This window comes from Micrasema longulum, unplaced genomic scaffold (genome assembly GCF_059751315.1).
Source record: "Micrasema longulum isolate JH-2025_06_02 unplaced genomic scaffold, ASM5975131v1 h1tg001581l, whole genome shotgun sequence".
Classification (NCBI taxonomy): Eukaryota; Metazoa; Arthropoda; class Insecta; order Trichoptera; family Brachycentridae; genus Micrasema; species Micrasema longulum.
Genome location: NW_028278764.1, coordinates 28,338 through 172,516, shown reverse-complemented (window position 1 = coordinate 172,516; position 144,179 = coordinate 28,338). Strand labels below are relative to the sequence as shown.

General features: G+C 33.0%; 3 protein-coding genes across 3 annotated transcripts in view; 1 reads left to right on the top strand and 2 right to left on the bottom strand.

Moving 5' to 3' along the window:
* The window catches only part of Mccc1 (Methylcrotonoyl-CoA carboxylase 1), a 22,318-nt gene extending 8,093 nt beyond the window's left edge, over positions 1–14,225 (bottom strand). The window contains exons 1-9 of the mRNA XM_088236598.1: positions 14,080–14,225; positions 13,771–13,830; positions 10,028–10,253; positions 9,211–9,428; positions 7,327–7,474; positions 5,390–5,527; positions 3,398–3,493; positions 2,671–2,854; positions 828–1,045 (exon numbers count right to left, since the gene is read on the bottom strand). Of these exons, the coding sequence (XP_088092724.1) occupies positions 828–1,045; positions 2,671–2,854; positions 3,398–3,493; positions 5,390–5,527; positions 7,327–7,474; positions 9,211–9,428; positions 10,028–10,253; positions 13,771–13,808 (1,266 nt within the window). The 5' untranslated portion in view covers positions 13,809–13,830; positions 14,080–14,225. The remainder of the gene's footprint in view (positions 1–827; positions 1,046–2,670; positions 2,855–3,397; positions 3,494–5,389; positions 5,528–7,326; positions 7,475–9,210; positions 9,429–10,027; positions 10,254–13,770; positions 13,831–14,079) is intronic.
* A 13,887-nt stretch (positions 14,226–28,112) lies between these two features.
* Positions 28,113–117,662, bottom strand: RasGAP1 (Ras GTPase activating protein 1). Its single transcript, XM_088236600.1, has 15 exons — positions 117,577–117,662; positions 92,831–92,951; positions 48,926–49,919; positions 47,689–47,840; positions 46,647–46,839; positions 42,855–43,003; positions 41,405–41,615; positions 40,540–40,743; positions 38,986–39,117; positions 37,894–37,988; positions 35,831–36,036; positions 33,846–33,993; positions 31,652–31,821; positions 31,082–31,232; positions 28,113–29,527 (listed from the first exon to the last, which is right to left on the bottom strand). The coding sequence occupies exons 1-15, from the start codon at positions 117,659–117,661 to the stop codon at positions 28,243–28,245; spliced, it is 4,296 nt and encodes a 1,431-aa protein (XP_088092726.1). The 5' UTR covers position 117,662; the 3' UTR covers positions 28,113–28,242.
* Positions 117,663–142,001: 24,339 nt separating this feature from the next.
* LOC148274790 (O-glucosyltransferase rumi homolog) overlaps positions 142,002–144,179 on the top strand; it is an 8,759-nt gene continuing 6,581 nt past the window's right edge. Inside the window, exon 1 of the mRNA XM_088236599.1 lies at positions 142,002–142,333. Within this exon, the coding sequence (XP_088092725.1) occupies positions 142,198–142,333 (136 nt within the window). The 5' untranslated portion in view covers positions 142,002–142,197. The remainder of the gene's footprint in view (positions 142,334–144,179) is intronic.

The window sequence follows — 144,179 nt, the reverse complement described above, 5'->3', positions numbered from 1 at the left end:
AAAATAATTATGATTATTTTTTGTGTAAAAACTACAGGCACTCGGGGATTTCTAAGGGTTGTGGTAGGAAGTAAAAAAAAATTTGTTTTTTTCTTTATTTTTTTCTCGAGTAGTCATGAGCATGTCCGCTCGCTAGTGCCCGCTTATCGTTGAATTTTGAGACATGTTGAATATAGTATATATATGTGTAAAAGGGTATGTTTGTGTGTATTTGTACGTGAGTAAATATATGGGTGTATGTTTATGAGGGTGCACACTTGTGTGTGTATGTATATGGAGATATATAAATAAACAAATATGTTATTCTGCCTTAGCACGGGTCTTCTCCTACTAGGCATTACTTTTTAATAAAATTTAAAAAAATAATAAATACATAGAAAAGTCTATTTTCGTGAGAAAAATCAAATTTATTTTTGTGTTCTCACCAGTAATCGAACCCGAAACCTTCCGTGCGTAAGTGAAGCATCTAAACCACTACACCACGGAGACCGTCACGCTTTTTTTACGCTTTTCTGATATATTTTAATAACAAGTTAGGAGTTAATCCAAATTTTCTAAGCCAATTGTTTTCGATGGTAAACTATTCCATTTTTTTAATAACTAAAAAATATTTATTTACTATTATGTTATCTGTTATGAACTTTTAAATTATTTTGAAGTGTTTTTCGGTTATTTTTGTTAAAATAAATGTATACACCATTATCTCCTGACTTCATTTACTTTAAAAAACCTCCATCCTCTCTGCCTACCCCTGCGGAAAATGGTTTCGAAATTGAAATATTGTATTGCCATTGATTGCCCTAAAAAAACAAACCAATAAAAAATACCTCGTCTCCCATTCTCGTGCCGGCCTCGACCCGCACGCCGTCCCCGGCGGGCGCGCTCAGGTGCTCCACCCGCCCGGCCCCGGGCAGGAAGCCCCCGCGGGGGTCCTCCGCGTAAATGCGAGACTCGAAGGCGTGCCCCGACATGGAGATGGCCGCTTGCTGCAGCGGCAGCGGGTGCCCAGCGGCGACCTTCAGCTGCCACTCCACCAGGTCGGTGCCTAAACGGGAGGAGAAGGATTGTCAAGGTCGTGGCGAAATAAACAAAGGAAGGATCATTGTGAATTATGAAATGCAAGGATTGTTGTGAATTTAAAAGTGGGAGAGTTGTTATAGATTTAAGAGTTATGGTAAATTGTGCAGTAGATATAAAATCATATGGACTAAACAGTGTAAGAACATGGAGGAATTATGTAGTGTGAAAATTGTATGTTTTCAAAATCATCGTCAATATTAAAAAGAATTGTGTGGACACGGTGTAAGAATTGTCGTATATTATACAATTAAAGAAAGTGTATATTCTACAGAGTAAAAAATTTGGTAGAATACAGTTAAAAAATTGTTATTGTTGGATGCTTGATACCTTCGACCTCGGGACTGTAAACAAGGCCTGCCCTCTCGCGATACGCGTGTTCGAAGAAAACAGGGAACGTTTGATTTTAGGTAAACTAATTGACGTTATGGTTTTCAGTGTCAATCCTGGAATTGATGAAAGGAGTAAGGACTTACGGTTTCCTCCCTTTGGCACTGGTCCAGAAAGACACCGTTATCGTTTGCACTGGTCACTTTGCACGTTTTCTTATATGTTGGTGATTCGAAATCACTGTCACGCTCGCGGTACGGTTTTCGTTGTTGTTCGCGGTACGGTTTTTCGTTGTGTTGTCACGCGTTGCTTTTTTGACTCGCCGTCAGGGAGAAGTAGGTATATTGGGATTCAAAACAAGGACCACCGGAATCAAAGGAAGGAATGGCTTGACACTTGAATAAAAGAAAATGAATCCGAAACAGTTATGGTTTGAGATTTATTGTGCAGAGTAAAAATTTTTATGAATTTTACAGTCAGGGAATTACTGTGTACCATAAAAAAAGTTCTCGCTTTATTCTTCTTACATACTATGGACACTGGCAACACCAAGTGCCAGGCTCTCCAACACAAATAACACGTCATCAACCGCTACGAAATGGAAATCGAAATCAAGCCTTCTCCGATCAGTGCTGGTACTAGACGTGTAACGAAACGAAATTATCGGCACTCACAAAACGTAAATTCAAATATATTTTTTTATGACTAAATTTAATCAGTATTGTCTACATTTCTCATTATTTCATTCGAACATCTGTATTAGCTAATTAAGTTATAAAACATTAAACACGCAACCTGTACAATAAAACTCCCGATAAGTCCAATTTTAATAATAATAATAATAAATAATTTTAAAATGTAATAAACCTTTACACGAAAACAGTCCACTACAATACGATCACTATCAGCCAAACCACATATGTGGGAATTAAATGCAAAACCGCCATTGTGCATTATTTATGAGAAGATCAACAAAACCAGTAGCCAAATGACTATTCGTTTTATGTTCAATGTGCACATTCAACTTAAAATAAATAGTTTTTTCGCTACCTGTTATACCACGCACAAATTGCGCATTGAAATTAAAATAAATAGTATTTTTGCTGCGGGATTAATTGGTCTTTCCAAAAACAATGATTATGGACACTGGCAGTTTTACATTAAAAGTCTTCTGTGTTACCTCTTACCAAAGGTTTGTACAACATTGCAGCGTCTCACCTGACTAGACGCGACATATTAAAGTCGATATCTCTAGGGCGTTACCTGTGATCATCTCCGTAATGGGGTGCTCCACCTGCAGACGCGTGTTCATCTCCATGAAGTGAAAGGCGTGCGTGTGCCGGTCCAGGATGAACTCCACGGTGCCCGCACCTACGTAGCCCACGGCCAGTGCGGCCCGCACTGCGGCCTGACCCAACGCCTGGCGGGTCTCGCCAGAGAGACCAGGCTGGAGGGAAGAATGGAAGATTAAATGAGTTACACCAGGGCTGATCAAAAATTAGGGTGAATGATTTTTTATAGCAGCAACTGATGACGCTACATCCATTTGAAGTAATAAGCCCGATAGCCCAACTCGTTGAGTTAGCCAGTGTCAAGTTTGAACAGGTTGTGACTTGTCAGTTGGCAACAAAGAATACTTTTTTTTTCAGCCTACGTAAAATAAATATTGCGATGTGATTTCGACATTGGAGGATACTTCTAGAATGCTCGGCTTGCCCAGCAACTGGTAAGTCTTGCAAGAGGAACCCAGCTAGAGAAAAGAATGGAAGATTAGATGTACAATGTTATTCCGACATTGGAGCAAATTCCCAGAACATTTGAGTTTCCCAGTAGCTGGTAGATCTCGCTGAAGAGTCCAGACTTGAAGAAGGAATAAGGAGTAAGCTGTCTGTATTTGTTGTAGAATAATATATTATTTTAAGTACCTTCAAGTCTTCTTTTCGGCAATCTGAAATCTGAATGTTTTCAACAACATTTTTTTTTTACTTACTGCGGGAGCTTCCTCGATGATTTTCTGATGCCGCCTCTGAACAGAACAATCTCTCTCAAACAAGTGGACAGCATTACCGTGCATATCAGCAAACACCTACACGAAAATAATACTTAGTAAAAAGTACAAACATGGCTATAACAAAAGCCCATCAGAACACCCACAGAAGAAGTTTTCGCAGGGAGCAGTTACCAATACGAAACGTATTTAAAATACCAAAAGAAAATACCTATCGTGCTTTGTCCATTTTACATGCAAGTAATTTTTTTGATAATTTTAAAGATTTATTTGATTTTGTGTATTAACGAGCCGAGGACACGTAACCATATATAATTTTTTATAAATTTATTTTTGTATGGGTGATTAATTTGAAGAATTAGATTAGTTTGGCCTAACCTACATAATAAATGTTTTGGGTAATGCGCAATAATGTTCTAAATGAAATTCATCATGTTTGATTTCACGTGTTCATATTTTTTTACGTTTACTAATCAGTGTGCCCATATTTGAAGAAAAATTAGTCGCATTGAAAAAATAAATATCCCTAAATTACTCACTCTCTAGGAAGATTCGTAATTGCACCCCCGGGGTGCTATTCTGAACCGCTCTCGCGACACGAGAAAACAGATTTTTTCGTGTATTTTGTATGTAAATACACGAGATAATACGGCAGCGAGAGCATTTGGAATACCACCCCTGGGCCCCAATTTTAATGGAAAATTAATAGAGTTATCTTCAATTATCTATAAAGTAAATCAGATTTTTTTAACGACGATGTGTATTTATGTAAAAAACGGATGTATCTTTATTGAATATGTTTTAAATAAAAAAACATTATAATGTTCACATTTTCGTAAAGTAAATTCCATTTTACTTTTTAGACAATTGAATATAATTCTGTTAACTTCCCACTGTAATTGGGGCCCAGGTTCTAAGTTGATCATAATTTTATAATATGCCATAAATGTATTAAATAGTCATTATTCATCTTTGTAAAAAAAAATACCACATATTTTGAAAGCTTTCTGCAAAGAATGGAAAAAGTATTTTATAGAAAAAAACGGTAAAAAATTGGAAGTGGCATTTATTTATTTAAAACACGCAATACATAACTTTATTATAGCACAATAGGGAAATATCACATACTACGAATACCGATAAATATATTTGACATGGATTTATAACAATTAATTGTATTCTCAAAATCAAAATGGATATTGTCGAGAAATGTTTTCATACATAACTTTAAAAAATAAATTATTTTAAAAAATATCACTTAAAAAACGCTATAGGTTTATTGGCATCAAGATTCGTGACAATTTTCTATAAAAATTTGAAAGGTTAGGAACAAAGTTCAAAATTAACAAAATTAGGGACGTGACCAACGTAACGGTAGTTTTTGCGTTATTTCATTTATTTTATTAGGTAATTCAACAAACATACATACTAGAAAACATACCATTTGAAAGCATTCGTCGATACAATTTTACATATATATATTAAGATGTAATACATATTTTTTTAATACGGGATACAATGCAATAAAAAAAAGTTGTACGTGTGTACTTATTAAATAAGATTTATTCCGTGGAGATTATTCGCAAAAGCTAAGAAAGTATCATGAAAATGACAATTTTTTGTTTCGGCAGTATATATTATATTCCCGACACGTGCGGGCCATAGGTGTGTGATATGTAGCATTCTTTTAAAACAAAGGCAGTTCAAATATTTCTCGATGTCTGAGTTTTCTCAATTCCGCATTTATTTGTATTTTATTTATGAGGTTTGTGTTTACTTTATAGATTAATATTTTATAGAAATATTGTATATATAAAACAACGCGGGGTTTTATCAGAGAATTAAAATGAAAAAGAGTTAGAAGTTGTTCGTTATTTCAATTTGAACGTGGGTTAGAAATTTGGAACTTATACAAAAGGTACTTTAAGAACTTTTTTGAACAGATTCTAAAATACCCTTAGAGAATCAGCTTACCTGCACTTCCACATGACGTGGATCGATGACGTATTGCTCCAGTAGAACATTGTCGTCCCCAAAGGACTTCATTGACTCCAGTTTAGCAGACTCCAAAGCCGAAAGGAAGTCCGCTTCGGTATCGGCTATCCTCATCCCCTGAGAACCAAATTATTCCAAAATTTAATCAAAAGCTATTATTCAACTCTAATACATTTGCATAGTGACAGGTGACAGCCTGTCTATATTGCATTGCATTGTCTGGAAAATATAATAATAAACCAAACATACTAACTGCCATGCAGAAAAGTATTTATTTTATTTTATTACTATTATTCGATTTTAACATTGACATATCAAAACACAGACGCGACCTTTAGATTAAAATATTTTTAAAAGAGTATCCACAGTAACTAAGTATGTTTATTTATACCAGGGCACTGCATTCAACGATTATGCATATGCTACAAAAATTGAAGGCTTCACATTTGAACGTATATATGCAGGAAAGATCCAACTGTCAAATTACAGTTTTGAGATATTTGAGGAAATATAAGGATCACCCCAATATAAAATTACAGATAACTACTTGGTTTAAAAACTTATTGCTAATGATGGCAATAGTATTTTTCTTGCCAACGGTGTTTCATTTGTTCAAAATTAACATTTCATTTATGAGTTATATGCCTATTTATGGAGCTGGATCATTTTTACTTAAACAGAGTTTCATTGTATCAATTCCCGGCTAGCTAGGAAATTCCTGTGTTTAGGAAGGACCCACTGTTTTACATGTGTTTACATTTAATTTCATTCAATCGTGCTTAATAACTTCAAAGAATAATAATAACGTTTTTGAAAAATCAATATAAATATAAATTAGCTAAATTAGAAAATATACCATTAATATTTAAGAAATGAGACATAATTATTATAAATTAGAAAACATACCAATAATAATAAAAATTAAAGCATAAATACAAATGATAAAATATAGCATTAGTAATGAGGAAGTTCAGTGGTTTTTTTATTTTTATTTGTTAATAGACTATTAAACTAAGTCAACAATATTTTTTTTTAGTTTTTATCTATCGTATTATCAGCGCTACGATTTTTTCAAGTTTTGTATTTCTGAAATAACTCCGCGTGTAACGTCAGAGGTTCATTTCCGCGTATTCTCATTCAGTTCTTCCCATTGGTCCAGAAGCGACAAGCAGACCGGAAATCTTCCATAGCTCTCAGATCATAGGTTGATTCACATGAACCAGTGACGTCATGCAAAGTAGTGCGTTTTTATCTAAATATTTTTTATTATTTTTTTCGTACATTTTCAAGAAACTTTGCAGTACAATTTAATGCTCTAATTTTTACCCCGCAAAAAAAAACTTTTTTTGTATTCAATTTTCCGTATGGCTGAAGTTCCTCATTAAGAAATTAAACATAAATATAAATTGGAAAACATACCGATAATAATAAAAGTGAAGCATAAATATAAATTTGAAAATATACCGATAATAATTGAAAATTGAAAAACAAATATAAATTAGAGAATAAACCTACGTGTAAATACTAGTAATAAAAAGAAAAATAAAACAAATGTTAATGAATAAACATAAAAAGTAAAAATAAAATGTAAATAAAAACAATAAGGAGATATTTGGCCAATTAAAAGCAACACAATTTTTAGTCATTAAAATAATTTACAAGATGTAAAAAGGTCTACCCCTTATCCACTTGTTCACCTTCTTCTTATAAACATTGTAACTGACAGACGCCTTTGTGTCAGGGTCCAACATGTTAAAACCCCTGGGGCCTATTATATGGTTTGCTTCCACATTTTATTATTTCATGTAGGTATTCCAACTCAACACAGGGCTTTTAGTCGCATGGAGTTAAGGATACGCTAGTAAATTGTGTCATACATGTTCTGTTTTAATAAATAAATGTATTTTTTAAATAACCTTTCCACCGCCTCCCCTGACCGCCTTGATCATGAGCGGGTACCCGATTCTGGCCGCCTCCTGTTGTAGCCGCTCCGGGGACTGTTCCTCGCCGTGGTAGCCTTGTATGACGGGCACCCCAGCGGCCGCCATGATGGTCTTAGATGTGCTAGAAAAAAACGTTTGTTGAAAAAACACTTTGCATTCGTGTGAAAAACACCGGGAATCGAACCTGGAACCCGAATCCATTTTCAGATCCAGATAATGCCAAGATTTCCAATTTTAATTTTCAACTCCGGATAAAAAAAACTTTCAATGTTTTTTTATAATAATAATAATAATGGTTTATTAACAAAAATTACAATTTATTTATCTACTACATACATACTTCGGTAATAGATTTCTCTGGATTGTGTCTAGTCTGCCTAACTAGGTACAACCTGTTTTAAGGCTGACATATTTATTTATTTATTTTGTTCATTAACGCCCAAAAGGCATTTACAAAAAATAAAAATGAAATATATGCTAACATACTAAATAATAAACACAGAATATACAGAAAAAAAAAGTGAAATTAGTTAAAAAGGATATGATTAAAAGTTTTACAAAGTAAAAAAAAAACAATAATAACAAAGGTATGAAAGAAAAAACAGTAAGCATATAAACAAAAAATGCAAAGATAAAAGCTTATGAAATAAATTCTGTAAAGCAAACAATGAATAAAGTGTTACGGTAAGCAAGAAAGACATTTTTAAGTTAAATTAATAAACAAGCAAACATATATTATCACGAAAAAATAAGAAATAAAAATATGTATCTATGAAATGCGTATTTGCCAATACTACAATGCAATTTGAAATAATAGTAAAAAATAAAAAACAAGTATAAGGTAATAAAAATAAACAAGTAAGTATTTTTTTTTAATTTGTGGAATTGAATTGTCAATAATAGTTTGACGAGCAGCTACAAATAAACTTGATATTATTATTTATGCAAAAATAAACAATAACATGACAACCTACTAGTTAATTTATTGTAAAGTTAAACAATATATCTACCATTTATTATTTTAGAATGTTTTTTAGTAAGTTTTCCGATATTTCTCTGTCTAAATCCAGTAACCATTTTATTACAAATTTATTTCATTGAATTCGGGTAGTGGTTTTGTAATGTTCGGGTAACATATTGAATATTTTGGGGCCTAGAAACCAGAAATTTCTTTGCCCGAATTCAGAGTTTGTGGTAGACCCCATGACCCATCCTCTAGTTTGACTTCTGGTAGTGTGGGAGTGTTCCTTTTGGGATTTTGTAGAATAATTTGCTTTCACAAACATTATTATTCTAGATATACATAATTGCCTTATATCTAATATATCGAATTCCTCGAACAACTTGACGCTGGGGTGTTTATGTTCAAGTTTTGATTTTTAATTATGTGCAAGGAAAGCTTCTATTTTATGAAATATTTATTTAAATGGGTGTTTTCACACTAGGATATTTTATAGTACCTGGACGGGTGCCTGAAACGTAAGACTGACGAAAAGGCTCGGGAAGCAACATTAAAAAAAACAATTCCTTATTTTGCTGACTTCCCAATAAGTTTTGCTAAGAGAAAAATAAGAAGCAGAACTTTACAGCTCTGGAATGATCGCTATTTAGCAGAACTCACAGGAAAGGTAACAAAAATGTTTTTTCCATCTATTTACCATGCTTTTGAATTCAGCCGAAACATCTTACTGATCCTTACATAAAATAACGAAATAAAGTTTTTCATTAAAGTAAATATTTTTAAGTAAACAAATTAATAACTATCGCTTTGAAGTATATATTAACCTTGTGCATTACAAGCAAGGTATTGAATAATGCAACTACATATAAAAAATATTAAAAAAAGGAAAGCTTCACCTTTTGATTCCCATGTCTCTAATGGCGGAAGAAGGTGGTCCGATAAAGATGATTCCTTTCTGCTTACAGGCTTCAGCAAACTCAAGGTTCTCGGAAAGGAATCCGTACCCTGGATGGACTGCCTGACCGCCAGATCGTCGGCACACTTCCAGAATCTCGTCTCCCCGGAGGTAACTCTGCTGAGACGGTGCTGGCCCGATGCGGTAGGCTTCATCAGCCTAAAAACAAATCATTATTACTAAGACATTTTAATTGTTTTTAAAATCAAATAAGTAAAATCAGTAAGCGGTGGTCGGCACTCAAAAAATGCTAAAAATACTATTTACTAACGGAAAAGATAATAATTCTTTAGCTATATGGACGCGTAATAAAAAAATGAACATATTGGCATTCATAACTCAATTTTCTAAAAATGATCTATTGAACATACAAGAACTAGGGCGGCAATGTTATTTTTATATTTTTAAATAAATGAATTGAATTGAATTGAAATCGATTAACGCGAGCCGAAGTAGTTGTCGATAGTGCTCACTTTTGTCAACTTTATATTCCATTTTGAAGGCTTGTAATCAAATAATATAATAAATGTAACATTTAAAAAAATACATTATCTCGTAGAGCACAAAATTTTCCTTCGAATGACGAATCACCTTTGCCATTTTGTTTTATTTTTGGTGCTTATTTTGAAAAATCAGCGATTACGAGTTATGAAAATTTATTATGTTAACCCAATATATTTTCTTTACTACTAATTGTTTTTTAATGTAGGGGAATACATTATAAAGTCAGTATTTATTTAAGAATGCGGTGTACATACCATTTCAACGTGGATTGCATTCTTATCGACGTCGGAATACACCGCCACAGTCTGTATGCCCATTTTCCTTGCAGTCCGTATAACTCTGCACGCTATCTCTCCCCTATTGGCTATTACAACCTTTTCAATCGGCCTAATGACGACGTCATTTTTAAACTGCCGCGCTTCTGCCGTTTGACACTTGCACCGGACGCCATTGTACAAGCTCTGGCGGATCGGGAGCGAACTAAAAAAGGAGGGAAATTAAAAAACATGTCGCACAACATAAAAAACAGGCACATTTTTTTTATCTGCGTATCTTCTTAATATATATAATTCTTCTGTACGTGTGATGTCACTGGACTCCTCCTAAACGGCTTAACCGATTTACGTACGGTTTTCAGAGAAATTTGAGTCTTTACGCTGTTCGTAGATATTAAAATCTTCAATTTAATATGTAAAAAAAGTTAGGAACATAAATACAAAAAATGGAAGTGAGTTGTTTTTTGTTTATAAAAAAACAAGTTTATTTTTTAATGTTTACAAACAGCAATCAGATTCTTTCTTTCCATTCCTTATGATTTCTACCCATTTATTTCTTTTTACTGGATGTTAGTAATACTAAAATAATATTAATTGACATTCAAAACATTATTTAAACTTGTATTCCTTCATAAGTGCACCCCTGTTGGTGAGAAGAGCGGAGTTCGACATTTGCAAAAAGAATTACATATTTGAAAAATATTTATTTTATGTTTTAGAATTTAACCATAAACAAGTACCTAGGGTACCCACTTAAATTTAATATTTGAATATTAACCATTCATTGCACGTACAGAATTATGTATACGGCTGGTGATACTGCACTTTTTTTTTTGCTTTGGGCAACAGCAAATCACCCAATGACGAAACGAAAAGATTGAAATGTCGAACTCAATGTTAAATATATATATATATATATATATATATATATATAATATATATATATATATATAGATAATTCGAATATCAAAAATATGTTTGGTAAACCAGCAGGCAAGCCGACAACTTCTGTCAGGTCCGCTAGTACAGAATAAATTATTTAAAAGTTAATACATGCAAAAAAATGACGTTATTCTAAACATACATGACACATCAGCTTTGATTTAAAATGTGAAACATAAAACAAATTAACTCTAAGAAAAATACATGGATTTAATCAGATGTGCGATGTACTTAGTTATCTGGCGGCCTCCGTGGTGTAGTGGTCAGGACGCTTGACTCACGCACGGAAGGTTCCGGGTTCGATTCCCGGTGAGAACACAAAAATTAAAAATATGATTTTTCTCAAGCCTGGGTGCTCTGTGATGTAATTCACCACTGTAATTAGGCCTCCTAGCCTGTTGTGGTGCAAAAAAAAAATATTATCCGTAGTTATTTTTACATTCATTTTAATCAAATGAATATTTTACTAACTCAAAAGCCTGGGCCCCTACTACGTTAACAGATTTATAAGTAAATTCGAATTTGCTGTATGAAAGTGTATACTTGTATATTTTTTTTATTTGAATTATGATTGTCCGAAACATCTCAAAAAATAATATATTTTTCATAGAGAAAGTCAATGAGTTTAAAGACATTGAGGAACTTCAGCCCTACGGGAAATCAAAGTAAAAATTAGAGCATTAAATTATATAACAAAGTTTCTTGAAAATGTACCAAAATAATATTTTAATAAAAACGTCAACCAATCGGCAGAACTGACCGAGAAGAAGCGGGAAAGAACTTGAGACGTGACACGCGGAGTAATTTCATCATAATTTCCTTTCCGCACCTTATGGTGCATAGGGCACTGCATTGGTAAACCAATCGCAGCGTATCTTGATATTTTTTGTTACGTGAAGGTAAGATGATCAGTCTTGCGCTTCAGGTGTCAGTCCAGAGACTATGAAATATTCTAGTGTAAACAGAGACTATGAAATATTCTAGTGTAAAAACGTCTTTTTAAATAAATATTTCATGTCAACTATGTCGGGAATCGAACCAGAGACCTCTTGCATGGTAGGCAAATGCGCTGACCACTACACCACGAAGCCGGCAAACGCGGAGTAATTTCAGAAATACAAAAGTTTAAAAATTCAGAGCGCTGATAATACAATATTGCTTTTTCAAATCTTAAAGATTACTTGCTATACCTGTTATTCTTTTTTTTTCTCTGCTGCATTGACATGTTTTTATACTTTTAAACTACTTTTAATTACTTATATTGTATATGTATATAAAATCTATATATGTATATTTCTGCTCTTACTTTAATTTTGAAGATGTTTTTTAAATTGATTTAAATTTATTGCCTTATATTTCATTCAAAGATTCTTCTCAACGTTTTTTTTAATCCCATAAAATATGTATGTGTTTATTTATGTTTTTCCTTTTCGAAAATGTTCCTTTTTGAAAATGTTTTTTTTTTACATCTGAGTATGTTTTTCATTCTTTATTTTAATTCTTACCTTTGAATTACTTGTATAAATTTTTTTCTTCATTTTTAATATTATTTCCATTTGTAAATACTAACTAAAAACTTTTAAATAACTTTTTTTACTTTAATTTTAATTTTTAAACAACTTCCAGTTATGTTTTATTTCCTTCTCTTTTTTGTACTTCATTGATGACCTTACATATAATTATTATATAATATAGAAACTTCACTGGTCGATTATAGTTAAGTCTGACTGTGTAAAATATAAAACTATGTAACCGTACTGTATGTTTCCTGAATAAAAGAAAATAAAAAATAAAATAATATGATACAAAAAAAAATTTTTTTTTGGTTTGTTTTATAATCTATTAACAGATTAAAAAAATTAAAAATAAAAACACTGACTGAACTTTTTCATTGATGATTACTCTTTTGAATTCACATTGTAATACGGGCACTGGTAGATAAATTGAAACTTATTTGTGTTCATAATTTTTCAATTGATTTAATGTAAGATATTAATGGAAACCTAATTAAAAAAATGCACTACAAATGAGTCTCCTTATCAATCTCTACCATAATATATTTCCAATTGGTTCGTTTTTTATGACTATTAAAAAAATACACAAGTTTGAAATAGCCATTGGCCAGTTTCATCACTTACGCGACATCTTTATGACTGATTGTTAAACTTGTGGAAAAATTTAAATACCACTTGTATTTTAATCCATAGTAAATTACAGCGAACTTCGACCAACAATTTTCTCTAACGAACTATTTTTTTTAAATTGACAAATGACCTTAAATCTAAATATTTGAGTGAATGATATGAACCCAATTATTTTTGTAAAAAAAAATATTATTTGTTTAAATGTATTTTTGTGATGTTGAATCTAAAGAAAAAATGAAATAATTGTGAACATCGACAGATATGAAGAACGAAATATATATTTTTATTATTTTCATAATTAATATTGACGCCTTTTGAAAATTGAATTAATTGACTTACTAATTTCAGTTTTAAAAGTACCGAGGTTCTTTGTTTCCGGTCCCGACTAGCTAGGAAATTCCTGTGTTTAGGAAGGACCTTCTTTTTACATGTATTTTTTTCATTTCATTAAATGATGCTTAAAAAAAAATAAATAATAATAATAATCTCAAAAAATTCAAAACAGACATAAATTAGAAAACTTACAGGTAATAATAAAACATGAATCATAAGTATAAATTAGAAACTGTACCATTATTAATAGGGAAATTAAACATTAATGCAAATTAGAAAACTCCTTAAAAAATAATAGCTTACCCCTTTCTAAGCCTGTTTAAGATCCACACATATGTCATTTCGAACTGTTTTTATTGAAATCTGAAAACGAATTATTTTTATTATTATTAGTTGAAAATATACAGATGATGTGTTTTTTTGGTGTATCACGATATTGATAAAAAAATATTAGGAAGATACGCACGAGATAAAAGTATAAAATTAACTAATGTCTATTTGTGCGAGTTGACTTGTTATTTTTTTAACTTTTAGATTGGTTTTTCGGAATTTAACAACTGAACAAGCATTGCACTGTATTTTCGTGATATTTTTGGAGTAAATTAGTCTTACTTGTATGGTTTTTAGTTGAGAATGAACTTTTAACTAAGCACACATGATTTTGGTGAAATTTGCGATTAGTTTGACTAAAATTAAGTAAGTACTGCCGCGATATGTTTGCCGCATGCGACTTATCATCAGTTGATAAGGAACAAACTAGTGCGTTATCGTGACATACCTACCTACATGGAAACGTCACAACATAAACAGGGCCGTATTATTGACACATTTCTATCTGCCCGTTCATTTAAAAATACTGTGCTCAAGCAACACCATTTATGTACCGCGATACTAGCGAATCTAGGAAAGGAAACTAAAAGACCAGCCCGTAGAATAAGGAAATACCACGTTTTTTTATTTATGAAATATTGTCCAGTAAAAAATATTTTTTTGTTACTTGTTAGTAGCATAAAAAATATTTTCAAATTTTTAATTTAGAATTCCCGCAAAAACGGCCATTCCATTGGCCACGCCCCTAACCCGCGGCCTCCGTGGTGTAGTGGTCAAGACGCTTGACTCACGCACGGAAGGTTCCGGGTTCGATTCCCGGTGAGAACACTAAAATTAAAAATGTGATTTTTCTCAAGCCTGGATGCTCTGTGATGTAATTCACCACTGTAATTAGGCCCCCTGGCCTGTTGTGGTGCAAAAAAAAAATGTAAAAAAAAAATACGTCACGATTCACGTTTATTTGTTCCCGACCATTCAAATTTGTTTAGAACATTGTCACGAATCTTGACGTCACAACTACGAAGGCCAAACATGTTTAGCTAGTGATTATTTTTAAAAATAATTATTTCTTAAATTTATGTGTGAAAACATTTCTCCACAATATCCATATTGATTTCTAAAATACCATTAATTATTTTAAATCCATTTCATATATTTTTTATCGGATCTTGACGATGCGCTTCCCTCGACTGCTCTGTCAAGAGCAAGCAACTAAGAAGAAGGTGCATGCAAACAAAATAGCTTTGAAAACATGTACACATGTTGAGGCTTTGTCAGCCTCGTGGTGTAATGGTCAGCGCATTTGCCTACCGTGCAAGAGGTCTCGGTTTCGTTTCCCGGCATGGTTGATATGAAATATTTATTTAAATGGGTGTTTTCACACTAGGATATTTTATAGTACCTGGACGGGTGCCTGAAACGCAAGACTGACGAAAAGACTCGGGAAGCAACATTAAAAAAAACAATTCCTGATTTTGCTGACTTCCCAATAAGTTTTGCTAAGAGAAAAATAAGAAGCAGAACTTTACAGCTCTGGAATGATCGCTATTTAGCAGATCCCACAGGAAAGGTAACAAAAATGTTTTTTCCATCTATTTACTATGCTTTTGAATTCAGGAAACTGCAGCGTGCAGGATACGAACTCACACAAATCCTGACAGGACATGGCGGATTTATGAGTTATTTACACAGATTCAAAATATTTGAGATCAACACTTGCCCATGCGATGATGTTACTCTCCAAGATATCTCCCACCTATTGATGCATTGCCCCTTTTTTAGTCTGCAGAGAATGCAACTGGAGGCGCGATGCAGAAATCTAAATGAGGATTCACACAATGTGCATGTAGTGATTAGTCATAGGGACTTGTCAAGAGAGGTATCATTATACATGACAGATATAGTGAAGGCAATAAAAGGTATCAATGATAGCAGGACACCAAATGCCGAACACTGTTCGGGTGGATCGGAAGATCTGTTGACGAATAACAACGGTCCGCCTTCTTCTGACGAGTTTTCTGTGCTTTCCTCTTGAAACAGGTCACAGCCGAAACATCTTACCGATCCTTACAATATCCTTACAAGATCCTTAAAATAACGAAATAAAGTTTTTCATTAAAGTAAATATTTTTAAGTAAACAAATAAATAACTATCGCTTTGAAGTATATATTAACCTTGTACATTACAAGCAAGGTAAAAGAATAATGCAACTACATATAAAATTAAATAAAAAAAACGTAAGACTGATCACCTTACCTTCGTGTAACAAAAATGATCAAGATACGCTGCGGTTGGTGTACCAATGTAGTGCCCTATGCACCGTCAGGTGCGGAAAGGGAATGATGATGATGATATTAAAGCTTTTTGTAATAAAAATATGACTTAATTTTTTAAATAATAAGTCCCTGAGTACTCACCTGTTAAAATTAAAATATAACTTGAACCAAAGGGTCAAAACTTAAATTGTATTTTTTTAAATATTTCAATTATTCGCTTTATATTTATAAATTAATGTTTTTCTGTATTCTAGTCAATATGACAATTTACCCGTAGTGGTTAGCGCTTTGAGCTACAATGCACCAGGTCCGAGGTTCGTCTCCCTACACAATCCATAAAATACTTGAATAAAGAATGCAATTTCTCTGGAATTATGGGCTGGTTAAATTGTATTAAAACTGTATCAGCAGTATTTTGAGTATGTCCAAATCCTTGTCGACGAGGCTGGGTTCCTCTCCCTGGGGAATTAAGATTAAAATGTATCGCAACAAAGAGGGAAACAATTTTCGAGAAGCAGATATGTAAGCCTAGGTAATTTACAGGGCTTAAAGCCTGTCATTGGCCGGTGTAAGTGGTCATTTTGTTTGAACATATTGATATTATGATTAACAAGTCACTAAAACTCTTAGGTTTTGTTAGCGGGACATCTAGTGACTTTACTAATATGTTCACAGTTAAAACACTATATTGCTCACTTGTTCGTCCTCTTTTAGAATATGCATCCGTGATTTGGTCTCCCTTCTAAGTAGGCCGGATAAATCATATTGAATCGGTGCAACATCGTTTGCTAAGAAAAGTAGCATGGATGATTGGCCTCGAGAGGGGAGACTACGCTTGCAGAGAAATGGAGTCAATGTTAAAAATCACAAGTCTACAAAAACGTTGAAATAACATTGACTCCATATTTATGTTTGATTTACTGAATGGCTTAATTGATGTGATGACCTGTTCAAAATCCATATCCGGGACTCTGCCATTTGCGAATGTCAGCTAGATGAGGAAGATTTAAACCATATTTTTCTTGGATGCCCCATAAATGATTGTTATCCTGATTTCCTATCCGACCTCTCTGATATTAATATCCCATTCCCTATTCATATTCTAACTCTCCTGTCCCCACCCAATAAACGTGTATATAAAATCTTATGTAAATATCTAGTTGTAAATGGTGTAAAGTTGTAAATATGTTTTATTATTATATGTATATATTATATTAAATACTAACATACTAACTTGTACATATTATATTACTAAAACATGTGTATATATGTAAAAAACAAAAATACTCGACACTGGCCAGAACACCCGAATTGAGAAGTGAAAAGGCCAGGAAAAAAACGAAGAAGAAGAAGATGTGATGATGAACAAGTGGCATTCAATGTTCCGATCCGCCGGTTGCGAAATAATAATGTGCCGTTCCTCGATCAGCGCAGCACAAACTATGGCGTGCATGCACCAATGTCCCGATTGTGTCTCATTGTAAACTCGAGACAAGATCTGCACTTTTTTGGTGCAAGTCTTCATGAATTTAAAAAATCACCAAGATAAACCGGATCTTGTCTTGAGGTAGTAATTTTTATTATTTTTGTCCTAGCTTTAATTTTATTTAGTTGTATTTTATTTGATTAGTACCTGTATCTATTATAAGAAATTGTATTTACCATTGTTAGAATGGACTGCATAAATCCGTCAATAAATAAATAATGCAAAAAACATCAATAGACCCAGATACGTTATTTTAATATTTACTTTTATTATATAAAAAAAAAACATTATTTTACATTGAAAGTTCTTTATTGATTGAAATTATCTCATTTGGTTAAAAAATTATGATGTTTTGGAAATCACACAATCACAAAATCTTGTTTCCTGAATATTTCGTTCGATGTGACTCCCGTGGCTTATCCTTTAAGGTACAGATATTTATACCTTATGGGTGTAAAAAATAATTTTAAAAAATATATAAAAAACAAAAACGAAAATCCAGAATGTGGGTCATGTTGACCTCATGTTTGTATGCCCACTCCTGATTTAGACCATAGAGTTTACCAATGTAGGGTTTGGGTTTTAAGGAGAACAATAAAAGTCTTGCGTAATTTTTAAATCAGATATTAATAATTTAAATGGCGTAAAAAAAGAATACGAATAAATAAAAACTTAACTTATTTTTAACAATAGAATTGACATAAAATTAAAATTATGCGCTATCATCATAGATTCTACAACAAATCTGTGACCGTAGAAAATAAAGTTAAACAATGAAATACATACATGTATGTTTAAATAGTGAACCACAGATTAACAACAATACAATTATTCATTCTTATATTAGTATTGTAACGTTAACTAAGGGTCATATTAGTAAATGAGGCAATATTATGTCAAAAGTATTAAATATTTCAAGTAAACATAATATATTTATAAACTGAGTTACATGCACAAATATATTATTTAAAATCTAAAATGCAAAGTACATATTTATGCTTAATGTTAATCTCTTTCGGAATAAACCGTGATTCTCTTAGCGATATTAATCCTTTATGGGGCATAATAAGGGTTGAAAATAAAATTTGACTGTCGAAATTGTGTCTCTTATTTAGGAAATGATAGTCCAAACGACATTTGTAGTAAAAAGATGGCTATAGCTTGTGTGAAATTGAAGTAATTATATGGTAGGAGATATTGAGTCCCTATAAAAAGCAGTGTCCCAGCATGTTAGTCCAACAAGATTTACTTCAAGCCATTAACTATGGTTCGATCGGAAGTGAGATATTAACTCTTGTGTGGCTGTGATGTCTCAGTAGTCGACATAGGAGACAAAGCTTGATATATTGCTCTTATTTTTTTAAATGATGAACTCATATTTTTTGTAATCTTCAAATGGACATTTTCACAGCCGATTTGGAAAGTAAAATTTTGTAAACTATGCCGGATGTTAATACAAAAAATATTTATCCTTGCTACGCGAATAATGAATGTCCGCTAATTTGGCAACACATCTGTATAAGAGAGAGCACGAAGATTGAACTCATAACAAGATAGACAGAGACGCTGTTCTGTGACGGATGTTATGTAAAACAGATTCAATCTCCAGTCGGTTGATGACAGTGATGGGGGACGCACTTGCCGGCAATCGATAAAATATGGGCAAAATGCTACAGGCTTATTTTTTTATTGTCATCAAAAATATGGTTTGGATAAATTTTTATATCAAATGTAATGTTATTAAAAGTTTTTGTCAGTTCTTAGGATGCTTATTTATTTATTTTTTTGTACATAATGTTAATTGTACATTGGCGGGCTTATTGCCAAATGGCAATTTCTTCCAACCAGCCAATTGTTATGATCCGACTTATGATAGGGCTACACTATTCTATTTTGGCACTATCTGACACATATCCCTTCTATATATTTTAGGTGGACAGATTATATTGCTCCATCGTCCTGATCCGACGATTCAAATATATGCCGGAGTGATGGAGGGAGGTTATGGCATATTACAACACGCCACAAGAATATGTTTTTAGAAAAGTAACGCAGTGAATCACTGTTCACAGCTACGCAAGCCTATCTTTTGAGCGATCACAATGAGTTTTTCATGGCAGACAAACGGATTGAATATGAGAAATCTCATACGAATGATGCATTTTTTTCAAAGGCCATTTTCAATAATGACTTCTTAAAACTGAATTTTACTAATTCCAAAATAAATGCCTACGAAATATTTCATTATCAGCATCAACTCCTTGACAAGATGGTAAAATACACCAGTCTTTTGTTTTGTTCATAGGGTGTATCTAAAATCGCATCTTACTCATCCGTCGTCTAATAACGTCGATAAGTAAGATCTTCAAATTTACTATCTGAATCACAAAGTCACTTTGGGCCGATCGACAACAGCGAAGTCGACTTAAGAGAATGATCAGTGAAAACGACAAAAGAGCTCTCAATACACGATAATAATGTAATCCGGCCTCTAATAAAGCATACATGTGTAATAAATTGTCAATTTTAAATAAAGCACCCTTGAGATGATTTATTATAAGGTGCTATGCCATCATTATTATTATTAGTAATCAAAGATAAGAGAATCACTAGAATATTCCGAGAGCTTCCGAATTACAAAAATAAGACAAAGAAATTGTGATTTTCAATATTTAAAAAATTGTTTAAGACAATGCGATGTTTCAAATTAGTTGACATTAAAAAGCTCGCTTAAAATTAACCTTTTTTGTAAATTATACAAAATTAAATAGTATTTACAATAATCAATTCACACAATTCAATTATAATTTAGATGTATCACAATCTATTACCTGATAAATCTGAATGTTTTATTTCACATTAATAAAACGCTAACAAATTTTTACACATAAGTAGTATTTACGTATTTGTTTAAATTTTAACAAAAAATATTTCAGTGGGTTACCGGAGAAATTATGTAATAATTTAAAAGTAATTTTTTTAACTATTTATATATTAATTTTACAGTACGTGTTCAAGTATTAAAAGTAATCGATCTTTTTGAGACAGCGTTTGTTCAGATTATTTGATAATTAAAAAAAAAAAACTCTTAAAAGAATGTGCTGAAAAATCCCTCTGCAAACGGTGTTGTAATGTTGGGACATAATGGACAAACCGTAATTTAATGTTTCCTATTGTATTTTGTAAATAGTGTTTTTTTCCATTTTATATATATTTAAAACACAGTGCAGTGTATGTGTCAGGTGTTGACGTAAGTTGTGTCAGTTTTTTTCCAAATTCAAAAACGAACATTAAAAGTAAAACAAAATGTTGACGGTGCGTCATTCGAAAGAAAATTTTGTGCCCTTCGAGATATCGTGTTTGCTTTTATTTTATTTGATTGCAAGCCTGCAAAATTGAACGACAAGTATAATCGAGGGAATAAAGCCATAGCTGCTCGCGATATTTGCGGAGTGTACGGTGAAGATGCTACGAATTACAGACTAATTTGTTGTAATTTTTTTTCGTGTCGTTTTGTTTGCTTTGTTCGGAAAAAATGGAAACAACTTATGTTCACACAATTACAATAATAATATTGAACATTTAATTTGGAAGTTAATTAATTTGATCATTTTCTAAAAATATGAATCGATTACTTTCAATACATAAGAAACTAAATTTGTCACATGTTAAAAATTTGTTCAGATTATGGGTGGTAGAATTCTATATTAATGTTTTTAAATGTTAGTCATAAGTTAAACTTCGATGCTGACCTGGCAATATGTACTGCATATTTTAAAAGTTGATATTTTTAAGTAAAGTCAAACTCATATTTTGCTTAAATTTAACCATTACAGTTTAAATTATTACTTTATGGTAATGCTGGAATGATATATTTTATAGTGAAAATGTTTTGTACATTGGGGCAGCATATATTAAAACTTATCTATGTTAGGACATATTCACAGATCACCAACGATACGTAACGTAGTCTTACAGCAAAATGTCTTATGTTGGAAATGAAGACTTTTAAAAATATTTCCACAGCTTATACAATCACTTTTTAAATTACGATGTGTAGGTAGATAAAAAAATATACGGGCAGATACGAAATCTAATGTTTCTATGACAGGTAATGCAATGCCTAGATCTATATTCCCTTTTTAAAATCGTTCCTCATCTCCGTTGCAATATTTTAATGACGATTATATCCAGAATATGGTATTTTCACATTCCCATTTTTTTTTAATAAGTCAAAAATTAGGGTAATAAAGTTTTTTTTTTCCGTGATATGTCAGATATTTTTTTCAACAAATATGCGTATTTTGAATGATCTGAAAATTAGTCATTTTGCATCCAATGGTAAAAACAACACATTTAATATTATCCGCATCATACTACGCTCGAGTTGTACGCGAGGTTTGTTAGAAGCGCACTGGGAGAGGACGATGGATGGTGACAAAGCGATGAGCTGTTTTAAATGTGCTTGTTTTTAAAACTGAAAATTATTCATCAAAACTCGTTTTCTGTACATTGAGAATTGAGTCATATCATTAAAACCGTAAAAATCCCCTTTAAATATGAAACATATTTTTAACATTATTTCGGATTTGTAAAAATACTATTTTTTAAAAAGATTTAGACATAAGTGGTAAAAATATTGTTAACAATATCTCCATTTGACAACATAGAACACATTTTCAGAATCAACAATAATTAGTATACATAAAAATAACTGCAAATATAATAATTTAAATAATCTATAAAAAAAAAAAAAACATTGAAATAATAAAAAAAAATGGCTTACAATGTTTACATTATAATTTGTTTTTTTGATATTTACAAATAATATTTTTACTTAATTTAAATTTATACATTACTTATGGGGGAAATTGAGATTACACAATACGCCAGTTTTAAATTGAAGACATGCAATAAAAAATACTTTTTTGTAAAGAAATATTAACGTTTGTGTGATTTACTTAAATACAGCAATCATTTTTAACTAGTCGTAAATAGTCTTAGAAAAAAGATAATTAAGTTGTGGGAGAGAATGAACCTTAGTTCCGCAGTCCACAACACTACCACCGGACATATTTATTGTTTTCAATATATGTATGTACAGTGGAACCTTTATATTCAACATTTATTCGTTCCTGTAAGTCAATCACAGGCATTTATCGACGTCGATTAAAAGTCCTCGAGCGACTTTAGCGATCACAGTGGAAGTGGATGGCTACAATAAATGTTTATTGTGTCAATTATTTCCAACGGTAGTGCCTAATGCGATTGAGCTACTGGGGGGTCTTACAAATATAGAATATGATAAATATAGAAACAATTCTCCCATAAGAAATAACTTTAAACCTGTTTCGAATTCATAAAAATAATACAATGTTAATAAATATAAAACGACTTTGATTTTAACCACTTATTTTTTCAAAGGCCGGTTTCAAAGCTACACCAGCTTCTTTATCAATAATTAAAAGGTAACAAAGTATAAGGATGTTGAAAGGGGAGAGAATGCGGGCAACGAAATGAACGATGCACTAAGCACGGTAATCCCTAATAAAAATATGTCAATCGAAGCTAAACTGGCAGTGCATAACGGAGTTTTGGTCCCGACACTTATGTATGGAAGTGAAACATGGAACTGGCAGGGGAAGGATGAAAGCCGATTTTACGTGATTTATTTATAACTGTAACGAAACATCGGTAAAGAGTATGAACCACACACGGCATAATAACCTAGAAAAACTTATTGTGCTTCTGAATAGCCGTGAAAATCTGAGAAGTTTAAAAAGGACTGTAATTTCATTTGTATCTAAAAATACATAGCACATTTTCTCATGTTGAAAATTCAAAATGAATTTATTAAGGATACTTTACTTTTTCCGTATAGTATCCTTATTAAGTAAATTACTTAACTGTTTTTTTTATTTTTATTATGAATTATTTTGTGTCACGCACTGTCTTCAATTTAAAATTAATGGGGGTAACTTAAAACTAAAATAAAGTAATAAAAATTGCAATCTAAGATGGCAACGTTCATTTATGTTTGTTAGAAATTATTTCTAGTTTATAAATTATATAAATGTACGGCAAAAGTAATTTTAAAAATGCTCTTCTGTCAAATGGCACGGAAAATTTGTGAAATACACATTTGGGGGGGTACGCTCGTAAGGGAACATTCAAGTGATAATAATGAAGTATACAATTATTATTTTTTTAATATTCCAGCAGTTTTAATTAATTATAATCTTTATTTCATTGAACAAATTTCGGAAACATTTCAAGAGAAGAATTCTTACAGACCTGTTATTTATTTATTTATAAAGTAATCTAGACTTTTATTGGCTGTCCAGATTTACTAGAGTAGGTGTGTGTTGTGTGCAGGCTATGAAGAATACATTTCTGTGTGCGAGTAGAACCAGATCCTTAGACGAGTGTTTAAAACTCGATGGCTGCTCTCGGGTAAAAAACCTGAATAAGGAAATCGAGTGGAGATGTGTCTGTCTCGTTGCAGAAGTGATTGGCGCATTCGCCTACCATTCTTGAGGTTCTGGGTTCAGACGTGAAATATTAATTTTTAAGGTGGTTCTAAATTGAAATATTTCAATGTTTCCAAACTGGCATCAGAAGCGTAACACTGATCACCTGACCTTCCATGTTGAAAATGATCTAGATGCGCTGCGATTGGAGTGTTAATGCAGTGCCCTAGGCACCACTCGGTGCATAAAGGGAAATTATGATGATGAAGATAAAGGTTACTAGTGTCTGAACCCTAATTTAAAGAATTATATCAGCATGTCGACAGACGCAACTGAACATAATCTGATTTATAAAAAATAGCATTGTTCGTACAAAATTTTTCGTTCAAAAGAGCCGGAACTATTATAGGTTCAGTTGGCACAAAGAACCAGACACTTGCTTACAAGGGAGGGGAGAATAATATACCTGTATTAATTTACAAACGTATATATTCCTGTCCCTTTTCAGTGAGTGACGGGGTGCTGGATACCGTTAGACGTGTGGGACTGAATATGCATTAATGGATAGGTAGGTGCTGCCAAATTTTTAATGTTCCCTTTTGAGACCCCCCCCTTTCTGTAAACAAACATAAACAATAAACAAAATCAAATGCTCTGTTTCGTAAGTAATTATAAAATATAATTTGTGTATTTTTGTGGTGGCAAAAAACACCTCTTTCCCTTAAGTTTATGTACTAAAATAATTTTTAAAGCTTCTGAATTTGTACAAATCATATTTAAGAAAGAAAACAAACTACACAACTAAAACTGTATTTTTAGCCATAAATATACAAAATATTTTCTGTCTCTTTCCTATGATGTTTAAATCTAACACGGTGCCTATGTTTATCAAATGGCAACGTTAAAAAAACAGATTTCATGAACTCCGTTTGAAAAACCATCCAAACTTGTCAAAGCGTATTCTACAAAAGTGAAATTATCAATTTATAATTTACTGTTATTTCAATATAAGATATGTATAAAATTAAATATTTGTTAAATACGCACCCTCGAGGTGATAACGGCACAATTTTAATTATCTGGCTATTAAATATTACATTATATGGCTCACAGATTTAAAAATGGGGACAGTTGTACTTCATTATTAAAATTATGTGAATGTGAAGAATTTACATGAAAAATTTACGAGGTCGATAATTTAAAATTTACGCTAACAAGGTGTGAGTGGATCAGAACATATGATAACTAGTTTTATTATTTGAATTAATAATATATTTCATTTCTACCATTTCAAGAGATGTTAAAATTTAGAGATTGTATAAAAACAAACTTTCAACACTAACGAAAATTAACAATGTAATATTCAAAACTTGTAATTTTAACAAAAAAAAATAAAATTTAGTACATCAATAATGCTATCGATTTTTTTAAAAAAACACCGTTATTTTCTACAAAAACAACTTTGTTTTTTTAAATCAACATTTTTTTTATAAATTAAAAAAAAAAAAAAACAATGCCTCCATTTGAATTAATTACATAACATACATATTTTATTATGTACTGAAGAATGTAATCCAAAGGAAAAAAAATATATATCAATAATATAATCCTGAGTTTCATATTACAAAATTTTTATTAAAAAGAAAAATATGAAAATGGCTAAATTTTACGTCAACTTAATTTGAAATTGAACAAAAGTAAATTTGTCTGTATTCAAATTGAAATGCATCATTTCGGTGGTCTGAATAAGTTTAAAATATTCTGCTAATATTGTTCATAATCATATTTCATATTAGAATTTTATATTACAGGCAGTTTTGTCACACTACGTTTAACTTTGAGAAGAATACAGAATAAGGTAACAGACGCAACAACCTCTGGCCACAACTGCCATTAAGTGGTGGCACTTTGGTTGGCTGTGCCACATACTGCGGATGCCTCCGGAAAGCCTGAACTGTCATCTAAGGTACCAGGTATTGAGTTATCTAGTCCTAAGCGTCCGTGAGCTGATGAGGGATGGTGACAGAAAAGCCAGCAGTTTATGGAAGCGATATGCTCTACATTAGCGGATATGGGTAGAAAAATTCCACTCAATTCGAGTAGAATAAGCGAATACAATACAAATAATATTTGAAATATCTCGAATTTCCGAGATAAATAATTTAACTAAACATTTATTTTGTAAAAAACAATAACTAAACTAAATTTAATATGCTGATCGGTTTCAGAACACGACTGTTTCTTTGCAAAAGTATAAAATTAAATAATAACAGGTGTTGCCGAGCACTTGGTTAGACGGCCAACTGTGAAACTGGCATCGTGGGTTAAATTCTCGCCAATTGCAAGAAAACAAATCCAGAAAAGACTTTTTGAATGTCTTTTCTTTGAGCATGCAGCAAAAAGATGTTAATTGCTCTTAAGAAAAACTAAGACCATTATTTTAAAAACTTTCCTCAGACTGGTCACTGCATACGGTGGCGAATGTTGGGTTATGACCAAAAGAGAAGAAAGTATAATAAAAGTATTTGCAAGAAGATATTTGGTGCTTTAAACCGAAATGGAGTGTGAAGTAGACAGTTAAATCAAGAATTAGAGGCATTTTATGGCAAACCCAACATTGCACGATTCATAAAAATTATGGGGAAATTGATACAAAAAATGTTTTCTTGCGCGCGGTAAAAATTAGAGCATTGAATTGTTCGGGAAAATTTCTTGAAAATGTACGAATAAAATCGTAAAAAATATTTTAACAAAAACAAACTACTTTGAACGACGTCACTAGTTCATATGAGCCAACCGATGATAAGAGGGTTGTGAAAGATTTCCGGTTTACGGTAATCCAACGGAGCAATCGGCAGAAATGACCGAGAAGAAGCGGAAGAGAACTCGGGGTGTCACACGAACTTCCTCATTGGTGTTCTTTCGGAACTTCCTTCCATACCCACTTTTTTTCACCAGTTGGCGAGCCTCTAAAGTAAGGCTTAGCGGATTATTTCTTAACAAAAATGTATTTTTAAGCCTGGTCAGCATATTAAATTTATATTTGTGATTTTACACAAAATAATTACATAGTTTAATTATTTGGATTGCTGTATACTTAACAATATTCAAATAGTATTTAAAGTACGGCTAGACAAGTGTACCTGTTGGCATGCAGTAGACATTTTAATTATTAGAAATTTTGTTGCCAATGTTCCCAGTTCAGATTCGACACAAACCATATATTTCGTGTATAATATACGCTAGTCTAAAATATGATTTTAAAATGTGATAAATCGTATTTGAAATAATTCATGCGTTTTGCCATTTGTAAACATATTATTAGGAATTATTTTCCTAGTGGAAAGAACACATAACACATAACACAATCTGTCTTAAGATATAGTAAATGAAGGTTATGTGATGTGAATTATTAGGATTGAACAGATCGCACCCTGTATTCTATTAGTGTGAAAAAATAATTTGAGTATTTTTATACAAATAAGATAAAAATGGAAATAATACAAGATGGCTGTTACTATAGATGATTGTCGATTATAATCAGATAATATGTAATATAATATTCTATATTAATTATTACTAAGTCAGTTGGGTAAAACTATAACTATTACACTGGGATAAAATCGTCTCGATTAAACTAGTTGAAAAGACAAACAAATATTAATTTATAGTGAGTAAGATTGTTTTTCAAATCTTCAGAGTTGATCTCGGCTTCGATAATGGAAATTCATTCAATGAGATCAGTAATGTTTTAAAATAATTTTTCAAATTCCAGAATCGCACGTAGAAAAATAAAATTTATTGTTTGATCTTAATTTGGTATTTGATCCGGGAAAAAAGATAATTCAATCGACAAATATGAAACATTTAGGAAAATTAATTAACATTAAGATTTAATAAAAATGAGAATCAAAGTTCCTTAATTATTATATTACATAACTATCAGAGTTAGATAATTTCTAGTTTGTTTTTGCATAACCGAAAGCCACCAACGACGCCTCGCATCACAGTTATTAGCACCTTTATATATTTGTTCAGAACTCTTTCCTTCTGCCAGCGTTCTCGTTACGCGTAATATACAATATACAATATACAATACACAATACACATGTATACAGATTCTCAATGTACATAATTACACTTATCCTGAAGATTCTACTTTCCCGACACGAACGGAGGGGCAGTGCACTAACTACGCGGCCGGGTGTCCCCTCAACAGATGGGGGGTATTCTCACCGTGTCCGTGTTAACTTTCGATTTCTTCTTGAAGAACGACAGCGCCGACTGAGATTTAGGAACCGATTCCGAAGAAGGTTCCGGCGGTCCTAGAACCCCGTCAACGCTGTTGGTCTTTTTGGCGGTGGAAGGTTTCGATTTGGTAGGGATGGATTTTCTCTGGCTGCTCTTTCTGGAGAAGAATCCGGAGTCTTCTTTCGCCTTTCCCCTTTTCTTCAAGGAGCCGCTGTCTTCCTCCGCGTCCCTGCAACCGGTGCCGGGGGTGTTCGCATCGCCATCGTTCCGCGTTTTGGATTCACTTTCTTCTGCGTCGCATTCGCACTCATCAGTGTTTGATTTCCTTAAATAACTTTCGATATCACTACTTTCACTCGCGATTAAATCACCATTGTTTCGAGATCTAAGCTCCTGAGACGCTGCGACATCACCCGAACTACCGAACCTGTCCAGGGTGTTGATTCCTAAGCGTTCTTCGATCACGTCGCCGTCTTCAATTATCCGGAGGGGAGAATTACAAGGGGTCAAGTCTTCACTGCCTGCGGGGCTCTTGGACTGATACTGTTCCATGCACTTGTGTTCCCTGGCTAATTCGTCCACGCCCCTTTCTAATTTGGCTTTGTCTTGGAATTTTTGTTTGAAGGGTTCCTTGGGAGGGTAATCCGGTCTCGCGGGTGAGGAGTAGTGAGCCCTCATGGGAACGGGCGGCGGGGTGTCTTCGGTGGGCAGTTCGGCCTTCCGTTTGGCTGCGCTCGTGAAATTGGACATCAGCTCGTATTCCCGGCAATAGTATTGAGATTTTTCCGTGATTTCTTCCGGGGTCAACTCCTTGTGGCGCGAGGAGCCAGGTTTGTGGGTCGGGGATAAGGGTAAGCACGGTTTGGATTTGCCTTCCTTGTCGGGTACTTTCGGTCGGACTTCTACATACTCGCAGATCGGTTTCTGGGCGACGGGAGGGGGGGATATCCTTTCTACAGGGGTTTTTGTTTCCTCTGAGTTGGAGGGTTCCTGTACGACGCAGCTCATTTTCAAGTAGCCGCTGTTGGCATTGGGTTGGCGGGGGGCAGGCTTGTCGGGCAGCAGCAGAAGGGGCTTGGCGTGCGGGAGCTTGGGGGAGGAGGGGAGGTTGCAGTAGCGCGGGGAGGGGTGGAGGGTGGGGGTGGTGGCGCTGTGGAACATGCGGTAGGGGGATACGGCCCCCCCGAACATGGCGTTGGAGCGCTCCCGGAGGTTGAGGTAATTGTCGTCTCCTATTGGAGCTTGCCTGAAACGAAACGAGACAATATTTAGCACACGAGTAATAATAGTTGAAATACGCCGCATCTACACATCTTGAGGGTCAGATATTAGAACCTCACTTTGCATCATTCCTACAGAAGCAATATTACTGATGATTGAACTATTGATTCTATACGGATAGTTAGTTCAATTTCAAAGACAATATTTTTAAATCCCTTGAGCAATAAATGCAAGAACTTAATAAAACACGCAAAAATGCCTTTTCTGTCATGCTCTGTGCGCCTGTTTCAGACATTTTATTAAAAAAATATATTATAATCTGAGGTAAAATCACTTCAAAAAATACAGTACATGCATTAAAATCTTTTCAAAAAATACTCTACATGCATTAAAATCACTTCAAAAAATACTCTACATGCATTAAAATCACTTCAAAAAATACTCTACATGCATTAAAATCACTTCAAAGTACAGTAAAAGTCCGTTAATTAGAACAACGATAATTTTTAATTTGTGTTTATGCAATTCTCTTAAATGAATTTTTATAGTTAATTCTACTGTCAATTTGTAAAAACATGTTTTTCGTAAAGTTTTTAGAAGAAAAGTTTTAACGAAATCTAATGATTAGAAATTTTATTTCAACTAAAAAATGCAGTGCGCGACATGTGCGGACATGTCCGAACATGAAAAATGATATTATTTGAAACCTGTGAGTAATATTTTATTTCCATATACAGTAAAACCTCGTTTTTACGTGCCTCGATTTTACGTTTTCCTGCTTTTTCACCGAAATATTTTGGTTCCATTTTTTCCCATACATTCTCATTAAATTTTCCCCCCAATTAACGTTTTTTACGTTTTTCATAACCCCCGTTTTACGTCGAATTTTTTTTTTTTAACTCATTCGATCTGTCAAAAGACGAGCCGCGCGCCGCCGCGTAAATGGAGAATAAAATCGAGGTAAATAAAAAAATGTGTAAATTATTGTCTCAAACTAAATTCAAAGTAGGTGCAGTGTAATAGATCATTTTGTTTAGGTGTCTAATTTCGTCATTTTACTAAATAGGGACATGCAGTTGATGTGTGTTTGGGAAGAATAAAGTCTTTACATCGATAAATTACCGTGCAAAAAGTTTAAGAAATTGGCAATACAAATATTATTTGACGTTATACACACATAATATGAAAAGGAGATAGTTTAAACAGTTATCATAAAAGTGTGAAACAGTCCGCGATGTAAATGACAGTTGAAATTTTGTGGTGACATATAAATAAAATTTCCCTATATTTAGGGAAAAAATCGTTGTATGCATTTTATGCAAATTCAAATTTTTATTCTCGTGTTTTTAAGGTGGTCAATATGAATAATCACCAATCATGACAGTTCTTACAATTTTTCTGCGGTATATTTAGTATAGTCTTGTACAATAATTATATTTTAATGAAATTTAATTTTTTCCATACATTTTTCATTTGCTCACTTTAAAGTTTTCCTCGCTTTTACACTTTTTTTTATTGCTCCCTTGAAAAATGCAAAACAGAGGTTTTACCGAAGTATTAGAAATATTAATGTCCTTACTTGCTGCCGAGCTTAGTCTCCCGGTCCTCATTGCGCTGAGAGGCTCGGTGTTCCCCTTCCAGGGAGTACGTCACCTCCTTTATCTCCATCAGGGTCTTCAAGTACAGGGGCAGGTCGTCAGGCGCTACACCGGAGATCAGCGGATTTTCTCCTGACAAATGCAACATTTATTATAAATAAATTATCGGAGCTAGCCAGAGAGTATCTTCGTAATATTTTAAATGAAGTTAAAACCATGTTGTGGTACCTTTCTTAAATTATATTTTATTTGTTTGTTTAAAGCAATTATTGAAATAAATACAGTCTTTATATGAGTACTAATGTACCTAAGTTTAATCTAAATTTCAAGAAGCGTAATCTGCCGGTCAAAAGGTAATTATGTTTTAGTTACATAAAACTACATTTTTTATCAAAAATAACATAGAAAATTATTGTTTTTACATAATGTTCATTCACTTAATTTGTTAGACAGTGTGATTTTAAAAAAACGGCGTTATAAAATGATTTTCTTACTTTTTATCAGACTACGGCTGAATACTTTCAATTCCCACTTTTGGGAGGAATTGTTACCTGTTCGTGGTTTGATCAGCATTTTCTCAATGTCTCCAATCAAAGAAAGGAAGAGGCAGTGGATCCTCTGCAGATCTCTGGACGGGTGGTCCAACCGGAGTCGGAACTCTGGGGGTGGGGATCTAGCGGCCACTGTGCACCCTACCGCCTCGGATTTGCTTCCGGAACAGCTGGAATAAAATCAAAACATTTGATTAAAATTCTCATAAATAAAGGAGAAAATAATATTGCAGTTACCTGCTGATATTTCTTGGTGGGATTGCATTATAATGATGAATGTGTTTGGTTTTGATCACATTATATTTACACTTTTAGAAAGGTAAGTATTTTATTTATTAAACAAAATATATATTTACCAATTTTCTAAAAGCCCTAAATAATTTGGGCTACATCCACTTTATTATATTTTCTTCATTTAGTATTTAAAATAGAATAGTAAACGTACTGTAAAACGGAACCTCTTTTTACATGGGTTTGAACACAGAACAAAGATGAATAAGTTGAGATGATAAGTTGAACAGTAATTTAATAATGCGTAATAATATTATAGTAAAACCCCCAAATTACATTTTTTAAAAGACTGACAAAAAAATAATTAAATGCAGGGTAGGGAAGAAAAATAAATCAGCAAATTATTTTTTATTAAAAAATTTATGCAGCAATTTTGAACAATTTTACTATTGCAACTTTTTAAATTCATAAATAATAAATATGAAATTTTGAATTGAGTTGTGGTCCCGTGGGTAGTGTCTCGGACTCACGGCTCAGAGGTCCGTGGTTCGAATCCCACTCTATCCCAACTCGATTCCCATTTTCTAATAGTGAGTTATTTACAACTCGTTGAAAATGGCCCTCAAAATTAAATATTTGGGTAAATCATAAGAACGCAAATATTTATTTTTATCAAGAAAAAAAAAATATCTGTAAAACAAAAGTTACAACTAAAACACGAAAATGGCGGCAATAAATGTTCATAAAACACAATAAACTGCTTGCAAAATTACAATAAAAAAAAGAAAACACAAAAATGGAGGCAATAGTTTTGATTACCGATTTAACTTACCAACAATTGTCGGTATAATCATAGAGACTAACTTCGGGATTGCAATTTTTTCTGACCAACATGTTGATATAATGATAGACTAACTTCAGACTCTTTGAGTTGTCAAAAATGCGAAAATGGCGGCAACAAATTTTCGCTGTACACATGGAAGTTTACGCAAAATTTACAAAGAAGAAAAAATAAACAAATTTGAGATGAATAAGTCACTCAGATACCAAAATAATATCAAAATTCCACACAAGTAATGGTCAAAATAGTTTTGTTTTCACACAAATAAAAAATTACAATAATCTCCCCAATGAACTAAAAACTATTAAAACAAATATATCAGTTAATAATTTTTTTTTTTTTTTTTGAACCAGAGTAAAAACAGCTTACTATTTTAATTAGTATTACTGTATTATTATTTTCTGTTTTTCTTTTTATTTCATATTATGTATATTTGTATATATAACTTCAAATTACTAAATAAATAAAATAATCTAAGTCACTCTTCAGGCACAAGAGATAGTCTCTTTTTTGGAAAGTAATAGCTTTAACATAAAAAAATTGAAAAAAGTACAGTATCGTAAAAAAAAACATGAATCAATTATGTAATTATATTAATCAATAAAAAAAATTAACTGTCTTTAAAATTTCTATAAAAAAAGAAACTAACTTCAGACTCTCGAGCTGTCAGTTTTCAATGCGGATTGCAAATTTCTTCAACGTTAATTGCGGGAAAAAAACGTAAAACTCGGTTTTTAATGTACTAAAAAATTGTAAATTCAATGCGACTACAAAAATTATATGATTTTGCAGAAAAATGCAAATCGCGGGGACGTAATTTTGGGGTTTCACGGTAAAATTATACTTTTCATTTTTGGCATTTCTAACATCGCCCATCTCAGTATTTTGTTTTCATCTATTGGAATTTGACGACACATCAAACAAGTTTTGAAAAATTTTCAATGTAAAACTGGGGGTTATAAAAAACGTTGACTGGGGGAATATTTGAATGATGATGCTAGTAAAGCTACACGGAACATTCTAATTATTATAATTGAAATCCAGTTCCACCAAGAAACGTCATTGGAGAAACTCAATCTATTTACTAAGCATGTTTCATAATTTATATTATAGATGCATTACCATGTCCAATGGCCGTGCGAGTATGTTCCCGGGTGGTACCGCTGCGGAAGGGGCTGGTGACCCTCACACAGCTTCCCCAGCAAGTCCAGCCACTCTTTCCTCTCCACGCAGTTGCTGGCCTGGATGTACAGCACTCTGTCGCCATACTCTGGAACCATTATGCACATTGGAGAGTGACAGAAGTAGCTGTTTACACGGTGCTAGTAACTGGAGCACAAGTCGAGTTACTTGACCCTTTCATCGATTGCCGAGGATATAAAAAATATTTCGTATTCCGTATGAAGTTGTTAGAAAAAGAAGAAAAATATGGTATTTTAAAAATCTTTTATAATATTTCGGAAATAATTTAATGGTAATTTTTATTGAACATTGATTTCAAAATTGATTATAAAACATAATATATGTTATTATCTTATCAAATGAGTTGAATTTTAGACATACATTTTTTTTAAAAAATTTATTTCTTAAGTTAGCTTACGAGGTGTGTAGAGAAAATAACGGAATTTTTTTATTTAGCGGGTTGGAGAGTTCGACTGTCAAATTTTGCTGTGTTGACAAATTTTTATTATGTCGGTATACATGCCCCTGAAGAATGCTAAAATTTCCAGCTGTATTCGTTGTTTACTTTGTCTGTGACCGCCGCTAAAGTCAGATGTGTTCGGCGTGCTCGGCGATTTTCGTCTTGGCTAACCAGAATGTCTCCACTGGGACGATTGAGCCTTAGTTTCAACGTCATATCCGTAAACCCGTAATTCGTCACCTGTTATAACACGTTTCAATAATTCTGCATCGTCGTTGACTTCATTTAGTGATACCTGAACGAGTTCCAGACGCCGCTGTTTTATTTTAATTAAAAAAATTTTCGAACAAATTTTGCTGCCTCGCGTTTCATACCAAAACATTGAACCAATCGATATGCCAACATCATCAGCAACTTCTCTGATAGTGATTCGGCGATCGTTCATAACCATTTAACTTTTTCCACATTTTCATCAGTTGTTGATGTGCTGGGGCGTCCGGGCCGCTCTACATATTCAATGTCTTCACGGACATCTTGGAAACACTTATACCACTCGTAAACTCTTGCTTCACTCATAGCAGACTCACCATAGGCCTTTGTTAACATTTCACACACTTTGTTACACCTAATTTAATTTTTTACACAAAATTTCATATAAATTCTTTGAGCTGAAAATTTTAGCATACTTCAGGGGCAAATGTACCAACATAATAAAAAAAAAAATGACAACCGGACTCTCCAAACCCACGAAACCAAAAAAATCCTGTCATTTTCTGAACACACCTCGTACATAGTATATGATACTATATTTATATGAACTAATATTTACATTTACTATTCTTACGTATAAATTTACATCATTTTACAGTAACAAAACAAACAAAAGATTTCTTTTTAAATTCATTCAAACTCTTTTTATTCTTCATACATTCATGCATCTCTTCAATTACATATTACAATTTTGGGATTCCGTTTTTTTTTTTTTTAAATGGCAGCCACATTCTATCATTATTTTTAGTAATACAGTTATGAAAATTTTTATTAAATTTATTTGGGCATTAGATTGTTCAAAATTTTTAATATTATAATATATATTATATCGGTCTCTTTTTTATCGCATTCCTCTCTCTCATTTTTTATATTTAATTATACCTACTTTTCTTAAGCACTATTTTTATGGCTCTATTTTAAAGTATTTCCAATTTATTTAAATTTCCGTATAAATTCAAAAAAAAGGGGAAATAGAAATTTACCTGAAACAAACAAACAAGAAGCCAGCTGTCAGACTAAAAAACAAACTGTTCTCGGTAATGCCAACTTCCAGCATACGCAGAGAAAAAAAGGGAAGAGTTGAGGGAATGCGGATGTTTAAACATGTTTAAGCATAAAGACTTCCATATTGAAAATGTTTTCCGTCTCTGTTGCAATAAATTTAAAATCAGCTGGAGTTTGTGATGTTCCTCACCTATTTGGAACATGTTGGTCATCTTGAGGTTGTGTATCTCGGGCGCAACTTGCGCGGACACAATTTCGGCCAGCGGGATGGAGCACAGCGGCAACTTGCCCTTGGCCTTGGAGTAGCTGAGTTCGCAGCTCGTGAGGCGGAAGTGGCGCTGTTTGAGATTGGCGCGACCGAAGCGCTTGCGGTTCTGGGCCTTCTTTATCATGGTCCTGAAAAATCACAAAAATTAATTATGCAAATAATATTTGTACGTTTAGTTTATGTACAATTACTTAAATAAATTTTCAGACCGATTTCAGAACAGAAGATTTCATTATGTCATTTTTAGGAAGTAGATCCCTAAAACACCTACATGTCGTCGCCTTAATTTGAAAACAAAGGTGATTTTTTTTTTGTATCTGTTTTACGATTACGATTGAATATTTTTCACCGTACAAAATACAATCTATCTCTGTCATTTGAACGCAGAAATTGGTGACAGAAAAGAGATCAAACACATTTTTCGAATAACGTGTATCTCAAAGATGTATATTCCTTAGTACAGAAGTTCTAATAAATAATTCACTAGAGAAGCCTTTTAGATCTATTGCATAGAACAAAAGCGTTCCAAATTTTGGTTTTAAACTAAAGTTTAACAACAAACGTGTAAGGGAAGGTTTTTGTTTGCGCTTGCAATTCTTGACACGAGTACCAATTGCCCGTTGTATTGCTGTAATCTGTAGTTAATTTCGTAGTTAATAATCATAGAACTGTTTTTTTTCCGTATGGGTGAAAGTTTCATACAAAATTACTAATTTATGAAGTTTTTTTTGTCTCCTGTAAAGTTATCATTTAGTGACTTATGTTGTACTCAAATTAAGGCGACGATGTGTTAACATTTAGTGTTTTACGTCCAGGCTACAGATTTGCAGAAAAAGAATAAGGAGTTATTTCTGAAGTAAATGAAAAATATAAAAATATTTAAACAATTCTATTTAGAAAACAGAACATTTTTATATTCACAGGAATTGAATTTAAAAAAAAAACAAGATACATTTAAAAAATTAAATATTCTTTATCCTCTCTTGAACAATTTTCTTTGTCCCTGATAGATTTTCAAATTTCCCTCAATTAAAAAAACACATTTTGCTGTAGATACGTGTTTTTTTTTTTTGTTTACAATTTATTACAGAAGATTTTCAAATAATTCTGATGTCATTTTAATAAATGAAATGCAAGAACTTACCCATTTCTATATCACAGAAGGCAAGAAAGATACAAAATATAATATTATTAGAATGAAACAATAAGCATAAAACAAGAGTCTTCATTCCTTTAATGTTATGTATGAAAACATTTCTCCAGAATATCCATATTGATCTTTAAAATACAATTAATTTTTCTAAATCTATTTCATATATTTTTATCAGTATTGGTAGTAGGTGATATTTTCCTATTATGTATAAATTTTCAATTCAAAAACATAAGACTCAACTTAAATGGAATATTTCACATGAGAAAAGCATTAAAAAATAATGTTCCTTTGATCAATAATCAAACAACCTTTCAATGTAGCCCATTATACGATGTTCCATTGTAATGGTTACCCCAAACCAATTAAACTCAAGCTCCTCCTTCCATCCCCTATCCTTTTTTTCAACTATTTCTCAAACAAGATAAAATATTTTCATTATCTAATCAGAGCATGCTTGTCCTAATCAGTGCATGTGCTTATTAAAATGCATGTCGTGTTGGTTTTATATTTTTGTGCAACTATGGTGAAGGTGTGTGGTGGGTTTTGCACGTTTTTTTTATTTTTTATTTGAATTTTTTTGTTTTTTTACAATAAACATAAAAATAAAACAGAGTATTAAAAATAAAGCATAATTACCCTAAATCTTTTGTCTTTCGCTGTCCATTCATTCACTCTACATGTCCAAACCGATGCAGAACTACTTTCTTGAATTTGTTGATAGTACTTATCTCGGCCTCATAGAAATTATTACGGTTTTCACTCCCCTGTGCCGAGAACCCTCGGACATGTTTTTACACATTATTATAAGTGGAGAAAAGATTTAATAACTTACCCTTCTTTGAGAAGAACAGGAGTATCTTGTATCGTACTGTTCTGTGTCTCAGTACTGGAAGAAATAATCTCCAAGAATCGCTTGATGGCTTGTACCTGTAAAGCAACAAATATGTAAGCCGACAGAGAATAATTATTAAGAGGATGCGTGGTCTGACTTTGCTCCATACAAACGTATTCCTGTATTTTCTCCCCGGATGACACAAGAGGGATGATTTTTTTCCACACTATAGATAATATCTACCATTGGTGTGACCCGCCATTTTATAGAAGCTAATAAAAAAACCTAAAACCATTAAAACTGACTAGTTTTATCTGTCATTTTCGGACATACAGTATAAAAATTTGATAAGTATTTTTGAAAAAATAGAATAGTTTTGAGGTAGGGAAAGCGGGAATGCGAGACTACGATTTAGTCAATTTTAGCTAGGCATAATCAATCCGACGCGCAGTTATATTTTTCGCACAGATTCACCGGGGAGGCATCTGCAAGAAAATGGCAGAAAAACTATATTTAAATACCTATTCAACAAACCGCTCCTTCGTTTCATCGGGTTTCTGGCACAAGTTGGTAGCTACAATTTTTCAAAAAATGAGATGTCTTCGCAAATGGCATAAAATATTTTTTTATTTAAAAGTAAATAAAAATATTTCATGTTTTATAAATACAAAAAATAATATTTTCTAATATTATTTTTGCATTTTTATTTGAATCATTTTTATTGAATGAAGATCTCACAACTAGTAAGATGTAGTTACCTACTTGTGCCGGAAACCCAATGTTAACCCAAACCTGAAATATTATGTAATAATATGATAGTATCATTATCGTTTTACAACATATTACAAGGATGCCATCAGCCTCTAAAGCTCGTAACGGTGACTAGAGTGTGGTTTCTTAGGAAAACGGTATTATCAACACCATTTAACACCGTTTACCTCGGAAACCACTCTCTAGTCGACGTTACGACGGCTGTCCACTGCATCACCGTTCACTACGGCCGTTAAAATACGGGCACCGCTGTCCTAGGAAACCCTAGCTTAAGGGACATGAACCAAAATTTGGACATAGTAAAAATGTTTGTACACTTACATGTTTATCTGTACAGAAGCACTTGTAGAGAGCGCCCATGTACTCCTCCTTGCAAACTTGGGAGGTGACCAGGTTACCCAGGGACTGGATGGTCTTGGATATTAAAGTCAGGGTCCGAGATGTTTGAGGGTCCTGAAAGCAAGCCGGGGAGGCGATTACAATCGGAAGATACAGACGCCATATGTTCACATGGCATTTTAAGTGAAGATACATTCTCTTGAGTGATTATGAATAAACACAATAGAAAATTCATTTCAACAGAGAGGGAAAACATTTTTGAGAAGGGAATATGGAAGTCTAGGCATTTACAGGGCTTATGACCTGTCATTGGCTGGTTTAAGTGGCCACTTTACATTCACCATTCTGCCCATGTTTAAACATTCACATTTCCTCCTAACTCTTCCATCTGTTGACTTTTGTGAAGTAAAAGAGCTGAAAACTTTATCACGTGGGTGAGATTCTTTTCCCTCTCTGTTGAAATAAATTTTAATATGAATAACTCCCTAGGGAAGAAATCCAGCCAGTCTGCAAGCATTTGGACATACTCAAACATTGTTGAAACGCAATAGATCCTATATCTTCTAATTTCAATAGCTTCGGGCTTCAGTACATATGGTATACTTATCCATGCAAAAAAAATCAAAAACAAAAATCATGTTTAACCTTTCCCTTACTGTACTAAAAACTTCCGCGCGTTACGGTGCTGTGTAGTTACTACACATGCAAAAAATGAGAGATTTTAAATCGTAAAAGTGTAATATTTATCGGCAATTGCTTCAATTATTTATAGTTGATGTCAAAAGTGATGGTATTTTTAATCTAATCGCTAAAAACATGAAGAAAAAACATTAATTCATGCTCTCAGTGCGCGCAAAAGAACCGCCCCCAACGAAAGCCGGGCATCTACTAACGCATACTAACGCAGCTAACGGGCGTCAGGGACAAGTACAAGAAACTTTGCTGTTCTCGTGTGTGACGCATAAAAATTGTCTCTCTCGCTCCTAAATATATTCGTATTATCGAGAGTGAGACGTAAAGAGTGTGCGAGACAATTATATATTAGGATTACTCTTTTACTACGAACGCAACATGCGACACATTAGTAAACTTTCTTTAGTATTGGTGATATCTACGATTTTTGACAAAACGCTTTTTATGATCCCAACAAGCATTAATGATTTAATAAAAAAAACATTTTGACCGATACGTAAATGTATAACGAAGGAATACCGAAAATCTCGACCCATAATTTATTATATTTATGGAGATATTAAAGTTTTTAGATGCAATGTGTACCAGCCACATATCACCGGGAAGGGAGGGTTGAGCATGTACTTTTTGCTTTTATTGCTATTTGTTTGTATTTTAAATAAAAAACCATAAATAATTATTTTGATTTGACATTGAGCACGCAGCAAAATTTGACAATTAACTTATCAGTTAAGTAGTTACAGCGCATGCATCAGATCATTTGACAGTTGAGATTGTAGAGTTGATATGGAATTAACCATTTATATTTGAAAGCTCACTCTGGAATAATTGTGTTATCCTTACAATTTGCTCGGTGGTGAGGTCAAACAGCCTGGGGCCGAGGATGGCGGGCGCGAAGAAGCGCAGGAAGATGAACCCCGAGACGACGGAGTAGCGCACCTCGGCGTTGCGCGGGAAGCGCTGGGCGGCACATTGCCGCAGCGCGTCGAACAGCCGGCACATCACGTTCGGGCAGTGGATGAAGGACTGGGTAATGGCGTCGAAGATCTGAAACAACATTATTATTATAGAGAGATGTGTGCCATGCCTGCGCATCTGTAATGGGCTAGTACTGCCCCGCGATTGCCCCCTCCCCGCCACATTTTGGTGCTTCTTAAAATAAATAAATACAAAAATTTAAGAATTGGCAAATTGGGACAAAAATATATTTATCATTCATTTCAAAATCTATTGTACCTCATGTTATGTTCAGGATGGTTTATCAACGTGATTTTATATTATTGTATTTTATTTTACATACAGTTGAACTCAGTTACAACGATCACGGAAATAGCGAGATCTCGGATGTAACGAGGAAACATTCATCGACATTTGAGTTTACGGTTTTCTTCATACATTTTTTCCCTTTTATAACGAGCTACTTCTCGGACATACTCGGAATTTATGTATTTTTTCGTAAATACAAAGTTCACTACGATGATGGTAAAGGTGAAAGTGTACTTGGGTATTTGCATGTTGGCGTAGTGAGTGTCCTGACAAAGAGACTGGTATGTCTCGAAACCGGTAGACATAAAAAGTCGGCAAATGGCTAAATACAAATATTTACTAACAATCATTAAAATGAACATAAATAACATGTACACTTCTCATTGTAATATAGGTCCTGGACATACTCAAAAAAATTTGTGAAATATAAAATTTTAATTACCTTCTCCACATAATCCTTCAGGTTGGCAAGGTTAGCTTCCACCGCTCCCTGGACCCGGGTGGGGTCGATCTCACACGGTTTTTTCTCCAGGATGATGAGATCCAGGGTCGGGCGCAGGGTCTGCTGCAGGTAGCTGAGTCCCGTCAGCCGCATGGCCTCGTCCATCATCTTGGAGACTAGGGTATTTCCGCGGAAGATAGTCCCCGTTTCCCTGAGAAGCATACAGTTGGAATGAAGAAGGAACGACAAACCCACGGGAAGAACTTATATTTAGCGAATGTAATTTTTTTTTTCATCACAATCATTCCCTTTCCGCACCGAATGGTGCATAGGACACTGCGTTGGTACACCAATCGCAGTGTAACTTGGTAACTTGTTTAGGAAAAATATTTATGTCAAATTTAAAAAATTACACAATCTGCTTAGCTGTTAATAAATTGTATCTTCCTTAGGAGATTTATGCTTGTTGAGATTTGACTGAATATAGTGAAAAACAAATGATTCGGATTTAAGCAACTTCTTCCCAAGTTTTCTTGGAATGAAATTCCTCTAATGTCATTGTCGATTGTAGCCCTTGGGACTGTTGATCGCGATGAGGCAGAGAAAAAATAATAAGGTTACAAAAAGACAAAGACTCGCAAGAGTTTTTAGCTATCTAGTTGAGATGATCGAAATACGCTACATTTGATGTTCCAATGCAATGCCCTATGCACCACTGGGTGCAAAAATGGGAATGGTAATGACCATGAATTATATAGCATGCGCAACAAATTTATTTTTTTTAACCGGTGATGTGTAGCTAGTACACATTGCGTCTAATAACTATAATATCTTTATAAATATAATAAATATTGAGTTAAGATTTTCAGTATTCCTCCATTACACGTTTACATATTGACTGAAATAATTTGTTATTAAATAATAAGTACTTATTAGGCACAAAAAAGCATTTTATCGGAAATCGGGAATAAATTATACTCACAGTATACCAATGTTTCGCATTGTTGCGTATGAAGAAGAGTAAAGAATTTATGCCCGCTGCAGTCAGTCACGTAGTCCAGTACTAGCTACTTAGTAGCTCTCGGGAAGTTGGAGCGGGTGCACGCTTCGCCTGAGTTGTTAGCGATACCCAATGGTTTTGTCATGTTTCCAGCAGTTAGATTTGAAATATTATGAACTTTGAATTAAATTATGGCTAATTTAAGCCATTCCCTATAAATTTTCCATTTTTCCCTTTTTAAATCCCTTATTTTTTTAACGTGTAGTGACTACACAGCACCGTAACGCGCGGTTGTTTTTAGAACAGTAAGGGAAGGGTTAAATAAACGGGTGAAAAAGTTGAATAATAAACTTGACTGCTAATACAACCGGTATCCTAGTGACGTACCAGACTCCTCGGGGTCCGAGGTTCGAATCCTGGCAGTCTATTTAATTTTATAGAAGAACTCACGATAATGTGGAGAGCTCGGCATCAGCCAAAGCCCTGATGATGGGTACCAGCATATCCTCGTTGGTGAACAGCCGCACTAGAGGCTGAGCTGCGTCGGCCTTATTGGAGACCAGCTCCCCCAGTATATACACGGCCGATGTGGCGATGGGCTGTAATGCATACCATTGTGTGATTTGATTTATTTAGTACATCAATACATATACAATTTATATTTCTCGAGGTGTCTGGAAACCGAGGAACAGAATTTAAATATTTCTGAATCTACGTGAAGAAACATGCGATAAAACAATATTGTACAATAAACAATAAATAGTCCAGATCTTGTCTCGATGTCCCTTATGTTTGTCAATGCTTCTTTCTTTTTTCTTTAAATGTTTTAAACTACTCTTTTATTGTAATATTTAAACCTTATAAATTGTATACATGGACAATGTCCGTTAATAAATAAATAAATAAATAAGTACTGTTTTGAATGTTTTTACAAAGCCATGTTGTTTCTTTTGTTTTATCTCTTATATTTGTAATTTTTACTTTATTTCGAATGCATCTGTTTTGCCTTTATAAATGAACAATGGTTTGTCAAGTAATAACATTACATAAATAAATAAATAAGTCATTCTACACCCTGAGTAACATTCATCGTTCATGACAGCAACCATGTTGATTTTTGTGAAGCAAAAGAGCGGAAACGACACCTGGAAAAATTGAATATAGTTATAAAGAAAGCAGCCAGTCCACATTTTAAAAAAAAATAGATATTGGTGTTATCGAGTGCAGTAAGGTTAATTCTATGTTCTGCTTAAAACAGCCAGACCGCTTTCATACAAAAAACTGTAATAATCACCTTCTGAAAATAGTGTTCTTCGCAAAAACAGCATTTCTGAATTTGCAAAAAAACACCCACACCACTAGATAAATCTTATGGTATAGATGCTGATGGGAACATTGGTGCCTCCAGAAATCTACTTCTAAATATGTTTTTATAAATAATGTCACCTTATACATTCAACGTTTGAATGAGGTATTATTCAATATTATATCGGGCTGATTTCTGCGAAATGCATATTTCAGATTGCGTAGTCAGCCAGACTTTAAAAACCACCAAAATTCCTTTAATACATAGTAAAACTATTTTTTAAGTTATCATAACAAATTAATTAAGCGATTCTTTACAATAAAGTACCCTAATATTTATTTATTTGTGATTTTTACAGCTATTTACGTAAAAAAATAAGTAGAAATATATTAAAAATATTAAAGCCAATTAAAAAATTATTAAAATTATTATTTAATTAAATTATTAAAATCGGGTTGTGGTCCTGTGGCTAGTGTCTCGGACTCACGGACCGAAGGTCCGTGGTTCGAATCCCACTCTACCCCAACTCGATTCCATTTTCTAATAGTGAGTTATTTACAACTCGTTGAAAATAGCCCTCAAAATTAAATATTTGGGTAAATCATAAGAACGCAAATATTTCTTTTTTTATTAAAAAAAAAAAAAAAAAAATCCACTGTTAATCTAATAATTTATTTATTATATATATACGGCCTAAGCCAATTACAACAGTTACATGAAGAAACATAATTGCAAGAAACTGAACAAAAAGAACATAAAACTATTAAGCAAAGACAAACAAGGGCAAAACAATAATTATATACTATATATTCATAAAAACGAAAGACCTAAGACTTCGAGCTAAACCATGCCAATCCAACTTCATCCCACACTGTTTAGTCGCGAAGAGATCTACGAAAAGCCGGAATATCTATCCATATAATACATAATATATAAGAAAATCGTTTATAAAATTGTATGTGTGCGGCTTTTGTATTCATGTGTGTGTATATGAATGTGTGTGAATGAATGTGTGAGGATGTGTTTGTGTCGGTACGTAAATAAAAAAAGTAATTTAAAACGTGTATAGGAGAGAACTAGGTAAGAGGTTTGACTATAAATTAAATGATAATAAAAAAAAATAGTTTATACCTATTTTTGAAACCTTTTGAAAAATATTTTTCTTAAGTAATGTTATGTTTTGGTTGTATTTTTAAAATTATGTAGTAAGTGTCAAAACCTTATTCTGAATAATGCATTTTAATTTGAAATTTCATTGGTACATATTGAATGAATAATGTGCAACGAGTCCCATATAACATGGTAGGTAACCAACCACAAGATGCAGTGTATACGATGTATTGTCAACAGTAAACAAGGTAGGTATGACAGTGTGCGTGCGTTAGTGCAAATTGAACATACATATTATGTGCACCTACATATTAATATAAAAATGATTACATAATAAGCTCAAATTATGGCTAGTTGAAATTTTTTTTTTGTAATAATGATAGTTTTTAATGTTCAATACTGTAATGAAATATCATATAATATGTAATGTTTTTCAAGTAAAATTATTATTAATGTCGGTTAAGTATGAATAATCAAAGCAATTTATAAGAACCTGCTGACGAGGTGTATGTATACAACTCAGCAGGACTTAAATTTTTAGCCTATTGTGTAAATATTTGTGAAAAAAAAAAAAAAAAAACAGTTTTAGTAGGGCTGACTGTTTTCTGCAAAATGGACGTTTCAGGTTGTGTGGTCGGCCAGATTTTAAAATTCATTAAACTGGTCATTGACCAGTGGTCAAATAAATAATTAAATTATTTTTGTACTATGAAAAAAAACTAATACTTTATTATTTGTCAAAGTAAAAAAACATTTCAACTGTTGTGAAGCTTTGATAATTTACTCTTTTACAAAAGTGCTATTATCTCTGTTTCGCCTTTCTATTTATTTATTTTATTTTATAAATTTATTGCATAAAGTAAGTATCCATATTTCATAACAGGGAATCTATATACAACTAATAGATAGAAAATAAAAACGGAGTGTTGTCTGTTTAGGATAGTGTCCATCTAACATGGCTCAGCCTGTTCTAAGGTGGAGATTTTTGATCTTTTAAAGCATTAGTTCTATACTAGTATAACAATAACAAAAAAAAACTAAACTACTTAATTATAAATGCCTAGCTAATCAAATGTAAGAAATTAATAATCGTTATTATACAAATATAAAATATATATATATATGTGCCAAGAATACATGTTACTTAAACATAAATAATATGGTAAAATATATAATAAAAAACAAATATAAACTAATGTAATACATAAAAATGTAAATTATATGTGTACCAATTATATAAAGTACTACGTTTATTAAACTATATATATTTTTTTTTAAATCTCTCGCTACACTATTTATGTGTGCATTTATTTTTGTTTTAAAATTTGTTTTACGTTTTGAGTCTTTTATATTTGACATGAAATCATTAAATGTTTTTGGCTAGCTGCTTTCTGCATAACGACATTCAATTGAACTTGCTTTCTAAAGTTAGGGTTTCCTAAGACAGCGGTGCCCGTATCTTAACGGCCGTAGTGAACGGGGATGCCGTGGATAGCCGTCGTAACGGTGACTAGAGAGCGGTTTCCTTGGGAAACGGTATTGACAACGTTTATTAACACCGTTTTCCTAGAAAACCACTCTCTAGTCACCGTTACGACGGCTGTCCACCGCATCACCGTTCACTACGGCCGTTAAGATACGGACACCGCTGTCCTAGGAAACCCTAGCTTTATTCCCTTCTTAAAAAAGTTTTCCATCTTTGTTATGGTATGTGATGCGTTGAAGAGGGACATAGTAGGACGTCAGAAGTTAGATGGACAAAGCGTATTCTCGAGGTCATGAGGATTTCCGCCGATGGGACGGATGGGGGATTACGAGGGGCTCACCTTGTGGGTGACGGCCTTCAGCAGCAGTGCCTTCAGGCCCTCGTAGGCGGGCGGGGCCAGCACCCGGTCCAGCGTGTGCTGCAGGACGAGGCGCAGCGAGCCCAGCGAGGCCCCGCTGGCCGAGGACAGGCGAGTGCCGGGCGGAGTGGCCCCCCGCGGGTACTGCTGCCCGCTGCGCGACCGAAGAAAATACCTGCGCAGACGATCCCATTGTTAGCCATGCACAGATGCAATATAGATAATTATCGACTTATGACCGGTCGGTTACGATAAACAAGTCTCAGGTAGATCCGCGCTGGTATTTTGAATGCTCTCTCGGAGGTTCAGAACGTGTTGCTAGCGCATAACTATTAGGTGAATAGGGAAATATTCCATACTACGAATACCGATAAAAATATATGAAACGGATTAAGAAAAATTTATTGTACTTTCAAAATCAATACGGATATTGTGGAGATATGTTTTCATACATAACTTTAAAAAATAAATTATAAAAAACACGTCCCTAAAAAAACGCGACATGTTTGGCATTGAAAATTGTGAATTCAAGATTCGTGACGACGTTCTATAAAAATTTAAGAGGTTACAAAGAAAGTCCAAAATTAACATGAATTGTGACATTTGACCGTTTTCGCGTGAATTAAAAAAAAAAAATTATGCTACTAATGAGTATTAAAAAAAAAATTTGTATGAATTTTTTACTCGACAGTATTTCATAAACCCTTTTTACTTTAAAATTTTAAAAAAGTTCCCACAATTTCCCTATTGTGACACTTAAAAACATTAGTGGGTATTTCCAGCCATCGCCATTTTGGATAATTTTGGTTAATATGACTGCTTATGTTGTTTTATTATCATCATCATCATCATTCCCGTTCTAATGGTGCATAGGGCACTGCATTAGTAGACCAATCGCAGCGTATCTTAATCATTTTATACATTTACCAAATATATTTTTTTTACCCACTGAACTTCCTCATTCCCTCCCACCAAAGAAATCATAAAACATATTCGAAATTAGTAATTAATTCGGTTTACATACCAGGCGCTCGTCCTCAGGGCCATGCGCAAGGGGGCCCGCACCTCCCCCAGGAAGATGGCCCCTCCTCCGGCGAGCGCCCCCGCCGTGTCGTGCCACAGGGACACGCACACCTCGCACGCCTCTGCCTCGCTCCAGTTGTTCGACGGCCACACCTAGAAAAAGAGACATGGCTATGTTTGGTAATGCCCCGTCAGTTTGATAACACCCTCCCCTGAGGGAAACAGCAATGGAACCAAAAAGTAAGTGTCCAAATCAATGGTCAAATTTTAACACTTTCACGGTTATGACGGCTATAGCTGTCAAAATCGTGTGGTGTGTAAAACTGGTCACCTCAAGTGCACTACTTTCTAAAACTGGTCACCTCAAGTGCACTACTTTCTAAAACTGGTCACCTCAAGTGCACTACTTTCTAAAACTGGTCACCTCAAGTGCACTACTTTCTAAAACTGGTCACCTCAAGTGCACTACTTTCTAAATTTGGTCATCTCAGGTAAACTAATACCGTCTAAAACTGATCACATTATGTGAATTATTGTCTAAAACTGATCACCCTATGTGAATTACTGTCTCAAACTGATCACATTATGTGAATTACTGTCTAAAACTGATCAACTCATATGAATATACAAGAAAAAAACATGCACCATATATGCTTTAATACATAGAATTATTATAGGCGCGTAGAACAAAGTTTTCATACATCGCACTGTGTCCAAAAGTTTCCCAATTACTCCCCCCCCAGCATGACATCCCACCTGCGTGCATGCGTGAAGTGGCCGCGTAATGTTGCCAGCCCGTGAACAATTATAAGATTTTGTGTTGTGTTATATTATGTTTTACCACAAAAATATTTTACTGACTAGACAATAAAAAAAAAACTGTTACTTTTACTAGGTAAAAAAAAAACACTAAACAATTGTTTAGTAATTAAATAAATAAACACTATTTAATATTATACTTAGGCTTATTAATAAAATCATATTATGATATTGATGCATGTGTATAAAATATGGATAACCCAAACCCTAAGCTATGCCAACTTTCTGAAACAAAAATATTAAAATTAATTTGATAATTAAATTTCTAACTTTTACCATATTTTTCGGACCATAAGATGCACTTTTTTACTCCAAAAATTTTGGGGTGCAACTTATGGTCCGATGTGTCTTATCGTCCGCAAAATACGGTATATGTCTAAACTGTTTTTCCAACTTAATATATAGTAAGTCCTACTTACCGTGCAAGCGTTGTTATTTCCATTGTCTCTGTCTTTGTTAACACTGTAAGCGTCAAGTATAAAGTCAAACTCGAAGCACTCATCAAACTGTGGATTCACTGTCTTTTTCTTAACTTTAGTCTTTCGTGATATTTTTTTATCATTGGAGTACACGACGGTAACGATGGCGTACGGGTCGCACTGGCCATTCTTCCTCGTCAACTCCGAGCACTCCAACACTTTGATGGATATCTTGTTCCTTCTGCTCTTGGTGTCGGATTCTTCGGGCGAACATTCGGACCACTTCGTCCCGTTGACACCTTCCGGAAAGAACTCCGAGTACACAGTGGGTGTATAAGTTTCGGACAGCGCGGAATACACCGGTTTCTGGATTCCGATGTTTTCTTGGCTGCTGAGAGACGAGTGTTTGTTCGAAGACGAGGGTCCGTACGTGCGATGGTAATCCTGATTTGTTTGTAAACTTAAACCGGCGCTTCTCAGGCTCTCTGATCTCGTAAGCCCCGTTATGCTATCGGCGTTACTTACAGCCGAAAGCAATTTTTTACTACTCGTGCTCGAACAACTTCCAAATTTTATATTTTCTTTATAGTATTCGGTTATGTTCTTTTTGGGTTTGTTTTTGCGGTCGACACTCGAGTTGGACGCCGTCCATTCCTCATCGTTGACGCTGTAGCTGTGGTGGAAGTTTCTCTGCGATACTCTCGGGGAGTCGGGAGGGGCGTAGGCGGGGTGAGTTCTGACGCTCGAGTACTTGTCGATGAGTATCTCTATGTGCGCCTTGCCCTGGACTTCGGAGTCGGCGTCCACGGGCCGAAGGATGAACCAGTGGTCCTTGTGATTGTTGTAGCTCTGCAGGTCCTCTCGGCGGATGGCCACCTTGCCGAGCACCTTGTCCTGCTTGAGGTGGCGATCTTTGTCACGGTCGAACACATAGATGGATAGATACCGGAAATGGCGTGGTACTTCGAACTGGAATTCCGCCCCGAAAAAAGGACTGAAAGCAAAAAATAACTAAAATTAGAATTACAAAATTATGGAAATATATGTATATTTTTTTTCAATACATGAATAAATTCATTCAATTTCAATTTCAAAATAATTTTAATCTAAGTAAAGACAAAATAATTTTTTTTCCTGAAAAACGCGAAATTATTGCACACGATTTTTACGTGCGAAAACTGAAAAAAAAAATTGAAATGTCATTCTTGTGCAAATATGTCGAAGTTTTTAATTTTATTTTCTGCATAAAATTTCATATTTAATAAAATTACGATATGTACAGATTAAACAACATAATAACAAATTTTTATAAATCGGTAATAACGTTAAAAATATATCAAATATTTAGAGCGGATTTTAAAAATTCTTATGATGTTAGTATAAATAATGCATTCAAAACAGCTCACAGTTGGCGTCATACGTCATGCCTAACGAGTGCGCTTCTAACAAACATTGCGTGCAATTATAGCGCGGTAACGTAATACGTGCCGTATATCCCATAGGAAAAAAAAAAAAAAAAAAACTTCCAAAGTTTTATTCTCCTGATGCCATATACGAGTAGGCGCTGGGGTCGTTTGGTCCCCCCGTTTGGATCATTAGTAATTTTTGGATGCTTAGTGAGGAAAAGGTTAATATTCAGATCAAAAACGTATTTGACCAACGAAGCGTTACGCACCGGACGCGGACTAGCGGAGCGGGTGGGTAGGGGTTTTCGGAAGGGACGCCAGTCCGAGACGTTGAGGATTGTCTCCATTTACAAATAATAATATTTTATCATTTAAAATACGAGTTTTAAAAAAAAAAATATTAAGATTTCTTTAAAAAGTTTACTGTGAGTAATGTTTATCTGAAGCTTCGCGGTCTGGCCCTGAAACGCCATGAATATGTCTCATTAAAAAAAAAAAAAAAAAACATGACGTCGTATTTCGCAATACCGGGCCTGATGATTTACGAGTATATAAAACTGTTTTTTTTTTAAAAAGAGAAAAAAATCACGTGTTCAAATTTATTTGACGTTTAATCATATATGAGGCAAAGCGTAAACGCATGCAAAAAATAAAAATAGCCAAATTAATCACACTCTAGATGGCAGAGGAGATTCAGAACACGTAGGGATTTTTTAGCACAGTCTCTAAGAGTTCAATTATATTGTGAAAACGAGACGAATTCGAGAACGTAATAATTTTCGCCGATGGCCGACTTTCGTCGGCGCTGTGTAAATATTACCCACGCTCTCACGCCTATGGTTACCATCTGACCGGGTAAATCCTGTCTTGATCGGATTTTAAGAGCTTAGACCGGACTCCGCCCGGATTTCATTCGAGACCGGATTCATCAGTCATCCCTACTAAAAACGTTTTTTTCTAATTTACATTTATTTTGAATTTTTTTGATGTTATTATTATTTAAATGTATGAAGCATCATTTAATGAAATAAAAAAAAAACACCTGTAAAAAATAAGGTCCTTCAACAAAAACACGGGAATTTCCTAGCTAGTCGGGACCTGAAACAAAGAAACTGTACATTTTTAAAATGTGAAAAAAAAGTAGGCAAGCGTGGTTAAGGGGAGGCATCCGCAGTATTTGCCCCAGCCAACCGTATCGCCTCCGCTTGATGTCAGTAGTCACCGGAGTTTGCTGCGTCCATTCTCTTACTTCTTAATTCCTCGCAAAGTTAAACCACCGCACACCCAAGATTTGTCTGAGACAACCTATTCTCAAATACTCGGTATTTAGCTTTATTGGGCCCCGTTAAGTGCCACGGCAGCTTTTCGACAAAAATCGCAAAATTAATTAAATATGAGGTAATGTTCTACAAGAATTCGATATGAAGCCAAAAGCAGTAAAAAAATATTCAGTACAAAAAACCATGTTATGTTTTTTTAAGTCTTTCAGTATTTTAATCAATAACAGAGTATCTAGATATTCATAAACACAGTGTAGATATGAAACAAGCTGATTTTATGCTTAAAAACAATGGACATAGTGTGTTTTTACTTATCTACAATTTTTACGATTATTTGCAATTTTTAATAATTTGCATAAAAACGCAAGTGTCATAAAAAATATGCTGCTTTTTTGCCCATTTATTTCACGGTTTTAAAATGTACGGAGGTTCTTTGTAGGTCCCGACTAGCTAAGAAATTCCCGTGTTTAGACAGGATCTTTTTATTTACATGTGTTTTTTTTTCATTAAATAATGCTTTAAAAGTTCAAAGAATAATAATAATTTATTTTTTCAAATACATAAATATAAATAAGAAAACATGAGGGCGGAATGGTGTTATTTTTTAATATATTATTTTTATTTATTCATACCAAGGCCAAGGGCCCTGTGTTGAGTTGGGATACAACATAATGGAAAGTGGAAGCACGTACATAATTAAATAAAAGCAAAAATAAAAATTCAATATTTTTACATAAACATACATAATATATTTCAATAAACATCTGGACAGCAAACTTAATATTTAGGCAATATCTCGCAGCAGTCTCCTGCAATGGTCTCTTCCTTAGACAAAATCCTGACATGTACACTCTTTCTGAATATGGCTTCCGTTTCATTATGCAGGCATTATACAGGATGTTCTTTAAACCCTGTCGCATCCGAAACCACGATGATCAGTATCGACAAGAAGACATATTAGCATATTAAAAAAAATATTTCGAACGAACAAATTTTTTTAAAAGAAAATATTTGAAAAAACAAATGGTTGCGTACTTCTGCGGGGAAGAAGCGAGGGGGGCGCCGCCGCGCGGTTGACGGTATATCAGACTCCTCCCTCCCCCCTTCTCGTTTCTCCCCTGCAGATGAAAGCAACCATTTGTTTTTATAAATATTTATTTTTCGTAAACTTTATTCGTTCAAAAATTTATTTTAATGTGCCAATATGTCTTCTTGCTCATTTTGATAATGGTGGTTTCGGATGTGACAGGGTTTAAAGAACACCTGTATAGGCGGCATTTAATTTCCAGTCAAAACCTTCAAACTGACGAATGCGGCGTCTGCTATTCTTAGTCGTCATTAAATAAATAAATGTATTCAATGACAATGGCAATGTATCATCCACCCGGGGTTATTTCACGGCGCCGCGCCGTGTGGATTCGTACGATCCGTCCGATTTGGGCCAGCAGCGGGTCCCACGCCGCACCGCACGGGGAAAGAGAAATCACGCACCGCGGGTAATTACGGCCGTTTTTTCTTCCATTAACGAGCGACAATCATACGGAACAATGCGTATTGTTTAGAGTTTAGACGACGGGACGCGGAAGTAACGGGACGGCGATGAAAATGTACACGATTAAGTGAGAAAAACATCGAATCACGGCACTTGCATACAGCATATATAATATGTACATGTACGCCCGCCCTGGCTGTGTTTCCACGATTGGACAAAATTCGTTTACATACCGCGCACATCTGATAAAATAGTCATAATTAACATATTACGACAGAGATGAAGAACATTTTAAAGAAGGCAATATAGAAGTCTAGCCATCTACAGGGCTTATGACCTGTCATTGGCTGTTTTTTAAAAATTTATTTACACCTTTTATCAAAATACAATTTTACGTTCACTTTACCCAGCTAACAAGGGTACATACCCCGTTCTAAGCTAGGCAATTACATCCTAATGTATGAAAAAGGAAAAATTTAGGAAATTTAATTCTTCCATTTAGGAAAAAGGCAAAGTCACAAAATTCAATTTTATTTAAAGCAATAAAAAAGTATTACGAAATGGAAAAAAATATTTATGAAGAAAAAAACATATCAAAATTTAAAATAATGGTCAAGACATATGTGATAAACAATTTATAAATTAAATATATTTTCAATGTTATTATTAGAACACCCATAACAATATGTATGATATGTGTGCCCTACTTTAAGATTTAAATAAATAAAAAAATAGTTTACAAATTAATAGAGAGCACAGACTAATAAAATATAAACTTACTCGTATACACACATATACATATATACACATGTAAATACACACACACGTACATACACCCTGCGCATACATATTTAAGTGGCCACCTTACACACTGTGTAACATTCACCATTCTGCCCATATTTGAACATCTATATTACTTCAATTCTTTCATCCGTTGATGTTTGTAAAATTAAAGAGCTAAAACGTTTATTTAAGCGAGTGAGATTCATCTAATTTAATTATTTCACCTACATACTAGGCAACGCCTGAAATTTTTATTTTTTCCTTCTATTCTATTGCCTTCTTTAAAATGTTCTTCATCTCTGTTGTAATATGTTAATGTTAACGGCTCCCCGGGGAGTTGAATCCAGTCCTTGTCTACAAAAATTTGGACAAACTCAAAATATTGTTGATAAATCCACCTGGTCCGTGAAGAAGTATAGAAATTAAAAAATAAAAATTTCAGTTGGGATACAACATAATAGAAAGTGGAAGCATGCATACTATTAAACAATAGCAAAATAAATTATTTAAATTTTTAATAAACATCTGAACAACACGCTTAATAGTATATAAATCTATGCAATATTTTATTTATTTATTTATTTAAATCTTAAAGTAGGGCACACATATCATACATATTGTTATGTGTGTTCTAATAATAACATTGAAAATATATTTAATTTATAAATTGTTTATCACATATGTCTTGACCATTATTTTAAATTTTGATATGTTTTTTTCTTCATAAATATTTTTTTCCATTTCGTAATACTTTTTAATTGCTTTAAATAAAATTGAATTTTGTGACTTTGCCTTTTTCCTAAATGGAAGTCTAGTTTTGTTCTTTTCTCTAGTATTGTGATCGTGTTCATGCTGGTTCCGATCAATTTTTTTCCAAAATTCTGTTTTTTTATTAGAGTTTATAATTTTATGAACAAATATCATTGTATTGTAAAATATTCTTTGTTTATATGTTAATAATTTCATTTCATTTACCATCGACTTTACCCTCGTATATCTGGTTTTTTTTCAAAATGATTCTAAAGGCTTTATTTTGTAATACAGTTAGTTTATCTATGTTTTCTTTGTTTGATAAAAATAAAATGCTACTACAGTAGTTAACGTGTGGTTCAATAATTGCTCACAGCAGTCTCCTGCAATGGTCTCTTCCCTAAGACAAAATCCAAACTTGTACGCTTATCTTGAAAAGGGCTTTCGTTTTGAAGAAATTAATATGTTCATCCAGAACGTTGAACACTCTTGAAGGCCGCAAAAGAAAAACATATCTGGGCAAAAGTCGTACGTGTTTTTGGTTTTAAATAACTCAATTTACGGGAAAACCTCGTACCAGCATTCTGCTGGGATCTCTTCTTGTAACCACATGGCCAGAAATGTGTCAATGACTCTTTTGAAAAAAAATGTCTAATGTCCAGCACCTTCATAAATTTAAACAAAATCTCGGATGGGAAAGTGGAGGGGGGGATATTGAAGAACCACTCTATAGACCTTAAAACATAGCATGATTAGAATGACAGTTGTCAGAAAAACTAACGACATAACTTTGTAGTAACGTCTAAGGAGTGATTTATATTGACATACGAAAAATCATTCGTATTTTGTATTTTAATTTATTTTTTTAATACAATACTTGACACATAAATCAACATAAATTTATAAAATTAAAATTAACAGCTTTAAAACTAAAAAAAAAACTAAAATAAACATAGTTATTAAAGACTTTCTTACAAGGTTACATCATTTTGCAAAAACGTTGAGATGGGACAAATTGAACGTAGTTATGCAGAAAGCAGCCAGCTATAGAAAAGTGAAACTGAGGTGATAGCACTTTTGTAAAAGGAGTGAATAATCGAGTCTACACAACCGTTGGAATGTTTTCGACTTTAACAAGTGATAAATAATGAAAACATGTTTTTTTTTAAATATTACAAACGAGAATCTAATTATGTATTTGACCAGTTTCAACGATTTTTAAAGTATCATATTTTTTCAAGTTCTATGGGTGTTTTCTGCAAATTGAGAAATGCTGTTTTTGTGATCGACACCATTTTCAGAAGGCGATTAATACAGTTTTTTGTATGAAAGCGGTCTGGTTCTTTTTAGCAAAACATAGAATTTACCTTACTACACCCGATAATATCAATATTTCATTTTTCGGAAATTGTGGACTGGCTGCTTTCTACATAACTACGTTCAATTGATCAATGTAATTTGATCGAATAAAAAAATAATTCGTTTGATAATGTTCACGAAAAAAATATGAAGGTCTTATTTTTTTGTGAATAATTGTATTCAACATAATAGGCTTGTGTTTGCGTTTTTGTATCAATTTTCGGAAACAGAGTTTGATGTTTGCATGATAAAATCGATTTGATCGGTACAGTATCAGTGATCAGTAATTTCCCATCACTATTGACACGAGTTTGATAGCTGTCATTTTAATCGAGCTAAATTTTATGGACTATAAGTATAATAACACAAAAAAGTAGCCAGAAATTAAAATGCACGCAACGATCAATGGAAAGACAGATGCTCGGTGTATGTCTAAGAGACAGGATAAGATATGAAGAAATAAGGCGCCAAACCGGAGTCGTGGATATCATGGATCGTGCAGCGAAATTGAAATGGCAGTGGGCAGGGCACTTGGCGAGACAAAATGACGGCAGGTGGACACCCAGGATGATAAAGTGGAAACCATGGGCAAACAAAAGAAGTGTTGGAAGGCCACAGAAAAGATGGGTCGACGACATTGTCTCTACTGTCGGTAAAACGTGGATGATGAAAGCGGGTGATAGGAAGGAATGGAGACGTTTGGAAGAGGCCGCCATCCAGCAGTGGAGAGAATAAGGCTGCAGAAAAAGAAGAAGGAGTATAATAAATACGTTTTCTAAATAAATAAAAAATATATAGATATTTAATTATTTGTAAAGTGTCTTCATAGAGCGTGTCCGTCCTTTATTTTTGCGCAATGCGTATATTTTTAAAGTAATCTCTCATTCGTAAAAGATCCATGCCGACAATAATTTGCCCAGCCCTCGACACGTGGGAAATATCGTGAGTCAATAACTCGACGTATTTTAAAGAGATTAATATCGATTTAAGTATTCATATTCCGAGTTAAGAGAAATTACGTACGTACCCATGTAATATGTAATGGACTAATGTTTCTATAATCCGAAAAATATGGTGTTGAACGGCGTCTTTCTTCCGCTGCGCAAATCCGCGTTCTCGGGTACTTCGGCCACGTCACGAGGCGAAGAGACAGCGTGGAAAAATCCGTGGTACAAGAATAAGTAGAAGGAGCTCGATCTCGCGGAAGAAGTCCTACAAGATTGACGGGCTCGGTAAAAGAAGCGACTGGCGTCTTTCTCATCGGGAGATTTCCAAAAGCGCCGAAGACAGAGGACGATGGAGGCGGATCCTAACGACTGCTCTGCCAAGAGCAAACGTTGTTGCATAGTTCCGCGATGTTTTTCAATAATATTTGTACGCATGTTTTATTCATTTATATTTATACGCCCATAGGGCATTTACAAATAAAACGCAGTGATTATATTGATTTCATTACTTTCCTTAAAAAAAATAATTAACCATTTCTAAGGCGAGAGAAATTGGAGAATAATCCCCAATGAAGAAGCTCGGCGTTTTATTAAATATTTTTAAATTGTTAAAACACTATTAAACTAAGCCAAATTAAAAAAAAATGCACCCTTTTATTAGGGCTATTTTATTTATATTTTCTTTTATTCAGGAAACATACAGTACAGTTACATAGTTTTATATTTTACACAGTTAGACTTAACTCTAATGGACCAGTGAGGTTTCCATATTATATTATAATTATATTTAAGGTTATCAATGAACTATTTTTTAAGTACATAAAAAAGGAAAAAAAAAACATAAATGGAAGTTGTTTAAAAATTAAAATCAAAGTAAAAAAAGTTATTTAAAAGTTTGTAGTTCGTAATAACAAATGGATATTTCCATTATTATTATTATTTTAAAAATGAAGAAATTTTTTTTTGTAAAAATGATTAAAAAGTAATAATTAAAATAAAGAATGAAAAATATGCTCAGATGTAAAAAAAAAACATTTTCTAAAGGAAAACATATATATACATACATATTTTAAGGGATTCAAAGAAACGATGAAAAGAATCTTTAAATGAAAATACAATAAATTTCAGTCAATTTAAAAAACATCTTAAAAAATAATGACACATTATAGTAAGGGCAGTAATATATTGATTTTATATACATACATAATATAAGTAATCAAAAGTACTTTCAAAGTATAAAAACATGTCAATGCAGCAGAGAAAAAAAGAAAGAATAACAGGTACAGCAAGTAATCTTTAAAATTTGAAAAAGCAATATAAGGAGAAGATTTTAAACCAAAGGTAGTTGATAAAATTGATGATTTTAGCAGTAATAAAAATTTCAGTGGAGAAATTCGATGAAAAATAACAATATTAATGTATGTAGTGTGAAGTGATGATTCTTTAAAGTTTTGTATTTCTGAAATTACTCCGCATGTGACATCAGAGGTTCTCTTCCGCTTATTCTCGGTCAATTCTGCCGATTGACGGTAATTAAACCGGATATCTATAACACCTCTCTTATCGTTGGTTGATTCATGAACTAGTGACGTCATTAAAAGTAGTTCGTTTTTATTCAAACGATTTTTTTTCCGTATGCATTCAAGAAACTTTGCCGTACAATTTAACGCTCTAATTTTTACCGCGAGCAACAAAAATTTTTTTTATCAAATTTCTCGTAGGGCTGAAGTTCTCTTATTACAAAATGCCGGATTTTATTAGGAAAATGCAAATATGACTCATCGTTGATCCTCGAAGCGGCTTAAACTGGTGGATGATGTTTGTCTATTCGGAGCATATATTATAATCAGCGGCCCGCTCGACTGTGAATCAAGTTAGTCATCAGGAAACACCAGATCAGATCTAGAGACGTTTGTTTGTATTACTCGTATACACCGGAACCTCATTTTGCACGGGAGGGTGCGTTCCACGCAGTACTAGCAAATAAATCTTTAAATCATTTTTTTTTAAATTATTTCATCTTCTTACCGTGTAAAAAAAGTTCCGGCGTATTGAAGGCCCAACTCATTGTCAACCAAAAATGATATTTGAATGTTTAATTCGTCGATGTTTTGAACGCAGCCAATACGAGTGGCGAGTACTATTGGTGAGTATTTGTGCCACTAATGCTCATAGCCACAGTAGGAATACCGATACTGTCCCCGATTGTTACATGCTAAGAAATTCAGTTAAACATTGGCCATCTGGGCATTGGCTGACGAGCCTTTCGGACCTTATCACACGGCATTGTACGTACGATGGACCACTAATAGTTTTTTTAACTTTTGTCCATAAAAATAATGCTTTTAATATTGATAATATAAAAGAATCTGCTTTGGAGAATAGTTTCTTCGGTAGATGACATCTCAACACGCACATTTTTTTCAATAATAATGATTACGATCGTACAATAACGGTAAATAATTGCTTTAATTGGGATAATGACATAATAATGTATTTAATTTAATATATATTTTTTATTTTATTATTATTTTGCTTTGTTTTCTTTTAATAAATAATACTGTTTTAACAAAAAATAATTATTATTGTATTGTTTTTATCTTTTACCATTACCTAGTCGAATACTAACACCTTTATTTTTATTTCAAATACATTTCAAGTTTACTTAGTAAAAATGTATATTTATGAAATAAGATTAATGTTATAACTGTTTTTATTTTAGTTACTGATGTTATGTTTCTTTTTTACTATTGCTTTCAGCTTTGTATCTTTGTTTGGTGTTTTCTTTTTTATTTTCACTAAAGTGTTTTTTTTTATTTATTTTTTATTGAAATTAATTTATTGATAAACCTTTACGGATTAAATTAATTTAACAAAATATTTTTTCTCTCTTTAAATTCATATACTTTTCATAATGATAATACGAGTACTTTTAACATCTGTCGTAAAGGTTGTCCCGAGTCTTTTGTTTAGTTTTGTCTAATAGTTTATTGTATAATTTCAGTCCCAGGGCCCCAATTACGACGGGAAGTTAACATTTATCTTCAATTTTATCTACAAAGTAAAATGAAGTTTTCTGTATGAAAAGCAGAATACGCATACGATGTTTTCTTCTAAACATGTTCACAAGATCCTCAACACATAGACAACTTAAACAAATACAAACCAATACCACTTTCGGACAAAGGGATTTTGAGTATTATTCAATTAAAATCTATAACCTACTTCCACTATCTATTAAAGCAATTAGTAATGAGAAAATGTTTAAAAGGGCTATAAAAAAATGGATAGAGGAGCTAGGTAGAAGTAAAATGGATTGTCTCATTCGCCCATACCAATACTGATTCAACTGCTCCACAACTGTATAGCTTATGTTAGGTTTTTGTTATTTTCATTATGGGTTTTGTAATATAAGTAATATAGATGTACATAAATACCTTGTTTTTAAAACTGTCTGAATACTTGTTAATTATGTTTGTTTTTTAAGTTAGTCTTCTTTGTTTATTCTCAATTGTAATTTCAAAAAAACTAAATTGTCAAGTGTCCTCGGCACGGGAAACCCCAGAGAGGTCACATTATTTTTATTATTAATTATAGTTTGCAAGTGAAAAATATGAATAAATAAAATAAATAAATAAATTATACGTTACCGACGAATATACTTTAAATGTTCATGCAAATATACTGATTTCTGTACACAATCGGGGCCCAGATTTATTAGTCTCCCTTTAGAATGTTGTATATACTGTTCTAATATTATAATATTGTGTCCATGTTAACTACATTTTTTTTCAAGTTGGTCCGTCGTCTTCAATTAGATCAGTGGCAAATTGATGAATACATTTTAAGGATTCTAGTTGAAAGAGTTCAGTTATATTTAACTGTTTAGTTTGTAGAGTTCTTTAGTTGCTGTTAGATAAGGGAGGTCATATTTATCTATCTATTTATTTATCTATTTATCTATTTATTCACACTCTTTATCAAAATACAATTCCATATTTAACTTTGATATTTTATTTTGTTGTCTTTGTAGTCTATTTATGTCATGTTGATTTCCTGTTCCTCATAGTAGTTGCATATAACATATTTTAGTTTGGATTATTCGTAAAAATAATATATTTTACATTAGAAGGTAATTTGTTCGCTGTTGTGATTATTTTTGTAGTAAAATACAAATTTGTAAAAGGTTTTTTGAACCGTTAATAAATAAATAAATAACAAGTCCCAAAAGTAAGATAAAATGTAAGATTTGCGGATTGTTATTAGGCAATTCGTGTATATAATGAATAATCACGCATTGTTATGGATTTTCGTACAGAAGGCGTGTCGCAATTATTCGGATTACAAAACCATTCGGCTATCGCAGAATATTAGACTTACTTCTCACAACACAATTAGATAATCAGAATTAGGAATACGCAGTGTGCAGATACAATTGTGGAAAAAATAACAGATCGAGGCGAAAGACTAACATAAAGCATTGTTATAAATTTGAGGTAGTTAAATACTTTTTTTGCATGTTGCAATCTTTTAACTGAAAATAAATATCTAAATTTGTTGCAACAGGGGCCCGATTACAATAGGAAGAGTTATCTTCGACTGTCTATAAAGAAAAACCGATATTTGTGTACGAAAATGAGTATATTTGCATGAACATTTAAAGTATCTTCTTCGGTAACCTATAATGAACATGTTTAAAAAAAAATTGTACGCATATTCTGCTTTTCATACAGAAAATTTTATGTTACTTTGTAGATAAAATTGAAGATAAATGTTAACTTCCCCATTGTAATCGGGGCCCAGAAAAGGAAAACATTTTTGAGGGGGGAATATGGAAGTCCGCTCTACCAAAATATGAAACACTCTCGGTGCGATAAAGGAGAGGTGTCTCCGAGCAAAAGTCGTCCGGGTTTCGGGTTTAACATAATTCATACCCTGGGAAAACCGCTTCATCCAACCCATCTTCACCCCACACTGTGTTAATGGGGAAGAGATCGAGAGAGAAGAGAGATCGAAAAGCGGAAATATCTATCCCGAAAAATTCAAAGTCGTGCGAGGAATTGACTAATGTACACATTCACATTCTGTACATTGGGGCATAAAACAAAAGTTTATCTTAGAAGATTTGATAATTTGGTGACACGGTAGGTTTGGTTGGGTACGATTTAAAATTTTGTGAAGAACAGTTTTTTTTTTTAAAGTTGAATTGGTACCTTACTGACCTTTCTCTTGACGCTTAAATTAGTAGAACAATAAGCTCATGCTTTTACCAGCTGAGACAGATTAAATGCATACGCTAAAAATTGCCAGTTGATGCCGCCCGTCAATCAATAAATGCGTCTGTAGTGTCTAGAGTCGATTATTGTAATGGTATCTACGCAGGTCTACCGATGAATAAAATGACTTTTTTTTTTTTATATATGAAGTTGCATTATTCAATACCTTGCTTGCAATGTACAAGGTTAATATACACTTCAAAGCGACAGCCATTAACTTGTTTACTTAAAAATATTTACTTTACTGAAAAACTTTATTTCGTCACTTTATAAAAGGATCAGTAAGATGTCTCGGCTGTGACCTGTTTCAAGAGGTAAGGACAGAAAACTCGTCAGAAGAAGGCGGACCGTTGCCATTCGTCAACAGATCCTCCGATCCACCTGAGCAGTGTTCGGCATTTGGTGTCCTGCTATCATTGATACCTTTTATTGCCTTCACTATATCTGTCATGTATAATGATACCTCTCTTGACAAGTCCCTGTGACTAATCACTACATGCACGTCGTGTAAATCCTCATTTAGACTTCTGCATCGCGCCTCCAGTTGCATTCTCTGCAGACTAAAAAAGGGGCAATGCATCAATAGATGGGAGACATCTTGGAGAGTAACATCATCGCATGGGCAAGTGTTGATCTCAGATATTTTGAATCTGTGTAAATAACTCATAAATCCGCCATGTCCTGTCAGGATTTGTGTGAGTTCGTATCCTGCACGCTGCAGTTTCCTAAATTCAAAAGCATGGTAAATAGATGAATGAATAAAATGACTCGCCTACAGTCTGTATTGAATGCCGCAGCGAGGCTTATTTTTGGAATCTCTAAGTTCAGTCATATCACTCCACTACTTCGGGAATTGCACTGGCTACGTTTTCCACAGAGGGTGAAATACAAACTCTGTTGGCTTATGTATAAGTCACTGCGCAACTCTGCTCCAGAATATCTAAGGGAACTCTGCATTCCAGATGAACTAGCTGACAGACGTCTTACGCTTAGATCAGCTACATCTACGCCGAAAGGAAAAGTGATTATACCTCTACGCAAACAGCGCACTAAATTAGGCGAACGTGCATTTGCGGTCGCAGGCCCTACGGCATGGAATGCTCTCTCAGCAGAAGTTCGAAACTGTGAGAGTGAAGTGATGTTTCGGAAGAAACTTAAAACCCACTTGTTCTCTAAATCATTTGAATAAATTCTTAGCATGTGGTGACAAAGTACATTATTTTTCTTAAATTAAAAAGCTAAAATAAAATTTATTTCTTTATATAATCACTTTGTAAAGCGCCCTTGAGGTATTATATTACGAAAATGGCGCTATATAAGTTATCCATAATTATTATATTACATTAAGAATAAATATCGTACAAGTTTCATCTAATACGGTTGGTAACTACATAATTTATTTATTTTATTAGGTAAACAAACAGTATGTACACATATATTGCCAATTTCTTTGTATATTAGAGTAAGAAACTCATGCACACACCAAAAAAATTGTTTACACTTAATACAATAATTTAAATTATGTTCAATATAAAAAATGTAAAAGAAACGAAATGAAAAAATATTTATATAATAATAATGTTAAATGTCTGCTTCTCTCAAAATTTCTATAATTTTTGACCTAAATTTACATACATTGTCACAAAAAATATCAGCCTCGGTAAATATATTGTTATATTGGTCGCATATTCTAGGTATTGTAGATTGTTTAAAATAGTTTGTTGACGCGTTTTCAGTGTAAAACAAAATATTGTCTTGTCGGTCTAGATGGCACACGGAATGGAAGTCTTTCTAGTAGGTTAGGAGAATCAATTTTATTGTTTATTAATTTGAATAAAAAAAATTTATATTTTTTTTTTTTAAATACAGGGGATACGGTGCAGTGTCCAAGATAAACGCGGCACATACGACAGTACATTGCATTTGGGTACCAACACAGCGCCCTATGCACCATCTGGTGCGAATAAGAGGATGATAATGAAGATTAAGTTTTTTTTTCATGAATAAAAATATTACAACTGAATCAAAATATAAAAAAAGCTGAAAGCCGAGTTTTGTGACCCAAAACCTTCGTGTGGATCATCAAAACTATGACCACTCACTCGGTCGCTCTCAGAAGCGTATCCTATTTTAGGCTGTGTCTGTCTGCAAGTTTCGGGACGCGGCGCTAATTGGCGAGTGGCACTTGAAGATACGAGAAGCCGTGACGCCATCGGACGGTAGATGGTACAAGGTACATCCCGTGTGCGAATCCCTTCCTAGAAATGTGACTGCAAGAGGATGCGCGCGCGCGGACTGACTGTTCTTCATACAGACGTTAATAATAATAATGTTTGGATAATTTATATAGCGCCATTTTTGTGAAAATCACCTCAAGGGCGCTGTACAATAAATAAATATCCAAACACGTCTACAGAGCGAATGGACGGTTGGGATTCTAGTTCCTCGTCTCCAATTATGATATATATGAGCTAGAAAACAAAACGTCTTGTAGCTACAGAGCGCATGGACAATAAGAAATCTAGTTTACATTTTTATATTTAATTTTTTTATTTGAAAATGAAGTTTAGAGTTTAATTTATATTTTAAAAACGAAATAAAAAGCTAATTTATAAAATTAGAAGTTACATAACAACAAGTTTTGCAGCTACTGAGCGCATGGACGGTTGAAATTCTAGACCCCATTTACTAAATGTAGATAGTTGATAACATTTACATAATATGATAAATAATATGATAGCTAACATCACAAGAAGACTTGCAGCTTCAAGACGCATCGGCAAATGGAATTTCAACAACATAAGAATGATTTTAAAAAGTTAATAATAAAAAATAATTTAAAAAAACGCAATAATAATAAATTGAGCAAAGAACTAGTAAGTGTGGCAATTAAGTGAACATGTAACAGCACAAAAAGTAAAATATAAAAAACTAAACAAAGATAGCATTCCTTAACTTATTATTAAGGTTAACAAGACAATAGACGATACTCAAACTCAAACTCGTCCCTGTTTTATTTTGGTATGCAGTAAACAGGATCTATTGTCTTTTTCCTAGTAAATACCTGTAAAAACACTTGGTTCACATTTGGCTGTTCCCTGGGAGATGATAGTAGAAACGCAACGCGTTCCGTATTTTCTCCCCGAATTATGGCAATAGAGAGATGATTTTCTACGCACTATAGAGATTTATCATTGGCGTGTCTCTATCATTTTGTTTTGTTTATTAATTGTTTCTTATGGGAGCTAGAACTGTGCAAAAACCTTTATAAGCGCCTAGTTTTATCTGCCGTCTTCGGACGTACGATATACAAATATTATAATTTATTATTAATATTTAAAGTATGAACTTTGTGAGTGGTCAAACATTTTACACTTTTTTTTAAAATGCAATTCTTGTCCTTCAGTTAACATTGAAAAAACATTAAAAAAATTATAGTGGTGTTTGTTACCTACTAAACGTCGGGTTATGTCGACTGCCTAGTAGGTTTCACATAAATTGCTAAATATTCATCCGCGTTGATATCGATCCATAAAAATCGTCTCGTGAGAACATTTTTTACTCCAAGCTCGTTTTGGATAAATCTTCAGACGAACATGGTATGTGTAATGCACAGATAGATTAAAAGATTGTACTTACAGTTTTATTATATTTTATTAATACAAAAGATACAATATATAAGCTAAACTAAACTTAATATAATAGAGAATGGAAATACTTAAAAATAACTCAAGGAATCCAATTTGTAAAACGTAAAATGAAGCAGTTAAGAAAAAGTATGAAATCGTAACAATTAAAATTATATCAAGTTTTTGTCTAAAGAACGTGTGTCACCGAACACGGCCAAAACGCTTCTCTCCTTGTCCGTCGCTCGGACATGGTGTGACGTCTATAGTGTTGCCACAAAATTATAGTCGTGTTATAGAACATATGAGTTTCACAATCATCTAATCATGAGTTTAAAAAGATACAGGAGTTGAAATCTTAAATACAAAAAATAGTAAAGGGTTAAAAGTAAATAATATGAAAATATTTAACATTAGGAAAGCTTTAAAAATAATGTTTCTTAGATTCAATTCAATTATTTAAAATAAAATGTACATAGTAAACTAAAATTCAAGACGTGCATATTATAAAAAGACGAAAAATACATAGAAAGACTCTTGTGAAAATAGTAGGAGAATCCTGCTCCGGAAAGCCCCGCCCCATACATGATAAATGGAACAGATCAACATCCAGAGCGACGTTGTTCAGTATAGCGGTAGCCCTTCTAAAGCTAGGGTTTTCTAGGACAGCGGTGCCCGTATTTTAACGGCCGTAGTGAACGGTGATGCAGTGGACAGCCATGGTAAAGGTGATTAGAGAGTGGTTTCCTAGGAAAACGGTGTTAAATGGTGTTGATAACACCGTTTTCCTAGAAAACCACACTCTAGTCACCTTTACGACGGCTGTCCACTGCATCACCGTTCACTACGGCCGTTAAAATACGGGCACCGCTGTCCTAGGAAACCCTAGCTTTACAGGCTAACCAGCGGCATGTTGGTCCTGTACATCGGAATATGAAACAATCTATGCTGACGCTGTTTTAGGTAATTATCAGGAACATACAAACCAATGCTCATCATAATTTTAGGATTATCGACAATACAGCGCAACAATCGATAAAAATGTGCAGTCAAATACATAAGGTGTATTTGACTACAATGTCATTACATCTAGTCTCTAAACTGTTGTAGCCACGCATACCCTGGAGAAACTCGGTCGGGTAGAGCCGAGGATAATACCCGCACTCTCTCATGTAGAGATATCTCGGAAACTTCTTTTGGATTTTCTCTATCATAAGACAAGATCAATAATCAAACAACCTTTGAATATGGCCCGTTATACAATGTTCCATTGTAATGGTCACCCTATACAACATAAAATATTTTCATAATCTAATCAGTGCATGCAAGGGTTGCTTATTAAGATGCATGTTGTGTTGGTTTTATAGTTTTGTGCAACAACTATGGTAAAGGTGTATAGTGGGTTTTGCACGTTAGTTTAATTAGTGTCCTGACAAAGAGACTGGTACGTCTCGAAACCGGTAGGCATAGAAAAGTCGGTAATTGGTTATTTACAAATATTTAATAACTTTAGTATTACGATAACTGTTTTTGAAAAAGAAAATAGTGTCGACACATTAAAAAAATATATATTTCTTTTTAAAAAATCTAAATCGGTTCAGTTATGTGGTAGAGAAAACGGGAATACGACACCTTGAATTTGAGCATTTCTCCTTTTCGCACAGTATTGAAGGAGACATGTGCGAGTGACAGAAAAACTAAATTCAAATATTTATTCATCAAACCGCCCCTCGCCGCATATCCTCTTCATTGCATGATAGATTCGGTGTATAACATAAGTTGTGTCTGGTTTTTTTTTTCAAATTTAAAAATGAGCACCAAAAGTAGAACTAAACGGTAAGGATATACGTCATTCGAATCAAAATTTTCTGCTCTACAAGATAATTGTGTTTTCGTTACATATATATATTTTTTTTTAAATTGGCCTTTAAAAATGGAATGTCAAGTAGACGAAAGTGAGCATTTTCGACATCTCTTTCGGTTCGTGTTCAATCAAAGGACTACCTAAAGGAGAATACATTATTGACTAATTTGAAAATTATTGTATTTTTAAAAAAAAATCGGGGTCGCTATTAAATCAGAACGCCTTTCTCGAAAACCGCCATTAAAAAAAGGTTAATTATAAAAAATTTACCAAATGAAGTGATTTATTTTCCAAATAAAGAGAACAAGAAGACAATCACAACAATCTGGTCAATGATGTATTCTCCTTTATTCTCTCGATTGAACGCGAACAAAAGGAGGAGTCGCAAATGCTCGTATTCGAATACTTAAATTAAAAAATAAAATAAAAAATAAAATAAATATTTTATGATTTACCCAAATATGGACTTGGAAAAACAGGGATGAAAGTAGGCTGAATGCTGTCGAAATGCGATCTCTCAGGCGAATGTGTGGTAAAACTGTGTACGATAGATGCACAAATGTTGAGTTTCAAAAATAGAAAATAAGAAAATCAAGCAAGGAGCTCTGCGCTGGTTTGGACATGTAGAACGAATGGACAGCGAAAGAACGGCTAAGAATATTTACAATGCGAATGTTGATGGATGCAGAAATAGAGGAAGACCGAGAAAGACATGGCATGATCAAATCCAACAAATACTTGAAAATGGACATGTCAAAAGTCGGAATAATCGGCGCGCATGCATGAGAAGATGTATGAATGTAGAGGAAGCGAGATATGTATGCAAAGATAGAGTGTTGTGGCGTTCTATCCTCTCAACCTACCCTTACGGGGAAACGGCGTGATGGTTTGTTGTTGTTAGAATCAAGTTGGGGTAGAGTGGGATTCGAACCACGGACCTTTGATCCGTGAGTTCAAGACACTAGCCACAGGATCACAACCCGATTCATTCAATTTCATTTTAAATGGTTTGTAATCACATAAAATAATACATGTAACGTAAAAGCAAACTCAATATCATGTAGAACACAAAATTTCCTTTCGAATGGCGAATAATTTTTACTATTTTGTTTTACTTTTGGTGCACATTTTTTAATTTAAAAAAAACGGACAAAACGAATGATAACACCCAATATAAAATTGATAATCAAACTGTAGCAGAGCGGGGTAAGAACTTAGGACCTCTGATCCATGAGTCGGCAATTACCTCTTGACCGCAACCCGCGTTCATAATAGTACGTTTTTGGAAATTGTTCAATTCCAAAATGCATGAAATCTGAATTGAGTTAACGACTGCGGACGTCACTGGTGACGTCACAAAATAGCCGGTGGGAATGTAGCGCGAAAAACGTGCCTGAATTTTAAATTTAGAATTTCCTCCGTTGCACAATATTAACATGGAATTGATCACAGTCCATAGTGCTCTACTACATATTATTATGTTTGAGAAATTATGAGTCGGCGCCGGAAGCAGGTAAGATGGGGTCAGTTTCTGTGCACATAATATTTAAAGAAAGTCTAAAATAATTTAGTGTAGGCAATAACAGAATTCTGTGTTCAGGCGGATAAATAATACAGTTCTGTTTGTGAAATTGAAACATAACCCTGGAAAAGTGTTTTCAACTCGATGGCTACTCATGGGTAAATATCTTAAAAAAGGAAATCAAGTGGAGATGAGTACGCCTGGCAGTGTAGTGGTTCGCGCATACGCCTACCATGCTTGAGGTCCTAGGTTGGCCAGTGGAGGATGTAAAATATTGTTTTTTAAGGAGTTCTGCACTGCAATCTTTAATAAACGGTGTTGTTACTGTTCGTTTAAATGCAATGAGGAACTTCATCCCTACGGGAAATTGGATACAAAAAATGTTTTCTTACGTGGGGAAAAAATTAGAGCATTAAATTGTACGGCAAAGTTTCTTGAAAATGTACAGAAAAAATAATAAAAAATATTTTGATAAAAACGCACTACTTTAAATGACGTCACTGATTCATGTAAATCAACCTATGATCTGAGAGCTATGGAAGATTTCCGGTCTGCTTGTCGCTTCTGGACCAATGGGAAGAACTGAATGAGAATAAGCGGAAATGAACCTCTGACGTTACACGCGGAGTTATTTCAGAAATACAAAACTTTGAAAAAATCGTAGCACCGATAATACAATATAAAAAATATATTTTTGACCTAGTTTAACAGTCTATTAACAAAGAATTTTTTTTTTAAAAACCACTGAACTCCCTCATTTGGTCATGAGGAAGAATGATAATATCCAACATGTGCCTTCCGTATAATTTGACAAACACGCGGTGAAAGGGGCAATAAAACCAGTAGACATAAATCAAATTAAAATCGCAGTTTATAAAATAGATTTTTTAATTTAATACTGCAGAAAGCACTCCCTCCACATACCTGAAAACCGTTTCAATGAAGTTATTAACATTTAATATAATTAAATTCGCTCATGCTTTAAAAAAAAAAAAAATCACTTGTTATATTTTTACTAAAACTAAAATCCCACCAAGCCACTTTGTGTAGCTTGTTGGTGAAGATTATATTTATACTAACTTAATAATATTATTTACATTTATAAAAACAATGAATAACAGATAAAAATTAACAGCCGGAAAGATCAGAATAAACATGTTTATACAAATAATAATATATAAATTTATTTTTTAAATACAAGAAAATATATGAAAAATTAAAATATTTACACCTAAGCTACTATTCATATATAAACTCTTGATCGAGTAGCCACTCTCTTATTTTGCTCTCGTTACAATGTGAGTTAAATTTAAGTTCTTTTTGTAATAAATTAAAAATTCTAGGTACTAAATATTTGAGAGTTCTATTACCATACTTATTACATAGTTTTGGTACTACCAAACCATCATTAGACGTGAAGCGTGTATTATGGTTATGTTTGAGAGGAAACTTGAATGTATTATAATAATTTCCTATGTGCGAGTTACCCCGAATGTCGGTTACCCATTCAGCCAATACAGTAATGTACCGTGTACCGTCCAGTTGTCTTTACAAAGGGCACCTCTATTCATTGAATTTCCTGCACACAAAAGCATTTCCTAATTAACGCCGCTAGTTTAGCGCCAACTACGGCGCCATAATAACTTACTAAAAAGACACGTCTTTTCCGTGTAATAATATTGACGTTTTTGTACACATTTCTTGATAAAACTCTATCCTCAACTCTTGTGTGGCTATGGTGTCACATAAGTCTACATAGAATACAATACTGTCGCCATAAGCAAAAAGGCAGTATTTTTTAAACAAAAATCACAAAATGAGTGTAATATTTCGAGTGCTACAAACATTCAAAATATAAATATTATGAGGTGGTTCTACAAGAAATTTCAAATCTTTTGATATACAGGTGTTCTTTAAACCCTGTCACATCCGAAACCACAATGATCAGTATGGGCAAGAAGACATATAAGCATATTAAAAAAAATATTTAGAACAAATAAAATTTAACATAACATAACAAACCATCACGCCGTTTCCCCGTAAGGATAGGCAGAGAGGATAGAACGCCACAACACTCTATCTTTGCATACAGATCTCGCTTCCTCTACATTCATACATCTTCTCATGCACGCGCGCCGATTATTCCGACTTTTGACATGTCCATCTTTAAGTATTTGTTGGATTTGGTCATGCCATGTCTTTCTCGGTCTTCCTCTATTTCTGCATCCATCAACATTCGCATTGTAAATATTCTTAGCCGTTCTCTCGCTGTCCATTCGTTCTACATGTCCAAACCAGCGCAGAGCTCCTTTCTTGATTTTGTCGATAATGCTTGTATCAGCCTTACATAATGTACGGATCTCAACATTTGTGCATCTATCGTACATAGTTTTACCACACATTTGCCTGAGAGATCGCATTTCGACAGCATTCAGCCTACTTTCATCCCTGTTTTTCCAAGTCTATACTTCGCTCCCATACATAAGGGACGGGACCAGGACTCCGTTGTGAACTGCCAATTTTTCCTCTTGTGAAAATTAAAAAAAAACAAATGGTTGCTTACTTCTGCATGGGAGAAATGAGGGAAGCGCGGCGCATTATCAGATTCCCTCCTCCCCCTCCTCGTTTCTCCCTTTAAATTTTGGTGGCCATTTTCTACGAGTTTTAAATAACTCACTATTAGAAAATGGAAATCAAGTTGCGGTAGAGTGGGGTTCGAACCTCGGACATCTGATCCGTGAGTCCGCAACACTACCACGGGACCACAAAAATAATTTTTCAAATCGGGTATTTAAAGTAGGTTTTCATTTTCAAAGTCAATGAGGAAGTTCAGCCATACGGGAAATTGGAAACAAAATATGTATAAGTATAAAATACACGCGGTAAAATAAGACCATTAAACTGTACGGCGAAGTTTCTTAAAAATGTATGAAAAAAAAGGATTTTTAACAATAACGAACTCTTTTTCATGACCTCACTGGTTCTTTCGAATCAACCAATGATAAGAGAGTTGTGATAGATTTCCGGTTTAAGGCAAGCCAACTGATCAATCAGCACAAGCGGAAGAGAACTTGAGACGTCACACGCAGAGTAATTTCAAAATAACAACAAAAAAAAAAGTTTTTTTTAGTTTAATAGTCTATTAACAAAGAATTGAAAAAAAAAAAAAACAATAAACTTCCTCATTGATCAAAAAGTGGGTCATCCGAATACAGACTAAAAAAATATTTTTTTTAAATCGTAAAATCCAAATACAACTTTGTACACAAAACTGTAGGTACTGGGTTAGAGTAACACCAAGAATCTGTGTTGCTTAAAAAATCCTCGTGGTATAGAAATCAGCGCGTTTGCCTACATGAAAGATGTCTCAGGTTCGATTCGCGACATGGTTGACATAAGACATATTTATTGAAAAGGGTGTTTTTACACTAGAATATTTCATAGTCCCTGTAGTGGTGGACTGGTGCCTGAAGCGTAAGACTGATCATCTGACTTTCATGTAACAAAAATGACACTGCGATTGGTTTCATGCACGATGTTTTTTTTTCTGTCAATATCAAAATATTTTGAGTTTTTTTTTTATTTTTTTTTTTATTTATTTACAATTTTAAAAAACCCGTTAGGGTTACATTAGAAATTTAATATTGTCTAGTCATTTTATGTCTCGTCTAGTCTAGTTAGTTCAGTCATCATGTGCTTTTTCAGATTGCTTTTAAATTTGTCTCCATTAAAAGTTTTCAAGTAGTGAGGTAGGTCGTTGTAGTGTTTAACTCCATTATGTAGTATTTTTGACTGTCCTGTGTTTGTCTTTGCTTTTTCAATATGATAGTGTTTTTGTTGTCTGGTGTTATATTTATGTATGTCAGCATTTTTGACTAATATTACGTCGTCTTGTATGTTTCCCAGTGTTATTTTGTGCACAATTTTTAAGGTCTCAATTTTAGTCAAGTAGTTTATGTCAAACTGGTGTGTTTTTTTGTACAGTTCAGTCGTAGAGGTCAGGAAGGGTAGGTTGTATGTTAGTTTAAGAATTTTATTTTGTTGTCTTTGTATTCTTGTTATGTCTGTCTTGTTACCAGTTCCCCAGAAGGCGATCATGTAACTCAATTTACTTTTGACATAGTCTTCGTACATCATATTTTTTTCCTTTTTAAAGCTAATACAGTCCCCCATGAATGAATTACTGACCTTACTAAGTGCGAACTTTGGGAGGTACGGGTCCCTTTACCATAACATGATTGGGTTGTGGTCCCGTGGCTAGTGTCTCGGACTCACGGACCAAAGGTCTGTGGTTCGAATCCCACTTTACCCCAACTTGATTCCATTTTCTAATAGTGAGTTATTTACAACTCGTTGAAAATGGCCCTCAAAATTAAATATTTGCGTAAATCATAAGAACGCAAATATTTCTTTTTTTCAAAAAAAAAAAAAATATTTATCGCGTATCTATCAATCACTCTAGGAAATGACATAATATTGTTTTCGGGCATACATAATGTTTTCTTTCATAAATGTGTTGTCCAGCTTACGTAAGGATATTATTACCAGTGATCGACATCGTCAGACTGACGATAGTTTGTGCCTAGGAATGGTCTGATTAATTTTTTAAATTGTTTTTTTATGTTTTAATTCCAAATAAAAGTTCTTTCTAATTAACCTATGAAGATTTTTTCAATATCTCCCGTATTCATTAAATAAGGTGACCTTAAAAGTAAGGCGTATCAGAGACATATTTATGTTTCTGAACAATATATAACCCTAAATGAAGTTTAGGAATCTAGGGTTTATCACACTATTGTAAGACGTCACTCCCTTTTATGTACACAAGAATCGTTTTTTTTTATGTAATGGGAAACGTTAATATATACATTTATATAAAATATTTATTTAAAAAATGTATTTCGCTGTGATGTAATATGTTTTTTTTTTTAATGAATAAATTAAAAAAACACGCAGAGGCCGACTAATCTCCGCTCGATTTCTTTTCGCAGGATTTGTACCCGAAAGCAGCCGCTAAATAAATAAAAATAACATAATAAAAAACAGTCCACCCTGATTTTACCGTGTCGTGTGAATCCGTGCGACCGGTGTGAAATCGGTCTTACGCCTACTCAAATTACTTCCCCCACATGCACAAAATATTCCACCGCGCCTTTTGTGGTCGATTTGGGAATGCGCGGGCATGTGTGCGTGTGCGTGTGGGATTTCCGGTTAGATCTGCCTACCGGACCGTTTAATGGCCACTTCCGGACCAGGACCGGGACAGGGACAGAACCCAACACTATATCGCCGCGTTTGTCATATTATTGTAGAAATAATCGGACGAGGGAGGAAGATCCGTGTGCCATTTAAATGGGTCACACGGCATAGTTAGTTTCGAATATGGTGATTTAATGTTGTGAATGATGCATCGGGTTGTGGCCCCGTGGATAGTGTTGGGGACTCACGGATCAAAGGTTCAAGGTTCGCACCCCGCTCTACCTTGATTCTCATTTTCTAATAGTGAGCCTGATTCAAAATGGTCCCCTAAATCGAAATGTTTGGGTAAATCATAAGAACGGAAATGATATTTTATATTTTTTCAATCCCCTAAATTTGGGGGAAAAATTCATCAAATTTAACTTGAACATGATCATAATACCAAAGAAGGGGTAAAAATCAGACTCCAGTTAAAAAGACGTAGTCGCAAAATCAAATTTTATAAATGGCAGAATATAGCATATCAATGGCTTAGTTCCATAGACCAATAGCTCAAAAATTTAAAGTTTTGAGTTACTTATATTATTCATTATATTACAAAAACACTCCTGTTTAATTTTACAAAAGGAAAAATTATTGGTTTTCACTTGTTCGACACATGTTTTCATATGGAAATAAATTAACTTAACAATCTCTCAGCTCCACAACTAATTAAATAATTTGAATGGCAACTTTAATCCTAAAACTAGTAATGAGGAACTCCAGCTCTACGGGAAATTGTATACAAAAAATGTTTTCTTGCGCGCGGTAAAAATTGGAGCATTAAAAAATTGTGCTGCAAAGTTGCTTGCAAATGTACGAAAATTATTTTTTTTTCTAAATAAAAACGCACTACTTTGACCGGCGTCACTGGTTCATAAGAAAACAAACAAATAATATGAGAGCTGTGAAGGATATCCAGTTGGCTTACCGTAAACGAACCAATCGTAATAACTAACAGAGAACAACCTCTGACGTCATAAGCGGAGTTTTTTCAGAAATACGAAACTCTAAAAAATCATAGCGCTGATAATACGATATAAAAAAAAATATTTTTAAAAAATTCACTTAGTTAAATAGTATACTAACAAATAAAAAAAGACACTGAACTTCCTCATTATAATAATAAAATACGTATTTAGTTTTATTCAACTTTTAGTTGTAATTTTTACCAGTTACCAGGTTTCTTCGTGACCGACATAGTCAAAAGTACAATTTATTTAATAAATTGAAGATTTTAAAAGCTATAAATTTACTCATGGCAAATATCTACATTTCGCTGAATCGCACGTAAATCTGTCCAGTAGTTATTCAGTCCATCGAGAACACAGATACGAACATCGCCTTTTATATACATACTCGTATGTATGGGAAAAAACAATCAAAATTCAAACTTGAGGAAAACATATTATGTATTTAACAATTTATAAATTAATGAAATGAAACAGTTCTGTTTGTAGAATATAACCAGAATCCTGGACAATTGCATTCGACTTGATGGCTACTCCCGGGCGAAAATCCTAAAAAAGGAAATCGTGTGAAGATACGTCCGCCTCGTGGTGTAATGGTTGGCGTACCTTCCTACGACACTTGAGGCCCGGGGTTCGATTTCCGGGAAGGTTGGCATGAAATATCGATTTAAACCGTGGTTTCATTTCCTAATTAATCTGCATAGAGTTTGTATTCCTAAGGAATATTTTTGCTAACTTTCCTCTACGCGTAGCTGACAGAGTTCCGCGGGATTCCATAACAGCTGCTGGCTTTTGGATCCCCTCAATGCGCAACAAATAATCGAGATGCGCTGCACTTGATTTAACAATACAGTGCCTAATGCATCACCGGGTGCGAATACGGGTTTGATGATGATGATGATTAATAACTATTACGATATAAAATTCCTGAAGTTTTTCGATGGGCTTCCCTGAAGTCAATCTAAAGTAAACAAAACTAAAACTTGAAAAAAAAATGTAGCAAACATTTTTTACACAACACGAGAATATCGAAACAATATCATATACAACATTTTAAAGGCAGACAAGAACAGTCAAGATTAATAAACCGGGGACTAAAATCATACAATAAACTACCAGACAAAACTAAACAAGACTCAGACAACCTTTACAAAAGATTTTTGTAGATTTTTTTACAACTATGTTTGATTACCTATGTCAAAATGTTTGCAAACTAGCTGGATTTTCGCCCTAGGGAGTTATTCATATTTAAATTTATTGTAACAGAGAGAGAAAACATGATTGAAAAGCGAATATGGCAGTCTAGGAATTTACAGAGCTTATGACCTGTCATTGGCTGGTTTAAGTGGCCACTTGACACTGTGCGACATTCACCATTCTGCCCATGTTTAAACACCCACATCAACTCTTCCATCCGTTGACTTTTGTGAAGTAGAGGAGCTGAAACCTTCATCATGTGGGTGAGATTCATCCGGCTGAACAAATTCACCTGCTAGGCAACGCCTGAAAACAATTTTCCAATTTTTATACGTCTTCTTTTACCAGGCAGTTAATTCAACAATGTTTGATTACGTCCAAATGCTTGCAGACTGGCCGGATGGATGGAAGAGTTAAGGAATTGTGGATGTTTAAACATAGGCAGAATGGAGAATGTTACAGTGTGTAAAGTGGCCACTTAAACCAGCCAATGACAGGTTATAAGCCCTATAAATGTCTAGACTTCCATCCTCATTTTTTTTTAAATATAATATAAAAGTAGGGCCAATTTAATAGGTCACATTTGACACTTCATCAAAATTCAACAACGTAACCTTGTAAGGGCGGTAATAAAATATATTTTTTTTCGACTTTAGAACTGCACAATTGCTTAACTTTTTTCAATTGCGATTACATATTTATTGTAATAACGACGAAAGAAGGTAATTTTACGATTTACTTTCATTAATAAACCATTCTAAACATAATAAACTTTTTCTGTTCTAAACGTCGTTACAATGTTGCATCAGTGAACCCTTTTTCTTTTTAAACACTAGGGATGTTTACCCAGAAAAATCGAATGTTGATAATTTTGTTAAATTATGTACTTATCTTATTTTGTTCCTTAAATTTACGATAGAAAGTAATAATGGGACAGGGATTTTAAAAATAAAATTACAGTACCTATAAGCTGCTGTAATAAATAAAATGCTGACATACATAAATAAAACACCAGACAACAAAAACACTATCATATTGAAAAAGCAAAGACAAACACAGGACAGTCAAAAATACTACATAATGGACTTAAACACTACAACGACCTACCTTACTACTTGAAAACTTTTAATGGAGACAAATTTAAAATCAATCTGAAAAAGCACATGTTGACTGAACTAACTAGACTAGACGAGACATAAAATGACTAGACAATATTAAATTTCTAATGTAACCCTAACGGGTTTTTTAAAATTGTAAATAAATAAAAAATAAAAATTTTAAAAAAAGTACTTTTTCATAGTAACTGAATTCAATTCACATATATTATGTTTCAAATCCGAATAGATTCATTAACTTTAATCGATATTTTTTATCAGGTCACCGCACTATGAAGCTAAAACCGACAAATGTCAAATGTGACCTATTAAATTAGCCCTACTATAAGTTACATGTTAAAGAAAAGAAATACATAATAAAGCAAAGGTACAGAAACAAAAAACCAAACGAAATACCACACCAAAAAAGAAGCAACCTCTTGTGCTTGCTGTGGGATTACAATATTCATAATTTGAGTACAAAATAAAAAATAAAAAAGGATATAAAACATTTTTTAATATTAAGTGCATATACATATGCATGAAAATGCGTTTGCGTGCGCACGCATGAAAAAAATATTATCACCAACAATAGAATGTGAATTTAAAAAAGAAACAGTATTTTGTTAAATGAATATAATCCGTAAGGGTTTTATGAATAATTAAATTTTAAATTAAAAGTCTCCATACAGTTGATGATTCACAAATTGAGACCGAAACCCCTCGTCACCGTGACGTATTGTATTTCTCATTCATCACCTGAAATGTCATCAATGATTATACGAATCATAATTACTATCTCAATATTTATAGTACACTTGAAAAAAAATTCGATGACTGAATATTGAGTGTAGTGAAAATGATCGTCATCAAACTTCTAGGCGTTTCTTAGAGTTTAAAAAAATATATACATAGTAAGTCGGGGAAATATGGCAACAAGATAAAAAAAATTGATTTTTCGTATGCGGAAAAGGGAATATTATCAAAAGTCAAATACCAGAAAATAGTTTGTTTATTAAGTAAGCACGACTTACCATTAAAAGGTAAAAATAATTAAGGCGTACATTTCTCACAGAAGTTTATTGCACATACGCAAATATTTTTTTATCTCAATTTCAGGTGCTAAATATTACTTACGACCAAGAGGAATATTCTTCTTCAAATTAATATCATTTATGCGCCGGATTAAAGCGCGTCCAAGTACGTTGACTAGAGATCTCGCGAATGGAGCTTTTTTTCTGCAAAATATCTTCTACAGCTTACTGTTTTACTTCCACCGTCCATTGTGCTCGAAGATATTTTATTTTGTACTTTCGAGGCATCCTAAAATAAATAAAAACACTACCTGTGGCATATAACCCCAAATATCCACCGCGTGACATTCTAAGCGTCAAAACAAAATGCATGCAAAATGGCACAGAGTTGCGAGTCGTGGACTTCATTTTCCAAACTTATTATGAAAAATTTATCTACATATACATAGTTTCAAGAAACTTTTAGAGAATATATTTTCAGACTTACCTTGGGGTTTCAGCTGTAATTCAATAACTGTTTCGCTGCGATCGCCATGCGGTCCGATCTCCATAAGTACTGCCAATGGTAAATAAATGGGCGCTTTTGCAACGCCATCAGTGCATAGACCATATAATTAAGAATAGTCCAGAAACCGCATACGCACATCAAACAGAAGGCGACTCAACTACTCATAAATGAGTAGGTTTACGTTTTGACCCATTAGTTTCTTTGTAGACGTCGCTCAGCACGCAACTTCTGATTTGAATTCAAATATGCCGTATTGTGTCCTTTAAAAGTGTAGAAATACTGCTAGGATCTTAAAGAAACAGGATGCAATCACATTTCATGTGTAATTGGCAAATGAATGTGTATATAACAAATGTATTACTTGAAAATTGAATTATTTTTCCATCTGTCAGATTGTCGAAGAAACGAAATGGAAATTTCGTTTGTGTTGCCAGGGTAGTAAAATTTTTTACCCTTCTTTGCTCATCACATGAGAGAATTAATGAAAATTGGATCTCGGATTGAACAACTCTGTTCTGGACATTTGACCGACATTATCTTTAAATAATCAAATATTATTTAACATGATATAAAAATATCCGCTTTATGTAAAATAAAATATGATTTTATTTTAAGTTTAAAGTTCATTAATTCAACTACTATTATTAAACTACCCTTTACTTATCTACTCAGTTGTGTCAATCAATATTTCCGCGTGCACAATAAAATTTTAGAGAAATTAACAGATTGCTTTTTTTTTTACCTTACATTTGTGTTTTGATTTTTTTTCCCATCAAGCAACATTACGCTACGACCTCACGAATGCGCGCGGCGAAAGTAGGGCATAGTGGGGGAATTATTGGACACAGTCCGATGTATTATCAAATATGATTCTACGCTCGTTCTGGACTATTCTTAATTCTATGGCATAGACTAAGGAATTTTTGCTCGATTTATGGTTTTGCGACATATTGTCAAACGTGGCGTATTTCCCCAAGTCACTATAATATATAATTGTAAGGTGGACGAAATTATTAATTGTAAGAAGAAATTAGAGGGAGCTGTAACACAGGCGTATTGACACCTCTAAAATTAAAAATGATTAAGCTTGTCCGTAACATACCGTACACCGCATCTAAGGACGCAAGTCTCCTTGGGGTGCCCACATAAAAGGAAAAATTTATTGTTGCTGAACGAGAAAAGCTGCCCGAAAGAGCTATCTGTAATCTTATCATAATACACTCTAACCTCTTTTTACACGGAGGGGGGGGGGTAACTTCCACACAGTACCGTGTAAAAAAAGTATACTAAAATGGAACAATGCAGGATAGGTTTCCTAGTATAAAAATCAATTCGTGATTTACAAAAAAAACTTAATTCTTTACTATTTACTGTAACTTAATATTTTTACTAAATATTTTTTTATTTATAAATCATATAATACAAGGTATAATACATTATGTATTACTTTTCCAGGAGTTACTGCATCTAAATTCGGGACTTAAATAATTGTACCTTTTTTTTAAAAAGCAAAAAGCACATATGTAAAACATTAAAGAAATTTAATTCTTAACTTTTAATTACTTTTACAAATTTTCTTCATTTTTTTTACTTTAATTTAAATTTTTAAACAACTTCTATTGTTTAAATTTATTTCAACAGAGAGAGAAAAATTTTTGAGAAGGGAATATGGAAGTCTAGGCATTTACAGGGCTTATGACACTGTGTAACATTCATTATTCGGCCTATGTTTAAAAAAATTCCCTTCGTCGTCCGTAAAACGTCCCTTCTCAAAAATTTTTCCCTCTCTGTTGAAATAAATTTAAATATGAACAACTCCCTAGGGAGGAAATCCAGCCAGTCTGCAAGCATTTGGACATAATCAAACATTGTTGAACTTCTATTGTGTTTATTTTTCTTCTCTTTTTTGTACTTTACCTTCTCTTTTATGTACTAATAACCTTACATATAATTATTATATAATATGGAAACTTCACTGGTACATTATAGTTAAGTCTAACTGTATAAAATATAAAACTATGTAACTGTACTGTATGTTTCCTAAATAAAAAAAAATAAAAAAAACCAAGTTTAACATCTTTATAACTAAATATATTACAACATAGTATAAACTAAAAAAAGGTTTCTTACACAAACAAAATAATCATATAAAAACGCTTTCAGGAAGTGGTAAATCTAGGACTAAGGGAGATAAGGTTGTTAACATTACATGCTACGCAAACAAAGTTATCTTCAGTTGTCTATAAAGTCAAATATACGAGTAATTTTATGTACGCATTGTGTATATTTGCTCGAAAATTTGAAGTATCTTCCACGGTTATCCGTAGTTAAACATTAACAAATCCCAACATAGATGGAAAACATTTTAGAGAAGGAAATATGGAAGTCTAGGCATTTACAGGGCTTATGACCTGTGAAATAATAAAGGTTTAGGCTCATTTACTTCACAAAAATCAGCAGATAGAAGAATTGGAGGAATGTGGATGTTTAAACATAGGCAAAATGGTGAAAGTTACAGTGCGTAAAGTAGCCACTTGAACCAACCAATTACAGGTCAAAAGCCCTATAAATTGCACAGACTTCAATATATTTTTTCTCTAAAGTCTTCTCCATCCCTGTTATTTGTAAATCTAAAAAGCCTCGTGGGGGTTGAAATACAGTATTTTGTCTACAAATATTTGTAAAAACTAAAAATATTGTAATATAAAAATAGTTACAATTTAGAACAAAAAGACTAGACCGATTTAACTATATTAGTATTAAAAGATCAACATCATAGGTACCAAACTACAATCTCTTTGGATGCGGTCCAAAATATTATAAAGACAAAAAAAACTTTTAAAACAATAAAAATCTGCGTTTGATTTAAATGTATTCAAGTCTACAGAAAATGGTATTTCCGGCTGCACTGAACTTCAACGATAAACAAGAGGGTTGAGTTTGTTATTTAGAACGTCGACAGTCTTGTGGCTTACCGTTCCGTGAGAACTGAACGAATACAAAGCCGGATAAAGAATATACGGAAAGGGGGTGCAAAAACAATGCGACAGGAAACCGTTTCACGCCGCGCTGGTGTCCGGTGTCCGGCTTTAGGCGGATTCGCCCTGCAACTTCAACCGTCCGACGAGCAGTGCACGACGGAAGGGAAAACAAAAAAAAACGCACTGATTGGAACCGATGCGTTAAATTAAGCTATTTTTAAACATTTCGTCGTTATCGTAGAACAACGACGTATGTGCGAAAAATACGAAATTAACTTTTTTTTATATTTGATCTTGAAACGGTTTTATGAAACCTTTTTTTTGTGTTTATTTTAATTTAAGAAGGTAAACATGAAACAGAAAAAAGAAAAGGAAAAATAATGAAACCCACGAAACCGCGCAACCGGCTTGTCAGCAGGTTTCTTATTTTTTCCTTTACAAACAAAAACGTTTGAGAAATTACATTAATTTAAAAATTAATATAAACATTATTAAGAACTAAAAGCATACGTATTTTTTACAAAAAATTTAATAGATGACTGTTAACATAAAATAATAATCAATATAAAGCCTTGTTACATATTAGCCATTTAATTCTTTTTTTCTTAAAAGTTTTGTCAACATTTTCTTTTAAGATCTGTTTAGGAATCTTATTGAAAATTTAAGTAATTATTTTATAATGAAGTGTTCTTTGGCCATACGCCATACTTGTTTACAAACCTCGATACTGACGAGCCTTGTATTATGTGTATGTATGTATATCACGTCTCTGGTAGTTACTATCAAATCGATATCTAGTAACAAATTTGAGCCATAGAATAGCATTTACGGACAGGCACCCACCCTTGCTTTTTAAAAAGTTCGGGTACCTCTCCTTATCAATTCTAGCTGATCTGTTAATTAATTTGAGAGACGAGTTTTGTAAAGATTGAATTTTTAAATGTTGGTTTTACAAGAAAGGCCCCAACTGGTAATACCATACCTAATAATCGATTCCGCTAATGATTGATAAATAAGTCTTATTGTTTTTATTGATACAAAATATTTAATCTAAAATATTTTATACGCAACAACTCTGGGGAACAGGAAATCAAAATGACGTAAACAAACTACAAAGACAGCGAAATAAAAAAATAAAGTTAGTTTATGACCTCCCATATGTTACAGCAACTAAATGTAACTAAACTTTTATAACTATAATCATTTAAAAAAATCATAAATTAGCCACTAATGTAATTGTAGACGAAAAGTTATAACTTTAAAAAAAATGTAGTTAACACGGACACAATACGAGACTATCAGAACAATATCACATACAACATTTATAGAATAGAAAAACAGTTATGGCCCTAAAGAGAAAATATCGTGGGTATACTGGCAAAAAGCTTTAACTCTCAAATCCCTGTTTTGAGAAATCAAGCATTTAAGTTTTGTTGCAATTTTACTATTTTATATCTTATTTAAATATAGTAAGATGTTAAGTGCTCATTTAAGAACATGTTTTTAATTTTACCGTTTCTTAATTTTATATTAAGTAAATATTAAGTTATTTAAAGCTTTTAGCCTGAATAAAATACCCGGTATGCGACTTAACCTTAAATTTATTTTTAAATATAATTTAATATGACTTAGTGTATTTTGCCAGTTTGTAGAGCGTTAAAAACATTACAAAACAAGCATCATCAAGTCAAATCCGCATATTTTCGAGTTAACGTTTTTTGCCAGTATACCCACATACATACATAGTATGTATATATACAGTTTACGTTAATATAAAAATAAATTTAAAAAATTACTTGTTTTTAAAATATAATTGATTTATAAATGATGCAATGGAATTGCACAATATTTAGATTACTATCCTTAGTAATTTTTCTGATTCCTTACTTCCAATATCTGTCAACCAAATCGTAATTCTGTTTTTCAATAATGTTGGTTTATCAGATTTTCAAACGCACGGAATCAGGTTATATAGTAATAGATACGCGGCGATTAGGCGCGGAAAAGGAAATGATGATAATAATGTTGTAATTTTTTATATAATACAAATATATAAAAAATAAAAGAATTTGAAATGAATAAGTCACTCAGATACCAACATAATATAAAAATCCCTAAATTCCATACAAGTCATGGTCAAAATAGCTTTGTATTCAAAGGTGTAAAAAAATATAATAATATTCCTAATGAACTAAAAAAAGATTACTATTAAAAAGAATATATCAGTAAATAAATTTAGAGTTAATCTAAAGAAATTTTTTGAACTCGTATAAAAACAAAATTTAATTTTAATTAGTATGAATGTATTATTGTTTTTTGTTTTTTCTTTATATATCCTATGATTTTATTTTTCTTTTACTTTTATTTTTCTTTTTGATTTTTATTTTGTACTCGTATTAAAAATTTTATAAACTCTTATAAATAAACAACTAAAACAGTGTAAGTCACTCTCCAAGCACAAGAGTTAGTCTCTTTTTTTGGAGAGTTACAGTGATAACATTTACTAGATGGGTAAAAGTAGATATGTTTAGAATTTTACAAAAACATGTACATTTTATAAAATTTATGAATAAATAAATCATTTAAAAAATTAATATAATGAATAGTATAACTCAAAACTATTTTTTTTAGTTATCCCTCTATGGAACTGAGCCATCGATATGTGAAAAACTTTAACTGGGTGTATGTACTGTTTTTAAAATAATTTATTTATATTGTTTTTCTAGTAAAAATAGTATAAAAAAATTTAAAATTGTCGACACTTTTGATTCTGACCGTTTTTTTTATGGGGACACAATATTTTTTCCTCCATATAATCAATTCAGCATCACGCAGGCTATAACCATCTTATACTATAGGTCGACCAGCCTTACTTGGCAGTTTGGCGAGGGCGCTAGTATAGGATTTTTAATTTTGATTTTATTTTTTTTAATTTTGTTTATTCAGAAAAACAACAGCAATACAAAAAAAATATACACAACATTATAAAAAAAATATAAAATAAAGCCAAATCAGTTTTCCACATAAATACAATTATAAAAATCCAGTTCAGTCAGATATAATTCATAGAAGTGCATGTGTGCGAGTTTTTTTTGTGTGAGGATGCGTGTGTAAAAAAGTGAAGTGTGGTTTTGGTAGGTATGTGAATATGTATGTGAATATGTGTGTGATTGTATATGGGTGTGAGGGTAGGTTTAGGGACAGGGTGAGTGTGTGTTTGATATGAGTGAATAGAAACAACTTAAATTTATATTGTAAAAATAAATATTTTTTTATAAAGAAAGATAATTTTTTTCATGTAAGAGTTTTTTAATTTTGGTTTTAAAAGTGAGTTTACTGCAGTTAAATATGTCTATGTTATTGAAAAATAAATTATAATTACGCGTCAAGCGGATCAGAGGAGAGTTCTGTGCATAGTTGGTGCGAACTATATGTACATGGAAAAGAGATAGATTCGTGTGACGGGTGTGGTAGCCAGGTACATTAAGGGCCAACTCAGAAACCAGAACAGGACTATCAAGACGTCCATTAAGAATGTCATGTAAAATACCCATATCTAATACCAAACGACGATCCTCAAGACTAAGTATATTATGTTTGTGACAAGAAGTTTTATAGTTAAGGTCCGTAAATCTGGATCTCCAATTGAGATGGAAAATGTTGTCAGGTGTAGAAATAATTGCTAATGAAACGTCTTTGTTTATTCAATTTTCTTAGCGAAAATATTAAACTGTGACAATTTTAAAGTGAATATTAATAAGCATGGTCTCTTCATAATCAAATGTAAGAAATGTTGTAATTATGTTTTTTTATGGAATTTGATTATGCCACGTCTTTCTGTCTTTCTCGCTTTCTGCATCCATCAATATTAACATTGTTTATCCTTCTAGCCGTTCTCTCGCCGTCCATTCGTTCGACATGTCCAAAACTACTACTTTTCTTTTTTACTTCCCGTTCACTATTATATTATTGTTATATACTGTAGTAGTTTATTAATAAATATTTATTGAATTACAAAGACAAGCGTTGTTCGATTAAACAATATACTGCTATAAAAAAGTACATTATATTTACTAGATGAAGTTTATACATTTAAAAAATAATTTAATAAAAGTGTTAAAACCTGAAAAAACAGAACAATATGAAATTATAAAAACTGACCAAATGGAATTTTTTTTTTTAAAACAAAAATTCTTTATTTAAAATAGTACAAAACTTGCTTAATTTTTTTTTAAAATTCTTTCATACTTAATTTAACAGAAATTGAACAATCCTTTTTTAAACACGAAATAAAAAATGGTAAACGCAGATATAGATTTTTATCCGAAAAAAAACACTAACAAGGGTTAATTGAAATAACTATCCTGGCAGCACTCAGTTTAATAATCAAATAACAAAGCTGTCATTTTAAGTAGGATTAATTTTTATATGGATTAACTTCGTCAACAAACCACAAAAAATGGCTTAATGAGGTTTTTGTATTTATTAGGTGCATTTCTTTTTTTTATATATTTTTTCTGCTTGTGTAAGAAAAGATTTTTGCCTTATATATTGTTGTGTTATTATTAGTTATAAAGGTGTTAAACTTGCTTTGTTTTTTTGCTGTTTTCAATCTGTGTTTATATTGTTTAAGTCCCGAATTGAGTTGTAACTCAAGGGAATGTAATTCACATTAAAAATTAAATTATTCACCATTCGTACTTAAAAAACACCTAAATAAAACAGTTCTTACAGCCCGTGTGACGAGTGATATGTGATGTTATTTTATCGAATTTTTATTTTAACTATTGTGTTATTGTATACAATATCCCCTCATACCAGCACTTTTGCTGATTGGGAATATTTCGTACAAATAAAATATGTAATATAATGTAATATGTAAAGTTTAAAAACCTTGTATTTTGTCATAAATAAATATGTATTTTACTTGTAAAATACTTTGTGTCATATGATTAATAAATTTATATTAATGTGTACTTTTAAATTTCAATGAATAAATTAATTTAAAAAAAATGAAAAATGTATTTTAGATAGACGGCTATAGCCGTAGTTTCCTAAATGAGAGACACAATTTTGACGACTATAGCCGGCATGGCCGCGAACGTATCATCAAGTGTGAGTGAAACCACTAGAAAAACCAGCCTGTCCTTAAAACATTTTCGGGCGTGTTTGGGGAGTGCTTTCACTGTGGATTTTTCGTACATCATATTATGCGAAATCGTCCGGGTTAAAGGGGTCAAAAAATGACTGGCGAATCGTTTTCCTGCTACATCTATTAATTACCGTACCGAGTGCGATGTTAATCTAGCGCGCAAGAAGCGTGCCTGGGAACTGTCCCCGGAACCTGACAATCACAAAGGCAGCGCTTAACCCACTGAACCGCTATCGACACATAGCATTATTATGATATTCTCAGCCCCGGGTCGTGGGAGAGATTCCTCAAGATATGCCATTCATACAGAACACCGGCCCAGCGAACATGAATAATTTATTTATATTATTAAATACACATAAAATCGTAACATTCATATGTATAAAGTTATTTTAATCGTAGGAATACTGTAAATAAAATTTATACATCATGCGTTTAAATCTCAAAGTAATAATGCGTAACCTAGAGAGAAGCTCTATGTTTCATAGAACGCAAGCGATGTTGACTAGCAACAAATTGGTGGCCATTTTGTATTGTTTGACAACAAACACACAACGGTGCTGTCGGAAGCTTTTGTCGATGTGCTTGGCTTTGTTTGTAAATAACTTGGATATTTACGTTATAATAAATAAAAATCTACTATGGTGAATTGCAGTATGTTTGGTTGCAGCAGTAGGAGCGTCAAATGTGTTAAAGGAGTCGGTTTCACAGGTAATTGATTTCGAATATTTTCCTATGATTTACATTGATTTTTGGCATTTATTGTCCCGACAAGTGGATTATGTTGCTTAAAAACATTCCTTATATCAACTTATTTAATTCAGATATTATTTTTTCTTAATTTAGGGGATAAATTTGTGAATTAAAGTATGTTTACTGTTGATAATGACAGTTGATTAAGGGAAATATGTCAGGGGCGCACTAGGCGTCCATATAAAGTTTGAGTCTTTATCGAGTAGAGGTCGATTCAAATTTTACTCAAAAATAGCAACGTTAATCTTGAAATCGCATCTTAAATGACGTGTCCGAATTTCAGGCCGCTACGACTCGCCGTTTCGGAGATGTGACGGACAAACAAACAAACTCAACACCGGACTTTGGTTCCACGGAGCTGGGATTTATGTCTCAATAAATGTAACATAAGTATATTGTGAATAAATGAATAAAAAAATAAACACACACGTGTATTTTCCGTTTAATAAAATGAATATAGGTGAATTATAGAAAAATAAATTGGAATAACCCTGCAATGATAAATACACAGGTACACATTTAAAATTATTTACAATGCAAATTAATATCCTTTTGGCAATTCTCGATATGAGTACGGCCCATTGTTTTGCTGCGAACTGTAGCTGACTTAATACCCAATAGTCATAGAATGGTTTTTCTACGTTTGGGCTCCTCTATAGCTTGGCGCATTATTACTCTGAGGTTTAAATGCTCTAGTGCAGGCAACGGCAACCTATACCCTAACGCGCAAGTTCAGTGCTACGGGAAATTGGATTTAAAAAATATATTTCTTACATGCGTTCAAAATTCGACTATTTAATTGTACTGTGAAGTTTCTCTCAAATGTTTGAAAAAATACAAAAATCAACTACTCTGAACTACGTCACAACTTTTTTCGAATCTACCAATAATAGTGTTGTGATAGATTTCCGGTTTACGGGAAGCAGTCGGCAGTACTCACCGACGAAAGATTGTGACGTCACAGGCGGAGTAATTTCAAAATTACAAAACTTTACAAAATCATAGCACTGATAATACTATATATACAGGGTGTTCATTAAACCCTGTCACATCCGAAACCACGATGATCAGTTTGAGCAAGAAGACATATTGGCACATTAAAATATTTTTTTAGAACGAATAAAATTTATAAAAAATAAAATGTCAAAAAAAGCTAATGGTTGCTTACTTCTGCAGGGGAGAAACTAGGAGGGGGGAGTCTGATACTGCACCGCGCTCCTCTCACTTCTCCACTGTAGAAGTAAGCAACCGTTTGTTTTTTTTTATTTTATTTTTAAAAAATTCTTTAATCTAAATATTTTTTTTAAATATACTAATATTTCTTCTTGCCCATACTGATCATCGTGGTTTCTGATGTGACGGGGTTTAAAAAACACCCTGTGTATGATTGTTTTGGCTTAGTTGAATAGTCCATTATCAAATAATAAAAAAACACTAAACTTCCTCATTATTTTTGAGTGTTGTACCTTTTTAGAATTAAAAAGAAGTGTTTTTTTTCATATAAAGAATAATATAACTAAAAACTTGAATTTTTTAAGTTACCGCTCTGTGGAACCGAGCCATCGATCTATGATTTTATTTCAAAAACCATAGTAAAATCGTCATATTCAGTTTGAACAATTTTCTGAAAAATTATTATTAGTGACATTAGTGGTTCTTCAAATAAGGTTAACAAATTACAACAGAGATCCATCTCGGGGTTCTCCAGAACTTTTTAATTCTCTAAAATGTTCACCATCTCCGTTGTAATTTGTTAATATTAATGACTCCCAAACAAAAAAAAAATCAAAATATTGTTTAAAATAAGGTGTTCAATTATTACGCTTTCGCTAACTCGCGGGGGAGGTCGGCCAAGTGGGATACGAGATTTTCCCGGGGGTCGCCGGCGGCGGCGTTGCGAGGTATTTAAAGGTGCAGTTGGTTGCATAACGAGTGCATACAATACACAGGTACTGTGAACTAGAATCTCGCTACCTTGTGCCCTAACAAGGTCTGTTCATGGAAGAAGTAGGAGTTGTATTTTACACCGCGGTGCGCATTGAATAATCTACAGTCCCAGCAGTGGCGAGTGGCGAACGGTGATATTATTTACGGGTAAGCTATAAAAACTGACTTCTTCAGATTGTATTAAACTTCAGTGTGACATCTTTATATATATAATTCCTCTGTACGTGTGATGTCACCGTACTCCTCCTACCTCCTAAACGGCTTAACCGATTTACGTGCGGTTTTCAGAGAAATATAGATCTTTGGGCTGTGCGTGTTCGTAGATATTAAAATTTTCAATCGAATATGTAAAAAATAAGTTAGGAGCATGAATGTTTTATTCATCGATCTACCAGGGATGTATTTGAGAAGAATGCATTTGCAAAAAAATGGAAAGATGTTTTTTTGTGTATAAAAAAGTTTGGTTTTGAATGTTTACAAACAGCATTTGTTTTTTGTGGATCTCAATTAGATTATTTCCTTAAATTCCTTATAATTTCTACCCATTTATTTATATTGAGTGGATTTGTAACACTAAAATAATATTGAATTAAATAAATTTTTTTTATGTATTCCTACATAAGTACACCCCTTTGTTGGTGAGATGACCGGAGTTTGACGTTTGCAAAAAGAATGCCATATTTAAAAAAATCTTTATTTTGTGTTTTGGAATTCAACCATAAACAAGTACCTACTTAAATTCAATATTTTTTTAATAATGACAATTTTTAGTATTGGAATGTAATCATTAACAAGTACCTAGGTATCTACTTATCAATGAAAAATCTCTTCCCATGCTAATAGCAGGCAAGCCAACGTTCAGGCAGGACAACGTCTGTCGGGTCCGCTAGTTCAAAATATAATTCAATTGAGCAAACAAAACAAATTATTCTTCAATGTCTCCAAATGTTTTGTAATGTCGTACACAAGAGCAACCAAAACAGTATATTATCGTTTTCTATGGACGGAGTGGGGCTTGAAAGGGCTTTAACGTCCAGAGATCTCGGGGTGTTGTTTGACGCTTAGTAATCTTTTAATATTCATATTATTCATCTATGTAATGACTCCCTTAAAATGCTTGATTTTGTTCTCAGAAATGCCAAGATCTTTTCTAACACTCAGATTATGAGGACATTGTATAATTCCTTAGTAAGAAGTCGTTTGAAGATTAGCTAGATTATTTGGTCGCCACATGAGCCTCGATACTCTTTGATGGTGGAGAGAGTGCAGAAGAAATTGATGCGCTATCTGTACCCAAAAATTGTGGATATTATCCTTGGCTCTTCCCAACCGACTTTTTACTGGGGATGTTAGGCTATCAGTCATTATGGAGGAGGAGGGAAGTTCATTTGGGTGTTCACTTTTTCCAGGTGATCGGTGGTCGCATACATAACTCAGAAATTCTGATGGATGTAGGTCTGTTCGTACCTGATAACTATCTTCGACAAAGACAGCATCGATTGTTTTACCTACCACGATGCAGAACCAACCTGCCAATGGTTATGCCGGTTGGTAGAGCAACCTTGCTACTTAATCGCATCGCCTCGGATGTCGACATATTTCACGACAGTGGGCCTTCCCTTAGGAAAGCACTTTCTAGCTTTTAATTTTTCTTTTTACATTTTGTTATATTATTTTAATCACATAACTATTGTATTTAGAATGAATTGGGTTTTCTTTCTATAATGTTATAAATATCTGAATAAAATAAATAATTTAAAAATATTATAAATTTGTACCTACATAGAACATAATATAATATCAGTAATATATAATATAAATTGCTATTTTTTTCTGTGGTTCTGTGTGACACAACATCTCTTATCTATGAAATCAACTCAAACGACGATTATCATTAACTTCGCGATGACGCTATATTATCCATTACCTTAATACATCACTTATATAAAAGTTTATCAAAAATAGCAAAATGAGTAGGATCAGGTATTCCCATTACGATTGAAATTTAAAATGTAAAGTGGCCGATTTGTTCTAGAAATGAATAATGCCAAAAACAGCCGTGTCGAGCGCCACATGTCCCGCGATATGACTGCATGAAAGTAATGGTGGTCATATGTCAACTGTATCATCTCAAAGAAAAATAGCCCCCAAGAAATGTTCGAAATACTGTTTTCCAAATCGAGAATCTTCAAATAATTTGTATTTTTCATTGTTAAGCATTATGGCTTAACACGGGCACAGCCTAAAAAGCCTTAATAATTTCATTCATATTTAAATTAGTGTAATTTTGAATGAATGAAAAAAGAAAAAAAAACATTTTTAAAAAATAGCATAATATTAAAAGAGAACAAAAAAAGTATACAATGGTAAACAGTATTAAAAAAATTAATTAAAAATAGGAAAAAAAAAACGAGAAAAAAAAATGCTTTAAAAGGAAAGTTAAAAGGTTTACATCATGGTATATATATAAATATTAATACTGTGTGTATATTAATATTATAAATATCAACTACTGAAACTAGAAAATAATATAAAAATTATGTAAATGAATTCCTCGACACAGGTTATGCCTAGTGAGGCGTTCATTTAGAAGAGAAAAAAAGTTTTTTGTGAAATAAATAAATAAAATTGTTGTCAAGGGTTTTTTGCCCTAGTGATTCTGGTATAATTTCAAACATTCTTCATTTCAAAGTTGCTTCAACTAATAAATAAAAACGGCGCTCACTTGAGTGTCCTTTCTGTGGTGACCGTCCTGAATATCTCCTCCTGGTCCAGGGAGAGGACGCAGTACGTGTCCCTGTGTGTCGGTGCGCCATGCGTGCGTGGTGGAAGGTTCTTGGCCTCGCCTGGTGGGCAGAAACAAACAATCCAATGAAATCAGGAGTCAGAGTCATCCGTGGACTTGAGCGATTCAGTGCTGCGCGCCGTCAACGCCCGGGGTCTTCCAGTTCGCCGAGTTATCAGATACAACGTTAAAACCGCTTTAGTTCCGCCAATTTAACAAATTCAACGCTCAAGTTGTTTTTCAAAGCTTCGCCAAGTTGGCGATTCGTTTAAAGCTCTTTTTTAAAGTTCCACCGAGTTGGCAGATCCAACGGTAGAAGCTCTTTTTTAAAAGGTCCGTATTTTTTCCGTAAAAATGTGCATATTCAATAAAAAAATTTAAGATTATAAATAATAATTTAATAACTACAAAACATTAAATCACTGGTACAGTTTAAAGTAGGTTTGAGGTTTTGGATTAGCATGGAAGGAACAGATAGACACATTCTTCAAAAACATTTAAGTTTGTAAGTGAAAATTCTTGATGGAAGTTCATTGTAATTTATTATATAAATAAAACACGAGTGATACTTTAATTTTTTAACCCAAATTTGTGGATTAAAGTATCACTCGTGTTTTATTTATATAATAAATTACATTCTTCAAACAAGAAAAAAATGCATACTGCAAATAAATCATGTTTTTGTAATATATGTTCATTTGGTTTTTCTTTTCTTTTTCTTTTCTTTTCATGGTCATGTCTTCCATATTTATATGCTATAAACTTTTTTATAATTAAAAAAGGGAATGGCCCACGCTCAGACGCTGAAGTTTTTGCGGGCATTTTTTTCAGTTTATGTTATAGCTTATTTATATTTTTCAGTAAGCTGCTTGTTGCATGCTGCTGATTATGCAGTTCTGTTAGCAAGCAGCAGCGCTGATTTGCAGCAAATAGTCTCTAGAATGTATGATGTATGCCCGGAGAGCGAATTGGCGATGAATGAAAGTAAGTCAAAAGTGATGGTATTTGAAAGTGATCATGAGGTTACTGACTGCATAATAAATGCAAACAACGAATGTCTCGAGCAAGTAGAAGAATTTGTGTATCTGGGTAGCATGTTTTCAAGAGATGGAAGAGTGGAAAAAGATGTTGAAAGAAGAGTGAATGCGGGCAACAAAATGAACGGATCACTAAGCGCAGTAATTTCTATTAAAAATATGTCAATCGAAGCTAAACTGGCAATGCACAATGGAGTTTTAGTCCCAACACTTATGTATGGAAGTGAAACATGGAACTGGCAGAGGAAGGATAAAAGCCGAGTGAACGCGGTTGAAATGCGATCTCTTAGACGACTGTGTGGGAAATCAATGTATGACAGGGTTACGAATGATGAAAACAGGCGAGAGTGTAAATCTGAGTCAAGTATAATTAACAAATTACAACAAGGATAGAGAATACCTTAAATAAGGGAATATGGAAGTCAAGGCATTTACATGGCTTACGACCTATCATTGGCTGGTTTAAGTGGCCACTTTACACACTGTGTAACATTCACCATTTTGCCTATGTTTGAACATCCATATTTCTTCAATTCTTCCATCTGTTGATTTTAGTGAAGTTAAAGAGCTGAAACCTTTATTGTTGTGAAGAGATTCATCTGACTGAATTATTTCCCATACTAGGCAACGCCTGAAAACAATTTTTCAATTTTTAAACTTCTTCTTGGACCAGTTGGTTTCATTACAATATTTGAGTTTGTCCAAATGTTCATAGACAAAAGACTGGATTTCCATAATCCAGAGAAATCTATTACATAAGTATGTAATGTAAGTAGTAGATAAAGAATTTGTAATTTTTGTTAATAAACCATTATTATTATTACATTTAAAAAAATTGTTACTGATATTTATATTTTTTAACTATAACTACTGATCAAACAATCGGCACTTATAGTGGTTGGATTAAGTTGGATTTATTTAATAATAATAAATATTTTCAAAATTATATCCAGATTAATTTTATCGGTTTTGAGTAAGCAACACTGCCGTGTAGAGCATTTTGTGAACTATACATTTACCTAATTAATTTTTCAATAAAGAATACCCATATCGAATTTTATACTTGAAAAATGATTTTAAAAATATTATTTCAATTTTTAAAAATCCCTAAGTCCTAAAAATCTCTTAGTCCAAGAGTTTATTCCCTAAGAAAAAATCATTTAAATACTTTTAAAAAATCCTGACTTTAGGCTTAAGTCCACTTTTTTACAAGCAATAATTTTGTAACTAAACATGTAACAATTTTTTATTTTTTATCTCAAAATAAAGAAAAAGAAAAACTTTACAGTACGTATTTTCAATTTTCCGAAATTCTGTCATTCAACATTTCCGGAACAAAATAAACACTTAAACATGAAATATCTCAGAACTATAAAAATGGACTTGGGCATTTTTTTAAATAGGGCATCCACATATACAGGGTGTTCTTAAAGCCCTGTCACATCCGAAGCCACGATGATCAGTATGACCAAGAAGACATATTGACACAATAAAATAATTTTTTAGAACGAATAAAATTTACAAAAATGAAATATTAAAAAAAACAAATGGTTGCTTACTTCTGCAAGGGAGAAGCGAGGAGAGGGGAGGGGGGAGTCTGATACACCGTCAACCACATGTCCACGCCCCCCTCGCTTCTCCCCTGGAGAGGTGAGCAACCATTTGTTTTTCTTATTTATTTATATTTTTTTTAATTCTGCGTTCTAAATATTGTTTTAAATATGCTAATATGTCTTCTTGCCCATGCTGATCATCGTGGTTTCGGATGTGACAGGGTTTAAAGAACACCCTGTATATACGTTTTCCCGATTTCTAAGCAAAGCACTCATTTCCTCATTTCACGTGAAACGACTATCAAGAAAATACTCTAAAATAGTAAGTTACCTTGACAACACGCTTATCTAATGTGTTGATAACAGAATAACGTAATCGGCAGATAAGACAGAAAAAGGTGAATGAAATTAATGATGGTACAAATAACAAATATTTGCAGTCGCTTTTCCGAAGAAATATTTGTTTTACAAACAAACACACGACAGACTGCTTGCTGTTTGTGGGCGGCAAACATGATAGGCATTCTTACAATCAGCTGTTTAAAATCTAGTAAACGATTAACTATATTTATTTATTTAATCTTAAACTAGAAGTTTTACACGGTCCATTAAAATCTTAGAAAACCTTTGTTTATGTGTGCGCGACAGAACGTTTTGAAATAAAATCTTATAATGCGCCTTAACAAATTACACCAGGGATGGAGAATACCTTAAATAAGGGGATATGGAAGTCTAGGCATTTACAGGGCTTACGACCTGACATCGGCTGGTTTAAGTGGCCACTTTACACACTGTGTAACATTCACCATTTTGGCTATATTTGAACATCCATATTTCTTCAATTTGTTGATTTTAGTGGAGTTAAAGAGCTGAAACTGGCTGAATTATTTCACATACTATGCAACGCCTGAAAACAATTTTTCAATTTTTAAGCTTCTTGGACCAGTCTTTTGTCTACGAACATTTGGACAAACTCAAATATTTTTATAATGCGCCTACTGACACAAACGAAATTAAGCTTGTTTGCTTTGAAACCGGTCGATGGAAAAAAAAAAAAAAATTAGTGGTTAAAAACAAAGTTGTTTTATTTATTTTATTATAATGAATAACCACAAAGTTAGTGCTTCAAATATAAAATGTATATTATGAAATTAGTATGTTTACTTGTTTTTTTAGGATTATTAAACATTCAAAACACTGTACATAATTTTATGAATGTCCAAATATTAACTTAAATTAAATTGGGTTGTGGTCCCGTGGCTAGTGTCTCGGACTCACGGGTCAAATTATTAGTATTATTTTCTTCTGTTTTTTAAAATTGCTTTTTTTTTCAATGTTATTTTAAAATGACTTTTAATATCGCTTTTTTAACAATTAAATTTATTTATTGCTTTTTTAGCTGTTATTTTTTAATTACTTCTGATATTGCCTTTTATAACCGTAATTTTTTAATTACTTTTAATTTTGCTTTCTTAACTGTCATATATTAATTTTGTTGCGACAGAGAGGGAAAACATTTTTGAGGAGGGAATCTGGAAGTCTAGGCATTTACAAGGCTTATGACCTGTCATTAAGTGGACACTTTACACACTGTGTAACATTCACCATTCTGCCAATGTTTAAACATCCACATTTCCTCAACTCTTCCATCTGTTGACTTTTGTGAAGTAAAAGAGCTGGCCACTTTACACAATGTGTAACATTCACCATTCTGCCTATATTTGAACATCTATATTCCTTCGATTCTTCCATTTGTTGACGTTAGTGAAGATTTTAAGAAATATGTGGATGGATGCCTAGACTTCTACATTCCCTTCGCTAAAGTGTTCTTCATCTCTGCTGTAATATGTTAATATTAAAAGCTCCCTAGGGGGTTGAATCTAGTCCATGTCTACTAAAATTCGGACAAACTCAAATATTGTAGATTATTCATAAAATAATAATACATAAAATACCTTCACATAAATTTTCCGTCCATCGATACTTTATAGGTATATGTCGAGCGAAGCTAGACTGGCAGTGCACAACAGACTTTTAGATGATAACACTGATGTATGGAAGTGAACCATGGAACTGAGGGAAGGATGAAAAAGGAGTGAACGCGGGCGAAATGCGATCCTCTTAGACGAATTTGCGGAAAATCAATGTATGACAGGGTTACGAATTATGTAATCAGCAAGAGTGCAAATTTGAGATGGGTATAATAAAAAGAAAGGGTTACGAACATGGTTTTATCATGTAGAACAAATAGATGATAAAAGAATGGTAAAGTAGATATATTTGGAAAGAATCAATGGTAACGCAGGAAGAGGACGATTGAGAAATATGTGATATGATCAGATAAATCAAAATCTCATGTCTGGACATGTCAAAAGCAGGCATAACTAAAAGGTATGTATGAATGTAGAAGAGGCTGGGAATGCATGTCAGGATAGACATGTGTGGCGGTCCTTCCTCTCTGCCGCCCAACGGGGAGATAATGTGCAGATAGTAATGTAATAGCAAGGGAAAATCAGAAACATTTAAACCCTACAAGATAAAGCAGTGAGGGTAATACTCACCACCAGCATGTGTTTAAATGTAGAAATAATACTTAAAGAAATTTGATTTCTCACAGTAAAGAAACAAATGTAATATAATCTCACAATTTTCCTTTGTAAAATAATTAAGGGGTTAAATCAAATAAAAAAAATATGATACATATGAAAGTAGAGAAAAGAATACAAAATTACTAATGAAGGGAGAAACAGTCTCCCAACTCATTGTACAAGGAGTTACTCCAAGAAATATCTATGCAAAAAGAAGCTGCATTCTCGGGGGACCATTGATTAAACGCTCCATAGCGCGCTCGCCTCTACCTAATAGCCAGACCATTTGAAGGCCTTGTTGCGCATTAATTTCGAGCTATGATACCCAAAACAAAGAAACCGACAAAAGCAATACTTTACAGGAGAACACTTATTTCTTTAAATTATCAAGGAATACAGTTTGAGAGCCAAGTTTTGTTTTAACTATTTATCTTATTGATATCAATAAAATAAATATTCAAAACAAAACTTGGTTCTCAAAGTATTCCTTGAAACTAGAGAAGAAATGTTACTCCTGTCGGTAACGATTTTTTGGCTATCATGGTGCGTTATACCGTTTCATTAGTCACAACCCAATTTGTTAAATAAGTGGAGACTATCACGCCATCTTTCTTCTGTTCACTCTTCATAGCCCTTACGCTCATATGAGGGGGTTAAAAGCAAAGACGCCACTGTCCATGATCACTGTTTTTGGGAAGACAACAAAATCAGTATTGAAAAGAGTATTTATTTTCAGTTCAATGTGAAACTTGTGCGTGGTATAGCAGGTTATTCATTTAAAATTGAATGAGCACATTGAACTTGAGGAAATAGTCTTGTCGGTACTGGCTTTGTTGGTCTTCCCAAAAATAGTAATCATGGACAGTGGCGTCATTGCTTTTAATCCCCTCGTATATACCTCCATGAAAAATTTCAACGCTTATCATTTTATGGTTTACGTCTTCGTCTTGTTCTCAAAGCACCTTCTTAATGCCCATCCAGCTTTCAAAGGCAACAGCTGGAGGCAAGATGCAGAAGCCTGGGTGAGGATCTACGCAACATCCCATCGGTGATAGGTAATAAAGAACTCACACGAGAGGTAGTATCATGCATGGTCAATATAGTGCAGGCATTTGGTAAAATAAACCAAAGTAGGGAACAAAACGGCAAACACTCCTCTAGTGGAACGGAAGGCCCGTTGACTACTGCCAACAGGCCGGCTTCTCCTGAAGAGTTTTAAGTGGTTTCCTCTCCACATGAGCAATTGCTGAGAAGTTCCCGATTGGTCCACATAAGTATATCCCTCCTGATCCTAACAGTTTAGATAAATTTAAAGAAATTTAATTGCAGAAAAATCCACCTTTTATATATAAACCTTGTATATTATAGGCATGGTAAATAATAAAGCAACTCACATATAAAAAATAAAAAATGATTAAATGCCCATCCACAATTCCCCTTTCTTTCACTCATTCAGTGTCCATACGGCTCGACTGTGGAAACATCTCCCAACCTCTTCAAAGGTGTTTCTACAGTAGCTCTGCTTAACTCACACCTAAAGAAATATCTCCTTTCTCTACCTCAATCCTTTTATTTTATTTATTAGGTGGAAGAAATTACCATTTATTGGCAATAAACCTGACAAAGTACTTAAAGTTGAATAAAAAATGTTCCTTTATGTTGCATAATTTAAAGTAAATAGCTGAGAAAAAAATAAATGCAAAAGTAAAAAATAATCATTACACCAAAGATTGTTTTCGTTACATACCTGGCCTTCCCTGTAGCTAAGAGCCCAAAAATACACCCGATATAAGAAGATTGATATTTAATTTTATCTGTCAGAGGAAGAGTGTGTTGTTTATCTAATTGGATCGGTGATTAAAATTAGTTAGCAAATACTTCAGGTTTGAATATGGTGGTTATTTTTAATTACTTAATATACCTTCTCATAATTATAATCTTTTTGTTTCTTAATTTGCTAAATTAAATTACCTTAACAAGGTCTGTATCAAATTAATAAAACAGTTAAAAACTGAAATTATAAAGGTGAATCATAAAAAAAATACAATGGGCCCAGATTATTAATGATTTTAGCAAAAGGCCATTACAGACGCTATCGCACAAATGAAATTGTGGGAAAACTTATATCAGGAGAGAAGACGCAACAATAGAGGAATGATGAATTAGATACGCCTGAATCCAATAATAAAAATGACATTAAATGTGAATTAAGTCCATACGCTGGCTTGGAGATAAAACTATTAGGGATACCCCATAAGTAATGGCAGTTAATTTTTTATAATGTCAATCAAAAACACTGCCATCTATTTCATGAGGTTGAAAGCAAGCAAAAGTTTGCTTTCAACCTCATGAAACTCAGCGGAAACTGAGTGATGGTTATCACTAGAGCACTTACAGCAGACTGGATAAACACCTTGCTAGAATGAACTTTTCTGAAACTTCTAGGTTTGGCAGTGGAGATAATGAAAACACCAATAAACATTCTATGAACCTGAGGATGCGAGCACTCGCCCCCTACCCGATAGTCCGTTACTTTAAGGACCCGGACTCGGGGTCGGAGCGCGAGAACTAACTTACGGGGACCCGTCACAATAGATCTACTCGGGTCGCAGTGAAGTCAGGAGCTTATTAAGCATCGACCCCCATCTACGAGAATAAGAATGTTGATTGTAAGTGCGCTTATCAACGACACAATTAAATACACATATTAATATGGCATTAAGGATAATTGCTTTCCTCTGCTTTTTTTTCTCTAACAGACTTTCATTGTGATAGATGTGGCGCTAAGCAGAAAACGGCGGTGGTTTGTATTGAGAAAATGCTTTAATTACACATCCATATATTATTTCATTCGCAAATAGGTGGAGACTATCACACCCTTTCAGTTCTGTTTGCTGCACTTCATAGTCCTAGCGCTCATAAGTCCATGCTCTCATTCATTCTTAATCTCAAAGCACCCTCTTAATTTCCATCCACAATTATAACTTCTTCTCTAACTCACAGTATCCATGCGTCTCGTCTGTGGAATTATGTCCCATCCTCTATCAAAGATAAGAAAGAGTTCCTACAGTCGCTCTGTTTAAATCACGCCTGAATAAACATCTCCTTTCTCTTCCTTTATATCTCTTTTTTTCCTCTCTCTTGGTTCCCTTTTCCCATTGATCCAGTATCAATACTGATTAATTTATATACACATGTTTTTACTTCTATTTTTGTACCCGTATTTTTTTCTCGCTTACATTTTGAAACTAAAATTATACAAATAACACCTGTTATTTCATTGGTTGGTTAGAACCAAATTGCAATTTTGCAATAGTTGTTTACAACTCGTTAAACTAGAAATATTCAGGTAAATCATAATGTCAATTTTTATCTTTTTTAAAAATAAGTAACACTTTTAAGATGAATGTATTGTTTTTTTTTAAATTTAAACTTTGTTTATTTTTTAATTTATTCGAACCCTGATTCAATATTAAACTAGAATAATGGCTTCTTGAAAATACTAAAATGGAGTATGTGACGTTTAAAAATACTTATAAATTATTTTAACATATTCCAAGATAATATTATAGTCCCCATTGAGACAAAGGTAATTAAAGTAACAATACAAAGGAAATTTGTTCTGATGGTTACAAAGACACACTAACACGCACACACATACACACACGCTTAGTCATCCTTATTTAAAGTACAAGTACATATTTTGAATTTACAATGAAGTACTGTAATAAAATACACATTTTTATGTACACTTCTGTAATGAAATGTTATTCATTGTTGCAAAATATATTTGTAGTTTCAGTTATAAGTATAAAGCTCAAAAATTAATACAAGATCTTAGTCATAAAAATTATACAAAACCTTGCGCAAAATGCTGTGCAGTTTCTTGTACAATAATTATTGTGCCAAATCTTATCAGCTGGATTTTCCAATCAGCCGGAATTTTTTCCAATTTCAAAAAATTTATTTAGAATATTGACGTATTGAAGTAAAACTTGTTTTGGAAATTTTTTAATCAATGCGTATGGGATCATGTCTAAGCCAGGAGATGAGATTTTAACGTATTTAAGAGGGAGCAATAACTCCTCGATCTGGAAGAGCGGGTTAAACCAGGATTCATGATTACGAACGGCTGAAGAGTGGGATGGAATCTCTTCAAGTGTTAGAGCATGTGAAGGTGCCAATTTGCCAGCTATATCTATTTTGTATTCTTTTAAAAGGTACCATAAGTCCATCTTATTCTAAATAGCGCTGCTGCAATTCTACTGTAAAATAGATAATTTTGACTCCATGTCGTTAAGATGAGAGTCTGGTGTAGGAGAGATTATAATCGTGCTTAAAACATGCTAAGCATTTGAGCGATCACAATGAACAATACTGAATATGCTTAAGTTATCGCAGTCATAAATCAACGCGTGTGTAATCTCTAAGTCAACGCTGGTGTCGGTTTGTTTTTTGTTTTCCTCATAAATTTTTGGCGGCCTCCGTGGTGTAGTGGTCGAGACGCTTGACTCGCACACGGAAGGTTCCGGGTTCGATTCCCGGTGAGAACACAAAAATTAAATGTGATTTTTCTCAAGCCTGGGTGTTCTGTGATGTAATTCACCACTGTAATTGGGCTTCCTGGCCTGTTGTGGTGCAAAAAAAATACAAAAAATAAATAAATACAGTTCACTGGCGAAAAATCGACGTTTATTATAAAAAAATTATTAAATGAGATTGAAATTTTATGAGGCGTCGTGATTTTGGAGAGTTGAATTGGAAATGGTTTTGGCAGCGTTGTATGGTTTTGGGGGGGTTTCAATCATTGAAGTAATAAGTACGATTAATTGTGAGAGTAGATGTGATAAATTATCAGATGTTACAGAACCGGCCTCTTTATTACCGGTCTGAAGAGCACAACCATCGGGAGAATTTGTGTATGGTAAAAATGGAAAGGACTTTTATTTGTCGAGAGTTGTTTTACTAATGTTAGGAATAAACAATCACCTCGGAGCGGATTCTTTAAAAACTGTCCGCGAAGATTGTGGATGAGAAAATTGTTGTTGGGCATTGCTGGATTGTGAAGAAGAGGGAGACTTTGCAACATCAGCGTATGATTTTCCTTTGCTAAATGTGGATTTAGCAGCTTCACTGTACGAAATATTTTTCTCGGTCATGTTTTTTTGATGATATTTTGTCTTAGGTATTCTGGACAGATTCTGTTTGCGGCTAAATGATTTCCTGAACAGTTGACACATATGGAATTTAGAATTTCAACTTAGCAAGTCCCTGCCAGATGCTCCAATCCACACTTGAAACATCTAAATTTAGACCTACAAAATGTCTTGGTGTGTCCTTATCTACAACACGAAAAACAAAGAATTGTTGGGTAAATGTATTGTTCAACATCTATTGCCGAATAAAATGCGAATATTTTCTTTGGTAGAATCTGCCTTTGGAAGGTTAGAAGGACTATTTGGGCGGGTACCTATGAAAATTTTTGATCGCCAGGCGAAGTCACCTTTTTCGATAGTCTGGGAGATTTTATGATTTTTCCGGTGTCATTTGGCAATTCAACATTTTTAATTATCTCCTCATGAGTCCACTCCAAAGGAATACCTCTGACCAGACCCTTGGAGAGACCATATGAAATGGAATAAACAATTTATCCCGATGTGTTTCCAAATAATTATCATCCATAAAAGCGTTTGCCGCTAAAAGGTCGACAAATTGTACAGATACGCGGTTTCGGCCAATAGATATCATATTACCGCACGAGGTATGATATTGGAAATATTAAGGGAATGCGGGAGTTCGCCAAGTTCGATAATATTTAATGAAAAAGATGAGTTAGGAGTAACATTTTTTTGGACAAAAACACAGAAAGGTGCACTGTCTCTCTCCGTGTATTTGTTAATGCTAATATCTACTGAATCTGAAGATGAAGGTTGGTTTGATAGATAAGATAACTGAGAAATGTGGGTTAGGATGTTTGAGGTATTATTTTGAATATTTTTGACAGAATCATTTTGGTACCGTTTTCTTACTATATTTGGTAAAATTGGAGAAGATAATGAAGTGTTTTATGAAGATGTAGAGGGGATATCGGGAGGTTCGTTAAGTTGCGTTTTTAATCTCTCCATATTCCCACAAAACTAAATTATTTGAAACTATAAAATTGCACAACAAAGTGAAAAAAAACAAAAAAGTTATTGTTGCAATTTACTACTGAAACTTAAAATTTCAGTAGTATGAAATTTGAAAACTTAAATTAAGATCAAAATAATAAAATAAAGATAGATTTGGCTTATCTGAGAAGTACTCCTTTACCAGCAATCATTGAAAAACTATAAAAAACTTTGGAAACAATCACAAAACCACACAAATATGGCAAAATTACTGGAGCTAAACACTACACTAACTGACAATCACAGCTGTCAAAACTCAAGTGAATGCTGTTGATTGTTACTTTAAATATAAAAAAATTGGTGTATTTTTTTAATTTTCGGGATGAAAAGTAAGTATCCTATTTTAATTCTTACCTTTTCAGCTATCCCTGTGCAAAAAAATATGTCAATCGATCGCTCCGTTGAGACGTGAAGGAAACACACACTTTCGCATTTATAATATTAGTGTGGATGGATACATATTTATGCAGTCACAGACGTAATCAAATATACAAAATAACAAAATCATTGAAATTAAATTGTGAATCTATTAAGTCTGTAAAACGAATAAATCATATTTATCTTATCTACATAGCAAGATTAACAAGGACTCAAAGACCTCATGGTTCATATTGTTTACAGGGAGACTTCATTCATACTAAACTTTTAATAAAACTACTTTAATCGGAGATCTATAATTAGATCTGATGTAATTGGACATATTATCACAGGGTGGTGTGTAAAAAAAAAAACATAAAAAATGTTTAATATTGTGGACCAGAATATATACTATTTTGAGGCTACATGAAAACAAAACAAACAAACCATCACGCCATTTTTCGTGGGGCTAGCCAGAGAGGATAGAATGCCACACTAGACTTCGTACACAGACCTCATTCCCTCGACATCCACACTTTTATTTGCTTACTATACATTTTGACATTTTGATGTTTATTTACCATTCATTTTTCTTTTATTTAATTTACTACTCACTGCTATTTGGCATATTATTTATTTTTCAAATTTCTTACGTTATTTTTTATTTTAACTTTTTGTACATAATTTTAATTGTACATTGGCAGGCTTATTGCCAAATGGCAATTTCTTCCAACCAACCAATAAAATAAAAAAAATATTTTTATATTTCAAGTTTAAACATACCTATTCAATAGAAAATAAAGATAAAAAAAGCTAAAGATATACAAAAATATAAATAAATGTATTTGTAGATAAATTACCTTAAATCAATACTATTACTCAATGGGAAAAAGGAAAAAAGAGAAAAGGGGAGATGATTCCACAATCGAGCCGCATGGACACTATATGAGTTAGAGAAGAAAGAGGAATTGTGGATGGGTACTAAGAGAGTGCCTTGAGTATAGAGTGGAGTTAATAAAAACCAAATCTCAATTATGTTTTTGTATTATTTTCTATTGATTTCAATGATACTAATATTTGGTATATTTGATTACGTACGTAACTAAATTTGCATAATTTATATTTTAATATACCCGATTATTCTTTGGAATTTTATTATCATTTATTTGCACATTGTTTTTCAGAATTGTTATTCTATTCCATCACATGTTTTTATAATTTAATTAATTTTACTATTTATTTTTTTATTGTTAATTATCATGGCTTACCTTATTACGGGCAGAGCCTAAAAAGCCTTAATAAGCAAAGGAGTGTAATTTTGAATGAATAAATTAATAAAATAAATACATCTTTTTATACATGCACAACAATTATTCAGACTCTTGACATGTCTATCTTAAAGTATTTGTTGAATTTGGTCATGCCATGTCTTTCTTGGTCTTTTTCGCTCCATACGTCCATCAATATTAGTGTTGTAAATCCTTTAAGCCATACTTGCACTAACCATTCACTCTACGGATCTAAATACCGCAGGACTCCTTTTTTATTTTGTCAATAATGCTTGTCTTAGCCTTACATAATGTGCGGATCTCAGCTATCGTGCATAGTTTTACCACATTCAGCCTAATTTCTCTAAAAAGGACTCTACTGTGAACTGCTAATGAGGAAGTTCAGTGCAACGGGAAATTCGATGTGGAAAATGTATTCTTACATGTGGTCAAAATTAGAGCATTTAATTGCACAGCGAAGTTTCTCCAAAATGTATGAAAAAATTCATAAAAATTATTTTGATAAAAATGAACTACATTGAACAATGCCACAAGTTCTCCGAAATCAACCGATGATAGTGTTTTGATACATTTTTGAGTACCGGGAAGCCGATCCACCAATCGGGACAACTCACCGTGGAGGACTTGTGACATCACAGGCGGAGTAATTTCAAAATCACAAAACTTTTTTTAAATATCATGGAGCTGATAATACGATACATATAAATATACATATTTTTTTAATTGGCTTAGTGTGATAGCCCATAACAAATAAAATAAAAAATATTTTTAAAAAACCACGGAACTTCCTCATTCTATCTCCTGCACCAAACATTTATTTGCCAAGGCTGTTTTTAGTGCACAGTTCACCCTGTTCCCGGGTTCACCCTCCTTTCAACCCCTGTCTGTCTTTTCACCCCCAGTAAGCATACGGACTTCCTAGATCCCTGATTTAATTTAAGTAGGTTTCTCTTTATTTTAATTTACTGGTTACTTATAACCTTTTTACCAGCTACTACATAAATAGATTTTGTAAAAATATATATATACTCTAAATGGATGCAGTATGAGAGTAAATGAATTTATCAAACAAATGCTAATTGACAGTCCTCAAAGCAGATAATTGAAGAAAACCCTGTCTTAGTTTCTGAGATGATAAACAATTATGAATAAAAAACATGTCTATACTGGCAGAGAGATATCAAAACATAATATATATTCACTATTATCATTTTAAATGCTAATTACGCAAATCAAAGGAACATCAGTCCCATCCAGGATGCAATACACCAGTTCCTTTCAAAATGAAAAGGGGACGCTGAATGCTATGAAACCGTATGGTGATTTAATCAATGCATATATCAAATATTCTTGAAGGGGCGTTGAAAGAGAGACGACCTATACACCTATACACATTACAAGGCGTTCACTAAGGAAATATGTCATGATTTGTATTTTAAATAGGTACAAACTCCACAGGCATTTAATTTAAGTACCGATACTTTATCATTATCTTATCCTCATTCGCTCCTGATGCTGCAAATCAGACTGCATCGTTGCACCAAATGTGGAGTAACTCCATCATCAGCCTTACATTTCTAAAATTAGTCCAGAGACAATAAAATATTGCAATATAAACCGGCGTTAGAATTAAAGGCCGTTTAGAACAGGCTAGATACACGATCATCAAGATGAGAAAGGTGTCAATCCAGCCATGATATTAATAGTATCCTTCGAATGCTCATGGTGCAGTGCTACGTGTTTTCCGTGCTCCTGTACAGAATGGGGGCTCGGATCCTCGGACAAAAGAGCATAAAATAATTGGAAGCCTTTGAGATGTGGGTTTATAGAAGGATCCTCAAAATTCAATGGGTAGATAGATTTCTAGATTAGAGTAGGATGTAAAATTTTCAAGTTGCAGTATTTTGGACACATCATACAGGCACCCAGAGAAATGTGAGATCCTACATCTTGTATACAAGGCAAAATTGCAAGCAGAATATGGCCTGGGAAGAGAAGAACTTCCAGGCTGAAGAACTTGCGGTGGTGGTATGCCAAGTCTTCAGTCGAGCAGCCGTAAATAAAACAACGATGGCCAACATGATCGCAGACGTCTGATAACGGACATACACCCAGAGAAGAATAAGTGTAAAACCACCATTTAAACAGCTGGTGCATGCCAATCTTATAGGTAAACAATCTTCGGGAACATGGAGGTCACAGCTGGCAAAAATACGATACGATTGTTGCAAGGAGCTCAATTTTGTCAGTTCAAAAAGGAGTTTTACTTTTTAAAATGTAAAGTAGACATGTTTGTTTCTTTATTTCTGTGATTGTATGTATTATGTACATTACATTAATAGAAACCCTATTTTATTAAATACGTGAACCCAGTATCCCACTAACAGGGTTTTTATTCGTCTTTTTGTACTCTAGTAAAATTTGTTATCTGTTTGTGAGCCCTTTCTTACCTTGTGCCCCAAAAAGTAAAATTATCAGGTTTTTTATGTAAAAAAATAAATTATAATTACGAGGATTCTAACAAAAGCAAAAATACCATTTTATAGAAATTCTACATCTGAATTCATATACTGGAAATCAATAATATAGAAGCAGTGGACTATTCATTTAAATCCAAACTTTCCGAATTTTCACAAAAACTATCTAAATATTGAGATAGGAATACATAGAAAAGTTGATTTGTGTTGAGAATATATTACAAGTTTACTTTTGCGTGAAATCATTTTTAAATAATTTGTTGTTATATTTTATATGACTACATTTAGGTATGTTATTTCTGAAATATTTTCATATTATTACACAATAAAATGATAATCCAATCCAATTTGACTAGCTGCAACTTCGCACATACATATATCGTTTTCCTAAAATTATATTTCACCGATCGATAGATCTCATAGAGGAGAATTGATTTCTGTCAAAAAAAAACATCTTGTTTTTTTTTTTAGATATTATGCTTTGTGAAAACGGGCCTCAATTTCGTGTGATATAAATTTATTGAATTTATGAACGTCTTACAAGAGGGTTTTTGAAAATTTTTGTCCAATATCAATATCTGTGTCGGCTCATACCACGCAGCTTAAAATTCTGCAAAAAGTGGATACGAAATTCAATGATAGCTATAATAATAGTGCATCACAGCACATTGTCGACGTGTTTAATTTGGGAATCCGTACATTTCTAAATAGAACTGTTGGGCGAATGTTCCGAAAACAATTGTACTGTAGTTATTTGATATTTCTGGTTTTCTCGCACTTCAAATGCCAGATATACACTTACTTATTCAATGGTTTGTTATCAGCGCGCGCACACACTCACAGTACGGAAATGTCGTATGAATGAATTTCCAACACTAATCACAGGTGTGAGTGTACCTCCATATCACCTAACATATGAATGGAAACACTCCACCAAACATAATGTCTGTTATATCACCGCCTATATTAGACGTGCTTCATACACCAGTGCTCTACATCGCCATTAGACACGTTTAAAAGATAATCATAATTTTACTGTTTTTTCTCTTATCATAAAAATTAACACAAAATAAGTCATAAACAATAAGAATACAAAACAAATAAATTAATGTTTAAAAATATTAGAGCATTGCCAAATGATATGCATACAGATGACGACTGACTTCCGTTATACACGGTGTAAAAAATATTTTTTTTTCGTAGAGAAGTGGAGGCATTTCATGTACTTTTAAAAAAATTCAACAAATGCCTTTATCATTTTATAAATTATCAGCATCACCATAATTCCCCTTTCCGCACCTGATGGTGCATAGGGCACTGCATTGGTACACAAACCCCAGCGTGTCTTGATATTTTTTTTACATGAAGGTAATGATCAGTCTTACACTTCAGGTACCGTTCCAGAGGCCGGATTACAATGGGAAGTCAACATTTATCTTCAATTTTATCTACAAAGTAGAATTAAGTTTTCTGAGTGAAAATCAGTATATGCATACAATTTTTTCTTCTAATCATGTTCAATTGTAGGTTATCGACGAGATACTCTAAATATTAATGCAAATATACTCATTTTCGTACACAAATATCGGTTTTTCTTTATAGACAGTCGAAGATAACTCTGTTAACTTCCCATTGTAATCGGGGCCCAGGGATTATGAAATATTCTAGTGAGAAAACACCCTTTTAAATAAATATTTCATATCAACCATGTCAGGAATCGAACCTGAGACCTCTTGCGTGGTAGGCAACGCGCTGACCATTGCGGATTTTTCCGGGTACCGAAGTTTTTTTTACAAAACACACAGTTTACTCCGATGATGGGTCCTGCAAGGTAGCCGAAACATCGGAACGAATCCAACTTACACGAGATCACCCAAGAAAGATACATATTGATAACAGTGAGTTCGTTCAATTGTCTGTAAAGTAAAATGGAAATTTATGTATGCAAATGTGTATATTTGTGGAAAAATTTAAGTAACTTCATCGGTAACCTGTAATTAAACATGTTTTGAAGTAAATTCATACAAAATATGCATATTTTTGTACAGAAAATTCAATTTCACTTTGTAGACAATTGAAGATAACTCTGTGAACTTCTCATTGTAATCGGGGTCCTGAAATCGTTATATTGGATTGGTTTTCAAGAAAGACAACGGCAACAATTTTAACTGATTTTTCACTAATCTTACTTGTATTAAACCAGATGATTTTTACTGGCAATACTTTGGTCAACAAGTCCAATCTCTCCGGTCCAATTTGCGCTATAAGAATTTTCTTCCGTTCGGGAAACCGAGACACTTTTCTCAATATTGGGGCAATGTTTCCATCGGATAAAACATATGGAGTTATCAAGTAAGCCGCAGGAAGATATAGCAAGACATATAATGCTCCTATCTACACAGGAAGTTGTGTTCCTTAACCTGATAGTTCAGGTCATACAAGCACTGGGAATGCTAAGCTACATACAACGTAAATATATAATATACTCTACTGTAGTATGAGACAGATAACACATAAGTATGCTGACTGACTTTTTATATGAGACCTAGCAATTAGATTGCAGTTTTAACCCATCCACTGTGAAAAATACACTTTTTCATTTTGTTGATACATTATTTAACAATTTGGAAAAAAAAGTATTATAGTGTGATAATTAAGTACACCATAACCTCTTTTTGGATAATTTCCACGCAGTACTATGTAAAAAAAGTGGATAGGTTTCATTATATAAAAATCCATTCACTTTTTTTAAAATATCGACCGTTTACTAATTACCTTGATTTTTTCAAATAATATAAACATGAAAACAAAATTGTAAGGAAGATTATTCCCTTTCAGACATGAACATTTATGCACATTTGGTATGTGACTTTTTACTATTTGAGATATCAGAACCTGTGTAGTATTTCTATGCAAATGCTCGAGTTTACTGGATTTGAACAAAAATTTGGTTATGGTGAGTGTAACTCTCGACGGCTTAGATTCTGATCTTGTTAAATTAATAGAGGTTTTTGTTTAATTCAATATTTGTTCAGTAGTATTTTAAAACAGTGTAAAGAGGTTCTGATCATTATACTGTAATCTGTAATGTCTATGTCCAGGCAGATGAAGAATAAATTACGCTGTATCAAATTAAATACTTGGGAATTACATGCCACAGATGAGTTCTAGACTGAAATTCCAAAAATACGAAGCATGTGACGACGAAAACAGCTGAGAGCAATTCCAGCAAAATATATTACTATTATTATTATTGTAAATATTATTTATTTATTTTTCCTGGTGAGTAATTTAAATCTACCAATACCGTCGAGCATGAGAAGAAATAAATGGCACCGCATTGGCACTTCAGTCACAGCGCATCTAAATCATTTTTATTACGTGCCATTTCAGTCTGACGCTTCAGGTCCAGAAACAATTAAATGTTCCAGTGTAAAACCAATACTTCATGTCCACCCTGCCGGGAATCGAACCTAGGACGTCAAGCATGGTGGGTGAATATGCCAAGCACTACACTATGAGACAGACTTGTCTCCACTCGATTTCCTTTATCAGGAAATTTACCCGAATAGCCATCGAATTGAAAAAACTCGTCCAGGGTTCTGGCTCAATTTCACGTAGAACTACAATCACTCTTTATTCGACTGAATACAGCAATTTCATAACAATTATAAAATACAAAATACATAAATTTTTAGAGCCTAACTAACTCACTGTTAGAAAACGGTAATCCAGAAGGGGTAGAGTGGGGTTCGAACCTCGAACCCCGATTCGTGAGTCCACGACACTAGCCACAGGACAACAACCTAAATCATTATTTTCGTTTGTTATAATTTTTCGTCACATTTGACATTTACATTTCTCCTCAGACCGGTGATTGCGTATGGTGCCAAACGCTGGATGAAAACACGGTATTGGTATTTGAAAGAAAAGTATTAAGGAGGATATTTGGTGGCGTCAACAAAAACGGAGTGTGCAGGAGACAGTTTAATCACGAATTAGAGGCACTGTATGGTGAACCCAAACCGGAAAAATAAGAAGATTACGATGGTTGGGCCATGCGCGCAGAATGAATGATAGTTGTACTCAAAAAGATTCTTTATACCACTCCGGAAGGAAGACGAAGCAGAGGTAGACCAAAATTAAGATGGCTGGATAGAGTTGGAAAGTGATATTAGAGCTATTGGCCTGACGAACTGGAGAAGAGCCGCAGGGTGTAGGGAGGAATGGAGACATATTCTAAAGGTCGGGGCCCACGACGGGCTGTGGTTCCACATACTGCTTTTATGAATGATTGCTTGTGTTCAAATAAAAGAGGTTTTTTTTAGATAAAAGATACTCATTAATAACCCATCTATGAAGTCTTTCATACAAGTGTATGATAACTGATAAGAACTGCACAATGATTTCTATGTAACATGGATTAAAAATGTTATCAGTGATTGAGATAATACTTATATATTATTATTTCAGGAATATTAAAGATAGTAATTACTGATAATGTATTCATTGATAAAATGATCTAATTATATACTTATCATTACATCAATGAGAGAGATTTGCCAATGAATGAGGATAAATCGAAAGTGATGGTTTTTGAAAGGGATGAAAAGGATAAAAGGGGGTATTCTGTATATAGGTTTGAAAAGATAACAAATTACAACAGGGATGGAGAATACCTTAAATAAGGGAATTCTTCCATTTGTTGATTTTAGTGAAGTTATAGAGCTGAAACCTTTATTTTTGTTGTTTGTTTTTGTTTTCAGGCATTGCCTAGTATGTGAAATAATTCATTCAGATGAATCTCTTCACAAAAATCTAAATTACTCCCGAGGGGGTGAAATCCAGTATTTTGTCTACAAACATTTGGACAAACTCAAATATTGGTATGAAAAGACTCGGAAGGATGTTGAAAAGAGGGAGATTGCCAGGAACGGGGTAAACGGTGCGCTCAAATCAACCTTTGTGGCAGGAGGCGAAATTAGAGCCCTGGTGTCGACAAATATACAGAAGTGTGGAATTGCAAAAATAAGGATGAATGTAGGCTGAATCTCATTCCGGGAATGGTTTGGACATGTAGAACGAATGGACAATGAAAGAACGGCTAAAAAGATTCACGACGCGAATGTTGATGGATGTAGATGAGAAGGAAGAGAAAAACATGGAATGACCAAATTCAGCAAAAAGTTTAAAGCCATTGCTTTGCCTGAGATACGCTTAATATACGCTAATATTATTTTGATAGATAAATTTGGAGATGGACATTGTCATCCCTCTGCTCAGGGACATGAATATAATTTTAAAAGCGAAAGAAATAATATCATTGTCAATATTCTTAATAAATCTAAATCTAAAACTATGCTATGCTATTTTATGCTATGTAATGAGGAACTTTACAGCATTACGAAAAATTGGATACAAAAAATGATTTCTTGCGCGTGGTAAAAATTAGAGCGTACGGAATGTTTGTTGAAAGTGCGCAAATTAAAAAAAAAAAAAACGCACTACTTTCAACGATGTCACTGGTTCATATGAACCAACCAATGATATGAGCGCTGTAAAGGATATCCGGTTTGCTTTTGTAAACGAACCAATCGGGAGAACTGACAGAGAAGAACCTCTGACGTCAATGCGGAGTTTTTTCATAAATACAAAACTTTAAAAAATCATAGCGCTGATAATACGAAATATAAAAATATAAATTTTGGCTTAGTTTAATGGTCTATTAACAAATATATTTTTTTTAAACACTGAACTTCCCTCATTTGGAATTTTCCTTAAAATGCTTAATAAAGATTATTATTATTATTGATTATTAAAACATTCAAGTTCTACAGAAAAAGGCAATCAAAGAAATCAAAGCTAGATATTTTTAAAACAAAATTTTGTGACTTTAAAAAAAAACTTTTTGAAACATTTGTCAGTGTAGTAAGTTTATGTTCCTTTAAGTATGTTTATTTTATTATTTCAAAATTTTGAATTGGTCAACTATATTATGAAAATCCCTCTCCTCCACTCTATTTGCTCATCCCTTAACCTTCTTACGAGCTCTTTTTTTTTCTCATGTCTTATATAATATAGTATTTTTCTCTTTACTGTGTAACATGTTCTATCATTATATTTGTGAAAAACTTTAACTGGATGTATGTACTATTTTTTATATTTTGTATTCGTAAATAACAACTGTTGTTTTTCCTTAATAAATAAAAATAGGAACCAATGCTTCCCTAAAAATTTGACTTCTTAACAATCAGTACCTATTTTTTAAAACATAAAATAAAATGATCTATATTTTAACTAATCTTTTTAGTAAATACAACAAATATTTTTTAGTTAGTTTAACATTAATTCTAGGGATCTGAGATGGGTTCTATGTTCATTGATTTAATACCTTATAAAAAGTGCGACAAACCCACACACAACCTTTAGCCTACGCTGTTATGCGCTAACTGAAATAAAATTCATTGAGCTCTGTCTAATAGAACAAAAGCATTCTAAATTTTAAGTTTAACAACAAACGTATAATGTGCGCTTTCGGTTTGCGTCTGCAATTCTCAACCTAAGTACCTATAGCCCGTTGTGTTGCTGTAAACTGTAGGTAACTTCGTGGTTATTAATCATAGAATGGTTTTTGTCCGTACGGGTTACTCTAATAGTGGCGTATTATAACACTAAGGTAGGAGATTTTATGTCCCTATAAAAACAGTCAGCATTAAGTGTCCCAGTTAGAAATAAGAAGTTATTAAACCTCTACGCAAACAGCGCACTAAATTCGGCGAATGCGCATTTGCGGTCGCAGGCCCTACGGTGTGGAATGCTCTCCCAGCAGAGGTCCGAAACTGTGAGAGTGAAGTGATGTTTCGGAAGAAACTTAAAACCCACTTGTTCTCTAAATCATTTGAATAAATCCTTAGCATGTGGTGACAAAGTACATTGTTTTTCTTAAATTAAAAAAGTTAAAATTAAATTATATCTCTATATAATCACTCTGTAAAGCGCCCTTGAGGTATTCTATTACGAAAATTGCGCTATATAAGTTATCCATAATAATAATAATAATTACATTGTTTTGAGTATGTCTAAATGTTTGCAGATAGGCTGGATTTCCTCCCTAGGGAGTTATTCGGATCTAAATTCATTGCAACAGAGGGTAAACATTTTTTAGAAGAGAATATGGAAGTCTAGGCATGCTTCACAAAAGTCAACAGATGGAAGAGTTGAGGAAATGTTAATTTTCAAACATGGACAGAATGGTGGATGTTACACAGTGTGTTAAGTGGCCACTTAATCCAGCCAATGACAGGTCATAAGCCCTGTAAATGCCTGGACTTCTATATTCCCTTTTCAAAAATGTTTTTTTCTCTGTTTTAACAAATTTAGATCTCCTTAAGTAAGATTTACTCCAAATCATCAATGACGGTTCAATACCAAGTAAAATATTCCAAAAAATAAGGAGGGTGTGTGCGAATGTTTTAAAATTGTTGAAATCAATTTTAAAATCTATGTTTGTGATTAAGTTTAATACAAGATCCGATGATTGCAAAGATGTTAGTTAATAGTTTTAAAACTCTTACCGCTAAATGGAGGAATTAGGAGTTGTAGCTCTGTGAAAAAGCAGTAGATGTCTATCGATCCTGGGCTCAAATCCGAGCTCAATCAAAATATTGCAGTATTTGCATTAAAAAAAAAATTATAATGTTTTCTTGGTTGTTCTGATTAATAAGACAAACTAAAAGATCCTTTCTGTTTCATCATTCCCCTGTCCGAAACGAATGGTGCATAGGACACTGCATTGGTGCACAAACTGCAGATCTCAATTATTTTTGTTACATGAAGGGAAGGTGATTAGTCTTACGCTTTAGATACCCGTCCAAGGGACTATGAAATATTCTAGTGTATAAACGCACTCATTTCTTTTCTTAAAAATGTTCTTCATCTCTGTTGCAATACCAATACATAGTACATACTTATGCACAGCCATTTGGACATACTCAAAATATCAATAAAAATTACATATTTTAATTACAACTAAATATTTATATAGAATTATAAACTAACTTATGTCTGTGATATTTAATCAGATCTTCGTCCATTAAAAATAAATAATTAAAACTTATGAGAATGTTTCTCACCCTTTGAGGGAGATTTTTTTATATCTCATGGTCTCAGGGATAACTTTATAAAGTTTGACTATGCCACAGAAAATAATATTAAATGAAAATTAAGATGAAAATTCAAATTCAGAATTTTCAAATTACGCATTTGTTTTTTTTTTCTGACCAGCTCAACATTAAATAAATATTCGAATTTAGTTTTTTTATTGTAAGGGGAACCAAATTGCATAATCATTATCAATCAAGTTTTAAAACGATTCGGTTGCGCAATTTAATAAGTCAATTTAAACATTTTTCGAATAGCGAACAATACGAAAATGTCCGAAATAGTGACATGATCGCATAAATACGAAATTATGGCCGCCGCCGAGTAAATTCACATTACACAAAACCATTCAAAGAGTCCATAAACTTAATTCAGTGTGTAAAAATGTGATTTTCCGTTTAACCTTCGTTTTCTTTCACGGATTAAGGCGTCTGATTCAACAAAGAAAAACAAACAACCAATTATATGAATGAAAATCGACCGAATAATGAATTGACAGTAAGGTTAGGTCACCATCCGAACGACTAATGTCAGAATGTCATTAACTCCGAATAAAAACACGAGTATTCCGACGGAAAAGTGAATAATTCTTCGGTTATAACACAAATATGGTAATACATCGTCATTAATTGCTCCATGAATGAGTCGAAACCTATTTTACAACTCGACCAATCGTTAGCAGTAGGTACGCATGCACAGTAAATTTCATTCATTCATAACAAAAAATGTTAGGATATAAAAGGGGGTTAGGTACTCTAGAAAAGAGCTCTCCGCGCCCAAAATTCGCCGTTCGAAGACACAATTTGTGTAATTTTCGCAAGAAAACACGTCGTAGAAGGTCCGTGTAAACGAAACACTCTGATTTAACGTCGATTTTTTGTATTATGTCAACTTCTGCGGCACCACCTGTTTTGAATCGGTTAGAGGTGACAACAGATTTTGACTCGAGGGAACGGAGACGCGCAGCACTGAACAAACACGCATCGCACAACATCGGTAGAAATATGTTTAACCATTTAGAAAACAAATGAGCACTGAATTGAATCTTCACGTACCGATTTTAATTTTTAATTTCTCCTCAATTCGCACTTCACGGGCATCGCCGGCCATGTTGAATCCATAACTGTCTTTCTCGCTCATTAGCATTAGCGCCTTCTCACTCCGCGGCCACTTCCTGTGAACGACACGACTCGACGAGCCGAGAGCTGAAGGCACCACACTAAAATGAACGTCGAATCCGATTTGTCAGGAAAGTTTCATTGAGGAAGGAAAATTGCGCGATTTTACTTATCAATGGCGTGAGAAAACACAACAAAAAATCCGTTCGTAACGATAGATCTAGCGCGCTTGGCACTGGATTCCTAATAAGGTCACGTTTATTCACTTTATTTATATTATACAATGTGTAGTAAGGTATTTGTAAAAAGTATTATAATCATACATGGATTCAAAATACCGACTTCGATACATGCATTAATCTAGAAATCTGTCAGGGCCTCTGTTATTATAGATATGAGAAAGTTTTGCAAAATTTTCGATTTCATGCGTAATTTATTCAACTTTCTGTCATATTCGGTATTTCACGTCTTTACTATACCGCAGAGTGTGTGCGGACCAACTACAGCTTACCAAAATTATGACAGGAATAGTTGACTGTGCAGAATGACTTAGTTTAATAACAATACATGTTCTAGCCTGGATTTGTAGATGGTACCACCTGTTTTATGTACCAATAAGTAAAGCATCATATTTTAAACTGCTTTTTTTCGTAAGACTTTTTCAGTGTATAATACAAAATTTAAAGACATAGACTACACAAACATCACCGTCAGATTTAAAATTGACACTTAAAATGCATTTAACTTTAAAGACATTTTAATAATAAATGTGTACATCTCCCTTCCCCTCCTAATCCTTTCTTCATGCATCCTTGTCCTAATTCCGCCCCATTTACAAGAACTGTTTATTTTTTTTAAATGTACATTCTTTCATTATTGAAAAAAAATAACATCTTAAATGTATAAACTTAAAGATATTCAATGTATTTATGTATGTGTATCTTATTTTCTTTACTAACTTTGTACACTTTGTGGAAATCTGTTATTGGTTCTGAGTTTATACACTTGATCTGTTTGTTTACTATAAATATGTATGCTGAGCTGTTGGTTTCCCAAATAAAATAAAAATTTAAATAAATAAAAGTATGTAATTCTCCAAAATCTCTATTTTATGCACTCTCCCAAAATTTATAATCAATTATCTTTGTAAAATGTATCTATGATCTCCCGATTGCCAGATAATAGTGTTCAATTCTCTCAGTTTTGATCAGAAATTATTTTTCAAAACAGTTTGTTTATTTAGCGCATTGCATAACATATAAGTGATATACTTATTTCGGTAATCAATTTTCCAGTCAATTGATTTACGATAGTGAACAGTAAGAGGCGTTATACAATTTGGCTTAGTGCATTTGATGTAATAGAAAAACACATTTTTAAAATCTATTTTTTTATTGAAAAATGTAAATGAATTTCTCTATTACACCCCTGACAGCGGAGTATTATTGTTTTTAGCCGATTTTGCTTTTCTACTCGGGGCGCTAAATTTGCCCTATTCTATTTGAAGTGAGTTGTTGCATGGGCCGCACGGAGGCCGGCGGAGCGAGCGGCGAACAGCGGATGAGCGGATGCTAGTGATGGCATAATTAGCATTAGCGTTGAATTAATAAATAATATACAATAGCAATGTCAACTGGTAAGGTTCGCGCTAATTTTAATACATCTTATGGCACCGATGTAGGCGTCCTTAACTTTACTTCCTTTCAACATTTCTTCCTTGCAGAAAGGATATAACGCCGTATCACTCTGTCTTTGCACGAATCTCGCTTCCTCTACATTTGTACATCTTCTCATGCATGTTCCACGATTATTCCGACTTTCGACAGGTCCATCTAAAAGTATGTGTTTGATTTGGTAATTTTTAGTCTTCTATAACATCTGCATCCATCAACATTCGCATCGTAAATCTTTTTATCCGTTCCTTCGTTACAGTTATGTTAATATTTTTACTAGTACGAAGCATATGACCGATCAACTTACCTTCCTGTAAAAGATAATCGATATACGCAGCATTAATTTTGCCAATACAGTGTCCTATACACCATCAGGTGTAGATAAGAGTTTGGGGATAATGATAATTATTGAAACGCAGAATCTTTGATATGGCAGTGACGTTTATTGTCTCAGCCTAATGATTTATTTGTTTGTTAACCGATAATATTAGTACCTAGAAGTTACAATTTTGATAACTTATGTTATACAACGTAAATCAATGAATTATAAAGGATTAAACCAAAATTTTATTTCTTGCAGGCCTATCCCGGCTTGCTACTCGCAGTATAACTTGTTTTTATTCAACATTATTTCTAATTCTTATTACATCACCATTACATAAAAACCCTCTCGTAACTTACTAAAATAATTTTACATATCTACTACTTCTACCATCACGCCATTTCCCGTGGGGTAGGTAGAGTGGATAGCCCGTCACACACGTCTATCCTGGCATACATTTCTAGCTTCTTCCACATTCATACAACTTGTCATACATAACCCTTCGGTTCTGTCTACTTTTGACATGACCAGACTTAATATTTTTGCTTGTCTTATCATGTCACGTTTTATCAATATCATATAAATAAGACGAGTAATATAATGTTGGTGGACTTTTAAATCACTGAAAAAATTAAGAAAATCCGATTCAACGTATGTTATATAAATATTTCTTGAAAAACGCAAAAGGAAAAGAAATAGAAAATTTAATTATGAAACTTTTTCTTTGAAGAAAAACAACCCACTTGTTTAAGTTTTGGGGTGCAGAAAACAAGACTACGAAGCGTCGATTTTTTTTCTATGAAACGTCAGCAGTTATAACAGTTTCACACAAAACATTACAATTTTACATTACAGAAAAACTTAATCAGAATAAAAACGTAAAGATATTATTAATTCGCAAATTAAACTGCTTCGTGAAATTGCTTCTGAAAATAACACTTGATTGGAGCGTAAGCCACATAATGCCTATAAATCAGTAGATTCATTACCCTCCGATTAGATGAAGTAACAAAGGATGCAGTGTAGCTTTTCCAGGAGGCAAATTGGAAGACAGCGACTGACACAGACAGAATTGGAAGCAAACGTTGCAAGAGGGCCAAAGCAGGGTTGAAGAGAGATTCGTTACCCTCCACCCAATGGCCGCGAACGTAGGGTGGAGTGCAATAGACTCGTTTAGCATAGCACTAGCATTTTACATGCTAATTTGTTAAAATAAATATCGCGTGTTAATGAAATGAAGCAAAAATAGCAATAATTGGCACCGCGAGCGGATGCTCTCGCGCGCTTATGGAACTAGCCGGCTAGCGAGAGGAAACGACTTTTATTATTACACTTTACTCTGAAATGTGAAACATTTATTTTCGGATATTTAGACTCGCTTTGGGGCCTGTCGACCCTGCCGTACACTAAAATGTTTACATTACAAGCAGTACACCACGAATTTCAATACAAGTCTTTCATGGCGTCGATAAATCACGATTTCCCGGGCAAATTATCATTCCGTCTTGCGTCTCGGCATTTTTCGTGACATTTCAAACAATTTGCACAAAACAAAAAAGGTCAGCATTTGGGTCATTCTCAAAATTCGAGTCATCATCATCACCATTCCCTTTCAGCACACAATGGTGCATAGGGCACTGCATTGGTGCACCAATCGCAGTGTACCTTAGAATTCATTAATCATTTTTACCATAGAATTCAGAATAGTTTAGAAATAGTACATACGCACATCAAGCAGAAGGCGTCTTAACTACTCATAAATGAGTAGTTTTACGCTTTGACCCATTAGTTTCTTTGTAGATGTCGCTCAATACGATTTGAATTCAACTATGCAGTGTTGTGTCTTTTTAAAGTGTAAAAATACTGCTAGGATCTTAAAGAAACAATATGGGATCACATTTCAATTGTATTGAGTAATTGTGTAATTAGAAAATGAATGTGTAAGTAGCAAATGCATTACTTAAAAATTGAGCTATTTTTCCATCTGTCAGATTGTCGAAGAAAACAAAATGGACATTCGTTGGTAGTAAATTTTTTTTACCCTACTTTGCTAATCTTTTTTTAATTTTTTAAAATAAAAATAAATATTTGCGTTCTTTTGATTTATCCAAATATTTAATTTTGAGGGCCATTTTCAACGAGTTCTAAATAACTCACTATTAGAAAATGTGAATCAAATTGGGGTAGAGTGGGATTCGAACCACGGACCTTGGTCCGTGAGTCCGAGATACTAGCCACAGGACCACAACTCGATTGTATTGTGATCTAATGAGAGAACTAATGACAATTGGACATTTGACCGACATTATCTTTAAAACATCAAATATTATTTAACATGATATAAAAATATCCGTTTTATGTCAAATAAACATTGTTTTATATTTAATGTTCAAAGTTCATTAATTCAATTACTCTTATTTAATGACCCTTTACTTATCTACTCTGTTGTGTCAATCAATATTTCCGCGTGCACAATAAAATTTTAGAGAAATTAACAGATTGCTTTTTTTTTTACCTTATATTTGTGTTATGATTATATTTTTTCCCATCGTGCAACATCACGAATGCGCGCGGGTGGGGGGATTTTAGGACACAGTCCGATGTATTCAAATATGATTCTACGCTCCTTCTGGACTATTCTTAATTCTATGATTTTTACCTTGCCTTCACAATAGGCGCAGGGTTGCGGATCAATCGTTTATTTATTTATTTTCAGTTCACAAACAGTAAAAGGTATCACAATATAAATACAATTTATAAAATAAAAAATAATTACACTAAACATCTTTCACCAATTATATGTGAACACCAATTGTCACAAAAGAAAAATTAAAAATTGTACTTAGACCAAAATTTAGTTTTTATTAAATGTTATTAAAGCAGTTTATTAGAATTTATATAAGATTTATTTTAAGATAGATGCAATTTATACAATCGAATATAATTTTACTAGATTATTAATAAAGTCTCGTAGTAGTTTTAAGTTTTTTTTAAATGTATATCAATAAATTATAGTAATAATAGTCGCAATAAAATAACATAAATAAAAAAAACAATGCATACTCTTATTTAGTGTATCCGTTTTATTATTGTTGTGCATGTTAGTTAGGGTTAGTATATATATAGGGTGTTCTTTACACCCTGTCACATCCGAAACCACGATGATCAGTATGGGCAAGAAGACATACAGGATGTTCTTAAAACCCTGTCACATCCGAAACCACAATGATCAGTATGGGCAAGAAGACATATTGGCACATCAAAATATTTTTTTAGAACGAATAAAATTTAAAAAAAATAAAATATCAAAAAAAGGAAATGGTTGCTTACTTCTGCAGAGGTGAAACGAGGAGGAGAGGAGCGTTGACTTAGAGATTACACACGCGTTGACTTATTTATTTATCTCTTTATTATTATACACGGCACGTAGTGCCTTTTACCATACAAAAAATACATATTGTGTAGAAATAAACACTTAATGCAGTAGATACAAGAGGAAAAAAAAGCATAAAAAGTTTACATGTACCATTTATTTCACAATGGCTTCATTCAATGAACACAAAACATATTTTGTAAAAAAAAAGTCATAATAAGGAATAAAAAATAAAATTAAAAAAACATTACATGGAATATAAAAATTAAAATGTACGAAAAATGTTTTTTTTTTTATTTTAAGTTATTTAAAAAAAATGACAGTTAGAAATATATTAAATCATAATTATTACTAAATAAAAAGGACTGCGATAACTTAAGCATGTTCATTATTTTTCATTGTGATCGCTCAAATGCTTAGCATGTTTTTAAGCGCGTCGATAGTTATTTGTGATTGAGCTACATGGACTATGATATACTCTAGTGTTAAAATATTTTTTTAAGTAATTATTTCTAGTGGTTGAGACAGCAATTCTAATTATTATGGCTACTACAAACAAACAACAAACCATCACGCCGTTTCCCCGTAAGGGTGGGGAGAGATGATAGAACGCCATATCACTCCCATAATGTTACATAAACATTGAAATAAATTAGATAAAGAGTAAAATGAACAGAAGTACAAACTTTTGCCAAAAGAGATTAGGGGCGCTGGGTCTATCGCATCGTTTCTTAGGATGGGGATGATTTTTGTTTAAAAAAACATCCATATAGGTTAGGGTTGCCATATTTCGCTAGGGTCTCGTCGGGACGTTCTGCAATGGAGATATGTAGTTAAAAAAAGGAAATTTCATAACGGTTTTTCACAAATACAATAGAAATGTTTTTCTTACATTTATGTGGTGTTTCTTGCGAAAGAAGTACCGCTAGCCATATTTGTTATATGGCTTAATATTAACGTAATACTGCAATATTGATCCTACAGTCCCTGGGCCGCGATTATGAACGGCTATCTTCATCGCTATGTACCGAGACGGTATAAACTAATATCGATATTTATGTAAGGTGTGTATATTTGTATGAACATTCAAAGTATCTTACTCGCTAACCGGTAATTGAACATGTTTAGAAAAAAATTGTAAACATATTACATATATTTAATTTTACTTTCTAGATAATATTGTAGATAAATGTTAACTTCACATCAGAATATGTGCCCTGGCAGCAGAAGACATTTTTTATCATAAAGTTTTTTATGAGCAGGAATGGAATTACTGACTTTCACCATATCGAGACAAGTTCAGCTTCCACGAAGTTCTTTAGATACATCAATTACTATAAGCATTTTCCACCTTATTTTCACATTCATAGTCAATGCGGCAGTGGAAGATTTTTGTTGATTGACAGCGTCGCTTTGTGTAAGTTTAAATCGGGACATTATAGGTTTCATCGGGACGTCGGGACAGGAGACTCAATAACGGTGACAGTCCCGATATATCGGGACGGATGGCAACCCTAATAGAGTGTCAACGAAAAGCGTCAGGATTTTAAAACAATGTTTTGTTTTTTAAATTATTTTTCTAGACATACCATCACGCCGTTTCCCCGTAAGGGTAAGCAGAGAGAAAGTACGCCACATCACTCTATATTTGCATACAGATCTCGTTCCTCTACATTCATACATGTTCTCATGCACGCGCGCCGATTATTCCGACTTTCAACATGTCCATCTTCAAGTATTTGTTGGATTTGGTCATGCAATGTCTTTCTCGGTCTTCCTCTATTTCTTCATCCATCAACATTCGCATTGTAAATATTCTCAGCCGTTCTTTCGCTTCCCATTCGTTCTACATGTCCAAACCAGCACAGAGCTCCTCTCTTGATTTTATTTTTTTATATTTTAATATCTTGATTTTATTATATATATTGTTTATTAGTACCCAAATCCCGAAATCAATGCTAAGTAAGGTAAGCGCATCGTTTGTGGGGCACTGCGTACGCTTCTACAATAGAATACCCGACAATGTCCTAATTATGACGGACAATAAATTAAAAAATTTAGTAAAAGGCGTACTTCTAAAAAAGGCCTATTATGAACTAAATGAGTACATGTAAGATAGCAGTATATGGAACTGACAATATTATTTTATTTGTGTTAATTTATTTGATTATTTTTAGAATGTAGATATTTATTGAAACCTGTCTATCTCTTTGAGTTGTTTTGTTTATTCGTTTGTATATTAACTTTTAATAAACATGTAAATTATACCTACATTGAAGAAAAATTAAATAATTAAGTTAAGGTAAAACTAGGTGTCTAAACAACTATCTAAAATAAATTTATAACTCGTTATTAACAAGTCGTTGAAAATGGCCCTCAAAATGAAATATTTGGGAATATCAAAAGAACACAAATATTTATTTTTCCATAAAAAAAAACATTACATTACATACTCGCAATACTTCACAAATTTGACCACATATGTATAAACAAATACGTTCATTTCTATTTTTTTATATCTTTAGCTTTTTAATCTTTATTTTCTATTGAATATGTTATGTAACATGAATTATAAAAATAAAACTATAATTTTATTGGTTGGTTGGAAGAAATTGCCATTTGGCAATAAGCCCGCCAATGTAAGTAAGGCGTAATAAATGTGTACTATATAAATCTATAAAGGCGCTGCCGGTTCGAGGAATTCTGTGGCTCTGTATCATTTTGGAACAAAGAAAAAGTAATAAATTAAAAAAATTATTGGATCATGGTTATTACACAAGATTCACACAAAATGAAGGTTTAGTGATTCTAAAGACAAGCAACAAATATGGGAAAAGAACTCTAAAATATGTGATTCCAGTTATGTTCAATTTGTTATCAAACAATTTTAGAAATAGCACTACGAAAAGTGACAAGGGCAAAATAATAGACTGGCTATTCGATCAGGAGTTTATTTATGAATAAAATTGAATATTTGTAAATATAAATATGTAATATTGACACGGATGTTTATATGTGAGCATATATATGTTCATATGTATGTATGTGTATATATGTATGTATGGATATGTATGTGTGCATAAAACAATTGAACTGGATAGGAATAAAGAAAAGACTATTGTATAATGTATTTGTATTTATATATAAAGTGTTTAATAATCTCATGCCAAAGTATTTTATAAGTGAAATTATATTAAATAGAAATGTACATAAATATAGGACAAGAAATAGAAATAGGATAAGACTACCACTTAAGAAAAAAACAAAATCACAAAATAGCTTAATGTATAAAGGGTTAAAACTGTATGATGAGATGCCTGAAAGTATGAAGAATGAAAGAAAACTTACGGATTTAAAAAAAAAATGTTATGTTTATTGTAATAATGTAGTTATGTAAGAAATATTTAATAAGTATTTGTTATAATTGTAAATATATTAGTTAATATACAATGTAATATTAACTAACTTAAGTAAATAAATAAAAAAATAAAAAAATATACGGGTATATACTCGTAAATATATATATATAGATATATAGATATAGATATAGATATAGATATAGATATAGATATAGATATAGATATAGATATAGATATAGATATAGATATAGATATAGATATAGATATAGATATAGATATAGATATAGATATAGATATAGATATAGATATAGATATAGATATAGATATAGATATAGATATAGATATAGATATAGATATAGATATAGATATAGATATAGATATAGATATAGATATAGATATAGATATAGATATAGATATAGATATAGATATAGATATAGATATAGATATAGATATAGATATAGATATAGATATAGATATAGATATAGATATAGATATAGATATAGATATAGATATAGATATAGATATAGATATAGATATAGATATAGATATAGAAATAGATATAGATATAGATATAGATATGGATATGGATATGGATATGGATATGGATATGGATATGGAAATGGAAATAGATATAGAAATGTAAAGAAATAATGTTTTCAATAAAATGCTTTCTAGCCCATTAAATGTGTACACACTTCTGTTTTAAATTTTGGTACTCTCAATTTTTTTAAAATTTTTTATCTTATAACTGCGATATCATTTACTTATTTTTTGCCTTTTTTTTAACTTTTTTATAAACATTATTTGAAAACATAAATTATATGTACTTTTTTTTGGCTCCTTATATTTAAGTTAGTAGTAATTATTATTATGCAACTATGTAGTGTTATCATATGTTTTAATGTAAAGGATCTTTACCGACAAGCCATATTAATTGGCTTGGTGAGTCATGTAAAAAAAAAATCTTATAAAAAATAATGAAAATGTAATATTGTATGTAAATAATAATAAAAAAAATTAAATTAAAATTTACAAAAAACATTATGTACAAAAAGTTAAATGAATAAATATTTGAAACTCTCGATCCTTTTGATGATTCGGTTTGACAGAGTCAGGGGATTTTTGGCATCAAGGCATGAAGTTTTACACAGTCCATGGCTTTTTGCAATATTGATTTTATAAACAGTTACATATAACACTTGACGAATCTTTGTCGTATTTTCAAGTTCAGATTATCATTGCAAAGGGGATTTGATTTCATTTATCGGAAATACAATCATTATTATATCGCAGTACCCACTCAATATCGATTGTCGCCCGGCAAAACGCCGAGTAATAGTATTTTAATCGAGACTGGCGGATATTACGTGCATGTAGCATGTATTGTACATTCAACTGTGAGACAATGAAGAAAATATGAATGAATGGAAAATATACGTAATTTTCCCACTGATCAGCTCATCGCGCCTGCGCGCTAATGTGCGCACTAAATTATGCGCACCGGTTGCTAACAACGTAATAACAAATAATAATATAACGCTATGTCCCACGCCTTTGTTTGCATGTATTGAAAATAATTATTTAAAAACAGCAAGATGAAATAAATACTGGAGGATTGATTTTTATTGTATTTTTTAAATGTATTTATTAATTTGAGTAATAGCGGACCATTGATATATTAATACATAGACGTGCCCTAACTAGAGTAAAATATTTTTAAAAGTAGTGACACGAAAACGTACCCATTGTTGCTGAGTTAGTTTATTTAAACCAGGACTGCATTCAACGAGCATGCATCCTACTATCAGAAATTTTTGGTATTTGTAAAAAAGTTTGTATTTTAAGCCTTCAATGCCCAATTTTTCTAATTTGAACGAAACACATATATTTATGTATGTTTTATATGCAAATACTGGGAAAAATAATGAAAAAAAAAGTCGAATTTTTCCATTTTTTTTTATTCTACACAAATCTACTTTTATACATCTAGTAAATGTTAAAACTGTAACTCTCCAAAAAAAGAGACTAACTAAAGAGTTGTTTATTTACTAGAGTTTATATAATCTTGAATATACGAGTACATGAAGAAAAAAATAAAAACATAGGATATACCGGGTATTCTTTAAACCCTGTCACATCCGAAACCACGATGATCAGTATGAGCAAGAAAACATATTGGCACATTAAAATATTTTTTAGAACTACTAAAATCGTAAAAAACCAAAGATAAATAAAAAACAAATGATTGCTTACTTCTGCAGGGGAGAAACGAGGAGGGGGGAGGGGAAGTCTGATACACCGTCAACCGTTCATCCGCCCCCCTCTCGCTTCTCCCCTGAATAAGTAAGCAACCATTTGTTTTTTTTAAATATTTTATTTGAAAAAAAATTCTTCGTTCTAAATATTTTTTTAAATATGCTAATATGTCTTCTTTCCCATACTGATCATCGTGGTTTCGGATGTGACAGGGTTTAAGTAACACCCCGTATAAAGAAAAACAGAAAATAATAACACATTCATATTAATAAAAATTGAACGCAGTTTTAACACTTATTCCAAAAAAATTTTTAGATATACTTTGATATATTATATACATATATTAGTTTTAATAGTTTTTAATTCATTAGGGAGATTATTGTAATTTTTGACACCTTTGAAGACCAAGTTATTTTGACCATGACTTGTGTTGAATTTAGGGATTTCAATATTATTTTGTTATCTGAGTGACTTATTAATCTCAAATATTTTTTCTTCTTTAAATTCATATTTTAATTTATGTGGACATTAAAGATTTAAAAATACGATAATGTAAGGAAAACAAGAAATAATGATTCTCATTGTATAATAATGAAAGATGCGGAAACAATTACAACTTTAAATCTTAAAAAAAAACAATGAAATCACCCATTGAACTTTAGCTGAATTACACTTTTGGCAGAATACGTGCAACTGAATTTTTGTTTATTAATTCATTTATAATCATAAAGGTAACTATGTACAGGGTGTTCCGAGTCCATTCCGAATCTAGTGCTGTGTCTCAGATTCTTCCTAACTATTTGCGTTTCGGTGGTTTCATGTGAAAGAAGCTTTTCAAAATTAAAGTTAATAGGGTATTATCACCCGAGAGGAATATCGGATTTAACATGTTGCACATATAAAAGATTTCTTAAAGACTCTTTTAGTGTTTATAAAAGCTCTAATAATCAATAATTTCATTCATAAATTTCGTTTACTATTTTCAAGATCTCTGAGAAGCTATTTTATTATGTTGGTAATAAATTCGATCATCCAAATCCACCCAACAGTACACCACGAATCATGCATTTGTTTGAAATGTTGGTAGTACCGAATAAAAATTCAAACGACGCGTATTGTTGTCTATGACTTTTCCCCTTCTCTAGCCAACCTTGAAATAAGTGGCGACCGTAAAATGGGGTGACATTTAAATCGTAAGGTGACTTTGATCAGCGGATATATTGTTTATATTTATCTCTATGACTTACTAACGAATTTAAGATAAACTATGAGCCAAGCGCGATTATCCAATCTCTCTATTTTTAATTTGCGATTGTTGCAAGGGAAAGAAAAGTAAACTTTGACCATGTTATTGAATATTTTAGTAAAATAACGTCGCGTAAGCTCGTTTAGTAAAAAATTGTTGTTTTATTTTGGGGGTGCTCATTTGAAAACCGCCCCGGGTCAACAACCCACACTACGCCGCCACTGTCAAAGTCATAAGGTTTATGAAAAGTTCAGAGATATACCAATCCAGAAACAGCTATAAATCAGTCATCTGGACAGAGTCAAATGTCAAAAATCGGGTTGTGGTCCCGTGGCTAGTGTCTCGGACTCACGGACCAAAGGTCCGTGGTTCGAATCCCACTCTACCCCAACTCGATTCCATTTTCTAATAGTGAGTTATTTACAACTCGTTGAAAATGGTTCTCAAAATTAAATATTTTAGTAAGTCATAAGAACGCAAATATTTCTTTGAAAAATAATTTTTTAAAAAATAGGCCTGACTGGTAATAGAAAACAATAGAAAAACATTAAATTAAATGTGTTGTACACTGAAAAGTTGTCGATCCCCGATCGGAAAAAGGTCGAAGAAAAATTCGTCAATTGATTGCTTCAGACATTGTTCCAAAATTCTATCAACAATTTTATAATGGCTTATTTTGATGACGCATTTCAAGGAAACGTTTATCGCTCCGTATAGATTACTAAGGAATATGAAGCTTTTAAAAAAAGTTATTTTCGATCTCACTTTTTTATCATTTTTTAATTCTGCTTTGTTTTTCTAAAAATAATAGTACTTAGTATGTGCCTTTGTAAAATATTTATTTTTGTTTCTTACTGAAGAAAGATTTTTAAGTTTTTTGTTTTGTGCAGACGTGTGATGCAAAATAACAAAGATTGTTGTTTGTTAGAAAAACTTTTTAATAGATATTGTTTTTGTTTCTATAAACTATCTGATTTTAACATTGTGTGATACAAACTAATGTAATTCCAAAGACAGCACTGATTTAAGACAAATATGGTAAAAGAGTAACAGTTAATTAAATCGACATTTTCTAGAATTTTTTATGTATAATTAATTTTGCTAGTGATTTTTACTATGTCCTTCCTAAAATACTATGAATAATAAGAAAATAAATAATATTTTTTTTGTCCCCTCCTGTCTAGCTTCGAAAATATTGATATCAAATTACCACCCTTGTAAGGAAAAAAAGACTTGATTTATTGCGTCCACGTGTAGTATTAAGTTAACATGATAAAAATAAAAAAGGAATTATTTCATTAGTTACGTAAACCTTGACGAAGAAGCTTGTTTGCTTTGAAACCGGTCGGTGGAAAAATAATAATAATAAAAAATTCGTGTTTAAAAACAAAGTTGTTTTATTTATTTTATTAAAATATCTCTAGTGAAAAATTACAAAACATCCGATTGTGCCCTTGTCTTACCGAAGGTGCTGTGGGGACCAGAGAGTGACAGACGAGGATGTGTTGTTGTCTATGGCCGCAGTGCCCAATGGACCTATATAAGGGCGCGTAACGTAATGTCACTCGCCCTTCTCTGTCTTCACCAGTATTCAAATTGACTCTAAAATATTCTTTGTTTAATCTTTGTATTTCCGTGTGTAATAAACAGAAAATTGTAAGTAACTTAAATTATTTTATTTATTTATTCCTTGAGGTTAAATCCGTTAAACCCATTAAATCATAATATGTTTTCCATGAACTAACAAATAGCTACTATCAAGTAGACAGTAGAGTATAACAATAATACTTCTATTGTGACCTGCGAAGAAGGTCTTTCTTTAACAGATAATCGAGATACTCTGCATTTACTTCACCAAAGTAGTCTCCTATGCACCATCAGGTGCGGGTAACGGTTTGAAGGTGATATTTATCATCATAAACTTAAGGATTACCGTTTCAATTACTGATGTGAATAAAATTTATCAAATTAACCATAAAAATATCTAACGCACATTTTTCACACGCACAGTGCTGTAAATATAATTGAATACCTACAACCTACATAATGTTCTATTGTAATGTTAATTTCCCCTATGCCCGTTTCATACGAGCGTACAATTCCACACGACACGATAAAATAAAATGGACGGATCGGTTTTTAACTTAAGAGTAATAATTTGCTTCCGCTTAACTTTTGTGTGGCAGTGATGTTACACTTGTCTACAAAAGTTACTAGACTCGATTTTTATTTATTTAATTTTATTTGGGAAAAAACAACAGTTTTTACAAATATTGTATATAGACAAAATCGTATTCTTTTATAAGTACACCCCTCTGTAAGCAGAAAGAATGACATATTTGAAAAAATATTTATTGTATGTTTGGAATTCAACCATACACGAGTACCTAGGTACCTACTTATTAATAAAAAGTATTTTTTCAAGGTAATAGTAGGCAAGCCAACGTTCGGGCAGGACAACGTCTGTCGGGTCCGCTAGTTAAAAACATATCCTAAAGGATAAACCATGGGAGTCACACTGAACGAAATGTTCAGAAAACAAGATTTAGTGGTGGTGCTATTTATTTCCAAGACATGATAACTTTTGAACAAATGAGATAATTTCAGTCTATATAGAACTTTCAATGTAAATTAATGACTATTTTGTCAATAAAAGTACATTTAAATAAGCGTATATGTTGCTCAATCACAAATAACTATCGACGTGCAAATAAGCGACGTGAAAACGATTTCTCACCATGGTTGTTTATCGTATTAGCGACCACAATGCAACATCCGTGAACACCTAATATTAAATGTATTTTTTTTTACGTTTCGCGACGAATAATCCTGCTGCGCATTCACATATTTGAATTTCACCGGTGTAAATATGGAAAATATTCTAAAACTGCTATTTTTATTTATTTATATATTATTTATCACGCTATTTATTGCATTAAGCCAGCGGTTGGCGAGCCAAATTTCAAGAAAAGCAGTCGCCATAGTTATTGTTTGTAATTTAATTTTCACTTTTTTGTATAAGATACTCCTTACTATTTTGCAAATGCAATATATTGTATTATTTTTTATAGTAAAAGATGATTTTTCGCCAGTAAACTGTATTTATTTACGAGGAAAACAAAAAACAAACCGACACGAGCGTTGACTTAGAGATTACACTCGCGTTGACTTATGGCTGCGATAACTTAAGCATGTTCATTATTGTTCTTTGTGATCGCTCAAATGCTTAGCATGTTTTTAAGCACGTCGATAGTTATTTATGATTAAGCTAAATTATTCCAAACGCTCTCGCGGCCGTATTATGCCGTGTAATTACATACAAAATACACGAGAAAAACGATTTTCTCATGCCGCGAGAGCGATTCAAAATAGCACCCCTGGGACTACTGATGTTTTTTGTAATAAAACAAAGTGGATTTCAGATTTTTATTTTAACTTAAAAAGCATTTTAATGACGAAAGTGGGCTTCGGTGTTTTATTCACGCATAAAATAGCGTATTGCAATAATTTTTATTATTATTTATTTATTTAAAACGTACAAAAAGTAAGTACTTTAGCGGACTTATTGCTAAAAGAAATATCTTCCAGCCAACCAAAAAACAGACTGGTCAAAAGAAGAGATTGGTCAAAAATTTGTAAAAAAAATGAAAATACATATCAAAAGATGCATACACGAAAAAAACCTGAAAAATTAAAATTAACAGCGGTTTTTGCTTGCACATATTAACTTTTAAAACAGCACATTACATTTTACATATTAAAGGAGAAGGAACGTGGAATCAGATAATAAGTTTGGAAGGAGAGAGAAAGAGGAAAAGGAAAGAATGGGATGAAACAATATTTTTAAAAAACAATAAAATACAGGAGGGAGTTCAGGATATTAGGGATATATAATAATGTTTCAGGCGTTTTTTGAAGGTGGCTAGAGAAGGCTTAGTATTTTTTTAGTTTTTTACACCATTTGACGTTTGATTATCAGTGTGGCCATACATGTAGCAAAGTGTATTAGCATGCATTTTTTTTTCTTTACTTCCGCTATAAGATCCATAATAGCACCCTTGCGCTGCTATTCCGAACGCTCTCGCGGCTGTAAAAAAACATTTTAATAGCCCTTATTTAGTATGTAAATACGCGCCATAAAAGCGTTTTCTACGGCAGCAAAAGCGTTTAGAATAGCACCACTGGTATTCTGAATCTTTTCCTCCCCCTAGAGAGTGGTTAATTTAGGGATTTTTAGCACCTCTGAGGTGAAAAAAAAAGAGATATTGAGGGATCCGAGGGATGGGAATGATGCGTTGGCCTCTCTCCATGCACCCTCCTCCCCCTCATCTATTTTCATAGAGAATGTATTCCTTAGGAATATTGAGTTAATTTTCCATTAAGCGTAGCTGACAGAGCCCTCTGGGCTGGTATTCCAAACGCTCTCGTGGCCGTATTATCTCGTGTATTTATATACAAAATACACTAGAAAAAGTGTTTTCTCGTGCCACGAGAGTGGTTCAGAATAACAACCCTATCTCAATCACAAATAACTATCGACGAGCTTAAAAACATGTCAAGTATTTGAGCGATTACAATTAATAATAATAAACATGCTTAAGTTATCGCAGTCTTAAGTCAACGCGTGTGTAATCTCTAAATCAACGCTCGTGTCGGTTTGTTTTTTGTTTTCCTCGTAAATAAATACAGTTCACTGGCCAAAAATCGGCGTTAACTATAAAAAAATAATACAATATATTGCATTTGCAAAATAGTAAGGAATTTCTAATACAAAAAAGTGAAAATTGAATTACATTCACTACGGCGATTGCTTTTCTTGACATTTGGTTTGCCAACCGCCGGCTAAATGCAATGAATAGCGTGATAAATAATAAATAAATAAATACAAATAGCAATTTTTGCATATCTTCCATATTTACACCGGTGAAATTCAAATATGTGATTGCGCAGCAGGATTATACGTCGCGAAACGTAAATATTTTGACATTTAATATTAGGTGTGTGATCGCGAATACGATAAACAACCGTGCTGAGAAATTGTTATCACATATCTTATTAGCACGTCGATAGATATTTGTGATTGAGCTACTGCATTCAACGAACAACTCAGAAATTGGAGGATACTCGTTTTCGGTATGTAAAAAAGGTTGTATTTTAACCCTTCAATGCCCAATTTTTCTAATTTAAACTAAAAACTGTGATCGCGAATACGATAAACAACTATTGTGGGAAATTGTTATCACGTCGCTTATTAGCACGTCGATAGTTATTTGTGATTGAGATACTGGATTCTAAAACAGCTGCGGGTGGATCGTGAACTTCTGGATCCCCTCAATATCCCTTGCCAAATAATACTATTAGGAAATTGATAGTTCTTACTTCATGCTGTTATGGAATAATCTGCACAGCTTTGGATGTAAATAATATTAATTCCATCAACTGGTCAAGGTGGGTGTCTTACGTACATATATGGAGAACTGGTATTATTTTCTCGAACTGAACTAAATTCGCGAACACGTTCACAGATGCCTGACTTTTGCGAAACATTTTGAAAGACTGACAGATTCAGAGTTATGTAAATCGCTATGTGAAATACAAACCGTACTCGGAATACACATAACGTTCTGTAATACGTGGTAATATTTCCATATCTGTGCGGATGAAGAACATAGTTCTGTTTGTGAAATAAAACCAGAATCCTGGAGGAGCATCTTCAGCTCAATGATTATTCGGTCAAAAATCCTGAAAAATACAATCGAGCGCAGATATGTAAGTCTCTTGTATTGTAATTAGGGCCTCCATTTGAGACTTCAGTCATTTGAGACATTTTCAAAATCGACTCTCAAAATTATTCATTTAAAGAAGTCCAAAAACACAATAAATTAAATTTTCGAATGTTTTAAACCATCCAATGATAGGTCGTAAGCTAAGACTTCTATATTCCCTCCTAAAAAAAATTCCTCTCTGTTGCAACAAATTGAGACCTAAATAACTCTCTATCGAGGAAATCCAGCCTGTCTGCAATCATTTGGACATACTCAAAACATTGTTGAATTGACTAACTGGTGTTAGAAGTATAAAAATTGAAAAAATGTGTTTATGCGTTTCCCTGTAGCTCAATCACAAATAACTATCGACGTGCTAATAAGCGACGTGATAACAATTTCTCACCATGGTTGTTTATCGTATTCGCGATCACAATGCAACATCCGTAAACAGCTTATATTAAATGTCCAAATATTTACGTTTCACGTCGTATAATCCTGCTGCACAATCACATATTTGAATTTCACCGGTGTTAATATGGAAAAAAACGGCTATTTTTATTTTTTTATTTATTTATTATTTATCATGCTATTTTATTGCATTAAGCCGGCGGTTGGCAAGCCAAATGTCAAGAAAAGCAGTCGTCATAGCAATTGTTAGTAATTTAATTTTCGCTTTTTTGTATTAGATACTCTTTACTATTTTGCAAATGCAATATATTGTATTATTTTTTATAGTAAACGCCTATTTTTCGCCAGTCAACTGTATTTATTTACGAGGAAAACAAAAAACAAACCGAAACGAGCGTTGACTTAGAGATTACACACGCGTTGACTTATGACTGCGATAACTTAAGCATGTTCATTATTGTTCATGTCCATCTTCAAGTATTTGTTGGATTTGGTCATGCCATGTCTTTCTCGGTCTATCTCTATTACTGCATTCATCAACATTCGCATTGTAAATATTCTTAGCCGTTCTTTCGCTGTCCATTCGTTCTACATGTCCAAACCAGCGCAGAGCTCCTTTCTTGATTTTGTCGATAATGCTTGTCTCAGCCTTACATAAGGTACGGATCTCAACATTTGTGTATCTATCGTACATAGTTTTACCACACATTCGCCTGAGAGATCGCATTTCGGCAGCATTCAGCCTACTTTCATCCCTGTTTTTCCAAGTCCTTACTTCGTTCCCATACATCAGGGTCGGGACCAGGACTCCGTTGTGAACTGCTAATTTTGCCTCTTGCGACGAACATTTGTTTGCCAAGGTTGATTTAAGTGCTCCGTTCACTCTGTTCCCAGCACTCACCTTCCTTTCAATATCTTTCACAGTCATTCCATTCCTAGTAAACATACTTCCCAGATACACAAATTTCTCTACTTGTTTTAGTATAACTCCATTCACAGTGATTTCACATTTAGTCATACTTTCATTTCTTTCAAAAACCATCACATTCGATTTATCGAAGTTCATCAGCAATTAGCTTCCCTTGCATACATCGTAGACCTTTGTTACCAAGAATTGCAGTTCCTCTTTGTTGTAAGCAAGAAGCACGGCATCGCCAGCATGAACAAAATTATTTTTATGTGCCAATTTGTCTTTTTGCTTATACTGATCATCGTAGTTTCGGATGTGACAGGGTTTAATGAACACCCTGTTTGTATTCACTAAATTATACTGCAAAAAAGCGACGACGGTTTACTGTATAAATAATAAATATACTTTATATTAAAATAAAAGAAATATGGACAAAACGAGGAGATAGTGGGAAGGAATAGAAAGAAATGAATAAGGAGTGGTGAAGGATGAAAAAAGGAGTGGAAAGTTGCATAAGATTTAATGATCAAGAGCAAGAAAAGATACGAGAAAAAAGAGAAAAGAAAAGATATTATATTTGTAACAGGAAATTGAACGTGAAAACATGTTGAAACTAGTCAATTTTATCCAGGAAGGTTATCAGAGTTCCAGTACGAAATAGTTCCGCGCCATTTCATTGCAAAACATTATCAACTTTAGGCATAAATAATGGACATGTTCATTCTTGTTATTGCTTTTTATTATTAGTTTAATTTATTAATTAATCTACACTACTATTGATAATATATTTATACAATTTAGTCCTCGGCACGGGTTTTCCGATGTTTGTTCATTCAATAAGGAAGTTTAGCTCAACGGGAAATTGGATATATTTTTTTTTTCTTACGCACGTTAAAAATTAGTGGGCATTAAATTGTACGGCAAAGCTTCTTGAAAATGTATTTTAAAAATGTTAAAATTGTTTTAATAAAAACGAACTACTTTGAACGACGTCACTAGTTCATATGAATCAACCAACGATAAGATAATTCTAAAATATTTCCGGTTTACGGTACGTCAACGGACCAATCGGCAGAATTGACTGAGAAGAAGCGGAAGGGAGCTTTTTTTTAATTTTATTTATTTACAATTTTAAAAAACCCGTTAGGGTTACATTAGAAATTTTATATTGTCTAGTCATTTTATGTCTCGTCTAGTCTAGTTAGTTCAGTCATCATGTGCTTTTTCAGATTGATTTTAAATTTGTCTCCAGTAAAAGTTTTCAAGTAGTAAGGTAAGTCGTTGTAGTGTTTAAGTCTATTATGTAGTATTTTTGACGGTCCTGTGTTTGTCTTTGCTTTTTCAATATGATAATGTTGTTGTTGTCTGGTGTTATATTTGTGTATGTCAGCATTTTTGGCTAATATTATGTCGTCGTCTTGTATGTTTCCCAGTGTTATTTTGTGCACAATTTTTAAGGTCTCAATTTTAGTCAAGTAGTTTATGTCACACAACTTAAGACGTCACACGCGGAGTAATTACAGAAATACTAAACTTTAAAAATGTATTGCGCTGATAATACGATACATAAAAATTGAAATAAAAGAAATATATAGTTTATTAACATCTCCATTGTTTTTTATTTTCTAATAACTATCCGGTTGTTTGGCGATCCATGTATGACTGGAGTTTGGATAAACGGAGTTCTACTGTACTGTGAAACTTCACAGGTTCTTGTGAACAATAACCTATCAATGAAGAAGTTCAGTGTCTTTTTTTTTGTCAATAGAATATTAAACAAAGCCAATTTTTATTTTTTTTTATATTTCGTATTATCAGCGCTAAGATTTTTTAAAGTTTTGTATTTCTGAAATAACTCCGCGATTGACGTCAGAGGTTGTTCAGTTCATCCGATTGGTTCGTTTACGGTGACCAAACCGGATATCCTTCAAAGCTCTCATATCATTGGATGGTTCATATGAACCAGCGACGTCATTCAAAGTAGTGCGTTTTTATTAACTTTTTATTTTTTTTCGTACATTTTAAAGAAATTTTGCGCTACAATTTAATGCTTTAATTTTAACCCCGCGCAAGAAAACATTTTTGTATCCAATTTCCCGCAGGGCTGAAGTTCCTAATTATAGCGTTTTTATGTGTAGTGATAGATTTCCGGTTGCGGGTAGTCATTTTTTTTACGTTTAGTGTATACTGATAACTACTAAATAGTACCGTACTTTTAAATGTCAGCACAACTCATCGAGAACAACTCATGACGTCATGGGCGGAGTAATTTTAAAATTACGAAACACTAAAAAATCATAGCGATGGTACTACGATACATAATTATTTTTTTTAATTCTTGGCTTAGTTTAATGGTCTTAAGGGAAACATTTTTTTTAAACCACGAACTTTACCATTGAGAAAAAACATTTCTTGGATTATTTTATTACAACTGTTGGGAATCAAATATTTCAGCAGTAATTTGAACCCATTAGTTTCTTTGTAGACATCGCTCAGTACGCAACTCCTGATTTGAATTCAACTATGCCGTGTTGTGTCCTTTTGAAATACTGCTAGGATCTTAAAGAAACAGAATGGGGATAACATTTCTCGTGTAATTAGCAAATGAATGTGTAAGTAGCAAATACATTACTTAAAAATTGAATTATTTTTCCATCTGTCAGATTGTCGAAGAAATCAAAATGTACATTTCGTTAGTGTTGCCAGGGAAGTAATTTTTTTTACCCTACTTTGCTCATCTAATGAGAGAACTAATGAAAATTGGACCTCGGATTAAACAACTCTGTGGTGGACATTTGACCGACATGATCTTTAAAACATAAAATATTATTTAACATATATAAATATCCGTTTTATATCAAATAAAAATTGTTAAATATTCAAAGACCTTTTACTTATCTACTCTGTTGTGTCAATCAATATTTCCGCGTGAACAATAAAATTTTGGGGAAAGTATCAGATTGCTTTTTTTTTAACCTTAAATTTGTGTTATGATTATATTTTTTCCTATCGTGCAACATTACGCGGCGACATCACGAATGCGCGCGTTGAAAGTGGGCATGGTGGGGGGGATTTTTGGACACAGTCTGATGTATTCAAATATGATTCTATGCTTCTTCTGTACTATTCTTAATTTTATGGTATTTCAATATATTTTAGCGAATTTTTCAAATTAATAACATGGTTAAAATAAAACAAAATAGAAAAGAAGACTAAATGTATGGTTATTCGGAAAAAGCCACAAACTTTCCCAATTACTTTAAAACTTGGAGCGCAGTTTATTGAGCAAGTTCATCAATATAAATATTTAGGATTCTGGCTGAATGATAAATGGGATCACTCGCAAGAGATCAAAGTCAGAATAGAGGTGGCGCGAGACTGCTTTTTCAGGATGCGTGACTTTCTTTGCAGTAGAGACTTTAATTTAGACCTCCGAATGCGCATTACTCGATGTTACGTCTTCTCGGTACTTTTTTACGGCGTCGAAACGTGGACACTCACCCAAAACACTTCAAAAAAGATCGAAGCCTTTGAAATGTGGTGCTATAGGAGGATATTAAAAATCTCCTGGGTGGATAGAGTCCGAAACGATGATGTTCTCCGACGGATGGAAAAAGATAAAGAGGTACTGAAGACTATAAAGAAAAGAAAACTTGAGTACTTTGGGCATGTGATGAGAGGCGAAAAATATAAAATTTTACAAGTCATTCTACAGGGAAAGATTGAAGGGAGACGCAGTGCAGGTAGAAGGCGCATCTCTTGGCTTAAAAACTTGCGCGACTGGTTCCATTTCAGCACTCAGTCCTTGTTCAGAGCAGCTGCCAATAAAGCAAGAATCGAAATGATGATTTCCAACCTCCATCGGGGAGAGGAACCATAAGAAGAAGAAGAAGAAAAGAAAAAGAGATGTTAGTAAAAATACAGGCAAAGATCAAAGAGATGTTGCTTAATTTTTATTCATATTTCATATTTATGGTGATTTATATATTTTTATTTTTAGTGATTAGAATTACCAAAATAGAATAACTGTACGAAATAAATATGACGTTTGGGTATTCAAGCTGAAATTTTTTGCAGTAAGCTGTTTGTTATTTGCTGAAAATGTACATTTTAGTAAAACAATTTATTTGACTTATGACTTTATCAGACTGAGAAGTTTGGGTGGAGAAAGTTGTAAGTACGTACCTGATAATATGGCAAAATGAATTGTTTTTCTTAAAATTTTTCTTTTCAATTTTAAGTCTTATTAAAATCAATACTCATTAATCACTTTGTAAAGCGCTCTTGAGCATACAGCACTGATTGAAAGTATAAATTAATATTTTTATTATATTTCTTTGTCAGCGCGGTTCACAAAGAGACAATTGTTAGTCTAATTATGGACTCTGGAAACTGCACACGTGCATGGTAGGTAAGTAAAATGACTAATCAGTAAAAAAAGGTCAACACTTTTCTATAGAGGACCTTAACAACTTTTGAACTTTTCAGCTTCGCAGTTTTATATTACTGTCCCTGAACGTACTGGTATCAAATCACGGGGCAATAATAGACCGCAGGATAAACAAATAAAAGATAAAACTGGAAGAAATCATACAAAAGAGAACCTTTTTAGTATGGTTTACGACAGGGCTTCTATCCAATAAAATAATAACTACATAGATATATACAAGCAGTGAAAAAAATAAGAAAAAACTATGGTTAATTATTTTATTTTTCTTGGTCTTTCAAGTAAATACTTGACATTTGGCTATGGCAAAAGCATTAAATTTATATTGCAACGCCATTTTATAATAATAAAAAAATAATAGAATTAGGTACTTATGAAGAAAATTAGTTTTGAATCGCGTCTTTTTAGGAAAAATGTTATTTACACAGGGATTTACAAGTTATTTGTAATAATACTGATAGGTATCATTACTTCGATTCCGGCAGTTTCATAATAATTTATTTTGTTATAAATATTTGATTTTGTTTTTTTTTATTCCTGGCAAACAAATTACAGGGTTGGCAATGTTTCTAGCATCGCGTGTGGTTGGCGGAACTGGTCAAGACGAACGGAATGATTCGAAAGCGCGGATTTATCTATGACGGGAACGAAAACAAAACCGGAAAGTTTGACTTAAGCTAAACAAAACAAATAATGTTGAAAAACTTACTCGCACGTGCCTGTAAATTGTGAGTTTTCCACTCTGATTTGCCGCGAATCGTATATTGTCTTGTGTATGACTGATTAATTTGTGGAAATGATAACGTCTTTGTATTTACTTAAAATTTTCACATGTTTTTACGTTTTAATCAGCGAAGTTTATTTAGAAGAATACCATTGTTCAGATGAAAAATGTAGGGGATATGATGCTAAAGAAAACAAGTATTCTGAAGGTAAGAAACTGGGATTTGAGAAATATTTTCGTCGTGTGTACGATTGTTTTGTAATATACGTTTTTGCAAATAGCCTTGAATTTGATATAACCTTAAATATAATAGCAATTGGACGTTTTGCTTTTATTAAAAAACCACGCAAGTGTTATCGCATTATAAACCTGCATTTTAGGTTTGCAATGTAATTTTATTACTGCCCGTAAGCAAGGATTTAACTAATGTTTTTAATTCATGGACCACTTACCTTAATTTAAATTTCGCCGGTTACACGCCGTTATTGAAATTGTCCAATATTTATTTAATTTTTGTGTCTTGGGTCTAAAAGGGCCAATGTCTGATTTCGTTTTATTCTTGCCAACATTTTGTGGTGGGTTTATATTATCAAAAAAATACACATTTTATCAAAATAAAATATACATACTTAAGTACATATATGTGGTAGTGATTTTTAATTGAAAATAGTTTCAAACACTTTAAACCGTTAATTATAACGTTACAAAATAGATTTAATGTTATTCTGTTGTAATGTTGTGAATTACGATCATAAACGAGCTTCATGTAATGGCGTCAATAATAATGCCCCATGGAATCTTTTTCTACAAAAATATCCCTATAGTTCGGCATACTTTGGATCAGATTTTCACATATTGACTATTTCTTTCGTCTTTCTCATCATAATTTGTTTCCTTTTCTTAACCTGGTGAGCTGTATGCCATATATACTAACTTATTTTATTTTTCTCATGTGAATTCCAAAATTGTTTTGATTTAAATAATAAAAAAATATGATCTTGCTATGTTTGAACAAATCTCCACAAGAGCCAAAAACATTAGTCCAGGGCCCCGGTTACAATAGGAAGTGAACATTTATCTTCAATTTAATCTACAAAGTAAAATTAAGTTATCTGTATGAAAAGCAGAATATGCATACATTTTTTTTCTTTTAAACATGTTTAATTATAGGTTAAGATGAAGACACTTTAATTGTTGATTCAAATACACTCATTTTCGTACACAAATATCGGGTTTTCTTTATAGATATTCAAAGATAACCCTCTCTTTCTTTTTCCTTTCCTTTTCCATTTTTTTTTTTTTCAATTGAAGATCTTTCATACTAATGATGATTTGATGGAGATCATTGAACAACCGTGGAAAAACGCAATTTAATGTATAATATTGATGCTGTCTTCATTATTATTCATATACATATATATATATGTATGTATATCATCTTTGAATAAACTTAATAGTGATGCTTAATAATTTGTAAATATACATTTTAACTATTGCTAATCGAAACAACAATTATTTTTTATTATGTTTATTAAATAATATATTCTACCATACTACTGTTACTAGTGTACTGCTACTAGTGTTACCATACTACTGTTACTAGTGTTACTATTATTACTTTATTGTATGGTTTTGTATTTATTTTTACTATCAATTAATAACCGAATTGAATTATAAAAATACTATAAATTATTAAATACATATTGCCATGTATTATTAAATAACTTTTCCGCATTCCATTTCTTGACATATATCATTTTTTTTATTGATATTTTTTCTGTTATTATTTTGTACATCGTTTAATATGTTTATAAATGTTTTTGATTTATATATAGAAAAGTCCCGACTTAACATGGAATTTTCTAACTACTGGACATAAAAACATATAATTGTGCTATGATGAAATTGTGTATTTTGTGCATTAAATAAATAAATAAATGTTCGTTCTCCGAAGTAATTTGTAAATCGGGGAACGATAATTATTTTTTCTTTTTGATAATAATAAATCAATAGCTAAAAAACATAACTTTTTCATTTACTTGGGCTGCCAAAAT

What these genes read in the sequence shown, in the direction of transcription:
- RasGAP1 (XM_088236600.1), bottom strand. Translation starts at nt 117,661, where the DNA reads ATGAGCGAGAAAGACAGTTATGGATTCAACATGGCCGGCGATGCCCGT. An exon ending in GCCGAGCTCTCCACATTATC is followed by an intron (nt 41,616 to 42,854) that starts GTGAGTTCTTCT and finishes TATGCTTCTCAG; the next exon opens with GGAAACGGGGACTATCTTCC. An exon ending in ACCTCACCACCGAGCAAATT is followed by an intron (nt 39,118 to 40,539) that starts GTAAGGATAACA and finishes GCTTGCTTTCAG; the next exon opens with GACCCTCAAACATCTCGGAC.